Source organism: Lichenostomus cassidix, chromosome 2 (genome assembly GCF_008360975.1).
Source record: "Lichenostomus cassidix isolate B80296 chromosome 2, HeHo_3.0, whole genome shotgun sequence".
Lineage (NCBI taxonomy): Eukaryota > Metazoa > Chordata > Aves > Passeriformes > Meliphagidae > Lichenostomus > Lichenostomus cassidix.
Window position 1 is genome coordinate 80,204,002 of NC_139482.1, and position 126,694 is coordinate 80,330,695.

At 40.1% G+C, this 126,694-nt stretch overlaps 4 protein-coding genes and 1 long non-coding RNA gene across 12 annotated transcripts; 3 read left to right on the forward strand and 2 right to left on the reverse strand.

The window, feature by feature from the left end:
• The first annotated feature begins 27,064 nt into the window (after positions 1-27,064).
• SNRNP48 (small nuclear ribonucleoprotein U11/U12 subunit 48) lies at positions 27,065-35,635 on the forward strand. Of its 2 annotated transcripts, none has more exons than XM_085052143.1 (9): positions 27,065-27,658; positions 27,736-27,849; positions 27,931-27,991; positions 28,775-28,849; positions 31,313-31,501; positions 32,403-32,524; positions 32,963-33,078; positions 34,276-34,437; positions 35,355-35,635. In XM_085052143.1, the coding sequence occupies exons 1-9, from the start codon at positions 27,620-27,622 to the stop codon at positions 35,392-35,394; spliced, it is 918 nt and encodes a 305-aa protein (XP_084908269.1). In that variant the 5' UTR covers positions 27,065-27,619; the 3' UTR covers positions 35,395-35,635. The 2 variants fall into 2 exon arrangements, with proteins under 2 accessions (XP_084908269.1, XP_084908268.1); XM_085052142.1 differs by having other exon boundaries at positions 27,070-27,658; positions 34,273-34,437.
• An 806-nt stretch (positions 35,636-36,441) lies between these two features.
• Positions 36,442-47,934, reverse strand: ROPN1L (rhophilin associated tail protein 1 like). Of its 5 annotated transcripts, none has more exons than XM_085052147.1 (7): positions 46,585-47,934; positions 43,962-43,988; positions 42,919-43,071; positions 41,017-41,134; positions 40,684-40,845; positions 38,103-38,278; positions 36,442-37,154 (listed from the first exon to the last, which is right to left on the reverse strand). In XM_085052147.1, exons 3-7 carry the CDS (start codon positions 43,047-43,049, stop codon positions 37,091-37,093), a joined length of 651 nt encoding a protein of 216 aa, XP_084908273.1. In that variant the 5' UTR covers positions 43,050-43,071; positions 43,962-43,988; positions 46,585-47,934; the 3' UTR covers positions 36,442-37,090. The 5 variants fall into 5 exon arrangements, with proteins under 5 accessions (XP_084908273.1, XP_084908271.1, XP_084908274.1 ...); XM_085052145.1 differs by lacking the exon at positions 46,585-47,934 and adding an exon at positions 44,990-45,054; XM_085052148.1 differs by lacking the exon at positions 46,585-47,934 and adding an exon at positions 44,777-44,944 and having other exon boundaries at positions 40,732-40,845.
• Positions 45,040-49,500, forward strand: LOC146441666 (uncharacterized). Its single transcript, XR_014850012.1, has 3 exons — positions 45,040-45,174; positions 47,920-48,064; positions 48,442-49,500. It is a non-coding gene; the product is annotated as an uncharacterized LOC146441666 (long non-coding RNA).
• Positions 49,501-51,655: 2,155 nt separating this feature from the next.
• On the reverse strand, positions 51,656-96,245 carry MARCHF6 (membrane associated ring-CH-type finger 6). 2 transcript variants are annotated; one of them, XM_085052141.1, is made up of 26 exons: positions 96,095-96,245; positions 91,218-91,314; positions 90,329-90,402; positions 83,553-83,696; positions 82,107-82,179; positions 80,332-80,500; positions 78,751-78,943; positions 78,393-78,454; positions 76,393-76,425; positions 75,223-75,274; positions 72,509-72,567; positions 71,834-71,914; positions 70,598-70,666; positions 70,407-70,481; positions 69,469-69,603; positions 68,883-69,002; positions 66,674-66,774; positions 65,843-65,980; positions 63,879-64,080; positions 62,437-62,506; positions 61,039-61,220; positions 59,576-59,710; positions 57,493-57,582; positions 55,696-55,828; positions 54,394-54,529; positions 51,656-52,047 (listed from the first exon to the last, which is right to left on the reverse strand). In XM_085052141.1, the coding sequence occupies exons 1-26, from the start codon at positions 96,111-96,113 to the stop codon at positions 51,957-51,959; spliced, it is 2,733 nt and encodes a 910-aa protein (XP_084908267.1). In that variant the 5' UTR covers positions 96,114-96,245; the 3' UTR covers positions 51,656-51,956. The 2 variants fall into 2 exon arrangements, with proteins under 2 accessions (XP_084908267.1, XP_084908266.1); XM_085052140.1 differs by having other exon boundaries at positions 91,218-91,317; positions 96,095-96,227.
• A 16,698-nt stretch (positions 96,246-112,943) lies between these two features.
• On the forward strand, positions 112,944-122,025 carry LOC146441668 (carboxymethylenebutenolidase homolog). Of its 2 annotated transcripts, none has more exons than XM_085052151.1 (6): positions 112,944-113,161; positions 116,624-116,837; positions 117,462-117,569; positions 119,407-119,462; positions 119,936-120,027; positions 121,628-122,025. In XM_085052151.1, exons 2-6 carry the CDS (start codon positions 116,632-116,634, stop codon positions 121,805-121,807), a joined length of 642 nt encoding a protein of 213 aa, XP_084908277.1. In that variant the 5' UTR covers positions 112,944-113,161; positions 116,624-116,631; the 3' UTR covers positions 121,808-122,025. The 2 variants fall into 2 exon arrangements, with proteins under 2 accessions (XP_084908277.1, XP_084908275.1); XM_085052149.1 differs by having other exon boundaries at positions 112,946-113,161; positions 119,407-119,549.
• The last annotated feature ends 4,669 nt before the right edge of the window (positions 122,026-126,694 follow it).

Sequence of the window (126,694 nt, forward strand, 5' to 3'; positions counted from 1 at the left end):
ACTGAAACATACCTATGCTGGACAGAGAGAGCACCCTGTGAAATTCTTAAGAGAAAGATGAAGGTAAATAGGCACATGTATTAAGTATCTAAATACATTAAAATTGTTTGCCTGCTATGAACTGGCAAAATGCAGATCCTAAGCACCTCCAGTGATGTCCTCTAAATTAGTAGACACTCACAACTCTGTGCTTCATCTCCTTTGAAAAAGCTTTTTTAGTGTGTAAAAATTTCACAGTGTAGTGTTCTCTTTTAAAAGTCAGATTTCACTTCTCCTACTATTTATTTTTTCTTCTTTATTTTAGCCAGGAAATATGAAAATAGAGATGAGTAGTAAAGTAGTTTCTGGACCATATTAAAAAAATCAGAATTTCTTCCTGACTGCCTTTACTTTTCAAAAGTGTTGCTCAAAACATTTTTTAATCACAATTGCTCATGTGCTTGGCATTCTGCTGTGGTCCCTGAAGAGCCAGTGACACGCTATAGCTTTTCCTACCTGTGCTGTGTGCAGCAGAGATGGGGCACTGTCGGGGCTCAGCTGCTGTGGGACAGGCTAAGTAGGCTCTTATCCTCTGTGCAAAGCAGCTTCTTGGGAGGAGGCGACCCAGGCACCACGCCTGTCACTCCGTTACACAAGAATTCCTGAGACATCTGTGGTTTACATAATGGTACCCAGCGTCCAGGCAGCATTGCTCATCAGGAGACAAGAAAATGCTCTTTGAAAAACAAAAAATAGGTCAGCATTATCATCCTCAATTTACATATTCTTGGTCTGACTTTGAAGAAAGGGCATTTTTCTCCTGGTCAGAGCAGTGGTAAAAGAGGAGACAGCTTGTGTAAAGATTTAAAACATTTGAGCAATGTGCCTAAGTGAACAAGGCTTACCTATTTAGTAGTTAAGACTTGTGGCTGAATCCAAAACATGCCTGAATTATCCTTGTGTAACTTTGCAGTCATAAAATTAAATAGTTCTAATTACCTGCTTTTGTCTGATGTTTTATATTTCGAGCTGCAGAACTAGCAGTCCCTATAGCTTGATTTGCTTAACTCTTCACACTAAGACCTTGTCTTAAGTTGCATGCAGTCTCTGTGTGTGTGTGTGTGCACAGCTGTGCAGGTTAGGATTTTTAAAGCTGCCTGAGCAGCTTTATCTTTAAAGATAGCTGATCTTTAAAAATCTTTTAAAGAAGTGCTTCTGCAAAAACAATTCAGTACAAATTAAAGTTTGGGGGCAAATGTTTCTAGGCATATCATTTTCAGTCTCACCCTGACAACTGGGTGCTAGCTTTAAAACTGACACTCTTATTTCAGTGCCTGCACTCCTTGCATACCCCATTCCCACAGGCCCTCTGCTTTGGTTCTGCCCCTGTAGAATGAAACAACATCACCTTCTTTATGCAGTTCTTCCCCTGTTTTGACTTTGGCCTGCAAACTCTTGAGACCAGAGTTCCTGTCTTAAATATACTGTCTGGCTTGTCTGGATCCAAATATTATTTAAGAAATTTGCTGTAGCTTCCCTGCAAGAAATTTATACTAATATAATATTATTATAGGCTCTTTGATCAGCATTTCACAACATAATAAAAGAAAAATACTTTTTGGAAGAGGAGTGTATATTGTAGGAATGATCATTTGTTTGACCTTAATCTGTCATTGGCAAAGCTTCCAGGCTGCACTGCATTAGCAGATGGATAATGGGCTCCAGCTGAAATTACTTGCACAGTTAAGTAGTTTATTTTCTCATTTTCCTACAGTGAGAGTCTCTAAGAACAAGGCTGGCATATCAACACTCACGTACATTCCTGCATAAACATGTTGGGCTCATTGTTCACACTGTTTGAGTGAGAAGCTGAGGTGATCCACCTCTTCTCCAGTGCTTTGTGTGAGGAACAAAAGCTGGAGCCAGGTCGGCACTGTTGCTTCCCTTGGGGAGACTGGGGAGCCTGGCACAAAAGTGCAGCACCTCATTTGGGACAAATTCCAAAGGACATGGCCAGGAAGGTTTTTCACAGACTTCACTGGATTTTGGATCATCTTCAGGGTTTTTATGTTAGAATAGCTTGCAAAGCTTCTCTGTATTGAGCTTTTCAGTGCCGTCTTTGTGCTGTGTAGAGAGAAGATAATTAAAAGAGAAAATTTACCATAGTAGTAAACAAAATTAGAAAATCACAAAATTCAGAGGAAATAGGATTCAGGGGATAAAACCAGAGAAAACAATGGAATGAACACTCATTTTGCATGCATACAATCTTATTGCCTATAACTCTTGTTAACAGGTTAAGGAGAGCTCTTGCAAAGATTTTTATTAAAGTGTAAACAACATGAAGAAAAAAATTATCACTGCTGCTAATTACACATCTTATGATGACTTTGACATTTCTAGAAAAGAATTCCTCAGACCACAACTGGATTAGATTTGCATAGTTTTTGTCGACTACTCCCTAAATGATTCAAATATTATTAGAGCAGAATTAAGTGATGTGCGATTCCTGCCTGTGAAGCAAAAATAGTCTCTCATTTGAACTCAAAGATGTAGAGGGTTATTGATTATAAGTTAAAATATTATAAGTAAATTGTGCACAAAGAGAGGAGTGCATCCAAGGGTTTTGTTCTGGAATAATGCATTTTTTTATTCAGGCATGATATAAAGAAATTTGCATCTGATGAATGATAATAGAGATGCTTAGTAGTTACAGAAATGTTATTGTTTTCATGTGGTAGGAAATTGCCATTTGAAGCTGGCTTCTTTCCTTAGCATATAAACCTGACATAACTGTTCCCAATGACACAGGGTAATTTTAATGAAACTTAATTGAAAGAGATTGAAAGGCAGGTTGGATTTGGTACTCCCATCTCAATTATATTAATCCTGCTTATATTAACCAGAGACAAAAGAAATTCATTTAACTATGCTTTATTCTTAACAGAATCATGGGTAAATGACATTGAAAGAAAATTGAAAAAGAAAAGAAGAGCAGATCCCTGCTTAGAGTTGTAGAAGCTGAAGAGAAAAGGGATTTTTTTTTAACAAGGAAAGTCTGTAGCAGCTAGTAAAATAGCCATAGATTTTGCAGGTCAGATGGGGGTTTAGTGATGTCTAGCAAGTCCCTGGTGTGGTTAACTGCGGGAGCAGTATGGCCAGGTATCTAGTAGTCAATTTAGAGGCAAGCAAAAAAATCTGGGAGGAACTGAGTCCTGTGGATGTAGAGCAGACACAAGTAAGCTATGGCATCAAGTCACAAAGAAATACAATGAATATTGAATAAAAAACATGCTGGATCAGGAGCCACAGGTATTTCAAAGAGAGCCACAGAGCTTTGATCAGTTTGGTACCCCTAAAAGAGTGCAGAACATGCAAATACAGAAGCCTGGAGTCTTGCTTGGCTGGTGGCTTGGCCACAGCTTTGCCAGTCAGAGCCAGGAGGTGCAGAGCTCAATTACTCCAGGGCTGAAACAGTGTGGTGCTGTGCATGACCTAGGGAAACCTGTTAAATTGGGACTGGGAGTCAGGGCTAGAGCAGGAATTTCGAGACTTGGAAATTTGCTTTGAGGCTCAGTTTTCTCTGCTTGCAAATATGCATGTTTTAGTGAGGGCAGGGCATCTGCAACATTTCTGTTACTGCCACGCAGTGCACACAAATCAGCCTAATAACAGGTGTGAAAAATACTTCTAGATTGCTTGTGGCTCCACATGATTGATAATAGAGCAGAGGCAGGTGGGATATTTTTTATTCAACTTAGGGAAGCAAACAGCATAGACTATGTCAATATTAAAAATTATATGCTGTGCTAGGAGCAACCCTAAATGTTGGTGAGCTCCCTCACCAACAAATCCATGCTGCATGAAGCTTAGGATGGCATATAGACATGAGGCCCACAGCATTCCTGTACCCTTCTGGCACAGCTGCTGGGAGGGAGCATGCTCTCTGTCCTCACCAAAAACCATTAAGTGTATGCATGAGGTTCTTACATGGACACTTGAGAAAGTTGTGTGGACTCCAGCTGCAGTCAGTGGAGTCTTGAAAGGGGAGTCAGTGGAAACTGGGAGTGACTGCTTTCCACTGACAGCATTTTATGGATCCTACACCTACAGAGAGAGGTACTGCATTGTGGACACCCAAAATTAAGGAATAAAAGCTTGTTAGCAGTTAGCCTGCATATTACAGCTCTGCCAAGGCTGCAGATCTCATTGGCACAAAAGAGGGATAGTTACATATTTCTTGTACAATTGGACAGTCTAACTTGTACACTGTTGTTGGTCTGAGTTGCTCAGGATTCATTAACGGGTAGAGACAAAAGGTGCTAAAGATTATGCATGTGAGCTGTAAGTGAATAAGAGAGATTGGTGTAACTGGATATTCCCTGTAAAGGCATGTGGAATTAATTTTCTTTTAAAGGTAATTTTTTATTGTCTAGCAATCTTGTAGTGTGGTGTCTGTTTGTCCAGTGTAGATAGTTATATTCTTAGTTCGTTGGCTGAATCAGGTGTGAAATCATGAAATTACTTTTGTTTGTTTTAATCTATTGTGTGTGAATGACAAAATAGCTTGCAAGAGCTATACAAAACTGCAGTTTTGTTGGACTTAAAATTTGCAGGCAACATTTTGTCTAGTTCTGAAGAGTCCCCAGACTTTGCATAAATCAGCAAGCACTGGCATTTTCTTAATGTCACTAATGACATTCTGGCCAAGAGGGTCTCAGCTGACCTTGTTTACTACAGAATTACACATGGCATCTCCTGAGGGGAATTACTGCATCACTGTATTTGTTTACATTACTCTTTAAGCTGTCATCCCCAGCAATTATAATTAGCTGCCCAGTGAAACAAGATCTTTCATTACCATCTTTCCTAATGCTTAATGTAGGAATAATTCTCTGGGATGTTTGTTATATATGGAGTAAACAAAATATTTCCTTCTCAGTGGGGTGAATAAAGGTTCCATTGTCAAATGCTGAATGACGAAAGACAGAGTTTACCCAAAGGCACTGTTTTGGGGGGATGACTGAGGGAAACTGACATTGATCTGATGCAATGTTGCTGAGGTTATTATATGGCAAATTTAGCAAAGAACCTATTATTCCAGGCCCTTACAGAATTATATCTGCCAAGGGGCCAGTTAAGAAAGTAAAAATCCCTTTCCAGGAGATAGAAGACCACACCAAGTATTTGCTAACAACTGTGTTGTTACTCAAGTGATAGTGATGGATTAGGCCAAGATTAATGTAACATAGCTGAACTCACAGCTCCTGATGTAAACAGAAGGGAGGTCTGGTGACAAGGCTACCACTGCAGTGCTCTCTGGAGAACAAGCAGAGTGTACTTACTGTAAGTTGTATGTCTTAATCTCAGCATCCAGGCAGGTTGATTGCTCTTGATGTCAGTATTCAGTGCTCTGGGAATAGGAAGAGAGTTAAAAGTGCTCCCACAGAGTCGGAGAGGTTTAAAAAAATATCTAAATCACTTATGAATCAGATTTGCATTATGACTTGTGGGTGTAGACCACTTCAGGAGTGTTGTGAACCTGCACCCAGGGTATCTGGCCTCCTGCAAGCAGGGCAGTTCAGCCACAACTCCCAGTGTGAGCAGCATTTTAGGACAGTGTCAGAGTTCTAAACATTCCACCTCCATTACTTTTTTCCAATGAAAGTATATTGCCCTCCTTCTTCTGATCAGGTCAGTCTCTACCTAACTGGAGGGTACAATATGCAATGTGTGGTGCCTTTTGCCACATTGTACTCCTAAAGTCTTGACATCTTATTTCTTCACTGCACAGGCTGTGTTAGGGCAAGTCTGTGCTAGCCTTGATATCCCACTGCTCTCAGAATAGCATCATTAGAGGGCTCAGCATAATAAAATGCACTAAAAAAAAAATTCTGACATCTGAGCAAGGCTTAAGTGCATATGATCTGTGCTTTCCATGCTCCATAGAGGTTAATTATTCGTCTGGCAAAAGTATTGTCTCAAATGACATGCTCCCCATGAGGTTAAAATGCTCTCCTCTTCATCTGGGTTACTGATTCCCTTTACCATTATGAAAAATTGCATCAAGTTTCACTGGAGAATAAGGTAGTGATAGGGGGGATGGAAATGCTCATTAGTGCAGGGACTGTGACCCATGAGTCAGCTTCCATAGGCAGTGGAAGAGAGAGTGAAAACTGAGGAGGTGTGTCAGAGAAAATGGAAATGCAATCCTGACATTTCTTTTCAAATTCAGGTGGTGAGCCAGTTCTCCATGTAAGAGTTGTTTGATTTATAAAAGATACAGCCTTGTTAATATTTTTGGGCAACTGAGTTTGAGTAACTGGGACAGTTTTGTTTTGTTTGGTTTGGGTTTTTCTTATTTTATCAAAAAGAAAGTTATTGAAGGACCAGTAAGCAAACCATGACTTTTATTAAGCTGACAAGCTGGACCAGTGGAGAGGTCAGTACAGTGCTCATTGGTCCTCCTTTGAAATGCTTGTCCCTTCTTGTCTAAGTCTAGTCGCCTGATTTTCCTTTGAACTGTTCAACAAGTGTATGGGAGTTGGGAAATTTGGAGGAAACACAAGTCACCCCATCACTTGAACTGCTCATCTGCAGTGGTAGAATCCCTGGCATCAGGAGGTGCAGCTTGGTGAGTGGCACTTGGTACAAAGAGAGAACAATTTGCCTTGAATTGTGCACCAAATAAAAGTAATGCAGTCCCTGGAAGGCTGGTGCATCATAAAGAAGAAACTAAACAGTTCTAGGGCACGAAGAGTTTAAACATGCTTCAGGGGTATAAATTAACTGTATGTTAATTAATAGTCCAGGTATGTACAGCAATTGTTCCATAGAACATTGTTCCCCAAACATCACAAAATTGTTTAAGTTGGAAGAGAGCTCGAAGATCACCAAGTCCAACCATTAACCCAGAACTGCAAAGCCAACCACCAACCATGTCTGCAGACACCATATTTAGACATTTTGAACATGTCTAGGAATGTTGATTTCACCACTTCCCTGGGCAAGCCTGTTCCAATGCCTGACCACCCTTTCCATGAATAATGTTTTTCCTAATATCTAATCTAAACCTCCTCTGGTGCATCTAGAGGCAGTTCCCTCTCACCCTGTCACTCGTTACTTTTGAGAAGAGACCAACTCCCAACATTTCAGGCAGTTGTAGAATGGAATAAGGTCCCTCCTGAGTCTCCTTTTCTCCCGACTAAACAACCCCAGCTCCCTCAGCTGCTCCTTGTAAAACTTGTGCTCTAGTCCCCTAGTTCCAGCCAAAAAGAGATGAAATAAGTGCCTCGAGGTCCCGCTCACCACTTCTTTTCCTGAATCCCCTGGCATTTATGTTTCTTTGCTACAGGATGAGCATCTTGCCTTGAACAGCAGAGGGGGAGGTCAGTCTCAACATTCTCATGTCTTTCATGAGCTCTCAGGATCTTCCCCATCTCAGCTGGAGAACATCCTATCAGGAGGGACTGGGGATGGTGCTAGTCTGACACCAGGGAATTTGTTAGATGAACAGTAATCTATGACCCTTCCAATTACTTGTATCCCTTCAAGATTGAAACCAACATGTGGAACAGAAAAGGTGCACCAAAAAAGAAGAGGCTGTTGTCAGTTCATCCTGTGTTGTCTCAGATGCTTCATCTTCATCACGGGAAAGATTCCTCACACTCTTCCCCTGCTCCAGCCTTGGGTCCATCCCACAGGAGACAGTTCTCCATGAACCTCTCCAATGCAGATTCTTCCCATGGGCTATAGTTTTTCATTAATTGCTCCAGCACAGGTCCCTTCCATGGGCTGCAGTCCCTCAGGAACAGGCTGCTCCAGTGTGGGTCCCCTGTGGGGTCACAAGTCCTGCCAGCAATCCTTTTCCAGTGTGGGGTCCTCTCTTCATGGGGCCACAAGTCCTGCCAGGAGCCTGCTCCAGGCTAGACTTCCCACAGGGTCACAGACTCCTTGAGGCATCCACCTGCTCCAGTGTGGTTCCTCTCTCTGGTGTGAGAGCCAGTGGCAGGTCCATCTTGGAGCTGTCTGGCATTGGCTCTGTTGGACATGACATGACAGAAGCTCACAGAAGCCACACCTGTAGTCCCCTGCTACCAAAACTTTGCCATGCAAATCCCATACATGTTTTAACCAACAGATTTTTTTTAAATTCAGTTCTAACAATTATGGGGTTTCTCCATGGTGTTCTTCAACATTTAAGTTAAGTAAGCTTAATAGAAATCAAACAAACTCTGACATACAAAATGAGTTTGAGTCATTTTTATTAACCCGGCTTTCAAGAAAGTGACTGATGATTCACTGTTAACCTGGTCATCACAGCCTCCCATGAAGGGCAGTAACTTGATTTTTGCTTTAATAAAGAAGTAAAAACATGCCTTTTTTTCAAATACTTGTCAAATAATCTTAAAACAGTACATAGAGAGAAAAAAAATATACACAGCTATGGTCCTTTGTTTCTTGGCAGAATATGTGGAATGTGACGGGAAATGTTTTTTATAATAGAAGATACATGCTATGTGATGTCTTTCCCAAGCAATTATATCCTTTCACAGTAATGCTCTCATGAAAGATAATCTGATGAAATTCCTTTGGTCAGGAGCCTATTTTTAATTAAATACCCTAAGGATAGCTCTTCTAGCTATTTAACTTCGAGCTGTTTAACTCACTTGGTTTTAATGGCTGTCAGTAAACCCTGAGTAATTCACATGTTCAAAGAAGCTGAATTTATGAGTAAATCCTAACTCATCTCATTTTGAATCTGTGGTTTGGCAGAGGGATTTAAAGGGAGTTAAGGAGTGTCTCTCTGCTACACAGACCTCTGGAGGCTGGGGAAGCATCTAGGTATCCAGTATGGGACATTTTCAGATGGACCACTTGCCTGATGCCACTCAGCTATTCTGATGCCTCTATGCCTAAACTCCCTAGATTTTCACCTTTTGCATCCTCAGCCATCTTGAAGCTCAAACATGCTCTCCAGAAGTGCTTATGCACAGCTCTAACAATAAGCAGTCAAACATTATCAGTGAGTCCAATCAGTGATTTAGGCAGCTAACATCTCAAATACAAAGGGAGCCTGAAATTTATACACATATAGACATAATAAAATTGAAGGTTATTCACACAGATTAAATGCATACTTGGGTGCAGCCAACAGAGGCAGCTATTTGGGCAGCAGTCTGCTTTGGGAGTTTCTGGACCTTCCAGGGACAAGGTCCAGGATCAGTGGGTACACCTGGGAAACCTCTGAGAAACTGGAGTGCCTGCTGCTGTCAGGCAAGAACAAGGGAAGCAGAGCTACCAGGTGTGGGCTCAAGGAAGCTCTGGCAGCTTCTGATGATCATGATCAGCTGCCCTTGACCCAGCGTGCCTGAAGCCTTTGTGGCAGCTGCCCATCCTTAGGAAGGGTGAATCACCTTTAGTCAGTGCTCAGGCAAAGATTACATAAGAGCCCTGGCTCAGAGCACAGCTCCAAGGCAGCTTTTTGTGCAGCAGAGCACAAGGGAGGGGGTGTCAGTTGGATGTTTAGTGTTGTGACAGTCTCAGTTGCAGTGGTGATGTGTCACAGGGCAGCCTGCCCAGCAGGTGTTGGAGCAGCTGTTCCTGCCAGGGCAGTGGTTTGAGGCAGATTCTGGATAGCAGGTGAAGCTCTCCAAGTCCTGGGCTGCAGGGAGTACCTGAAGCTTCTCTCTGATGCCCTAGAGATGGCCTGCTGTCCTGCCAGATGTGTGCTATCTTGGAAGATATGCAAACCAAATGGAGGAGTTACAGGTGGGAGTGAGCAAATGGTGCAGTATCAGAGAGACCAAAAAGGGAGATAGATGAGTATTCTGCTGGAGAGAAAAAAAAAATAAAGAAAAAGGGTAAAACCCTAGGCTGCAACTGCAGCAGAAAAGCAGGCAGTGTCCACCACTAATACTGAGGTATTGAGGTAAGTACAACTGCTGGAGAATGGGAAGGATGGAAGTTCATGACCTATAACACAAAAGAAAGGTTCTTGCCCCTACCTATGGGCTTAAAGCTGGGAGATGCACCCACTGCCCTCAAAGCTGAAGAGGAGGCACATATGCCTTCAAGCACAGAATCTGCTCCATCTGAGTCTAAACAATGCAAGACAATTGGGATAAAATGGTGAGTCCATATAAACAGGTGCCTCCCTGCTGCAGGGGACAGAGGCATCCACTGGCTGACCTGACCATCATCTAGAGTGGTCTGCTGCCTGTGCCATGATGGGATGCCATGGAGGGAGTGCTGAAACTCCTACAACCCTCTGGCCACTATCCTCTGCAGATGAAGGGAGGTGATTCTTCCCCTCTGCTCAGCACTGGTAAGGCAACCTGGCACACTGTTGGTCTGGGCTCTGCAGCACAAGAGAGATGAGACACTGGCATTGTGGAGAGAGTTCATATAACGTCCAGCTACAAAGATGATGGGCTAGAGCATCTCTTAGGAAAGGCTGTGTGAGCTGGGACTCTTCAGCCTGGAGAGGAGAAAGCTCTTGGTTTATCTTATCAGTATATATGTATAAATACTTGGAGGAAGGGTATTAAGAAGATGAAGTCAGACACTTTTCAGTGGTGCCTGAGAGAGTCCGAGCAAAGGATAAAAACTGAAACACAAGATGTTCCCTCTGAAGATCATAAGCCACATTTTAACTGTGAGGGTGATTGAGTGATGGCACAGGTTGCCCAAAGAGGTGGTGAAATTCCTGGAGATATTTGAATGCTGCTTGAAAATGGTCCTGGGCAGCTGGCTCTAGCTGATCCTGTCTTGACTGGGGTTTGGAAAAGTTGGATGAGATTATCTTCAGAAGTCCCTTTCAATCTCAGGCTTTCTGTGATTCTTCCTGTTATTGCCCCAGGGCTTTCTGATGGCAAGACTAGAAATGTGCTAAACATTACTGTGATATTTCACTTTTTGATTTCACTTCGAATTTTTCACTGCATTAGAAAAGTAAATTTGCAGAGTGCTACCTTGAGACAATACTCTAATGAGAATATGCTCATTACAGATGGAGCTGTCTGAGCCCATTAACTGTAGAGAAGAGTGTGTCTGAAAACCAGTCCTTAGAGTATTTAAAAAACCTTTGCCTGATTATGGCACAAGCTGAGAGGCTAACCTGGAGGTGTAGCCTCACATGTAACATGCTATAGATGGCCACACCACATCAAATGGGCAGCCACTCAGCAGCCCCAATGGTTTGGCCTTGGTTAGAAGAGGGATGAACTCTACCTTATGGTGTTATACATGTAATTTTAATTATTTTAGCAGCTGGAGAGGAAGCTAGGTTATGTGGCTAGCTTAGAATGCTGGCTGTGCACATACTCAGCCTAAAAATAGAGGTGGCCATATTGTCAGTGGTACAGTGAGTTTACTTTAATTTTGGGCTGACAGCTGGGGCCAATATCAGCAAATGGAGCCACATCAGAAAAATTTACTTGATCCAGAAGCAAAATTATACATTTTTATCTGTTTTAAATTTAGCTCCATATCGTTATGCTCCAAAATCTTTCTAAAGAGAAAAGAAATAGTGTTGGAGTCTTCTATTGAAGAGTTCTTTTGTTTACAAGTATTGATGAAATAATCCCCACAGTAAATGAAAACTTTATTTCGTTTCTTTGAGGCAAGTGAAGCAACTTACAGCATAATGAGTTCCCCAGGTCATACAATAGATTCATTTTCTGTTTAGAAGTACAGATAAGACCTATCCACTAGCTACAAGCCCTCCTTTCCTAAAAGTTCCTTGAGAAAATAATGTCTGGATTAGGAGTCGAGAATTTTTTTCATCTACCAAAGCAATGTTTGGAGCACCAAGATAGGCAAGGTTTGAATGCTGCTAATAAACTAATCAGTGAATTTCCATTTCTCCTAGTCTTTGATGTATTAAAACAATTGACATGAAGTTTCTGATTAATAAGTACTTGCTGGAATATTCACTTTAATCAAGCCCACTTGTTTTTTACTAAGCTTGAACAAATGTTCTGATCATAGGCAGTTAACATGCTTTTAGTTAAAAACAACATAGAAGACTTAATTTAGGATACTATTGAAAATATAACTAATGTATAGGTTCATCTTAAGCATTGTATCAATTTATTTTTACTATTCAAGGTATGGTATTTCTTTAGAGATATTAAGAGTGATTAGGATTTAACCTATAGTGTTAAAAACACCCAGTTGAGTTATTACAACCAGCCACATCCTGAAAATGGTCACAACCAGCAGGCTGACAGTCAAATTGGATTGTTTGGCTGAACTGCTGCAGTATTGCCATATTGTTAATGACCAATTTCCACAGCAGCAAGTTTTCTTTCTGGTGCTGTTAATGTCTCCCTTGATTCTTTCATAGGACTCTGGTTGTCTTTTAGGCGTAATACTGTCTTGTTAAAGTATGCTTAACAGTCTGTAATGGCTGTTTAAAGCATCTTTTCCTTTTCCATAATTCTTACAATGTGTTTAGGAATAGAATACAGTGCAGTGGATTAGAAAATGCATTTAGGTCCAGCTTGGGTATTAATTGGGAGTCTCAATACTTACCTGTTTCAAACCACAGGTTTTTCTTTGAAAGGGAGTCCATTGCCTACACCATCCTTTTACTCTGTGCTTGGGGGTGGGGAGCTCAAAATGCTTGCCTAAGTGTAAACCTTCAGTCTGGATGTTTGGGAAGTTGTCCCAGATCTGTACACCTGGGAAGCAGAGGGCTCCAGTCAGGGTTTGTGTGCTCAAATGAGATGAGGTGAAAGGAGGGAGGGCTGCTGTGCACTGAGACCCACAAGCAACATCTGTGAAGTCACTAAAACAGGCCAAGTCCTGTTTTCAGAGCTGAACTAACAGGGCAGTGTGCATGCAAACAGTTCTTCCCTCCCAGAACCACGTGGCTGCATCCAGAATGAGAGGAGCAGTCCCCCACTTGTACCTGTCCAGTGCCTGGCTGCTCTTTGGATGAGTGATGTGCCTGGCACCATGCAGAAGCTTTGCAGGGCTGGTGGCTGGGACTGAGTAGGGAAAATCATAGCTCCAGATGCTGTGGATACTGAGGTTGTGTGGAGCTAGCAGTTAGCAAGCAGGCAGAGCAGCCTGGAGCAGCCAGCTGCAGAAGAAAGACCAAGCAGAGTGGGTTGATGAGATGAATTAAATGGCTTGTTAAATTAAGCTCCCCAAGAAAGTGCCTTTTAGGAAGAGGATAAAGAGTGCTAGTGTTTGGGGGTGTTTTGTATTTGTTTCATTTTTTTTTTTTAACAGGGTTTTAGTGTTCTGTATTTGTGACACAAGTGAGAATGGCAAAACAAAACCTTTTAGGAACTTCAACAACCCAGATGCTTTCAGGGGAAATTTTGGCACAAAGTAAATTTTTATTATTAATACTGTAATGTGACCATCAATAATAATGAGTAGGCATAGTAGGCTATTTTATAATATGAATAGAACTTTTATTATAGATAAGTATATAATACTTATATATAAGTATATATAAATATATATTATATATATTATATATATATCCTGCTATAAAAGGGCATTCTGTCCTGGAGAACTTATGGTTCTAGTCCTCTAATTTGCAGTATATGAGTGCATTTCTTAATCTGTATGCATTTGCATGGGAGCAGTCAGTCACAAGCTATGGTTTTCCTAGAGCAGAACTGAAAATTGCCTTGGAGGACCCAGTCAGTGCTCACTTCTTTTTACAGTTAGCTAATATGTCTTATCTTCTTGTAAAGTTGAGGCAGCTTTCACTTTAGGCAGTGTAGGGCAGCTCCCATAACTCACTGTGATTGCTGAGTGAATACTGTTGTGATGAGTCTCTGTAAATCCCAGAAGGTTTCTGGGATATACTGTGCCTTTCCCTTAATATGGAAATAGTTATTTACAGCCAGCAACCACACTGAGTACATAGAAATGAGCAACTCACCAAAATTGCCTGTAGTTTCTGCCCTGTGACTTGACAGAAGCCCCTAAAATATAGATCTTACCAGTAGTCTAAAAACTGTCATTAGCAAATAATTATCATAATTTAGTTGTACCAACTTTACTGCAGGACAAATGTCTAAGAGAAGTCATGCATTTTCTTTGTTCATAGTGGCTAATGTTGTGGAAGGCATTGTTTTATGCTAACAGGCCAATGGCACTAGAATTTCGCCATGTGTGATCTGATGTGCTGTTTGCCAGTTTTTAAATTTGCAATTGTATTTTGGTAGACTATCACCCCAGCTTGACACCAGCTGAATTAAGCTTCCCTTGGAAAGGACAAAGAGTGAGCCAGTGAGGATGGTGGCTTTCAGTGGCAGACAAAAGCAAAGTCCCTGTTCAGCACTGGTGTTTATGGCCCAGCCTTGTGGTCCTTCAGTTCAATCCCTTGTTTTCCTGTGAGAAAACTGTGCAGTCAAGTCCCACAAGACCCATGAGCACTTCCTTGTGTATTTTAGGATACAGAGCACATATGCACAGGAAACTTGCTTTCCCAGCTCTCAAGTCAAACAGTTCATGACATGGAAGAATAAGCTCTGTTTACTGTTGCTGTTGTAGATGGCACCAACTACAATACCTTTTGGGAATCCCCATCTTTCATCACTCAAAAGTCTTCTCTGTCTTCTTCTTTTCTTATCCTTTTAAAATAAGAGATTACTTGGACAGCCTTCTTTCCTTCCTCTCTTGAAAAACTTCAGTAAATTGTATTTCCACTGTACCAAGTATCTCATGCAGCTATCATGACAAAATGAAAATTACTTCTGTGGGATTTTCCACTAGCTCTGAATGTACATAGCTTGAAAAATAAGAATGTGAAGTGTGAAGAGGGAAAAATAGTGTCTTTATTTCTCACAGAGGTTTTTGTTAATCTATCATGTATTGTAAATTTTTTTGCTGTTCTAGAGGTGTGTGAGATGCAGCAACACATATTATTGACTTTCTTTTAACATTGGGTATCATAAGGCATCTTCAAAACTCAGTTGCTGCCAGCTAACCTAAATCGGGGCTGTGCTTTGAGGAAACCAATTCCCCAGCAAGTGTGGGGGTAGCCTGTTGAGGGATGGCAGTTCTTCCTCTCTGTCCATCTGCCACCTGCCTCAGCCCACAGTCTGCTTTATTTTCAGCTGGGAAGTAAGGAGCTTCAAAACTAGATAGAAAAATAGTCAAATGTATTTTGAAATAGTTAAACCATTGAAGCAGCAACTTAAAAAAAGGCATCATATTGGTTACCACACCTTAAGAAGTGCAAAAACTCTTTGTATTCTTTTTGCAGTTTACAGGTAAGATAATAAGGGCAAGTTTACCTTCCAACATTACCAGTGAAAAGTACACAAAGCAACATATATAGTAGCTTAAGCCTATGTGCATTCAAAAGAAAATAAAGAGTTAAGGTAAGCATGATGAATTGTTAAATAGTCTGTTCCTCCATGGTCTTTTCATACAAGTGTAGGTATAATACCAATTTGTTTTCTCTGAAAAATCTGTGTCGACTGCAATTTACTTTGTACTACTACATGGTGATATGTTGTATCTCAGTCTTTCTATGCATGCATACATAATCAAGAGATAAAAATATTCTTTCTTACATTTACTTTTTCCTCTCTTTTATAACTTGGAAGTTATTTGTACTGCCAAATATGTAGGAGACAAGATCTGAGTACTACTTGTACTGTGCAACATTTTGCTTTCTCCTCTGACTGCTTTTCTCCTTGCCCCAAGTCAGTTTACCCAGTCTAATTTGCTATGAAAATATCTCCTTTTCAGTGTGAGATAGCCAGAGTGCCAACTCTGTGTGCAGCAACATGGGAGGAGTAGACTTTGACAGCACTTTAACTCTGTATGTAATGAAGAATCTGACTGATTTGCAAAAGTGATATGGATATTTACTGTCTGTGTTGGTGGTTAATGTTGACCAAGACCTGGAAAAGTGTGCATTCTTTATGGGTACTCATGGTGGTTTTACTCAGAGCTGCAAAGGGAGATGTAACCCACCTGCACCTGAGGCAATGCCCTCCAGGGGAGTTCCACTCAGGTCAGACTGAATTCTGATCCCAGCTCTGCTGCCCACCCACATCACTGCTGTCAGCACACCCTGCTGTTTCTCTGGCTTTCCATTTATCAAGTGAAATTAATTGCAGTCATATTTTTTCTCCTGCTATGAAGATTAGAAGGGTAAAGCTAACACTGTCTGTGAGTGACTTGGCTGGCATGTTGTTAAGAAACCATTTTGATGGCTTTGTGACAGTCTGTCTTTAGCAATGCACGGTCAGGTAGGCCTGTCCCTGATCTCCCATGACCCTTCTCTAAGGGCATGTTGCTGCTTCTTTGCACTCCTCTTGCATTACTTTGCAGAGGATCAAGGAACCCTGCCACAGGGGAACACAGGAAAGATCCCTGTCATCAATGCCTGCACAGAGGAGCAGCACAACAATCTTCCTTATTGTCTACAAACCGCATGTGACATAGAGAAAGGAGAACACATAGTCGTCCACCACAAGCATTCTGTTACCATCTAAAAGCTTTCCATTTAGAAAAATCCCACACAAGTGATTTAAAACATTGCGCTTTTTTATCCCCCAGAAGTTTATTCCTTGATGCTGCTCTCAGATTTCTAAAAGACCTATTTTTTTTCTTTTTTTTCTTTTTTTTTTTTTTGCCACTGTGCTTTTTCTCCCTTTCTTGCGATATTTTTCTTTTGCACTTAAGGGATTCTCTGACCCCCTTAACACAAGCACAGTGGTACTAGTTACCTGGATAACACTGTCTGCTGAAGCTGAAACACAGAGGTATGAAGACACTGCGCTCTGACTACCAGCTAAAAGCAAGAACTTCCATGCATAGCTTGGAATGTTGTCCTGTCACCCTGTTCGTTGGTCATGAGATATCATGAACTCCAGGATATGATCTGCCTGAGCACCGGAATTACTGCTACCAGTAATGTTTATTCCTAACCCTTAATTCTAAACTGTTCAGCTTTGAGCTAAACTTCCTTACAAGTTTCTAGCACTGGAGTTTCCACAGCCTCTCTGACTTCAGTTTATTCCAGATCCATTTTGTTTTTGAAAGACAGTGTTGAATCTAGGCACATATCTCCTGCAGAGGCTTTACAAATGCTCAACAGAACACAAGAAATACTTGCAGGATTACTTGTAGGTCTCGTCCACTAGTCCCCAATTTACATGGTCCTGCATAGTGGTCGCCTCATTGCACAGCAGTCTGCCACAGGCTTGTGCTCTGTTCATGGTCCACTCTAAACCCCAGAACCTGCTCTCCAGCACTTCCTAACTATTTGGTCCTGATTTGTACTGAAATTGATTAGTCCTGCCTAAAGGCAGCGCTTCGTATTTGTCTTGACAAAATTCTGTCCTCATTTTTCTTGCTGTCTGTTCCTCCAATTTCTCAGATTCAAATTCTGCCTCTGGTATAGTTGTGGGAAGGAGGTAGAACATTGATATACTGAATATGGTGACATTAACCTCGCATCCTTAGGAAACTGGTAAAAATTTCAACAAGAGAATTCAAGACTTGGCATGTTGCACTGACTGTCCTACATTGGCAGTAGGAAGGAAAAGCAGTGGCTAGAAACTTTATCCAAAAGCCTGTCCGCCAGCACAATCAGTCATAGTTGAGTCCTGCTTTAGTTCCCGGTTGCCCATGTAGCTCAATGCTCCCCCAAAGATCTTGAAACTTGAGAATTTGGTGGGCTGCACCCAGATGTGCTCCAGCAAGTGCTGTTAGCCTGTGTCTCTTCCTATTGATTTGAAGTCACTGTAACTACACAGCCAGTTCTCCTTGAAGCTGAGTGTGCATTTCTGCTTTGCTAGATCAGAGCCTTAATTTTTAGGTGAGGTGTGCATACAGGAATACAAGTAAGATTAAATGCAACCAGATTTTCCTACCTTCTAGTAAAAAGGACAAACCAAGTATTTCTTCTTTTCACACCTGTGCTGACAGGTCAAAGCAGTATGCTACCAAAGTTCACTATTGGTGCTTGAACAGAAATGCATGCTTTTCATAAAGGCATTCATGGCAAATTTGCAGAATAAGGAGGTTGTACTTTTCAGCCTTGCATTCAGTAGAAACATTGTGTCATTTACAGATATATTTGTATATTTGATGATTCCGGTATTTAGCAGCAGCTATTTTTGCCAGTTTGTTTGGAAGCCTCTAATGGCTAAGTCCAGTTGAGCTCATTTCATAGCTTCCCCTATCTGTGGGGCCATCTGTTATCCACTCACTTTTTTTCTTTCCCTGATTGATTTCACACAGGCCCTTTAGCTCATTTCAATTAGGGTAGTTTGGAGAAGATCATACTGTAATCTGCAGTTGTGTCATGTGTGTGTTGTCCTTGTCCCACCCCACTCCTCCCCCCACAATTAGATGGAAAACATTCCATGATGAAGAACACTGTTGAATTTACCAGGCTTGGTGGAAGAAGACTGTGAGGGGATTTTCTCCAAAGCTGGAGGATTTCTGCAGGTAAGCCTATAAAACCTGCAGCAGAGGGTAATGAAAAAAATCTAAAAATAGAAAAAAGGAATAGAATGAAAAGCTAAAAATTGACACTTTCTTTAATCACACTGATGACCTTTTATGTATATCTGTGCATATATTCAAGCATATATATATATAAACACTGTTGACCTTTTAAATCTATACATAAATAATATATAATTTATAAATATGCATTATATATATGTGTGTGTAATATAAAAATATCTATTTCACTTCCTTGGGGATTTTCTCTTTAATTTAAAAATTTCTGGCTTGCAATTCATACAGGTCATGAGTGAGGCTGGAAAAATACAAGAGAAATTAAGAGATATTAGAAAATTCCTAAGAGCCTCTTGAAATATATCTCCAGGCAGATGAACCTGAAGGCCTGTTGCGCTTCTGGAAATTGTGTTGTGGCTTGGTTTTTTTTATATATAATTTCAGACACTGGGCAAGAGTTAGAGAATGCTGGATTGGGGAATTGCTGCAGTGGGGAGGATTTTGGAAGCAATAGTTCAGAAGCAGAAGGGCAATGTCGAGCTGGAGGAACCCTGCCTCGCTTCCCTTGTCATTTTGTCATAATTAACAGAATCCTGTGGAATCCTCTGGGCTTTACACAATTCTCATTCCAGATCGGGGTGGGCAGGCATCAAGGAGCAGCTGACAAGGTCTAACATCATCTATGGTTTTTGCACCAGTGTTGCAATAGGCCACACCATTGAGAAGGATAGGAATAATCTTAATTGGAGATGTTACTTTTCAAAGCACAAAATCCTCTTGCTGCCTGCAGGAAACAGGGGTTTTGCAGAACTGCTCATGGCATGGTTACTGCTGTGGGATTTGTCTGAGTGCAATAGTTTTGCCTGTCTTGTGGTACCTTCAGTCTGAGCTTGGCACAAGCCTCTCCAGTTGAAATTTGCTTGTATCTCTGTTTCGTAGCCCCGGAGAGTAAAAAATGCAGAAAAATGTCAACCTGGAAGCCTTTCCACTTTGGCTGGGAGGGGGGCACTGCACTGCTTGGGCTGGCGGAGGGCTCAGGAGAGTTGCTCTGTCTCCCCTGCCCACATTCCTGCAGCTGGATCACAGGTACCAACCTGCAGCCCTGGCCCCTGCTGTCCTTGTCGGCTCCCGGAGCCGCCGGGACAGTGCAGAGTGAGAGAGAACTGAGCTGCTGATGGGGCAGGGAAGGTTCACAGGATCCCTCGTGGGGCTGGTAAAGAAAACCCCCAAATAAAACGGGGAAAAGGCATGGTGAAGAATGTGCTCCAGGTTTACAATGGGAGGAGTGTGAGGGCTTTCCCTGGTGATGTTAAGCCACCAGCCCGCTCTAGGAGCTAAGGAAAAGCTTCGTGCAACCTTTCCATTACTGAAATATCACTGCGTCCGCGCTGCCGTGCCTTTCCCAGGCAGCGAGGCGGAAGATCCCAGATTGCTGTGGTTGCACAAGGAAGAGGCAGGGTGGCAAGGCAAAGCTGTGGATTGTGTTTGTTTGGGGTCAGGGAGCCTCTCTGTGTTCCCGGTGCCGGCCGGTGTGCGGGATTCGCTGCGGTTTCCACAGCCCCACCTGGTGTCGGGCCGCGGCAGGGAAGAGCTTCCAAAGCTGCTCCTGTCCCAAAACCTCCAGCTGCCCTTCTCTCTGTGTTTAACAAAACTGCTTCCCCGTGAAGGCTTCCCGAGGTGCCTGGTGAATGCCACCCTCCTGCTTGCGGTGGCTTTGCCAGGAGCAGAGTTGGTACCTGACACCTTTTAGCTTTGCAGCTGCCACGCTGTAGAGTGGATTTCTAAGAAAGGATCAACTGGCATTTGGCTCTTTTATGCCAAGTATCACTTACTGGGATAAACTGGTGATGGCCTTCTCATTTATCAGTGTGACCAGGCTGTGAGCAGTGACAAACCCCAGGTGTCACCTGGAGTGTGCTGCTGCATCGCTGGCTCACGTGGTAAAACAAATGCATCAACACAGCTAATCAGGCTTGTTTTCTGTGGGCAAGAGCAGTCACAGCGAAGGGCTTTTTTTAGTAACTGTGTGTTTACAATTTGCTGTCCCTGCAGATGCCAGGCTGAGGAGGCACGAGGTAGCCATGGAGCTCTCTGAATCCCACCCTGCAGTTGCTGCCTGGGCAATTGCACCTGAGCAACCCCATGAGGAGCCAGGGGGAAGCCCAGGTATCAGGGGATGGAACCCTGAATCTTCAGCTCTGGGGTACATGTCTGCCACCAAAAAACAAAGCCTGGTTTGCAGGATGTTGCTTTTCTCAGTGGTACACCATAGCAGCTGCTTTTTTCCAATACTGAGTGAGCAATTTCCAGAGCAGAGATGATGCTACTATACCTTGCACTAGTGTGTTTCTAAATCAGTGTTTCTACCCAGCTCCTCATCTGGTTTCCTATGTAGCCACCTACAGAGTAGGAAATGGAAGACTGAGTTGAGGTATTCTGACTTTCCTGGCTCCATTCCTGTAAGATGTGTAAATATCCTTCCTCTCTCTTTAGCAGGACAGGTTTAGGGTGGGAGGTATGACTTGCAGAAAAGCGTCAAATCCCCCAGAGGCAACCATGAAGACCTTCAGAGGGAGCCCTTTCAGCTGTGGGCTCCTGCTTATCCTGTTTCTAATCATGGCTGTACCCATTAAGACTCTGCTGTTGGAGCCAGGAATAGCCCAGATTAATCCTGGTGCCCAGCATCCTTACAGGGAGTTTTGTAATTCACAGCCATGTGTGTTTCACCTTAATTCAGCTCATTCTATGGGGCACTGCCTTGTGCAATATGTACAGGAACAATCTGCTGCCCACCCACCAAGGCACTGCTCTCCACATGTGCTGTAGGCGTGACAGGCATCAGCACCACCTGTGGGCTCTCAGCTACAGATCTGGCTTTTCCTACATTTGAGTTTGCAGCTTAAACAACATAGGTTTAAACCAGCTCTTTTAACACAGCTTTTGACTGTGTGTGTATTAGGTGGACTCTGGATTGATTATTGACATGCTTTGGCCTTGCTAACAGCTTTTTGCTGATGTGAATGGAGCTGTTTGCCTTGAGAGATGTCTTATTAGTGCTTCTATATTGCTTCTGCTCTGGTGGGTGAGAGACAGATCTGAGACGAGACACTTCACTGCACAGTACATTTGATAGGCACGGAGAACACATGAGAATTTCTGCCTGAAAGACTGGAAAGTGGAATAAACAACTGCTCAAAGAAAATAACCTAATTCTTTTCATGCACACTTGTGGGAAAGTATGTGCCAGGGTGCTGTGTGCACTGGGATGGAAGATGCACCTGGAGAAGTGCATGAGGGTGTGGGTGCTTTTCCTTCTCACTGCACTTGAGAAGGTTTTCCCCCGCACTTCCTTTCTCCTTCTCCCTGCCCCCATGAGCTTGGGAAGCCAGAGTGTGTGACCATTTGAGCATATGCCAATCTCTTCAAAGATTCTCTGTAATCCCTTGTGCTAATCCTCCTGCAAGAGGAAGGATGCTTGTAGGCAGTACTTGCAAATCCACACCCAGAATATTAAGCTTGTTATAACACCTGGCCTGTCCTTGCATCTGCTGACTCGTTCCTAAGGAAATTGTTGTGCTTAAGTTTCTCCTTCCGCTGGACTTCCTTTGAAATGTTGCTTCAGGTAAAAGTAATATTGCTTGTTTCACACATGCTTATGAGAAGAAATGGCAGCACCTAGAGAGAGCCATCATTATTCACTGCAGTAACAGTGCTGAACATGAGAGGCTACATTTTTGAAGTGCCCTCTAAGCCTGCACAAGTCTGCAGACACAGCAAAATAGGTGGCTTGACCCATGTGACCATAGCTTCATGCCAAGGATCCCCACTGAGTGATACACTGGGGCCTCAACAGAGGAGCTGAAGTTCCCTGGACCAGTGCAAAATGAGGCACACTTAAGACATGCCCACAAGGTAAAGGAAAGGGGAACTTTAGCACCAGCTGAAATATGCATTTGGCACGGAACTTGTGTGTTGCTCTACAGCTTTCCAAGTGGTGCAAGTGCTGAGAGACCTGCAAGGTCTGTGCTGTTTCAGCTCCCTTGCCTTGTGTGGCATTTCAAGCAGACATCAATTAGAAATCAATAACATGCTTTTAAAAGAAAACCATGGGTTCTTCTGTGCTTCCTGGGAAAGAACACAAGAGCCCTGTGCTGGAAGGGTCTCCACACCTGTGGCAAGCAGGGCACTGGCACAGCTAAACAAAAGCAGGGGCCAAATCACCTGCCAGAAATTGGCACTTTCCACAGTTATGGCCACATTTTAGCTTAGTTGGTTTCCTTCTCAGCAGTATTTGTGACAAAAGGTATGGAAGAAGCTTTTGTTCTTCACATGGATTATGTTTAATCAACGGGTGTTAATGAATTAAAAACTAAATAAATAATGATGCCCACCAGACCATTAACAGCCAAGGTGGGAAAGGCAAGGGAGGAATGTTGACTCTGAGCAAGCAGCAGTACTGGCCCATTGGCAAACTCACAGCAAGGGAAGGGCAGAGAAGGGAACAGACAAAGGATCAAGGGCTGCAACGCAGCAACTGTGAAGGGCTTAAAGAGAAAAACCCATGGAGGTTTCAAAACACACATGTTAAAACTTGAGTGTGTAAGAGGGCATTGGATTTACTTCTGGCTGTTTTTCGGTGAACACCCAGCTCTGTCAAGTGAGAACACCACACTTTATCTTTAAAAATGAGGATGATACCAGCCTGATTAAACTGATCTAAATCTGATGAATCCATGAGAGATCATAGAGAGATACAGAGAGAGGAATCAATAAGGCACTAATAGATGCTAGAGCTGCTGCCTGTAAATCAATTCGGAATTTTCCGGTGCACTGCAGTTCATAAAATACACCACAGGCTGTAATCGTGAACTGGACTAAGTTACAAAGGAATTAACATCATGATCCAGGAGCCCAGGACTTGCAGCAGACTCCGAGGGTACAGAGCTGAAGGAATAAATCAGCTCCTGGCAGAGAAAACAGTGAGGTCTTAGCATTCTCTGAGTTTTCTGGTTGCCACCAGCACCTGTCCTGCTCCACACCAGCACTTTGGGATGAACTAGGAAGGCAATAAAATCAGAACTTGGAGAGCAAAAGTTGAAAATTAAACATAGGTCAGTGGTCTGGTGAAGGGAATTTTGAAATATATGCCTATGGCATAAAGGATACTTCTATGAATTCTATGAAAATATTCTATGAAAATATGAATATTGATTCATATGTGCTAGAGAAATTCACCTTGTGTCCCTATAGATAACAAAGCTGGTTCAGGGGAATCTAGGCTACAGATTTTGGATCTGGCACCTTAGCTGAAGTCTAAGGTAGAAGAGAGTAATAGCAACAATGACCAAAAAAAAATGAAATTCAAGTGTCTGTGTGCTTTATCTTCACACAATCTCTAGTTCAGCCGCTTTTGCTGAGTGACACCCATGCCATCAGCCTGGATATCACAACTCCTTCCCTGGAAGAAATGCGTTTGACATTCAGTCTCCAGAGGCAAGGGTGAAGAGATGGCACCAGAGAAGGCAAACAGCCAGAGGTGCTCTGAGGTAAGTACAGTCAATCTTAGCACCAGGGTGCTGGGACTGCTCATCCCCCTGTTCAACATCCCCTGCTCCTGCAGTCCAAGGGGTGACTTAACAAAGCAGTTGCAGTTTAAACTGCCCTAGGGATCTGCATGGCATATGTCCTGGGAGAGTAATTCCCTGCTGCAGGACAGACTGCAGTCTGCCAGGTGCTGCCTGCTTACTCCACACCCTTTGCAAGATGCAGAGATCTTGGCTGCAATTTTGCCAAGCATGTTGGGGTGGAAGCAGCAAAAATCTGTCACAGTTGGAGGGCAAAAGCTGTCTATTCTATCTGCCATAAACCAGGCTGCTACCATTTTAGCTTTTGGGTAGTCCCAAGAGTTTCTATTCATCCTACAGCTTGCTTTCCTTTGCTCCCTGGCCCTTTTCCCATACAGAAATGTGCATGTTGAATGTGGTAAGGATTGAGAAAACTGTTACTAAGCTTATTTGATTTTTCTTTATCCAATACATGTTTTAAAAAATTAAAAAATCGAGCTTTCACGTTTTTTCCCTTGTTTCCAGGGGGAACTGTGAACAAAAAACTGTATGTAGTGCTTTGAGTCTAAGGAAAAGAAGGAATGCTAAAGATGAAAACTGTCTTTCTTCCATGTCAGAGAAAAATTCATTTCATTCAAGGAGTCAATATACTTCTAAATAAATATTTGGCTGCAGAAAGCCTGCAAGGTTTTGTTATTAATGAAGGAAAAAACTAACATAAGTGATGGGTGAGGGATGTGTCAGCTGTGTGGGGAAGCGTTTTGCTGCTCAGGATGAGCCTCCCACTCCTGTTGCACATGCATTAGGAAGATTTGGATCTTAAGAGCAGTATGATTTCAGTGTGGTTTCAACCTGGCACTCTTGGGGGTACCAAGTGGCTTTGCTGGGTTGGGATCACTCAACCTGTGTTCAGCTTTGTGCCCCAGGGTATGGTCCTAAGGTAGGTGGTTCCTGATGTGCTCACAGCTGGAGTATCTAGCAGTATAAATTCCATCTGAAGGAAGACACAAGGTGGCACATTTAAGGAGTTCTCCAGGAGTGCTGTATGGTCTTTATGTTGGCATAGTGTTTACACTAATTCCCTGCTCTACTTTCTGCTTGTCCCACAGTTTAGGACTGTTCTGCTGCACTGAGAGGGTATTTGGGGCTGGTTCCCACAAGGACTTTCTCCATGGATCAACACTGTCCAGAAAGAACATCTACAAAAGCACCACACTACTGACATGCTCAGAACTGCAGCTCTGAGAAGGGGCCAAACCATACTCAAGCACCCCCTTTCTGGGAAGCTGCAGCCAGGCAGCATTCCTGCCTCAGGAAGTGCAGATGTGGAGTTTCCTCTCTCCTTCTCAGAAAGGATCACGAGACTGAGATGTGTTGAATTTACATTATTAACCACTCTGATGACAAAGTCACAGCACTGTTGGGCAGCAGCACCACAGTGCTGGGCACAGAAGAGGGTGTGCCACAGACTGGAGACAACAACTGGGAAAGAGTTTTAGCTGAAAGACTGTGACAATCCCACTCTTTACTTGATAGCAAGGCAATGTAAGTGTGATATTGCCTGGAAGGAAAAGTGGTGCTATGAACTTTTGTAAGCCGATGATCTTTGCCTCCCATCCAGTCAGTTTGCTCCTAGAAAGTCTGTAGCCACATGATTGTTTAATGATAACAGGAATGGGGTTTTTTCCAAGGAAAGGAAACCCCTAAGATAATTTTTAATAATTCAAAATGTTGTTGTTTACCAGAACAAAACAACTATTGATTCCTATCGATTTGATTTATAAGTAAACAAAATCAAATTGTTGTTTAATCTTTAGTCTTTAAAAAAATTTGCTTGGATACTTTGTTGAACTTCACTTCCATAATTTTGAAGAAATGGCGTTTTCCAGTGGAGATGGTCAGAGCATTTTCGCAGAGCTGTTCCTAATACTTTTGATAAAATGTGCTAGTGTTATCCAATGTACCTCAGTACAGCATAGATGAAAATGCAAGGGCAGCTGGGAAGTCTTCACTGCAAGTATCTTGTGTCACGTGATGTCAAAGATCCCCAGGCAAACGTAGCTAGAGACAGCAAATCTCACAAAGGGCTAAAAATCGCAGCTGAGTCTCAAATTCGTTGTGCAGGAAAGGGCTGTAATCTGCTAACGAAAAGCAGATGTACGAAAGTCATCCTGGCAGCTACATCTGTCATGCTGCCTCTCTCCCCCACTCTGCCTCGACAGACTCACTCTTCCTTCTAGTCATGTATGCTTTTTACATAGACGACAGAAATAGGCAAGCACAAATGTCAATCATGTGAAATTTATCCCTGAAGATAGTCCTTCTTTCCTCATCCTGCCTTACAGTCTGATTGAGTCCTATTGCTCCCTCAGTCCCTCGGGGAAATGCTCTCGGAATTGAGGCTAAGTACTGGACAGGAATCCTGGGCTTTCCCTGTGCAGACACGCATCTCCCCACACACCGACAGCACCCCGTGCTCCACGAGGGGACAAACCAGTGCACATCCTGCTCCTTAGGGCTCCTCTCAGGCATCCTGCGGCAGGAGCCTGCTGGAGGGCTTGCTGCCGTCTCTCACCGCTCTCCTCGCGTTGCAAGAGGGAACCGGGCTCAGGGGCTCCATGGTCCGGGCGGGCTGATGCTCCCCCTGCCCCGCCGCGATCGGGGTCTCTGCAGCGCCCAGCCAGGCACGCCCTGCGCTCACGAGAACAACCCTTGCTAAAGCTGGCGAGCAATTCAGGCCCGGGTATACTGAAGGGAAAGCCGGCTGTCCCTCAGGGACGGGACGCAGCCCCTGAGCGCAATTCCAGGGAGCGGAGCGCGGCCCCTCCCGGGCGGGGCGGGGCTGGGCTGGGCTGTCCCCGCGGCCTCCCGCCGGCAGACGGCGCCCGCGCCCCTCAGCACCGCGGCGCCCCCGGCGTTTGTTCCAACCCCCATTCCCGGCGTTTGTTCCAACCCCCATTCCCAGGGTTTGTTCCAACCCCCATTCCCAGCGTTTGTTCCAACCCCCATTCCCAGCGTTTGTTCCAACCCCCATTCCCGGCGTTTGCTCCCGTTCGCGCCAAGCAGGGAGCTGGGCGTGACCGCGCAAGGCTGGCTCACCGAGCATCAAAACTTCACGCTATTTACACATTTCAACAAGCAAGGACATCAGCACTCATTGGTTGCAAATTACGTAACTTTTGTATTAATTGCGACTCAACCCCCATTTGCTGGTTGTCTGTCGCTTCTCGTGTTAATCAGTCGGCAGACGCGGTCCTTCCCCCCTGAGCCTGGCGGCCGTTCTCAGCAGGTGGCCGATGAGTCGGTGGTGGCGATCGCCCACTGCCGGGATTACCATTGCCCAGTTACAGCTCAGCCCCGCTGACTCCGCTCCTGGAGCCTCTCGTCCGGACAGCCCATCCATCTTGGCATTGCCTTCCCTATTCTTTGAAAGACTAACCAAGCATCCGAGGCTAACAATGCAACTGCTTAGTCATAATTCTCCAGCTACCGGCTACTCATTTACAAAATAAAAGGCAGAGTTTCGCTCCAACCCTGCTCAGCTCGGTGCCGGCCCCTCCCTCAGCGATCGTGGCGCCGCTCCGCCCAGCTCCGTCACGGGGCCGCCCGGCGCAGCAATGGCGGCGCCCAGCGCCGTGTGGCTCGGCGGGGACCCGGTGGGTGAGGCGGCGGGGCTGCGCGGGGTTGCGCGGGGCTGGGCGGCGGGGCGGCGCTGACCTGTGTCCCCTCGCAGGTGGAGTGGGTGCCGTGTCCCTACGACGTCCATCACCGCGTCCCCCGCGCGTCGCTGGAGAGGCACGCGGCCTCCTGCCGGCTCCGCAAGATGGGATACTCCGCCGAGGAGGAGGTGGGAGCCCGGCTCGGGAAGCGGGGCGCGGGGCGGGCGCTCGGCGGCCCCGGGCCTTGACCGAGCCCTTTGGTCCCGCAGGCCGAGATGTACGACTCCAGCTTTTTCTACGAAAGCCTGAAAGTTCCCACCGTGGCCATGGGTGAGCGGCAGCGGGGGCTCCGCCTGACGGGGCGACATACACGGCTGGGGCTGAGGAGAGACCACGGGGGAGGGGCAGAGGGTGAGGGGCTGAGGGGAGATCCTGAGAGGGGACAGGATGAGGGGCTGAGGGGAGATCCTGAGAGGGGACAGGATGAGGGTCTGAGGGGAGATCCCCGGAGGAACAGAGCTGCCGGCTCCTCACGGCAGCACATCCCACTGCTTTCTCAGCAGTAAACTCCTCAAGGCGTCCTGAAAACCTTGAGTGTTTCCATCAGTAGGTTTATTTGCTCAAGTTGTAATTTGCAGTTTGCCTTAATTTACCGTTTTTATGCGTCTGTCACTGTGTAGTACTACTCTGTAGGTCGCTTTTATATTTTCATTTTAAAATGCAAGGAGGATCTGTTTTTTCCTCTTAGGAATTTCTTCCTGTGTTCTCAGTCCCCACTCTTGCATCAAATGCAGAAAGTATATTAAAATGCATGCTTAGAAGGTGGGGAAACTGTCCGTAGAATTTGGGCATAAAGCAGAGCAATATACATTTCTTTTTCCATATCCTTGTAATTCAGAAATATTTTTTTCCTTAATTTTCTCCCCTCATTTAAAAAACGGAATAGATGAAAATTACATTTTTAGTTCAAATGTCCCCTTACACATGAATAAAACTATGATGTTTTGCACCATACCGTAAGTCTCATAATAGAGATTGGGGAATAAAGCCAATATTGGGGAATATTTACTTGATGTAAATATTCTATGATTTTATTTTCTTCTCTGCTTGCAGATAAAGATCTACAGTTCCACATTGTTAAGCAGGCTAGAGCTCAAAATGCAAAGGAAGGTGCAGGCTACTGCGAAGGTAAGGAGCAAGCAAATACCAAGGTGACTTCACCACCTCTTCTGTGTAGAACTGCTCATGTCTTCTTCATTGCTGCTTCCTTCATTCCAGTGAGAGCTGCTGTGAGAAGTGATTTACTGACTTGTGAGGGATTTCACTTTATTAATTTTTAACATTCCTTCCCCTGCATATCTTGGAGCATGACTACTTTCTATACTTGGGGCAACCAGATGAGAGACTTTGAGTCTGTTGTGCTCATACCTCTGTTATCTTCAGGACTGGAAAAATCAAGCGACATGTGTATTACTATGTTGGACTGTTTCAAGACTGACCTAAGAAGCTGTGTAAGAACTATGCTAGCACATCTGCAGATGTGATGTTGTCCTTTGTCACTGTTGCAAGCTCAGTAATTCCCTTACATTTCTTTTTTTCTGTGGGTTTTTGGCAAGCCAAGGGACCAGGCTTGGACAGAGAGTCTTTGAGGGCTCAGATTTAGACAAAGTAGAAGAATAGGGCTACCTACGGAATCTGTAGAGTTTTAGTGTGTGATGGAGAAATTACTGCAACACCTGAAAGATACAGCATTTGCTCTCTGTAGACTTTGATTTGTTAAACATATATGGGCAGAAGGAAAAGTGCATTTGTCCAGCTTTTCTGAGAGTGAAATACAGCAGCACTTGCTTGGACACAGTTTTTTATGTTGTCTTTGTTTCTCTGGCATAGCAAATACAGGCTTAATGAACAGTTGGTTGGGAAGGAAATTTCCTGGAATGAGCACTGTATTTTGAGCACGTTGGGTGCATTCCCCTCTGTAAGGAAGTTGGAACTCATTAATTTTGACACAAGCACATCCAAGTAGAGAAGCAACAGATAAACCCTGTGTGAAGTGGTTCATTGCAAATGTGCACCAGTGAGCCACTAGATGCCAGTGTTCACTGCCCAGATTTCCCTGCAAACTTGCCTTTCCCTGAGGATAACAGTGAAACTGGATTGGTGGTTTTCATTGGGGCAACTTGGCCTATTGTAACATTTACTGACTTGCAATTGTTTGTTCAACTTAAAGTCTTTGGCAACAGAAACAAATGAAAATAATTTTTATTGTAAATTTCCTTTTGACTTACTGTATCAAAGGAAGTGATTTTCTTTGTTTTCTTTCTTTGTCAATTCTAACCATATTTAGAATATTATCATAGCTATATTGTAGAACAGGAAAGCTGGTCTTAATCACAAGTTGTGTAATTCTTGTAAAATCACAAGCATGCAATTATCAGCGTGTTTTTATGGACTTCTGTGACCCTGTAAGAACAATGTGTTTTAAAAGTAGAATTCAAGTTTTTGTGTTTAAATCTGTTTGTTCATGTTAGAACAGTTCTGGTTGAGGTTCCATGTACAGTAATGATGAAATATTGTATTTTAGGTTTGTTTGTAGAGTTATTGTGGTTCCTCTTTGGTGTGTTTAGTGCAAGCAGGATGTGAAAGATTGCCCAGCTTCCATTAAGAGCTGAATAATGTGGAGAAGCTCTAGGTTTGCTGTTGTGAAGCATGTTGCATACACCCTTCTAACATGTTGGCTCTTTTGTCTGCTTGGAGATGTGTGGGATTATGTTGGGGGAAGCAGGATTATGGAGGTCAGGTCAATGGTTGCTGGAAAATTGAATTTTGTCAAATTTGAATTTAGTCAAATTTTGAAAATTTGACTAAAATGCTTTCTTGCAGGCAATGCCCTAGAGTATTGCATCTTCCTTTAGGGAAGTCATATGACAGCTGTTGGAATGGATTGAGAATGGATTTATTTGTTTGGAGGCATATGTGTTTTAACTGGGCAATGGGAAAAATGAGTACCAGGCTAACAGTTCAGGGAAAGAGGAGTGTGTTTGTTTCCATAACTTTAGGTCAGTTATCTGACCTGATCTCTGGAGCACTTTGAAAGTGCCTTTGTAGTCCTTCTAGCTATAAATTCCTGTGGCAGTCTATTATAAAAGCTCTGTAGAGAACGTCACAGTGTGAGTGAGACTGATTCACACAGTGCTCAGTTATCTAGTCTCCTAGAAGCTTTCATTCTTGTTGGCAGAACAGGTGTTTTGCAGATAGTACTTCACACATTATTTTAGGAGTAAGATAAACCCACAAGGTAGAGCTGCAACCTCTCGTGATTTAGCTTGTAAGCCAAGAGCTGAAATTCATGGGAAATTACAGTGTCATTTTGATCCAATTTAGTAGAGTTCCTTCGTGGCATATGAAAACCTGTGTCTGTGTAAGCAGTCAAGAGGGGTTATCCAGGCTGTGTGGGGCGTGCAAGGGATTTGGGAGGGATCTTTGAGCAGTTTTTATCTTTTCAAATTAAGAAGGTTGAAACTTCTTACAGATACATAGGGAAAGGATGAAAACAGCATGGGAGTTTACTGCATTGTTTGTTGAGCTTCTTGGTGTTTTCCTGCATAATTACACTATTTTACAAATAACAGCTTTCTGTCCAACCTCCAGGATCTTACTCATTACTGCCTGTAGAAGTTCCACAAAACCACAAGCGTTTCACCTGTGACCTGACTCAAGCTGACCGCCTCGCTCTTTATGATTACGTTGTTGAGGAAACAAAGAAACAGAGGTCTAGATCCCAGACAATGGAAAATGACAGTGATCTCTTTGTGGATTTAGCAGCGAAAATCACCCAAGGTTTGAAGAATGATCTGTCGTTGAATTTATGGCCCAGAGCTTTCAGTTTGTCCAGTTACATGAGTTTGAAAAGCCAGACATAATTGGTTGTGCTATTTTTTTTTTTTTTTGTGGAGAGCATAGTGTTTTTAAAAGCCACAGCAAAGACCTGGCATCAGAAAATGCTTGTTTGATGTCTTTTATGATATTTTCCTTCTGGGAAAGTCTCACTGCTCTGCTCTTGGCACATGTATTGTGTGTATGTCAGTGGATGGATCTTCTATCTTTGTTGCAGCTGACTTCAGGTTGCTTAATGCTGCCAACGTGCTGTGCAGCTCAGAACGACTATTTGATGTAAGAGATGATGAAATTAAAGATCACTTAAGAATAAAAGCTGAACAGGAGAGGTTGGCAGTCGTCCAGGTGGAGCTCTTGAGCAATACATTTTGGTGTATTGGTCCAGGGCCCCTCATCCCCATTGAGTCATGGCAGTTTGTAACTGTACCAAGTACAGCAAAAGCATCTGTGTCACCCTGTGGGGCCCTGCTGTGCCTGGGAGGTGAGACAGTGCTTGTCATCTATGCAGGTACATTTTTTACAGAATCTGGCTTTCTCATTCTATTTCTTACTGTAATACTAGCTTTGAAATGATGGCCTGTATTTAAAGGCATTTGACCAAATTACAAGCCCATGAATTGGTGTGGATCATGGTTCGGAGATTCAAATCACATAATAGCATTTGCTTGGTGGCTTTTTAGTTGTGTGTAGAAGCTTGAGATAAATTCACCATAATTACTAAGTGCAGGAGAAACTTGAGAAAGAACACAATATATTTTATGTTCCTGAACGTACGAGGCCTGCATACCTGCAGATGCTAATGTCTTGCTAATGACCATTTGTTTTACTCCCAACTTTTTGCTAGATGATAGTCAGAAAGGTCCAAAGTCCCATCTGGAAATTCTGGCTGAAATGCGAGATTACAAAAGGCGGCGGCAGTCATACAGAGCTAAGAATGTTCATATAACAAAGAAGTCCTACACTGAGGTGAGATCTGAAAATAAAGGCTTTTTTGCACAGAAGTGCTTATTACATATCAGGATAAACAATTCTATACTCTTTCAAAGATAAAGAATATGTGTCTTTCTCTGCTTCTTGTACCCTGCTTTATTATTGTTGCAAACCACAGAGGAATGTTTTTGGTTTGTTGCAGCAAGTTACAAATAATGGACATTTCTAACTGATAAGTAAGTTTTGGATGTGAAAATGCCAGCAAGATATTGCTCACTATCATAAAATGGTGCTATTTAAATTTATGCTAAAACATGTTTCTGCAAAAAAGATTTTCCATTCAGACATCTGATGTATAAGGTTTTGGGGGAGATTTTTGTGGGGTTTGGGTTTTTTTGAGATGTTTACCGTTTGCCTAGTGCTAGTTTGAGCCCTACCATGACATGTTTATTTTTAACATATCTTAATCTCCAGGTGATTCGGGATGTGATTGGTGTGCATATGGAAGAGCTCAGCAATCAGTGGCAGGAGGAGAACAGGTTGGATAATGCAGAGATATGTGAAGGAGGGAAGTCAAAATCTTCAGGAAGGTATGCCACAGCTGACAGATTCTTCGGGCAAGGAGCAGATTGTAATTTTATCTTATCACCTTCTTCTAATAGCACATACCAACCTTATCTGAGTCATACGCAGTTTATTTTATACTAATTCTATTAAGTCTTGCTAAAAAAGCTCTGCCTGCATGAAGGATGGGGAAATATTAATAAGTATCTTTCTTTCAGAACTAAGTAGGTTAGTTTGCAAGTGATTCAGCTGAACAGGTAGTTTCTGGTGGAGCTGGGGGATGAGTAGTGCTTCCTCTATGCCCAAATGTGTATATATATTGTAGCTGGGTACAGAAGGACACTTGAAATTACAAGTAGACAATTTCTTACCCTTCCCTAGCACATGACATGTAGATATATTACACCTCAGAGTAAAGGTTTCCATAACATAGTAAATATGAGGCAGCTTTACAGTTCTTATCCCTGCAAATGCTGCTGTGCTAATTGGGAGTATGTTTTAGCTATGTGTATTTCTGCTGTGTCAAGAAACACTGCACACCCTTCCAAACATTTGTCACTGAAGTAAACATGGAATCATGATCGAGTGATAGCCTATTTGTGCCTCTTCAGCAGATATTTGAGAGGAGAATATTTTTGAAACAAACTAGACAGTGACACTGTTCTCAGAATTAAAATGAAGATGAATGGGTGGCAGAGCACTGGAACAGGCTGCCTGGGGTGGTTGTTGTCCTCTCTGGAGACATTCAAAACTCACGTGAACACATTCCTGTGTAACCTGCTCTAGGTGACCCTGTCTTGGCAAGGGGAGTGGGGTAGATGATCTCAGGATGTCCCTTCCAACCGTAACAATTCTGTGATTTTGTGACATCAGGACTTGGGTTCTCCACCTGTAGGTTGCAGATTAAGGCAGGTGGTTGAGGAGTTAAGATTTAAAACAAAACAGAGCAAACCCCTTCTACTGCCTCCTGTTTCACAAGCAGAGGTGTTAAGCCTGAGGAGCAGTGCTTGAAAGAAATGATTGGATTAAATAGTGTGCTGAGATATGCACATGTAAGAGCATGGACTTTGTGCCTCTTTTGGGAGGTATTGTGCTTCTTAGAGATAAAAGGTATTTCCTCTGTCTTACATTGTTAGTAGGTCATTATATAACAAAATTGGTACTGAAAACAGTGACTGAAACTATTTGTATTGATTAAAATCAATAAGCTTTTTTTTCAGAAGGGAAGACAGACGGTCAGCTTCAGTGGACTCCCGGCAGTCTGGGGGAAGCAGTAAGGATACAGAATGCACGAGACACAGGAGAGACAGCAGCAGGAGTCCAAGCAAACGAAGGAGGAGTCGTGAGAGAGGCAAAGACAGAGACTCCCGGAGAAAAAGAGAGAGGTGAGCAGAAATAATGACAGCTTACTCCTGCTTCTGAATCACGCAGCTGTAGATACTGTCTGTGAGAATGTAGTGCAGAGGTTGAGAATATCTAGTCCACTTAAAAGGCTAGACTCATCTCATGTGCAATATGATAAGCCAGTTGCACGAGGTTACTAATACTGAACAAAACATGCTGTGAGATCATAAACTGTGATCCAGGCTTCAGAATTTATTCTCACATCTGAAAAGCGGCACTTCCAACATCATGCTGCAGGACTGCAACAGTACTGTAATTTATTTTACTCCTTGACGAACATGGTTAAATGGGCTTACCCACAACTAAGTGCTTGTCATGTCTAATGCTGATTTCTGCCCCAGTTTGCTCTAGACCTTAATAAATATGATTGTTTCACTAATATGCATGCACTAGCCTTTCCATATTAGATACTTCAAAATAGTGCTGTTGCTCTTCAGTACTTCTGGACATACAATTTAGCAAAAGAAAACAAATCTAGGCCACACCTTCTAATACCATCAAAAAGGACGTATTTATATCTGCAGGACCACAGTGTGTGGGACCTGTGTTTGAGCAGAGATGAGGATTGTTATGCAGAAGAAATGCTGCCTTGTCCTTCATGTTTCTGGTAAATGCATTACATAACTGTGTGGATGGCAATGATGGCTTGTCTCAGAGCTGGCTTCATTGCACCATGATTCCATTCATCCTAAACTAATTGCCACTCTCACACTGCATGACAGGGCTTGGATTAAGGCAGCATGGAAAATAAACTGTCTTAAAGCAGTTTACTCTCTTTCCTTAGAGGAGGACATGACTACATTTAATGAGAACCTTCCATTTTCCAAGTTGTTTTTTTTCTCTTCAGACTCTGACACTGAGCCTAACAGCCCACACAATGTTTGTGCTTTTGTTTCAGGGAGGAAGACAAGTATCACAGCCATAAAAGAAGAAAGTAGAAACAAGAACCTGATGATTTTGTTTGTCAGCTGTTCAAAATATTACTTGCACAAGAACTATTGTTACTGCTGTTTTGCCCGAGACAGTCAAAGTGTGCACATAATAGTGGTGTTGCATCACACCTGTGCTGCTTGGAGACAAAAAAGTGTAAAGGTTTGTCAGGATGGAAGCAGTGTATTTCAGAAAATACGTAAACCTGTAGCATTCATACATGTATTAATAAATTATATTGATTTCTCATGTGTTTGAGTTTTGTCTGACAAGGCTGAAGAATAAAATCTACGAGAGATTGTACTTACTGGCCTTTCTGGCCCACAGGTAGTGGAGATAGAAGAGAGCTAATCCCTGGGGTCCAGGATCATTTACAAACAGGGAAGGCACGAAGAGAGCTCCCTTCCTACCTAACACTGTCACCTCTGGGTGACATCGCCTAATTACAGCATGGACCAGAGGGCAGATTGCAGAGTTCTCCAACAGGCTAAGACATCTTCAACTGCAGCTGGTGTTAAATGGACAATAACACCAAAGTTAGCATTCCCAAGCTCATGCTTGAAGAAAATTTGGGTCAGTATCATCTGGCAAAGGTGATGAGAATGTAGCTCTCCACAGAAGCTAGGGGGGAGGCACCAAGGGCACTTGGAATATTGCTGAGTACCATATTCAAACACCAGGTGCATCTCCTTCTAGCAGTAACTAGGAAGATTTCCCATCCGGTAGACTAACAGACAAATTCTGTATTTCAGAGGCACCTTTCCTAAAATACTTCTGTTTGATCAATGTGCCAGGAGAGGGCACTCCATGTTGCTCCTGGTTTTGGCTTTCTCAATCAAAGGGAATCTTTCCAGTTTTACTGTGGCCACTAGTATCCTCTTTCATACCTCAGTTGTTTCTGCAATTAAGTGTGATTATCTGTCACTAAATATGTGGTTTAATTCTGATGGATTTAGGCTTCTATACCTGCTACAGCAGTCCAACCAAACAACTCTGTGTCAGGTATTTCTCATCTACGTGACAAACACGGTAGCTTTTTCTGTCAGAAAACAAGGCACATTTTAAAGCAGATCTTTAATTTGACAAGTTTATCTAAGAACGAAAAAAGATATTTCAGTTCTGAAAGGTTCTAATTAGAGGGAAAACAATATGGAACCATTGCAGTCCTTTCTTGCGTTGGTTTTGTCTACCAGCTCAGCCACAGGGCTCTTGTTAAGTTCTTTCAGTAAGGCTTGGTAAAACGGTTTGTTTAGACAGAGGATGTCCAGGCAGACAAGGCAGTCCAACGACCAGCTGTATTTTCACAAGAGTCAAAATGAAGTCAGTGCTACAAGAAGTGTAATGAGAAATGCTCCAGTTATAGCTGCCCAGTCCCAACTGAATTCCATGTTTCACGTAACAGTCACAAGTGTAGGCAGGAAGCTCTGCAACAAAACAGCTTTTGCTCAATGTAAGCAGATGAGTGAAGGGGTCGCTCCCTAGGAGTGTCCATCAGTACTGGAGAGGCAGAACAGTATAACCATGTATTCAATTAATATCCCCTGAAGGGCCATCTCAAGAGTACAACAAAGAAAAGGAAATACCGGAGAAGAGGGTCATGTTGTTCTGAAATGTGCAAATTGTAGTATTTTGAACACAAATTGGTTTCTTGAACTTATTTATTCCTTCCTTTTTTTTTCCTCTCATGCTGAAGAGTAGGGTTGATCAATAAAATATGAAGGAGTATGGCAGGAAGTGTCTGATCAGCACCATGCCAGAGTGTTTGTCCCTGGAAAGGAATAAACCAAATGTTTTAAAACGACACTTTTACATGGTAAATCCTAGTGTATTGGACAAGATACAATTTACAGCTATATGAATTCCAAGCAAAAAGGGTGTGATTAAAAAGTGGTTCTTACTAAAAGTCATCAATCTGGTAACTAATGATGGAACAGTTAATTTGTATGCTCTTGTTTTGGAGCTCCTATGAACTTGGAGCTGGTGGCAATCTAAGACAGTGTATAGAGTTTGCGTGGCAATGTTTTTTGGGGGAAGTGGGCACCACAGTGGTGTCTTCTGTGAGCCTCTGAGAGAAGCTTCCCCCATGTTCAACAGAGCCAAGACAGCTCCAAGACAAACCCACTGCTGTTCAGGGCTGAGCCCAGCAGCAATGGTGGTAGTGTCTCTGGGGTCATGTGTCAGCCCCACTATGCACAGAAAGAACAATTCCAGATAGATGGTAGGAAGAGTTAAGTATCTATGCAAACATGCTACGTAGGCAGCACTCAGAGGACAAGCCTGTTACAGATCTTTTTTAATTGATCAAAGTGCATTTTGTGTGACCTGTGTGTGACTATGAATACAATGAGAGAATTCCCAGCCTCTGGTTTATGATCTGTGTTAAATAAAAAACAGTCCAGAAGATGCTGCTGGTTCCAGAACCAATAATATGCAGATGATACGTGCCTGTATATAATAGTTTCCTACAGGGAAATTATACCACCAGACAGTGACTTCAATATTTCAGAGAAAAATGGATAAATAAGAATTTATCTTTTAACAGCACAAACACTGAAGTTGATAAAAAACAGCTTTTGATGCAACCTTAGTCAACCCTACTCCTGTCATCGTGACTATTGCCCAAGGTGAAGATATACTATTCTTCTAAAATTAAAGACTCATGGAGAAGCCAGAGGCAATTGATACATTGAAATTCCATGCACGGATTTTTACTTACGCTTTTTCTTTAATTTCTTGGAGAAATACTTCAGTTTCTGTCTTGGATATCTCTCCATCAATACTGACCAAATATGTATAAATGAATGAGAATGTTTCAAAGGGAATTCGAGCTGCTCCACCTTCTGGGTCACGTGTTAAGATTTCGCAGGCCTGTTTCATTGAACTCAGTAAGGACTGCAGGGGGTTCCGGCAAGAAAGGAAAGGAAAACTATCAGAGCCATCAACATCCTTTGCATACCGTGACAAAATCCACATTATAAGCCATTAAAATTGAGGGTAAATGAGACGAAGGTATTATCACCATTGCCTAGCTTTCAACCCCGAATTTACTCTCTAGTGCAATGATGGAAACAATTACTGTAGTTCTAGTAGAGACAAGAGTAAAAATTACCAGAATCTTGTGATGATTAAAGATTGCATAGGATGATCTGAGCTCTGTCTCCAATTGGGCCAAATTGCTCTGTTCTGTTAATGTAAAAGCTCCAACACCACTGGATCTGGTGAGCAATATTTGTGTGTGTGTGTGTGTGTGTGTGTGTGTGTGTGTATTATCTCGATGGTTCTAAACGAATTCTCAGCAGCAGTTCAGACAGACAAATCTACAACCCCCAGAAAATGAATATGGGTTTGATGATTTTATTATGATATTATATCATATAATTTTTAGATTATGTTTTAGCTGATATTTACTGTTTCCCCTATCTTATGCAAGTTCCGTTTTAGTAGTTAGTAGAAAAACCACTGAGGCAAAAAGCATTTAAAGAATATTTCAGTTTAGTCAAAGGCCAGTAACATCCGAGTTACCTTTAAAAAACATGCCTCAAATTATTAGTTCAAAATATACTTTGAAAAAATCCTTTATTTAATATGGTATTGATAATCCAGTGCCCTATGCATGCTGAGCTATAAGGGGGAAAGTGTGGAAAAATTCAGCATTGGTTTCATTCAGTCAAAGGTAAGTTGGATGCCATTAAAGAAACACAAAATCAAAGCACAAAATCAAACCCACACAGGCCTTCTGTAACCCAAGTTGTAATATTTTTTACTGCAACTTTTTCAAAATTTACTCTTAGATATTCATTAACAAGCAAGCAATGACTATGCAAAAATTTCCTAACAGTAGAATGACAATACTTAAAATAAATGCAGTATCTGTTTAAGGTCTAGAACACAGGCCAGAGAAGTGTCATCTTACAACCCTTTAACAATTTTACTTAATGTATCTCCTCCCTTGGGAGGCTTCTCAGGGAAAACAGAGGCAGTTGACTCTGTGATGGCCAACCCTATATTTTGCATTTGGCTACCCCTCTACTGCCCTTTCTGGTCCTGCCACCCCAAACTGCCACTGTCTCTCCCCCACAAAACAGCAAAGTTATTCATAACCATTCTGCCACCTTTGAAAGACAATTTAACAGGCTACCTGTGTGGTCATTTCTCCAAGGCTTTTGTGAAAACACTTTGGTGCTTTACAAAAAAGATAATTCAGACTGGTGCTCCTAAGAAGCTCATACTTGTCTACTCTTGTATCTCAGCTGTGACCCTGTTTGAGTGTGAACACAATTTACAGCTGCAGGAAATGTAAATTTCTTGTGTGTGTCTTTCTCTCTGGTTTAAGAAACAGAAGTTTAGGTTTCATTAAGCAGTACTGAAATCAAATAATTCACTTAATATCCAAAAAGGTGGTGAGATGGAGGTAAATTTAGTCTGACTAGCTCCATCAGAATGATGCTCCTGTGACTCCATTTTTGGTTTTGGTTTTTTGGGGGGTTTTTTTGGGGCGGGGAAGGAAGTTGGTGTTTTTTAGATAAGTAATGTTGCTGTTACTATTTTTAAGTGAAGAAAAGAGCCCAAACTACAAGATCATTTTGGGAGGAAGAATGGAATGAAGAAATACACAACTGAAAATAACACAAATAAATATAGACATATATACACACACAATTGCATCACCAGGCCAGGTCAACATTCAGGGTTTGCAGATATTGCAACATTCACAAAATATTGTTTTGTATGTATTTTCTTTTTAGTACCTCTTCTTCCCTACTGTAGAAATCATTAAAAGTATTATGCATCCTAAGAACATCAGCTTAATGCATTTTATAATCTTTCCTTCTGTTGAAATGCTCTGCTGAGATTTTATTACTGACGTTAAAAGAATTAAGTGTAGATTTAGTAACATTAACTGCTGCTGTGAAAATTTAATTGGCTACACAATCAATTACAAATTGGTTCTTTAATTTCTCCCTCCAGTTCTCCTCCATAGACATTTACATTGATGCCATCAGCATCATTCCTCTATCATCCTGTCTCACATGGCATGAGCTCTCTGCAGACATGCTTGTTCTTCTACTGCCACTCCTGTAAACAGAGGACTTAGCCATTCTTCTGGGTAAGTTCCCCTGACCAAAATCTGATTTGCATCAGAAGCAAACACGCAAGCCACTTTGCCAGCTGCTGCAAAAGCAAAAGCAATCACCACTCCCCAAATCCATCTACATTAATTGTTCTATGGCCTATCTTGTATATGATCCTAGGCAACCACTTGTGTTTGGATATGAGGGCTCCTGCTGTGAACGTACCCCACCAAGCACGCTGCACCCAAGTGCCAGAAACTTCATCCATTCCACCTTGTCATCAAACTTGTCCAATTTCAGGATAGTTTCCAGCTGCTCCTCTGGCAAGCCCAAATGCTTCCATTTTCCCCTCAGGTCTGCAACAGCCACCGTGCCTTGGGAAGAAAGCTTTGAACGAAATCATGGTACCACAATAAGAACTCCAAAAACCAGAATGAATTTAAGAAATACAGTGCTTCCCCAAAATACTTCAAATACTTGAGAGTCTCTCTCTCCAACCATCTCAATACATCAGCATTCCTCAGCAGCATCAAACATTTGATAAAGAACAGCTTGTACCTGTTTGTGCAAGACTTTAAGGAGTCCTGGGGTCAAACCTGTTTTCTTTGTTGGTAAAGGCATTTCAATCCTCTCCTTCACAGGAAGGGGTTCACCTTTAGACAAGGCTGAAAAATACCTAAGTGAATGAGAGAAGAGCAACACATCTCAATGCCCATGGCCATTACAAACTGCACAGAAGTAAATGCTCTTACAGTTCAGTCTAAGAATCTGCAGGCTCCCCCACAGGAGCAGCAGCACTTGGCAAGCTGCCCACATGCACAACCCCCATTTCCCTGTGCCCAGAAACCACAAACTTTAGACTTCACGTGCTCCTTTTCATGACACTCTAATAATTCTTAAGGTATTTAACTTTGTGCATGATATACTCAGCACTTTTGATTGATGAACCTGAGGACTCATCTGTTTAACATTCCCTTCATGCACTACCCAAAATGTACATCTGCCTATTCACACTGCAACTCTCTCATCAGCACTTCTGCTATTTCTGTCCACTCCACAATAAAATTTAAGAGTAGAGCATAAAGGGCATTAGACGCACATCCTTTTAATTACCAGGCTGCCACAACCTGAAGAACAACTGCCTCTGCATTAACTGGCCAGCAATCTGAATTGTGCCAAGAAAACCCAGTTTTCATTTAGGTGTGTCTAATTTTAACTGTGCAAATACCTGCCAAATAGCGCAGCTAGCAGCACTGCAGAACTGAATTGGTGTGATTGCATAGCAATAGAAGCACAGTATGTATATACATGTAACACCTGGGCTATTTTTCAGCCAGATCCCTTTCCCCACCTCATTCTTCACAGGGACAAGCACTACAACACCAGCAGCACGTGTGAAGCTACAGCCTTGCTCTGCTTTGTGTGTCTCCCACGGGCATATCTTGCTCCTCCGCTTGAGTGCTCTTACACCGGAACACATTCCAGAAAGAGGGATGTGCGATCAGCAGCAGCCGGGGGGCTCCTCCCTCTGGGGGAGAGGTCTGGGGCGGTGGCATGGCCTTGGCAGTGCCACGCTGCCCCTGCTGTCACTAGCCCCCCCGTCTCAGCAGGCTCCAGCTACAGAAGTAGGCTGCACCCCACCTCCATCACATCACTAAGAAATGCCACACCATTTTAAAATGGTGCTGCTGGCTTTCTCCAACACTGCAGCTGTTTCTTCAGATTATTTTCATTTTAACAGACAAGCCAGACTCCAGTTTAGCTTTGTTAACAGCCTTCCCTCCCTTCATGCACACAGTACAGACATTCTCCTATTCCCCCAGCTGAGAACATCTCACAGATACCTTTCAAGAGCTTGCCCACAAACCACAGGACAGAAAAAAATTATAGTGAGCAGTTGAGGTAAAAGGAAAAAAAATAGAAGTTAAAGAAGAAACATTTAATTTAATTTAAACATCTAAATCAACTTTATAGCAAGAGATTTATTATGTTGATCATCTCCTCAAAGGTGCAATTTTTCATGCACTTTTCCCAGAAAGAAAGAAAAGAAATGTAACCAAGCTTAAGAACTTGAAAGCTAATTTCTATTTTTCCTCTAAATTTCAAGAATTAAATCTCAGATGAGAGAAAACCCAACCCAACCCAACCCAAAAAGAAAAAGGAAAGGACTGGTCTTTCAGATATAAAAACTAATAACAAAAATCAAATTAAGATGCTTTTTTTCTGTGTGGAAATCCAGCTATTTCAGAAGTAAGCCGGTCCTAAATCTCAAGGAAACAGAAAATAAAGTACCACACTGTTTTTAAAAGGCTTACATGCTGCATGAATACACAGAAGTGTATGCAATGTATGTGCTTATTTAATATTCAAAGCCACATCCACTATACAATAAAGAGGAGCAGTGAGATTTTGAGGGTCCATATGTACAGCTCTCTGTTGCTATGTGAACATCGTACTTACGCAGCTGCCCACTGCAGAACGTCATAAGGCTGAGTCCTAATAGCAGCTTTAGTAAATTGCTTCAGAATATCAGGTAGCTCCGGGGGGATTTTGATCTGCTGAGCACAAAACATGGTTTCTGGAAGAGGCATGGTGTCCAGTCACAAGCACCTGAAAGAAAGAAACAGCAGTTCACAGACGCAGAATGTGAATGAACTGTGTGCACATGGGAGTGTACAGTGCCTATCCTCAAATTCCCTCCTGTCCTACTCTATAGCTGGGGCTGCTGCAGAGCCCTGCACAGCTCCAAAAAACTTTAACTTTGTGGCAACACCAAGTAAGACAGTGGAGCTTGGGCACCAATCACAGCTCTGGGTGAGGAGACCTACTACTTTAACAGGTATCTTCAGACAGTTTGAAACAGATTTTTCTCCTCAAATATACCACAACACAAATTTGTAAATGGGCAGTGCAGACAAGTCACACCAAACATGCCAACATGAAAGCTATCTACATTGACAACTCACTACCGCATGCCAAGGAAAATCTTGGCATTTTTGTACAGATGCCAGAATATGCAGGCGACCAAGTTTCTACTGTGTTTCCATATTCAAAATATGCTCTAGCAAAACGTTACTAATTTGTGCTTGCAACAGACTTGACATCAAACAATGACAGTGATGAACAAAACATTCATGCGTGCTGCAAGCATGCATTGCACTGTGCTCATACAGCTCTACAGGTGTGTTCGTCTCATTCAGGATGTAACTAATTTGTTCCCTGTTCCTTAGGATTCAGAAGAAGGGACAGAGGTAGGTCATTGTATGGTCCTTCTCCCATCACAGAAATGGGGCACATTTGCTGGGAAATGAGTACTCTCTTCATCATCTCCAGGACAAACTATGGCCTGCTTAAATTGATTTAGCAACAAGATCAGAAAATCCATTAGTTATTTGCAGAAAGGAGGAGCAGTGAAAGCAAAAGCATCAGGAAAGAAACCAGAGTAACAGAATCCTCTATCCCTTTAGACTTTTTTAAATTTTAAGATAAAAATAAGAGTACCTGCAGGTGGCTTTCTCACGTGAATTTTCCTGTAGTGGAAAAAACCATAAATTAAAAGTCAGTGACAGAGCAGTGGAGCTGCTGTGACTCAAGGCTCCTTTGAGGATCAAACCATACTTAGAACTTTATTTATGGAGATGTGCAGACAGGGTACAGCATCTTCATCACTCCAACGCAGCCAATTTGCATCAGGAACAGACTTCAAAGTGTGCATTTAATTACCACATTGGTCATGCGCTTTCAATAATGATTCAAAAATACACCTCAAGCCAAGAAGCTGAAGGCAAAAAAGCTGAGGATTTCAGGACAACAGAAAAACTTCGAGGAAGGAATACAGGTGTGTCTGCATTTACCCTCAGAAAGCAGTCAAATAAAAGAATAAAAATATAATCAGGAAAAAAAAAGCAATGCAAGAGCTGCCTTTCTACAGGAAGCCATTAATTACAGAGTCTCGCAGAAGGGCAGAGGGTGGCAGAGACCTCTTGGAGGTCACTTGGTCTCACCCTGCCCAACCTATGAGCAGGCTGCCAAAAAGACATGTCCGGGGGGGTTTCGAGTATCTCCGAGGATGGAGACTCCACAGCAGCCCTAAGCAACCTGTGCCAGTGCTTGGTCACCCTCACAGGGAAGAAAGGGTTTCCTGATGTTCAGAGGGAACCTCCTGTACACCTCATCACCTCATGATCACAGCAAAGCAGAGCCAGGTCAGCAGCCTCTGCACCCCTTCGCCATCACGGGTTACTCTCGCTAGAAACACAGATCAGCTCATCACTTTCACTTCCTATTAGCGCTTATTTTTTTTCCCCCTTTCACGCACCCACAACCAGGCCCAGGTGCTCAGGACACAAAGGCAAGGCCAGCAAGCGGCCGCGCCGCGGGTGCCCCGAGCTGTGGGGAGGCAGCGCCGGCGGTCACCGGCCCGGCAAGGCCCTCGCAGGCCGGAGGGAGCCCAAGGGTCACCGCACGGCCCCAGCCTGTTCCCCCGGCCAGCACCCCGGGGCTCGGGGAAGGCCCGGGCACCGTCCCTCACCTGCCCCGCTCCGCGGCCCCGCTGCCCGGCAACGCGCAGGGACGGAGGGAGGGAGGGGCAAAGCCTGATGGCGGCGTGCTTTAAAGGGCAAGAGCAGCACCTGTTTTGGACAAACTTCTGAATGCATTCAAACCATGGATGAGGGGATTGAGTCTACCATTAGCAAATTCACGGACGCCAGCAAGGTGGGTCGGAGTGGGCGAGAGGGTACAGCGGCTGTACGTGAGCCAGCAGTGTGCCCAGGTGGCCAGAAAGGCCGATGGCATCCTGGCCTGTATCAGCAATAGTGCAGTCAGCAGGATGGGGGAAGTGATTCTTCCCCTGTACACGGCCCTGGTGAGGCTACATCTCGAATCCTGTGTCCTCTCAATTCAGGGAGGGCACTCAGGTGCTGGAGGGTGTCCTGAGAAGGGTGACAAAGCTGGGGAAGGATCTGGAGCACAAGTCCTGTGAGGAGCAGCTGGGGAAGCTGGGGTTGTTTAGCCTGGAGAAAGAGTCTCAGGGGTGACATTATTGCTCTCTACAACTGCCTGAAAGGAGGTTGTAGCTAGGTGAGGATGAGCATCTTCTCCCAGACAACCAGTGACAGTCTTAAGCTGTGCCAGGCCCACATTAATGTTGGACATTAAGAAGAATTTCTTCACAGAAGGGGTGATTAGACAGTGGAAGGGTCGAACCAGGGAGGTGGTGGGATCACCATCCCTGGTGGTGTTTAAGGAAAGACTGGATGTGGCACTAAGTGCCATAGTGTAGTTGATAGGGTGGTGTTCAGTCATAGGTTAGTCTTGATCTCAGAGGTCTTTTCCAACTTAATTGATTCTGTGAACATCTTTGCACCACATCACTGGCAGAGCCCATGGTGGGGACACTGGTCCCTGAGTGCCTGAGCTCCCTGCAGCCCGCTGGCCCCTGCATGTCCCCTGGCCACAAGGATGCCCTGCTGAGTGAGCAGGGTTAGGGTGGCATGTCCATCTTGGCTTTGGCATTCTCGCACCTCCCTTCCTGGCTTAGATGAAATGTCAAGAAAACACTGACTGAACTCAAAAGGAGACAAGGCAATCTATCCCCCAAAATTCCCTTGACTTGCAGTAGCTGCTGCTTCCAAGGACAGCTCAGCCACAAGCAACCTCTGCTGGTCAGGCTCCACAGTCCTGGACATTCAGGACAGCAGCACCACTGAGGATCTGCCACCACCGAGAGCAGCACAGCCAGTGCCAGCTGGTTCTCAGCACCTGCTGCTCCAAATTGACACCATGAGGCAGCATGGACTCTCCCACCACTCCAGAATGCTAAGGAATGAAAATGCCCTCTCTGCCTCAGAGGTGGACAGCTACAAGTCTTCTTTCCATTCTAGATATAAACAGGACCAGAGGTAACCTGAATGGCATCCTCTGTAAAGACACCAGCTCTTGGTTACAAAGCAATACCCCTCCTGTACCTTCTAATATGGACTGTACATAGCCCAAGCACTCAAATGAACTTGGTAATAGGATTATTCACTTCAGAAAGCCTTCACAAGCCATTGCTCCAAAGAAACTTGGGTGCTGCATGCTTGAAATAGGCCAAGCAGTTACTGCAGAAGCACACAATCTTACTTGAAGGTAGGCCTTTTTAATCCACATGTCCCCACTGATGAACATATAAGGCCATGCAGGACCAAGATAAAATGGTGGGCTCTGGAAAGCAAAAAGCACACATTTTAACAACTGTTTAATTTTCCATAAAATATGAATACTTAGCATAAGCTACAGGCTAATTATTTGGCCTCAAAGTACTTTGCAGATTCCTGAAAGTAAATTAAGATGGTAAACTCTAACATATAATGGCATACCAATCCTTTAGCTGTTTTAAAGCATCTACTCATTTAAGAAAACTATAGCAAGAAAAACTTGAAGCAAGCATTATCCTGCAGGAACCTACAAAATAGAATTCAATTAAATTGATTTCACAATGCAGTTTTTTGAAGGTGTCTAGCGATAACTGATAAATAGCAAGTTTCATATTATCTCTCATCTGCAGTCCTTGCACACACGCAAATCTATCCTTAAAATGCTTAAAAAGTAAATGTCATACTCTCAATTCTTCCAGCAATTTGGTCCAGTGCAGTGAAATCATGCATAAAGCTGCCACACTGTATTATGGGAAACAGCAGCATGTAAGTAGAATGTTTTTTCTGTATTTAATGAAATGTATTTTCATAGAATCATAGAATCATAGAATGGCCTGGGTTGGACCTTACAGATCGCCTAGTTCCAACTCTCCTGCCACGGGCATGAGCACTTTAAGTAGACCAGGTTACTCAGAACTCCATCCAACCTTGCCTTCAACATTTCCAGAGATGGAGCATCCACATCTTTTCTGGGCAACCTGTTCCAGAACCTCATCACCCTCACAGTAAAGAATGTCTTCCTAACATCTAATCTAAACCTACTCTCTTTCAGTTTGAAGCCACTCCCCATTGTCCTGTCACAACATGCTCTTGTAAATAGTCTCTTTCTATGAATCCATGCTGCTTCCTAGAACTATTTCCCCTCACTGTATAATACCAAGTCTTGTATATAAAGAACATAAAGTATATCCACAAATGCAATTGTTGCTTTATAGCAGCACTGACAGAAATGCTGCTATATAGCAGCATAGCATAGAATTTCCGCTGCTTCCTACTTCCATGACTCCTGCTCACTAATCAAAATATCCCATGTACTCTCCATTCTAATGCAGCAGTATTTTTAGACTGATCATATTCCTTACCTAACTCTAGCAAGCCACTTATGCTATTTGTGTTGGCTGAAGATGGCACACCAGTGCAGCTCTGCACTACTTAGGTTCTAATACAGAAACTCTATCCAATATAAATAAAAAAGCTTTGCAGTGTTCCTTGCTTTTGTAAGCAACAAAAAATTCTAAGTAAAACTAGCATCCTTTTCCAGGAAGACAAACAGCCCTTGAAAGGCAAGTAAGGTTAAACACCATCCCCTCCTCCCACACCTGATGCCAGGCAACTCCAGATGTTTGACTTCTTACATATGGAAAAAAAGTGCCTCTGCAGCTTTGGTGTTGGCCACTACTCAACAGGTAAGAGACAATAGCAGTTAAGCAGATAAGCAAAAAAACTGATGTGCAGAGCTGTGAAATTATCTTGTCATTGCTTTATCTCTCAGTTTAGAGAGATAAACTCAAAACATTCAGTTTATTTTGTATTTGACCTCTAGAAATACAATCTCTTAAAATTTTTCATTATTGAGTAACTGATTTCACCACAGCATTTCTCAATTTATAGTGACTTCTTAATGAAGAATTTAAAACCAGAAGCCCAACTTAAAAAAAAAAAAATTGCTGTTATCGATGTGATTCTTCAGTTCCAGTTACCTAATTAGGAACTGAAGTTCCTGAGTGTGAGAGATCTAACTTACCATTATGGTTTGTAAAAGTTGTTTCCTCATCTGTTTCAGAAAACAGCTTCATTTTGCATCCTGAACTCCATTATACTACCAAGATTCAATTCCTTGTTTAATGTTTTTACTATCTGTATCATAATTTCTGCCAAGAACCTCGCTCACTGGCCAGGCTGTACAGTGGCCATTATTCCCAAGGCAAGCAGAATAAGAACATTGACCCAACTGCAAAACCTTTCCAATCTAGCTGTTCTAAAAAAATGGACAGTGAAGTTCAAGGAAACAAAATTAGGCTGATCAGCATGCCAGGCAATCAAAACCCAGTCATTTGTGCTGTATTAAGTACAGGCCTTTGTGAGGCTTTTTACAGTTCTCTGAAGAACAGTGTGGCTGCTGTGAAGACTTTTATGAACACCTTTACACAAGAATAGAGGAAGGCGAGGAAAGAATTAATGCACTCAGCTGAAAAATGATGTGAGCACCGTAATAGGTTGGAGTTGGCATTGTACTGAGGAAGCTACTGACACAAAGCAGTTACAGGTACTGAAGGGCCCTCAGAAACAAGATCAAGTAACTTTGGCTTCACTCAATAGAGAAGGGGGAGACAGAACAGATGCAGAGTTATAACTATTTTTAATCAATATAAAATAATCTGTGTAAAAACAGTCAAAGCCATGCTGCAATTAAGTTCTTTCAATATGCACAAGATAGCTACAGAGCCATCTGACAGTTCTTGGGTCAAGGCCTGTGGAACTAACAACAGCATTAGATTCTCAGCACACGAAGGGGGATAAAATTGAGCCAGTACATACTGCCAGCCCCGTCGTTCAAGACCAAGATCAACATGAATTGTGGTGGAAGAGCACACACAAACACACACACACAAACACCCCTGTCTGTCCCACTTGGAAAGTAACAGAATCCCATACCATTCTGCATCACTCCAGCGCAGATGGAAGCCACAGGTACAGTGCTCATTGTCTGTCTCTGAAACAGCCCCTTAACTTACATGCTTACTTATCACATTTCTGTGCCAGAGGAGTACACAGCACACAATAAGGCAAACCATTGAAATTTAAAACAATTTATAAAGTACTGTTATTTAATTTCTGTTCTCTACAACCTCCGCATTCTTTCCAAAAATGTGTAAAAATAAGATGAGGAGATGAGATTTCTGAAAAGCTCACAAGGGACAGTTTTGGAAACAAACTTCACTTTGCCTAGGATCTGTAAAGCAGTGCAAATGCCAGCACAACAGTTGGATTCGAAACCAGTTTTTCATAAGAAAAAAGCAAATACACATAATGTAAGCTACATCAAAATAGCTGCAGTTCACATTGCATGACTGGCCTGATTTGTTTATTCTTTCATGACTTGTAAAATACCAGTAGTAAGAAACAGCACAAAGGCTTTTTCTTAATAAATTTTAATATTAAGACCAGTTTGTTTGGATAAAAACACAGTTACAAGTACCACACTACTGCAAATTCTGCATGATGCACAGTAGTGCTTGCAATATTTGAGTGGCAAGACCATTTTGGAACTGTTTGTGAAAGTAAGAATGTATGTTACCAGTGAATTTATTATTGTGAAAATATATCTGTCCCACAATGTACACCACTGTAAATAATCAAATGCAATATTTACGCACATCAAAAATATATGGGGTGAATATATACTCAGTTTTGCATTAAATCAGCAACAGTGAATGAAAGAACTATTTTGGTGATTTTTCTATGATTTCATTTCACTGGAAATTTCCCAATAAATCACTCCAAAGGGTAATATTTGTGGTTCAAAACCATCAGGACAACAGTAATTCTGTAAAATAGTATGGATCTGATAGTGACAGCCCAATCCTCCTGCCACTAAATTCAGATGCATTTGGCTTGTGCTCGCTGCCTTAGAACATGAGTCCAGACACCAAAAAAATGAACTACCACCATCACAGCCTGGACTGCATTAGCTCATAGCATGTCAGATCAGAGATGCAACATCAATAAAAGGAGATGACAGTTTAAAAGCACCTGCCAGATTCTCAAGTATTACTTATATACACACATGGTAAAGTACAGAATACTGAAGGAGAATGTACTGAATAGCAAGTTAAATGTTCCATCGGTTTTCTCATTACTGCAATGGATATTCACATTTCCCGCATTGGTCCAGGAAAGATACTGCAATCTAAGCATGTGATTTGATGCTACTTAAAGCTTTGTGATACTGTTATGTATTTTCTTTATCTACATAACCCCCACACCCACCCCCAAACATTACTGCAAAAAAACTCTATCTACATATAGAATTAACACAGATTTGATTTGGTGGCTCTTGTTTGACTGTGTTCTTGCAAAGAAATCTGGTAACTTTTCCTTGCCTGTTTAATAGCACATGTATTTCCCTGCCACTCAGGCAATAAATGGTACATGATAAACCACTTCCTCAATATTATTCCCATAAAAATTCACAGTGACCAATTCGGAGAGAATTTTTTTTTTGGTTGGGTTTGGTTTTTTAAAAGTAATTGTGCAATATAAAATTCATACTACAATTTTCAACAACTTTGGTAACTTACAGAAAAAAGATTTCACGCCCTAACTAAGGATCAGGTCAGGATGTTGCTTACACAACAGCACAGCTTTGTGCTGTGCAAGCACATCAGTTAAGGTTCATCCCTTTTCTTGAGATCCTGAAAAATTCTAATATTGATAAGAAATTGGCTACAATTAAAGTTGTGAACCTATCTAATTTTTCTTGGTACCTTTAAATGCTTCCATCACCTAACCTTAGTAAATTTTTACTGTTTCAATTCATGAAATCCTGATCCCAAAGCCAACACCCACCTACCCCCTTCAACCAAACAGAAAAATCCAGCTGAGCCTCAACAAGTACATCTGAATTCTCAGAAGAGGAAATATTTTCTTGAATTAACAGCAATTGTACAATATTACAAACTCTGACACATGAAAAACAATCAGGCAATAGAAAAATGTACAACAGCTTTGGTGTTATACAAAATAATAAAAAAGACTGGACAGCAAGATACATAGTTCATTATGTTCTCACCACAGCAACTTCATTGCTGACTGTAAGACAGTTATTTACTTTTGATTTTCTCTACGTGGCCTTTCCACTCATGAAAAATCATACTGTATTACTACAATAAGAACTGTTATGAACACCATAAAGTAAGCTCCAAATTTTATAAAAACATCTTGCCTCTTCACACTATTGCTTTGTGGCACATTGTCAACAGAACAGCAGTCCAAAATAAAGTGACAACTAGATTTAATAAATTAATATACTTTTTTAAGATGTACAATGCACATTCTTTTTAATCCAAGGTTTAGGGTGTCAGGACACTTCTATATACACATATACAGACCTCAGACAGCATTTATAACATCAGAAAATGCAGATAAGAAAGAGCCTTAACTGCTATCTGGATGCTACCAAGAGAAGCCAAAACACTGCTGAGAGTATTATTGGGAGAGATATCCAAAGACAAGAAGAGTCTATGAAAAAAGGACATGTAAAGGCAAAGGGAAGGTCAAGATGTTTAATATGACCATCTATTCTTGTGAAGACTGAGGTGGAGTTGTTGATGTGCCTGGTTTACCAGACTTCCGTTCATAATTCACAAGTCGTTGTCCAACAAGGTACCTGGGATTACAGTAAAACCAGAAATTAGTACAAGGTGATACTCTGTTTTGTAACACAAATCCACTCTTATCTCCTTTGCTGACAAAGGAGCCTTTTCATTTCAATGAAAAGTTATTCTACAAATGATCCCTCCCCTACTTAATGGTTGTCAATCACCCTTATTTTTTTTCTCAACATTCAGGCATCTTGTAATGAATACAGGCATCAGAGGTTTGTATTTACAGCCTTAACTTTGGTATTTAAACAATTCAGACATATATGGACTGAATGAAAATATGAAATATAAAGAGTGTGTTTGCAATATTTGTATACCCAGCCCTTTCTAAGAGCATCTTTACAGTGTCTCTCTGAGCCTATCCCATTTGGAACATCTGGAACAACAACTCAAATATGAAACTACATTAAAGTGATGGAGGTTTTAAGTTCAAAAAAGACCCTGTCACAATGCAGAACATGCACTGGGTAAAGCTAAGAGAGACTCAGCTCCTACAGCCAATGAAAAACACTCTGGTTGAAAAAAGTAAATATTGTAAAGGAAGAACCTTAGCTGCAGTTTAATCTTTCTTAAAGGGAAAGGAAATATCCTGATGCTACTCCATGGAAAGCTTAAGAGGTGCAAGATTCCTTTAGTTAAGTTCTGTTTCAAAATCACACTATCTCATCAGCTTAGCAGTTTTCATACCTTTCACATTATTCCTTACTCTCTCTCTGTCACTGAGTCATACTTCTTGTCACCTAAATTCCTTTCCATGCTTCCTATTTGCATGCTGGTTCTACACATACAAGAACCCTACACAGCCATGAATTGTTCCACTAAGATCTGGCATTTCCTTAAATTTTTCACCACCGCTCCTTTTCTCATGGTACCATAACCAACAACCATCACATATCCTTTGTATATTTTAGAAGGTCACAAAAGCTTGTATATGCTTTTAAAATTTGTTACATGAAAGATTTAATTAAGCATATTTCCAAAGGACGAATCTCTATTGCCTGACATAAATATGTGTGCTTACTTCCTGAAATGAGACAATTAGGTTATACAAGCTTCTTGTTTACAAGGATGTTCCAACATTTAATAAGCTCATTTAATACCAAACTAGTTTTCACTTAGATATATATTCATGCTTTGTATACCATTTACATATCTTTTTTACACAAGAAGGCAATTTGTTACATTAATGCAAGTTGCAATTTGATCCACTTTCTGCCTGAAAGCTATTAACAATTAGCTCTATACACATTTGTAAATACAAATACTAGCTATACATAGTACAGGAGGCCAAATATTACAGAACATGCTGTGAAGGCAGGTGGGGAAACAGGATACAAATCAGCTGATCAAATAAAAGGTGCTAAAATACAAGTTGATCTGCTCAGAGTTTAATTTTAGTTACAACTCTCTTAATATTGCTAGATGCTATTAATTGCACCTTTACACCAAAAATGTATCAGTCACTTCTTAACATTTAAGATTCAAAGAAGTCTATATTACGTTTGATTCCTTTTGTAGTTATTGAAAAGCAAAATTCTTATAGGACAACTCAGGACATGAACACAACAAACTCATTTATTCTTTTTCAATACAAAAGAAGCCTAGGAAGATTAGCTTCTTAATAACCAATAAAAAAATAAAAAAATAAAATAATAACCAATAAAAAAAGGTAATTAGAGTAATAAAAAAAATGTAGTAACACACACAAAAAAGTTAAACTAAGCAAGATAATCAGAAAATAATAGGAAAATTATTATTTTTATCAGGCATCTGAGTAATGCAGAGTAATAATTGCTGAAAACATCAGAAAACCAGACAAAATTTGGTAAGGACAAACTATCAAATCAAGTGAACATTCATTAAGAGGTTAATTGGACTAATGAGTAGGAAGAGTAAGAAAAACGGCTATGTAGAAAAGGTTGAAGAAATGGTTTTATAGGCAGCAGCCTGAGACTTGATTTTAACTTCCAGATATGCTGTAATTCATGACATTCATTTGTCCTTCAAGACTACAGAGGAGACAAATAGACAGTCAGCTTCATTTGTGTGTTCATGTTAGACTTCATGTTAGACTTAGTATTAGTCTAACATGTTCATGTTAGACTTAGTATTTATAAAGTGAAGACTTTATAAAGTCTTCACTTTATAAATACAATTTATTCCTGTGTTTATCTACCTGAACCACAGATAACACATCTGCCAAGAACAGTTTATGTCTGTCATAAAGAGTCATTTGTCTAGAAAACTTCTTAAAGTCCCATTTAGTCCTAAGTATCTACAACACCTGAATCAACCTGAAGCTACCATAATATAACGTGGAAAAATTTTTAAAAACCCCACTATATACTCACTTGTCATTTTTAATATGTTCATAAAGGCGCTTGAACTGGCGGACTTGGAAGGACAGAATTCCCATCAAAACCACCACCATAAGCAGAAAAGGATAAATCCGTCGCTGAACTAGGTTTTGCATTTCAGCAGTAACTCCTACAAAACAAGACAAAACCCTTATATATCCTAATGCTGTTGAACTAACTCGTATTTCTGCTTCTCTACTTGCTTCCATACTTTTTGTTATACTGTAACTTCAGTAGAATGGCTGTGAAATAAATCACACATCCATTTACATCAGAGATCCAACATGACAGCTGCTGTTCTTTTTAATCTGAAGCACTAAAAGCGGGAAGTTTTCCATTAACAGAATGAAAATCCACAGTAGAAAATAAAAAGGGCTTATCAGTTCTTTTTGCCTATTAGCTTCTGTATATCTGCTTACTGACTTGTACCACAAAAGTCAATGCAATAAAAGTCTGCATTTAAGTGAGAGATTGAAAAATAAAATGGGACTTCTTGAACATGCTGTTAACATCAAAACTAATTAGTAAAAGACAAGTGTTGATGAAAAAGCTCTGATGAAAATCTTCCCTGGTTCTAATCAAATTAGTTACCTCAGTTATGAGGAGATAGGAAAGTCTGAAAAAAGCCTCTATATTTAAAATTTACATTTTATTCTAATACTATTAAAACCTCAAAACAAAGCCATGATTTTCACTTGTTCTAAGCTTTGTTTAGAACCTGACAAGTCAGAAAAAGATGGCTTCAGCTCAGTGTAGCTCCTAGAGGGACTAAAATCAAAGGTTGATTGTCCAAAGAAAAAATGAATTAATCATTCCTTTCCCAAACTAGCTAGATACCTACACTGCACAGAGGAGAGATCACTGTCTGCCCCCCTCTTCCCCTCATAAGGGGAAAAGAAGGAGCAGACACTGATCTGTTCTCTGTAGTGACCAGTGACCAGACCTGAGGAACAGCCTCAAGTTGTGTGGAGGAGGTTTAGGGTGGATGTTTAAAAGGTTCTTCACTCAGAGGGTGGTTGGGCACTGGAACAGGCTCCCCAGGAAAGTGGTCACAGCTCCAAGCCTGACAGATTTCGAGAAGCATTTGTACAATATTCATGGGAACACGGTGTGACTCTTTGAAGTCTTTAAACATTTACATTTTTTGGCAGAAGAGGTGTTGTTTGTTGGGCTGGGTTTTTTTTTTTTTTTTTTTTTTTTTTAAATAAACTAGAGCTTGAAGTTTTATTTCCACAAATACATTTACACTGCTGTAAACCATCAGATGATAAGCAGGTATTCTGAATGCATACTTACCCAGTAACGGTACAACACCAGAAGCTATGATGTATGGTACACACAGGGAAAGTAAGAGGACAGAGATTACGGGTGCTGCCAGTTTACGGATGATGAAGTGTAAGTCAATGTTACGAATCCCATTTGCATATACCTAAAATGGAACAAGTTAGAAACAGAACAGATAAATCAAGAAAGCCTTGCTTTGCAGTTACAGTAAAAATTAAAGGTTTTACACAATTCTGATGAAAGAAAATGGGTGTTCCCATGGCCACAGTTGGAGAAAGAAAAACTCTCTACCAATTTGCACCATGAGGGTTCCAGGAAATCATTTAAACAATGCCCAAGAGACCAACTTAATCTGGAATAGAGTTGTGAAATGCAAGAGACCTTCTGAAAGATCATTTAATAGAGCTGTGGACAGTGGTTTTATGGATGACCTGGGATCACTTTGTGCTGTTAACTTACTGGAAGAGAATCCTGTATATGCTAACAGAATAAATTACTATATTTGGTAATGGACAGAAAATAGGATCTTATTTTGTACTTGGTGGGACAGACCAGAGCCTCTGCACATAGAATCTGTGCCTGAAAAAAAGGCCTCCACAATTCTTAAGCTTCTGCAGTTACTACCAGAAGCTGAGCTCAAAATATAACCAGATTAAGCAGGGGAAAAGACCAGTTTTGAATGGCTACCACCTACAGCTAAACAATGGCCTCTGTCCCACAGCCTGGATGGCTCAGGAGAGTATGTAAACAGGCCATGGAGAGTATTCAAAATGGAAGAGGGAGCTGTGGTATGCATCAAAAGGTACTGCCAGAACTAAGACTATATTTCTGCAGTGTCACAGCTAAAATGATTTCATAACTGGGACTATGTGCTGGACTTACTCAGGAGAGGCACCTTGTGTACACAGGTCAGGACATGCACCACAGGCATCACATACAGTGCGAGGCTGAAAAATTACCTTCTGACAAACCACTAAGGTATTTCATCAGGATGACAAGCATGGAATTTAAAGGGTAGAACCAAGAAAAAAATACTTCTGACAAAGAAAACAACAGGCCATATGACTGAACTGCTCAGAGAAACTCTTCTATGTTGCTTAATAATCAAAGGGGAATGGTGTCGCTGTTGAGCAGCTAGCAGAGAGGAGAATCTAGTTCTCAGTGGCAAGAAGGAAAAGGCCTTTATTGTTTTGATTTCATCATATATATAGAGTTTTTAAAAGCCACCCAGATTGGTCAGTCAAAAACCTCCCCCTAGGCCTGATTGGCCAGGTCTGCACCGTCCAAGTCTTAGGACACTGTTTTTAATAACATCCAAACCTTATCTTTATTTATAAAACACAAAAGGATTTCTCATGGGAAAGACCTGTGCTACCCACAGAATGGAAATGGTGTCTTTCATCTTTACTAACATATGAATGGGGTAATCCCTACAGCTGCAGAGAAGGCAAAATTCTATGGTCTTGAGTTGTGGATATAAATATTGTCGAGTATTAGGACAAGTATTTGAACACATGGACTTTATCTACAGAAATAATCATGTTTCTTTCTCACTTTATTACAAACCTGATAAAAATTCATATATGTATATACAGCATTTTCTTGAATTCAGATTTCTGAATTTGTTTTTGTTTTACTGTTAAGCATACCTTGATGGATTAGGCGATAAAATTTAAAAGGTTTCTACAAGACTAGTTGGGTTTTACTCAATTACTCCATTACTGCAAGAGTAACACTATTGTCTGACACACATTTAAAACCATTGAAAACGTATTATACAGATAATTTACATGGACAATTTTCCCCTACCTGTTCAATAACAGTTTTCAGCCACCACTGGGGACCCATCAGTGTTATGGCAGCAATTATTTTGGCATGTAGAACTCCAAGGGCCCAGTCCTAATTTTGTAAAAATGAAGTGTTAGCATTAACGTATCTTTAAAAAGTTAGACAACCAAAAGTTTAAGAGCTACATGTTAGTATTACTTATAAGTGAAAAGGTAAGTACTTTTTCATTTACTTGGGACATTGCTTCAAAGACGTGACATCATCTGCAAATTCCTATGAAAAAGAGGATGCTCTCAAGCTTAACTGACATCTGTAAAATCAGCTCCCTGGAACCAGGAAAATCACTACTACTGTTAAACCAAAGGCAAAAAATAAAAGCATTAGACTTACTTAAAGCAACTGACTAACATTCTGTTACAACTAATTAGCACTGGTAACATTTACATAAAAGTAAGTTAATTTCCTTCCTTTATAAAAGAATAGAAAAAGATACAAAGTGTTCACACACATCAGAAAACAAGTTCTGTTTGTTCTTTTGAAGTTTAATTATTCCCAGAACCCTACCTGATGTGAGAAAAGCTTAAAGCAATGCTCTTCACAAAAAAAAGTAATATTATTCAGAGGAAAATTTATGTTTTAACATAAACTAAAATTATTATGGCATGGAATTAAGACAATATACTGGCATCTAGTGAACTCTTCACATCATAAGTCCAGCCTTTCTGGATTACAGATATTTTTAAGAGATTTTCAATAAAACTCACAAAAAAGAGAATGCAAAATATAGGCTGATAAGGCAGAATTAACAGCTACAGAACAGGTAAGACATGGGACATCATAGACCAATTAACTTTCCTTAACTTCTGGGGAAATACATTTTCTTTAACCAATTATTTAAGAAGACAACTTTTGTTAATGTCAATTCTATATTTTTTTTTAAATTGTTACAAAAAAAAAGTAAGTGTTAAAGTTGATTCATGTTTAAGGATGTAACCTTTATACAACTCTCTTCTCTTTTGTGAAAGATGGAAATTTCTCTTGATTTTTATGGCTCCTTGTTGATTTAAAACAAGTCTCAACTCCCACTTATCCTATATTTTGAAGAAGTTCTGCCACTTAAAAAGAAAGCTTTTCAGTTTACTTCTTTTAAAATTTTTAATGAACTAATATGCAAAAGTAAAGAATTTTTATAATCTATATCATTACAAATTCTTTCCAAAACTGGAAAAAACTATCATCTACCACTGTAATTATACGATGTCCTGCTTTCCTGGTCATCCACTCAGCTCAAAAATACGCTTGGATTTTAAAATAATGGAATTAAATTAGTAGTCAAATTCTTCTTTGCATTATGGCTTTCAAGCATTTGGATACTGAACATAAATGAAAACGTGTCTGTGGGCAGCTTTGAAAGTCACTGTCCCTGAACACTTCCTTGTTAATTAGTGATGGCATTCTAGATGGTTTGAGTTAAGGTTCCCTCAGTTGGGTTTGAGTTATGACTTCTTTAATAATTCAGCCTAGGTGATGGGAGCATTTGGCATTCAGCCCATTGTATCTTCTTTTCTTCTACCAACTTGCAGGACAGAAATTTGCACACAGCCTGTGAGACTTGACTGAAGAATAAGAAAACACAACTACCTCAAAATTTTGATTTGACAACTCAGCCCAAAATCAGCACGATCCTGATATCAGCTTATCATAATTCCATTCATAATGTGCTTCATCACTGAATTAAAACTTTACAAGGAAACAAAAAAGTTACCTAAACCTCTTGCTGCACAACTGTATGCAGAAAGCTTTCCAAAACAATCAGAGTATGTACATATGTACATACATACATACAGTTTAATTAACCTCTTACATAATTTTACAATTATGCAACCAAAAAGTAGCTGATCACTGCAATGCATCCTAGCTTTTCATAGTTTAAATTCCTTAGCATATCCTTTTGGTTCAAATAATCCTCTCATCCAGACTGGCTGCCTTTTCTCTGCCACACACAAATATACTTGCGGAAAATGCTCTGAAGCACTGAATCCACAGAAACAAGGCAGCCCATACTCCTTACATCAACAGCAGCAAAAGAATGGGAGCAACTGACCTGCCAAGGATAAAAGAGAGGTGTTTGATCCAAAGGAACTCTCAAAGGTGCAACGATGACCAGTTCAAACAGAAGACCAAGCAAAAGTGGAACCACACCAGCTAGCAGGATAGCCACTATCAATGTCTTCATTATCTAAAAAAAAAAAACAAACCCAAGACATTTAATTAATATGTTTACCAGAGGATTCTTTATTTCAACTTAAAAATGTAATTTAACTTACATAAACACATCACTCTGGTGAAAAAGCCCTAAACCTACATAGACCTCTATTTCACACATACCTAGAAATAACTTTTACTCCATACATAGTTTTGCAATGCAAGTTTTCAAGATTGGGTCTTATTTTATGCCCCTCCAGAAAAAACCATGACTATGCCTACTCTTATTCATATGGTTCTAAACCATAAAATCACCATTGACTGTTATCAATATGGAATACTATTCAATGCCACATCATTATATTGCATATTCTCATATGTTGGGAAATCGAAGAATTTTTCCAAAACTGTCAATTTTTCTCCAGAGCAAAACAAACCTTAAACAGTCATTATGGAATATTTGACTTAAAAATGAAAGATTCAGAATACCATGTTCAAATCTTTATTTATTTTAGAATTCTCTTAATTTAAATGCATCAGAGAAAACTACCCTGACTTACTTAATGTGATAAGGAGAAGAGACAAAGTAGAGCATTATGTTTTAGCTCTGATTTTTCAAAGAAGCTAAGATCTCCTAAATCAAAATGATGGATGAGGTATTTGGGAAACATGGTAGTACATGAAGAGCAGTGTAACAGTTCAATAAGCACATTAAAATGCCCATAACAAGATACCATTTATGCTATGGATGTTGAAAGGAACTATACTTCAGCAATAAATCTACTATAGAAATCCTCAAAATCAAAACTAAGATAAAAAGGTGGGGTATAAATTTGCTTTCATGCTGAGAATCTGAACTCCTCATAATTAATATTTTTGAAGAAAATATCTTTTATTTGAACACCACAAGTTCAACAACTGATAAATATCTTTCTGAAAATATGTATCAAGCTACTTTGTAGAGACATGGTCATCATCACCTACCAGCTTTATCAGGTTTTTTTCATTTGATAATTTCACGTTACTAAACCAGTAAATAGTTAAGCTTCCAGGTTTATGTGAAAAGGTAAATGTCTTTGAGAACACATAACACATGGCATAATAATCCAATATATTTGCCTTTAAAGGAAGCAGAAAATCATACATGTATATATAAACATATATACACACAAACTTATTTACACTGATTGCCTTCCAAGAACAATGAGCCTATGCAATGGGAATGTAAGCTGCAAAAGATTCAAAATTATCTGAAAAGGCAAATGTAGTCTACATCACAGAAAAAAGCCTGCAAGCTAAAAATGAAACAAGTTCCATTAGCTAATTTTTGGTAATTCAGTAGAAATTTTTCTCAAGACTCACCATGAGAGACCATTCTTTGACCTTCTGAAAAATTACTCTCCGACCCTGTGGCATCCAGGCAACCAGCACTGTCACTGCTCGGATAGTCAGCCAACAGACATAAAGACCACAGGCAGCTGTGTACAGCTCATGGATTTTGGCAGTCCCCGTCCAAAATGACATTAACCACCGGCCAGCAAACACTGAAAACACAAGCACTGTTAAATACAGTAATGTTTTTGGATGTATTAGGGAAGGATGCCTATTAAAAAAATACTTATCAAATTTATGTGAAATATCAGTGCACAATTACTCATCATAAAACAGTTATTTTGGTACTATACCCATAATGCATAAATGTGTGAAGTGCTATGCTAATAGCTTCAGAAATTATACCATAGACACACATAGAAATCCCTTTCCACCTAAAATTAATTATGACAGCAATGTGACCTGAACTACAGCAAAACAAAGCACTGAATGCTGCCCTGTTCAGAGCCTGAACACTGATCTTCAGAACTGCAATGGCGATAATGCATTAGTGCATAAGCTTGAACTTAAATTGTATGAGCTATCTTTGGGTTGTTTCACTGCCTCATGTAATTTTTAACACTTACTGAGGGGGCTTCTGAAGCTCTCTGAAAAAAATGGGAGACTCATTTGCTATGGTTCATTTCTTAATAGTGTTTTCATTCCCTAATATTACAGTGGAATTATTTTATGTACTACTTAAACAATCACGCAATTTATAACTTTGATTTCAACACATTATTGACTTCAGGATTATTTATACAAGAAGGTATAAATTACATAGTATTACAGCAGATTATGAAATTTAAGCGGGTTGACATGGCTTCATTTATTTCAAGTTATTAAAAAAAATACCAAGTGTTTTGATTTGAAGTACTCATTCAGACATTTTGAAGTGATATACATGCCACTTCACAAAATCTCCTAGTGACCTGTCAAGATCACAGAATCATAGAATATCTCAAGTTGGAAGGAACCCCTAAGGATCATTGAGTCCAACTCCCTCCTCCTCACAGGACTCAATAATATTTAATTATTGAGACCTTCAGAATATTTAATTCAAGAAAATACTGCAGAAGACCTGGAAATAATCTACATATTTCCCTTCTCTAAACAGTAAAATAGGTACAAGAATTTCAATTCTTTTTTTCTCTCAATACTGCTGAGATTGTCTCAGCACCTGAAGCCCTGTCCTTAAAGGAAAATTACAACAAAAATGGAATAGCAATCTCTATCATTTAGATTTTTAGATTATTACAACTTTATGACAAGCCATTTAAAATGAGACAATTTTCCATGTTTATGCCTTTTAACTTTAAACAATGGTTTCAAAATATCTGCCATGACTGGGCATGGCAACATACTGAGTTGTTACCATAATACACTCACCTGGTAAGGTAAGGCAGATAAGACTAGCAATCAGTAATGTTATGCACATGAAAACAATCAAAAGAAATATCTGAAAAAGGAAAAAAAAAAAGAGTGGAAGCTTATAAGAAAGTTATTTAATCAAACCCCAAGAAACCCCAGCATAAAAAATGAAATCATCCTAGAAAGGCAGCTAAACTAGGATGCTCAAATACTAACTGATGTTTCACTGTATAAATAAATCAGCAATAAAAAACCTAACCACAGTACATGCAGAACACCTGCAGTGCTGTTTCTAAGACTTTGCATCAGCTGTTGCAACAGTAAAAAATAGCATTTGAATGCAGAATGACTGAAGTTTTTTGTTATGCCACATTAAAAAGATCATCCTTTAATTTCTGCACTGACCAGCATGACTCTCAAATAATCCTGAAAGGTTTCTAGCTCTTTATGCCCCATGAGCAACACAGTGGTTTTATAAGGAAAACCTTGCTGACAAAGTTCTTCCAGATGTCCTCCAGTTTCTGTGCCCAGAAGCTGACAGTGAAGCTGGTTGCTCCTCAGTGAGGTTTATATCTTACCAGAAAATTACCATGTACTTGATTCCTTTAAATATGTCTCAAGAGCACCATGTTCTATGAAGCTCTGCTTCACTAATCATCAAAGCCACACAACAAGCAAGCTCACTATGGGAAAGCTATCACCTTGTCCTAACAGACTACTGAAAATTAAATCTGGAACACACATTTTCCTTGACGAGACTTTTGGGTATAAAGGAAGGAACCTTCAGAAGCAATACCACAGTGACCTAATATTAGCCATTACTTCCATTCTTAGGTATACCTGAAACCACAGTAAGTGAGCTGAGGTGAAGTTTATATTTAACTCAGAGTTTTGGTAACAACAAAACAGTTATCTAGTTTAAGCTGTACACTAGTCTAGAAATACAAATATTTGCCAACAAAATTTCCTTACTAATTTTAGGGATTTAGAACTTTCAAGTATCATATAATGCCTTTTGATTTTTAAATACAGATGCAGAAGCAATAGAAGTTCTCTGTTTACTTTCTTAATAAAGCAAAATAGTTTAAAATAGACTTTGGCTACAGACTAAGTGTGCCCCCTTGAAAGCCATGCCTTGTTAGAGGCACACCTGAACTATCTGTTTGAGAGGGGCTTACTATCTTTCTCTCCGTTACTAACTGTGAAGAAAACTACGTCAATTGACAGATAATACTCAACATATATGAGGTCTATAAATAAAATTGTAATTGAAGGTCTTAAGTTACAAGTTGAAAAAAGGCATGTGAGAACAAGTGCAGATCTATGTTTTAGAAAGCTGCAAACCATACAAAACAGGACCCACCACTTGACTTCTGATAACATGGGCCAAATCTTTATTAGAAAAAAATATTTTTTTCAAATGTCTTTTTCTTTTCTCTTAATGTGTTAGACATACATACCCTGAGTGGGAATTTTAAAGGCCTGCGATAAGGCTGGAAACCCACAGGTCCTCCTTGTTGAAGTATGGCTTGATGGGCTGCATGGAGACCTTCTCCCACAACTGGAATGGCATTATTATTGCGAGCATGCTGGTTGTTAGGTTGCTGATTTGCATTGTTTTCATTCTCTTCCTGATCACCAAGTAGGTAAGAATGAAGATCCCTGTAATAATCAAAATTTCAGCTTTGTTCTGTCTGATATGAATGAGAAATTCACAGAAATATAGGCCTACTCAGAATGCATACACGTTGTACAAAACTAATACAGGAGTACTGGCAGAACCTTGATAAAGTAGCATAAGCCTGTTTTGATAACATACTCCATGTCATCATAGACACAGCTTAGAAGAAAAATGCTGATGTGGATGCAGCTGGAATACAGTCACAAGAAAACATCACTTACCTGTTGGACTGCTTTAAAAGCACTACCTGGTATTAAAGTTGCTGTGCACGTGAAAGGAAAATTGCATGGATGTTTCAGTCCATGTAAGCACACAGCTCCACTGACAACTTTTATGTTACCATCACTAAGCTCTTTGGGAGGGCTTCAAACCTAAACCATACAAGCACGGTGCTGCATTGCTAGGGATGTGCTGTCAGAAGTACAGAGGTGGGCAGTCTTTCAAGAAGATTCTAAATTGCTCAAAACCTGTTCACAACTTTTTAAGAATATCAATCCTAGGAAAAAAATCAATCTACTTTAAAAATATTCTGCTGATGTTTCCCACATATATAAACTCTGAATCTGATTAAAAAACCCCAAACCCAATATGAACATTTAGAACTTAATTTCTCTCAGCTTTATCTGAGTAAGATGTATGCAGATATTCTATTAGCAATGAAAACTAATGAAAAAAATAATGAAAAAAAATTTTCCACCAGTTTGCTTTTTGAGAAAAACAAAGCAAAAGATTTTCATCTTTGCTAAACTAAAATTGCTGAAGAGGTTAATTCACAATTGTCCTAAAGAGCTGCAACAGTGGAGAAAGAAAAGCCATTTCTATCATCATCTCCAAAACTTTCTTGTTACATCATACTTAAACACAATCAATAGTTGGAAAATTAATTAAAAATTAATTCAAATTAATTAAAAACCTCTTCAAAGTGTGAGCTAAGAGAAGAGGGGGTGAAGAGAGTTTTGTTATGAGAAACTAAAATAAATAATTTGGAATACAGTGAAGAAAAAAGTCTTTCATCCATTCACTCAGTTTCTCAGACATAACTTGGCAAAGAATAAATCTGGATCCTAAGAGTGCAAGACTGACCAAAACATGGTGGGAGAATGCCAGTATAATTTGAAGTTAAACTGAGAGCTGTACAGAAACAAAATCAACCTTTTTTTTTTTTTACTAATTTGGCAAAGAACAGATGAACTAAAAAATAATTTCAAGTGCTAGAACTCTGCCTGTCAGTACAATAATTTACTTTACCTGACAAAGATATGGTTTTATCCTTCTCTAGAGTCTGAACTTTTAACTTTAAAACCCCCAATTTTAAGTTGACCACTTCTTCAGCTCAATGTCCTAAATATTTTTTCTTTTTGTTTTGCCTTCTTATAGTAAGAAAGGCAAGAAGTGCACATGAATTTTATTTAGATGATTCATGGAAACACTCTGCTGACATTTATCTCTTTATTTTCATATAATAGGGAGTTAAGAAGATGTTAGTCATATTTTTACAGATTTTTTCACTAAGCAAATGCTGCAGTAGTGTACCACAATAATTACTTGTCAAAGGCTAGTCCAGAAGTAGGTACAACTACCGCTTAGAGGAAAGCAATCAACATAGAAGCTTCTCATTATGTATTTATCTGTAAAAGAGCTATTAAACCTGCTTGTTGGAATAACTTTCTCAAAAGCTGCTTTCATATTTAAAGGCCAAATTGGGCACAGTGGTTGTAGCTGATTTTGGATTTCTGTACTTACAGCAAGTATCCAGCAGTAACAGTCCATGCTCGTACAAGACCTTTCAACCACTGTCTCGTATGTCCTTGCTCTAGCAAAGCTGGAAGCACCACCTGAAGCAAAAGCAGCTCTAAGGAAAGTTCACTTACTGGAGCGTCGCTAGAAACAATGGGAAGAGCAGGAAGTCAAACACAAGGAACATTCTAATAGGAATGTTTTGCTCTGAATCCTATTAATGTCACCACAATACAAAAATACATTGGATGCCAAGAATGAAAATAGATTTTTGCAAACATTTTTCCCTATATACTACCCTGAGCAGAGGTTAGGTGTTCATACATATTTAGGCACTTTGGCATATAAGAAATTTAAGAAAAAGCACTGAGAAAGATTGTATCTGAGAATACAGTTTGCTCCTCTATTTGCTTCTATCACTACTGTTTCAATTATTATTCAGAAATAGAAAAAACTGCTATCATTAAAAGAATGCAGTTACACATATTGTTTTACTCTTGAAGCAATCATAATCAGGAATGAGTGTGTTAAAAAAAGCAAACATGAAAGGAACTTCACTATCAGAAAGTTGAAAAGGGACGTGTTTTGAGGGCATAAAGCCCCAAACAATTATCTTTACAGAAGTAATAAAAAAGGCTTTTTTTTAGTAACTTTTCATTTGTTACATTGTATGATGTAGCCACATCCTTTACCCTTTACTTCTCTTAGAACAATGAAGATTAGATTAATTGAAAACAAAATAAAAAATGGCACTTTAACACTCAGGGAGTACAAATACACTTTTTCCAGTTACAGAAACACAAAAAACCCCCCAACTTTTTAAAAATAAATGCTCACCTGTAGAGCATAACATTATATGGAAGAAAGTTAGGCAGGAGATACTTAATAATGCGTATAGGAAGCCACAGCATGAGCAGCACAATTGATCCAAAGACAATCTGCAATAAGAAAGTAAACAAGTTCGTCCAAATAGTAGAAACAACCACACCTAGTTTCCCATCCATCTCTCTGACATGTTCCCTGGATGTGGTGGGCTAGCCCTGGCTAACAGCTGAATACCTACCCAGCTGCTTGCTCATTTCCTTCTCCAGCTGAAGGACAAGGCAAAACAGAAGGCAGGCAAGACAGACAATGACAATTTAATAGAGAATGCAACAAGCACACAATTAAAACAATAGGAAGAATTCAGTCTCTACTTCCCATCAGCAGGCAGATGATCAGCAACTTCCTGGGAAGCCAGGAAAACAAACTCCATAACCATGAACATCCCCCTTCCTCCTTTCCCATAGCTTTTATTGCTGAGCATGACATCACATCCCTTTAGTCCCTTTGGCTTAGCTGTTCCACAGGAACACAGGTATACCTTCCTCCCAACCTGCAGCTTATTCCCTGGAGGTGAGGGACCAGGGCAGAGCAGCAAAGAGAAAATGGCAGGATGCTGCACAAGCATTGTCCAGTCATAGCCACAGGCCTGTGTTAGCAACACTGTTTCAGCTGCTAGCTCAAAGTGCAGAATGACATTTGCCACTATGAACAAAATCAATTCCATGCCAGGCAGACTGGTACACTACAATGCCCTTACCAAATAGGACTGCAGCTGAATAAGCACCTGAATAAGCCTGCTGACAGCTAGAGCAATGTCAGACACTTCTTTCTTCCCCTTTCCCCAACACCAGGATTACTTATTTTGTATTTCTCTCTTTTCTAAGTGGCTGACTTTTAAAGCAACTTGCTGAAGCGTCAAAAGACCTTTCAGTTCCTACTTCCTCACATTTCAAATTGACTGACAGACCACAATTTATTAAGGGAGATCAGGCACTTGAAGACAATGCACTTTTATGAATCTTGTTTCCTTAGGGAACCAGATGAAAAATTAAGTAAATTTTAAACACATTCTTGCATTTCATATAAATGCACCCCTAGAGACTAAAAACGTAAAAAAAAAATTGCGTTTAACTTTGTCAAATAGAAAAATCAAACCCCATTTTTCTTGAAATCTAATAATTTATGTTCTATGCAAGACATTTTAAAATACAGAGAAATAAACAGAGCTTGAAAGGTGTGATTTATTCTTTGAAATGCTAAGGTGTAAATATGGGTCCCATGTTCTAGCATGAGACTAGTGAAAGTTCTGAATTAATTAGCTGAGCAAATCAAAAGGTGAAGTTCAAGTAACTGCTCATTCCAACACAGTGTGACAACAGGAGACCACGAGTAACCAGCAGATCTTTGTTTCTATCTGAGCTACCTGCTGTACCATGAAGTTTCAGGCAGCTGAAAAATTACAATTATCTAAAGACAAAATGCTCTGAAAGGTGGAAAGGTCAGCTCTGTGCAGGTGCTGAAGGGCTCTCTAACAGAACTAGGACCTCTCTGAGCTTTCACTGCTCAAAGCACCTGAGGTGTAATAATACAGTACATCAAGGAATGTTTCTGGTGAGTCAGTTTACACAGCTGAGTGACCTTTATGTCAAAGACAGTCTGAGACCCTTCCTTGACTGCATGCTCAGCAAACCTCAGACAAACAAGCAAAGGGAAAAAACTCTCACTGTTTTCAGTATCTTACAATGATAATCTGGAAACAGACACCAGTGGCTAGATCAGCAGAATCCAATCCAAAATTTAGCTAGAGACTCTCCCCTGCTGCACTATTTTAGCTGAACTGGACACACAATGTATACTGCAACAACTGAGGTCATCATGGATGTTATATGATTTATAATATCCATACTAATAAACACTTGTTTTCTGAATACACAAACACTTTCTGTGATTTTGCATAAGATACTTGGTTCAGAAGAGACCTCTAGAGTACAACCAACTCCCCCCAAAACCCTGCTCTGAGCAGATCCAGATACATCAGGTTGCTCAGAACCCTATCCAGTTGAGTTTTCAGTATCGAAAGAAGCAGATTCTGTTGGCAACCTGTTCCAGTATCAGCTCACTTCCATAGTGATGTTTTTCTTTAAATACACAATACTGTATATGGGAGTCAGCATATGAAGCTTTCTTTCCAAATAAAGAAATCTTTGAGGTAAGTCCTTACCACTGATAAGATAAACCTCCTGAGATGTCTATAGATGGGCAAGTGTATCATTTCCTGAACAGGATTGAAGTCTGGATCATTCAAATTCCTGAGAAACCATAAGACACCAGGTCTCAACACCTGAAGTAGGAAATAGAAAACAATATATGAGGAGAATATAATCTTTGTATTTATTTTTCATTTTGAACAACACTGCTGCAGAAAGTAAGTTTTAGTGCAATAGGTTTATCCGTTGAACAAGATTCAATGAAATTGCACAGAAATACAACAAAGAAGCAGAGAAGCAATAACCAAATATGAGCTTAATTTTCAAGTACTGATTGATCTTAAACAACTAAAACATTTGGATTAATTTGAAGGCAACACTCAGATATAAGAGCTATTTGTAAACCAAAAATCTCTAAGTAAGATATACTCAAAAATCATAGTTTTCCACTGCAGTAAGTACCAGCATGGCCCTTCTCAAATAAAACTGAATCCAATATACACACAAAAAATGGTAGAAGCAATACCCACATGTGAAAGATTTAACAGTTCTGTGTGTAAGCCTCTGTGTTGCATACCAATCTTGTTGTTACAGACTCACCTCTCTTAGTAAAAGAATAAAGGATGCAAAATAGAAGACGTAAACCATGCCAACCAACCAGTGCAGAAACATTGTGGTGCCTGGGGCAGACTGAAAGCTCAATTCTCTGTCTTTCAGGGTGGCATCAAACATCTCCTAGAAGAAAGTAAGTAATAAACAAATATGAATAAAGTTTAGCAAACATCCACAACTACTCATTTTGTTTACCCAGTTCATATATACTACTAAGCGCAATTTAAATGTTTGCTTTAATACATAAATAAATATACCATTTAATTAGAGAAAAAAGGGAATACTTTATGATAAGAACAGCAAATAAAGATCAATTTCTGATCAATTTATTTCTTCTGACAGAAAGAAGTCAACTCAATCACTAACAGACCCTACATAAGTTATAAATCAGTTTAAAGTGGCACTATGATGGAAGCAAATAATTCTCCTAAGTAAAATTCTGTTTCTAGTAAGGCTGGAAGAAATTAATTTTCTCCATTTCAAATTTATCACTCAATATTTTTCAGGACAGAAAAACTGTTCTTCTTCATTCCAATGAAATGCAGCATGCATATTTTCCAAAACAGAAAGACTGGACAAGTTAAAATATGAAGTCATTACCATATCACATAAGACGGCTAAACAAAGATGTTTATTAAGTGCATGTGTTTGCCGATAAATAAGCGTATTATCATAATCTCATCAAGGCAGTAAAAATGATTAGGATCTTGTTACTTTAGTAACAGAAGGTTAATTTGTACTTAGTAACAAAAAAACCAAGATTAGCATTAGGCAGTACCTAAAAAAACCATTCCCTCTGGAAATCCTATTTATGAAAACAGATGACTGCTGTCAAACTGGTCTTAGCAACTCTCTTCTCATCAGATTTTTTTTTGCTTCAAATATAAAGACTGTTAAGATTTTATCCCATTTGTTTCTGTTCTTACCAAGGAGCATATATCCAACCACCAGCCACAGATGAGAGGAAACACACCAATTTCAACCACTACTAACAAGGAAACCTTTAGGAAAAGAGAGAAAATAACATCTCACTAGTTTAGCAAAAACTGCTAAGGAAATGATAATGTCAGCTTAAACTGAGAGGGCTTTTTCCCCCCACAATAAAAATTAGGATTACCTTGACAACAATATAACAAACTCCTAGTAAACGACGTGATCGCTGGAACTTAACCAGAGCTGCCAAACCCTGAATAGCTTTGTCAAGAAAATAATACTGGAAAACACTTTATAACAGTTTAGTTAATATCAAACACTGTATTATGTTGCTTTTAGCAACAGGAAATTTTATAGAAGTGAAAGATGAAACAGTAAGCATGTGTTTTATCAGAGTTTTATTTTCCAAACTGGCTGCGACTCCTGAAGTCACGATCTGGTGTGCTGGGTAGCACCCCCAAACATGCTCCTAAAATAAATAATTATTAATAATACCACTCTTCTTAAATTAAGCAACCAGAAGCTTTCTCAAGAAATAAACAGCTGTCTCTGAAAACATGTGCCACAAAAAAGTAAGTTTAAAAACTGAAGACCTAATTTAAATAGTAGCTTTTCCTTCCCTGCAGTCTGAATTAAATTCACACTTTTTCCAAGAAAAGCTGGATGAATATTGCACTTTAGGAGGCAAAACCCACATGCCAATCAACTAGTGTTTTACCACATTTGCACTGCACATTGGTATACTGATGTAGAAAGTTGATATTAATTTTGTGTACTCTTAAACAGAAAACTCCTACCAAACGTATATTCTTTCAAATCGAAGTTGACATAAAAAAACATGCAGCTGGAATGCAGCTTACTTGTGATCAAATAAATCCTTCCAGCTTTCAAGACTTACTTTTCTACAAGTAAGAGAAAAAAGTTTTCTCTAATTAAGTAATAACGAGAAAGAAATTTGTGCTGCAAACTCTCAGCTGTTCTGAGACATAACGAAGAAACAAAAATAATTCATACTCAAAAAATCTGGCAGGATCAAAAACATTTGAATAAATTTCCCATCATACTTCATGTATTTTCATAACCCCTCCTTCTGCTGCATCTACAGTCCACAGCAGAAGCAAAAGGATAGTGAGGAAAAAACCATTCTACATTCTACTCCTCAGATAGATGTTCAAACAAGCACAAAAGCCTTTGACTGTGTTGTTAAACATGGGCAAGTATTTTAAAGCAGGCAGTCACAACTGCCAACTTCTAAATGTTTAAGAGAACAGAAAAGACCCTTCCTTCTAATTTCACTAGAAGAGCAGAGAAAAAATGGTGAGTTAGTTGCACGTACATCATGTCTATGCCTCCTTAAAGCATAGCCAGAAAAATTATTTACATGTAAATCTGAATCAGGTAACAACTGACAAAAGGATACATGACAAACAATTAGAGTCACTGCTAGCAGAACATATCCGACTATAGTTGTAATCAGGCCTTCAAAATGAGATGCTTGGACCTGGAGCAAAGAGGAAAAAAGAAGAAAAATTATCAGTCTCTTAAAAGATTACATCTCCTTTTTATGTAATTAAGATGAATTCCAAACTTCAACTCCTCAAGAAGAATGCCAAGTTTGTCTAGTTTTTACATATTTTAATAACCTACTATTTTTGTATCTTCATCAAGAATAGATGATGTTTACATTTACATTACAACTTTCTTCAAACTTGAAACAACCTCAATAAATGAAACAGAAAGTGTCACACTGTTTCATTATCCCCTAATTTTCCTTACCTATTATCCACTATGAAAATTAGCACACAAGTTAAAAATGTACACAAGGAACAAGAAGCTGTTAAAAAAAACCCTGAAGACAATGCAGCTTTTGTAAAAGTAGGAAACCTCACTTGAGATGTAAATAATGGAGGAAGTGGAAAAGAGTGAGACAACATTTTTAATTGTAGATTCAAAAAGGTTGAAGGACTAATAAGAAGACATACTCCAAGTTACTTGTGCAATCACAAATAGAAGTAGAAAGATGCTACAAAAATATTGTGATTGAATAAACAGTGGTAGTTTCTTTTTAATTTTGAAATTATAAAACAGTACTCACATACTCCTCAAAGCCCAGGCCAACAATGGAGAAGTGACCAATGTGGTATGGACAAAATGCTGTATAATGTAAGCAGAAAGGAGAAAAAAAGGCCATGAAAACTGCTAAATGAAGCCTTATTTGAAGGATGTATATTGCAACATGGTATTATTCTACTGCTCATAAATTTTATGAAAAAAGAACAGAAATTAATTTTTGTGCAAATATTTGCAAGTGTTAGATTTCTGTAGTTTTACAAACACTGAAAATCAGATCAGAATTTGCACTTAAGGACTACAACAATATAAAACTACACAGAATAAGAAGATAGTCTTTTCCTTCTTACTTCATCTTGCAGTGTGTAAATTAATTAAATTTCTTAGTTTTACATACTAGGCTGGGATCTGCCTCAAGACTGCTGTAGGAACCTATGCTGTATATTCATTCTTCCCATGCACTATAAGACTTCAGTAGCCATTTTACAGCTTGGTCAGATGGGACTTGCTTTAGCAAGGCTTCAGTTCTAGTGCTTTAATTCTTAAGAATACTCTGAAAAATGCAAGCCCTGCAGAAATTTGCAAAGGGAAGAGGAGAGGGAGAAAGATGACACACCAGTGAAGGGATGAGGAGCAACTGAAAAGTCTTTTACTTTGAATTAATGTACTGAAAACCGTTCATAATTCCTGAGAATTCTCTCCCCACAATTCTGAGCTTTCAGGGGAAATGCGTTAAAAAAACAGCACCTCCCCATTTTTAGAAACCTGTGTATTTGCAACAAAATCAAAATTTTTAGTTATTTTATCTTACTCTGTGTTCTTCTAACCAAGTTACGAAGGACTACAAAATTCAACATCAATTTTTTACAGAAGTGGAGGGTATCAATATAAAGTAAAAAGGCTGCAGAAATGGCAAGCTTTTATTTTTACCTATATTGTCTTCACTACATCATGATAGTCCACTCTGGAACTACCAGACTAAATATTTCCCTCAAATGGAAAGCATGATGATTTTCTCTCTCCTCCTCATTTCTGGATGACCAACATGTGAAAAAAGCCCAACCTCAAAACCCAAGAAGCAAACAAACAAACAGACAAACAACAAAAAAACTACTAGGAAAAGATTAAGCAGGACTCATACTACCCTAATCAATGCTAAGAAAAGTTTTAATTTATGTCCCTTTCAGGAAAATCAGCAGTCACTGGGAAGAGAAAACATATAAAACATAAAGGGAGGAACTGAGCTCTCCCTGTGTAGTAAGAACAAGAGAAAGAAAAATGAGATGAAAAAGTTCATACTCACATCTCCTACAGAGATCAGACTAATGACACAAAAGCTGTATTTTTGACAACATTTTATGAGAATATAGCGCACAGTTTATCATGTTCTTTAAATAACTTTATTTAAAAGAGATTTTGTAATAGATCCCTTTAAAAAAAGCATAAAGGAGTACAAGCTCCTCTGTGAGTACTAAAATGAGCTATAGAAAATATTAATTAAGTTAAAATGAATTAATTTGTCCAAGGAGAATTTCTGGACCACTAATTAAGGTTACATATGCTTTCCTTCTGTTTTATCTTTTATAAAGTACCTCCTGTGACATCTGAACTCACAAGTATGATAATTACAAATTACTAGAGATTTGGCAGTTGTAAATTAAGCAGTATTACTTAATGGGAAAGATACTAAGAATAGGCTTAAGAGGCCCATATTAAATTCCCAGACCTCCTGCTTGCTTAGTAAAGTCACTCTCTTCTCTATTTGTGAGTTTTCGACTTGGCAAAGCAGTTACTGAAAGTGTTTCCATATAACAAGCTCATTAATTATTCTTACTGCTTACTTATTATTGAATTTTAATCTATGGTTTAGAAATTTCATTGTTATTATCTACTTATTAAAAAAGCATATATTTTACAGCAGTTAAAAAAATCCCAATTAAATAATCCAAGTATTTTTCCAACTCTTACTTTAGAACAGTTATAGTTTCTTCTGAAATAAACATACAACGTACTCATTTTTATTTTCTTTTGATCTGCTGATTTATATCAGTATCTAGATGATCAAATCACTGGTTCAGTGTTGTGAGCTTTACTTTGCCAGTAAAAACTTATCTACAGTACAACTTCAGTTTTTCAACCTCAAACTCTTCAGCCAAGAAAGACCACTGAAAAAACACCAAAGCAACATAAATTCCTTTCTAAACTGATCATTTGGAACAAGTGAAATTTTGTGGTATTTTTGTCTGGTATCCCTTGAAGTGTGTAATATGCTTCATCTTGTCACTAAAATGCTACATTCTTGCATACCTCCCTCCCTTCCAATTTTGAGCTCCAAAAATGCATTCTTGATGGAAAAAGTGATATAACTCTATCTAGTAAAAACTATAGGGAGAAAAAAAAATATCTTAGTCATTCCTCAAAGTATTGCATTTCTTCATAAATTAAATTCAACTAAGTCCCTCCTTTCATTTAACAATATTACAAAGAAATATTATTTTCTGTGCTTTAGTTGACACAGCTAGGCTTTTAGTAGATTTCCTATTTTAAACTATTCACTTAAAGAAATTAAAATAACATAACTAGAAAATAATAAATATTTGTTGTTCATATTCCCAATTAATTTTTGGTTCTATTTTTAGATGCCACTTTTTCATTTTTCTAGAATAGCCTTAAAATTAACCTGCACTATCACTCCACAAAGAAGGATCATTTAAAAACCTAAGACCAAGCAATACTTACCAAACACAAGTATGAACAGCGTATTTAAAGACACCACCCAGAAGACATGTTCCTGTAAGGAGTATGGGGTAAAGAGGAAGGAAGATGACAAAAAAACAGTAGATAAATGTCAGTCTTTTAAATAAGTGACTTGACTTTTGTATCTCAACTTCTTTTTTCAACTCCCTGTTATCACCAGAACTTGCACATCTCATGTTAAGAGCCAGGAAGTTTGCTCTAACACAAAGACCAAAATATGCAGGAAAAACTGGGAAAGCACCTGTTTACATTCAGGGACATTTATCTAGATAAGTGCACATACATTTACCTACATTTTGTAAAAATAGACTTTAATTTTTAAATCAATACAAACAGTGCCTTCTTTAGAAAGAATTACATGAAATGTGTGTGGATTTTTTTTATAGATGAGAAAATCTTCACCTGACCTTTTAACAGTTAGTCTTTGTCACAACAAATGCATTAACAAAACTGACAGCTCTGACTCTAGAAGTGACTGCACATCTCTATTTTTTAATATTACTTTTAGCTAAGATGTGGCCTCAGCCACAAACACACTGGAGCTTTACTTTTTTGATAATAATATTTAAGGTTAATGACTAATAACAAAATTGCAAACCTAAGACATTACATTTAAATACGGGTCATTGATGATCTTGAAGGTCTTTTTCAAACTTAATGATTCTAAGATAGACTGACTATTTTGAAGATTTAAAAAAACAAAGTCAGCTGAAGATCTTAGATTTTAAAATCCAGCCTAGACTAAAAAAGTCACTAATGGTGTTATGGCAGTATTAGGAAAAATAAAATAAATCTGAATGAGAATAGTATTTTGATTATAACAAAGAGCAAAATATAAGGTCAGAACAGATATGTATTTTCAGTGTACACTTTTTAAAAGGTCTAGTTTTTATTTACAGCAGAGTAAGTGATCCAAAGTTATCTATGTCTTTTAAGAAATTCCACTTTTATGCCACACACACACCCCTCTAATTTGTGAAACTCCTAAAAACCCTGTTTGCTTGAACATGACATCATATGAAATGCTCTTTAAAGAAATATATGTATGATATGAAAATAAGGACTTCAAATACAAGGATGTACTTCTAAAAAATACAGGTACTTAAAAAAAATCCTTCTGTAGAAATTCTTGAAAAGCAGGATTACACTTACTAAGAACACCAGAGATCCATCCAGTCCAAGCATCTGTGAAGATATGAAAGTTATTTTTACTTACTCATCAGAAAAACTAAGCAACCTGAATCTAAAATAAGCCTCTTTCACACTGACCTTTAATATCCAATACAGTCAAAAGCTTTTTTTATGGCTCAACCAGCAGTACCAGGATACAAATTCTTACAAATAAGGATAGAAACTAAGTTCTCACTCAACACAGTAAACTCAGGTGTCCAAAGGCAGTGATACACATGTGGAATATCTGAATATACATGCGTCTATATGTGTCAAAGCAAACACAGAATTAATTAATTTATAGGCTGTTTCTCTACAAGACTTGGAAGACTTTGACAAAGATTTTGTATTTACAAAGTATTGCAGTGATTGAAGGGCTATATAAGTACATGTTTAATCAACTCAACATTTAAATACAAGAGCAAATTTTTGTTTCATCTTACTTGCAAAGTATCAGTTTATGTTGCACTGAGGTTAGTATTTTACCCTTGATGTTTAAAAGCAGCTCCTCACAGGATATTTTGCTACACCGTATGTTATAATCTTTTGAACAGAATTGCTCTATAGCTAGGGAAGATGGGAAACAAATTCTTCATCACTCAGCACAGCTGTTATGAGAAGCATCCCCAGAGCAGCAAAAAATAAAGCATCTATTAAAAAAAAAGATAAAAACAATCTCCTTTCCCCCCACTTTGAGTGTATCTTACTATTTCAACCCAGACACTCCTACTCCACAATCACTGCTGTAAAGTTCCAGGTTCAAGGCTCTTTTGTACCAGGACTTTGCACGGAATTCCAAGAAATAAGAGTTGCACGTATTTTACTAATTAAACCAAGATGCAAAAACTTTTGAATATTCAGAAAACTTGCATGGTATTTTCACACGGTGACATAATAGAAGAAACTACCCCAATTTTGGTACCAAATGTCAACTACACATCTATTGCCTGCGTCAGCACATAACATTGCAAGTGGTTATGAGAGTATGCTGAAACTGATTTCTATATTCATGGAGAGGCAACAAAATATTATCAATTACAAATATATCAGCACTTTCTAGCAAATAATTTGGGTTCAGAAATATAACGTCTTGAAATACTTAATCTTGAAATAAACAACAGAATGGTTCAGGAACCTGAATTTATGTATGTCTTTTCTCATGAAATATCTTTCAAAACACACTAGGGAGCTTTCAGTAGATATCAAACAAATATCAAGATGTGCCTCTCATGATGAAAACTGTATTTCTACTACGCTGCAATTGAAGCAACAGCTATACCACAGCCTAGGAATACAGTGAGTAGTGATGCCAGTAAACCACATGAAGCTGCTGCACCTACCTCCAGGCAGATATTGCTGCATGTGGTCAGCTCTGAACTCAGATCTTGGCTACTTCTGGACCAGCTACAAAAACCTAGTTCCTGAGTCTCTACATTACTCTATGATTACAGTGTACATGCATGTCATACTCTAGGTATGGCATTTGTGATCCATAAACAATACAGAGACCACGTTACATTAAAATGCTCTGTCATTTTTAGAGAAACACATTTGCTTTTTGCAAAGAAACCTCAATTTACATTTCTCTCTTTTCTTTAGTCTAATGCTTTCACGAATACAAAAACTAAGCATTAAACTACATCTAATGCAACATCTGTGCACTCCTAATCTGGCCCAGTGTTCTCAAAGCAAGCTGCAATTCAGTTCTACACCACACCAAGTTAAAGACTTCAAAAAAGACCGTACTAAAACACGTTTTAAGCTGCTACTATACTTCAAATCAAAGAAGTGCTTTCCTTGATAGTTAAGAAGTTACATAATAACATTTGGTTTATAATGTAACAACTTTTCTAGGTCACTAAAGGCTTGTAGCAAAAGAATGATTTCCAAATCTACCCCAAATGCATTTTAACTCACCAACAGAACAAATTATTTCAACTATGAGCCTGAACTATTAAATAAAGAAGATGATTCTTACTCACTCGCTCCCAAGTAAGCTCTTCTGCTGCTCGATCCCATTCCAAAGCATTCCAGTTCATGTCATCTGAGGAGACAATGGTCATTTTTACAGCTGTTAGATCACACAAAACAAGATACAACCACTCCATGCTATGTGCTAAATGCACAAAAATACTTGAGTGCATAATACTCATCTTGTAACTGCTGATAGCTTTTCAGCAAGCGGATGCTTCAGCACTCAAAATGCATGAAATTTGCAAAGCAAAGATAAATAAGCTGAAGCAGGAATTTACACAGCTTCCTTCCATTATGACAGTTCTATACTCAATTAATTTCTATTTAATAAGAACTAGAACATTAATGCTTTGAGTCACCTGTTACCTTGTGCTCCATTGTTTGCATCTGCTGCATCTTCTACTACAGCATCCTCTTCATCTTCATTATCTTCCTCCTCCTCATCTACTTGTTCCTCTTGAATTTCAGGGTTCTCACCTACAACTACATTCTCAGCAGCTGGGTTAGCAGGTTGATCAAGCACGGCATTATCAACACCTCCATTTACAACAGCCTGAGCCTGCAGAAGAAACAGAATTTAGTATTTGGTTAGGTTGATTAAGCTCTTTCCATGCTTTTATCCTGTATATACATGAAACCGAACAGTATTAAAAAAATGTCAATCGTACTTTCTAGATAAGAACTACATTTGGGACCACTAAACCTTTAAAAACAGGAAAAGAAACATTTAGATAACTTTACAGTGTCACTGAGGTAGGAAAGGACTTCTAGAGATCATCTAGTCAACCCAACTACTCCAAGCAGGGTCAGCTATGGCAGGTTGCTCAGTGCTGTTTCCACTTGGCTTTTGAGCCACTTTTTCCAGAGATGGAAACTTTACAACCTCTCTGAGAAACCTGCTCCTGTAGGTGGACACAGTATTAGTTTAAAAAAAACAAAGTCAAAATCCAACATAGACAAAACCCACCCTTTTACTTTAATCTAAATGGAATTTCCTGCATTTCAATTTAAGCCTACTGCCTATGGTCCTGCCACTCAATACTACCAAGACAGTTCTGGCTCTGTCTTCTTTACAGCCTTCCATGAGGCATTTATACAGACTGATAAGGTCCATCCTGAGTGTTCTCATTTCCAAAATAAACAATTCTAGATCTCTTAGCCTCTCATCACATATCAGATATTCCAGTCCTTTAATAATTTCTGTTGGCTCTTCACAGCACTCACTCCTGTCCACACCTCTTTTGTACTGGGGGAGCCTAGAACTGGATACAGCACTCCAAATGTTATCTCACCAGTGCTTAATAGAGGGGAACTCTCTTGATTCTATGAAAACTATCATTCTATTAGAAAGATGATAACTCAAGGTCAACCCAAGCCAGTCACGAAGATGAGAATCTCTGTCTTTTATAAAATTACATTTATGACAAAAGAAACCAACATTTTGAATTATTTTTCCCTATGCACGGATTGCTAATATAATCTCTTCTTCCACCCAAGAGGCTCCTGTAAGCACTAAAGAAGTGCACATGTGTGTGTTGGGAGTGGGAGGAGGGCAGAGAAGCTCCAACTTCAGTGGTGTCAACAAAACTTCCAATTGCTTTGAGAACAGTGAATTTTTACCTCATGAACCACTGAAATACTTATGAAAAAGACAAAATAAAAGCAAGCTGCATCTTCATTGACTATGCCTGAGAATTCAGCTTTACATGCACAAAATTATCTTAGAAAAAATACAGAGATAAGAATCTATGCAATGCTACACAATGAAACAACTTCAAAAACAGAAGAGTGGTGTCACCAGGTTTATATAGGAACAAGTGTTCAACTTCTGCTAAGAAATAAAGATATCCTGCAGTAAAATAACATTACTGTTGTGCCCTGATAATGTATTTATTCACAGACCACATCTTCTAAATTAATTGTAAACTAATGAGCAGTAAGTTTTACCTCATTTTGTTGACCAACACCATTGAGTGGCTGTTGTTGATTTTGTTCCAACCACTGTGGTGCTCCTCCATGGACGATCTGTTCACGTAACCAAACAAGGCTGATAAATGCACACAGAGTGCATGTTACCACAAAACAGCCCTGCAAACAGTCAGCCAGTAAGTTCTCCCTGTTGAAAAAAATTAAGTATTAATGAAAACAATATTTTCCTAATAAGACTACAGAGTAGTTCAGAAAAAAAATCTTCCAGAACAGCAACGGAAACACAATAGTTACTAAGTAAAACGTTTGATACAGTAACAGATTTTCTTAAATAGCTTAATGCATAATATCCAGTCCACCTAAGCATTTATCTGCTGAGCTACCTGAATCAGAAGAATGGAACTGCAGGGTTTCCCTTCAACTGCTCCACATTTCAGGTAGCATTTTACCCCAGATATTACTGCAATGCCTTAAAAAACTTAATCTGTCAGGTCACACATAATTGTAAAGCAGCAGCAAAGCAAAGTTCAGCCAAGCCGACCAAAACCAGGGTTTCATGCAATGCAAGAGGTACTTAAACCATCTTTGGCAACCCTCATCCCTAATTTCAGGTACCTCCTCAGAAAACTACAATATGTTCTTTAAAATAAGTAAGAAACATGGCACCATAGTACTCTGCCATCTCCAAAGCATCAGTCTGGTCCTCCTTGAAGCTGCACACTTGTGCCTGCACAGCACAGTGAATACCATGGGGACATGAAGTCCAAAATTAAAAGATGACACAAGAGGCTACTGTAATTGACTCTGCCAAAGAAATAAATGTCAAAACACAGTTTCACACACCATTAGAATCTGACAAATACTTGAGTCCCTTATTTTCTGTTATAGACATGAGGTGCTCTCAGTTTGATTGTTTCAGATTCTTCTCCAAAACATAAAAATAGAATCTACACTACAAAGATAACAGGCAAAGTATTGTTATTAGACTGAAGTGAGCATCTCTCTCCAATAATGAAAATTAGTTAAACACAACTTGACCTGATGTCTCAAATCAAATAGCCCAACTAAGATGACTTAGCTGAACCACATAGAACATTCATTCAAAATTTGCTTGATGTGCAACTGATTCTACTCAAACTGAGTTTCGGTTCCTCATGTTCAAGGTAATGAGAAAGTAAGAAGCAGCTTGAAATTCTGTTGTTTGGTATTTACTGATTCTTTAGGCAAAACTGATTTTAAAAGGACAAAGACAGACAATAAGCAATAGCAGATGGTGATCGAAGTATTAAAAATCCAAGTATCAGCTAGAAGGAAATCTGATAAAAAATAATCTCTCTCACATAAGAGACTCAGAATGGATAAAATTAAATTCAAAACATAAAAATGCAACTAAGAAAACAGAATGTGACGTTACTAGCGACACATTTCTTAATATTCTACTAGCATAATTTGATTTAAACCATAGGAAATTTTTTTTTAATTACTAAGTGTAATTTTGCAGCATATGTTTTCTTGACATCAAATACAAATCTTCATTAACTAGGGCCTGCTTTGTAAAGTCGGTTTTCCAGCTCCAAAGATCCTGAATAATGGAACTCCAAAGCGAAACAATTTCTACTGTAATGCTGTTGTCCATCCATCTGATTGTGCAAAGGATAATGGGCAGTTGCTTACTTAAGATGGTAGAAGATAACAAAAGTAACCAGAAGAAAGGGATACTAAATTCCAAGGCTACTGTTTTCAGAGTAATCTGACTAAAACAGATTTTTGTATCAAACTGCTGAAATACTTACGTGGACAGAATATCTAATGGCAGTGTCAGTAGTGAGCTCACAGAGCCAGTAAACAAGCACTTGTAGATACGACCTGCGTGAATAAACAGAAGCTTGGTATAAATCTGATTTTGGCTATAGCATCGCTTGGAAAGGACCAGAGGTACCCTCTTTTCACCTGGTGTCCAACCAAATTTATGACATGGAAGCAAATCTCTACTTCCAGTGCATGAACAGAACTCAAGACCATATACAACCACATGGAACAAAGCTGTATTTTAGCTGCACATGTTTAAAAGTACATATTCAAAGTGTAAAGACTGCCATACTAGGTTAGATCCAAAATTCGTCTACACTTGTCTCCAGCACAGGTCACACTAATGGATGCCTAAAGCTGAATATGGAAGCAGCTTAAAGATGCTTGCAGTGATCCTTCTTCAGTACATTCTCTTACACTTCTTATTCCAGAACATCTCATTGCTAATTAATCCTTGATGGAACTTTTCCCTCTTTAATTTGTTCAGTCATATTTTAAATGTGTATAAATTTCTGATATTATGATATCATGTAGCAAGGATCATCACCATTTAATCACCTGTGTTAAATAACTGTTTTATGGATTAACACTTGATGCTAGTTCATGTTTTTACCATGTACTTAAAAAGTAGGCCAACAGTGTATATGGTCTACTTCAGAAAATTAGGTGACGCCAATATTGTGCTATCCTCAAACTAAGCCTGTGCCAGCTACAAATAAAAGCACAAAACATACTGAGAAACTGCCTGGGGAGATGCATTTAATCCCTGCTCTTGTGTTCAAGAGGTATATTACAATTTGTAAAGATGCCCTTCCAATTATTTCCTTGACTGATCACTGTATCCTTTCTGCCTTTCTCCATTTTCTCTGTATTGTTAGCTTGTTGAAACATCAATAGTCCTTTTTCCATCCCAATTTGGAGAGTGAATTTCAAACTGGATACTACGGTAATTTAAATGTGTGCCCTCTTTTCTACTGAATTCCTTTACTACTTACATGACTTTTAGATTTTTTAAGAGTTTTACTAATCAATTTGGCCATGATTGCAAAGGAATTTTACTTTTCACATAAATCCCCCCCCGCACTTTCATTTATAGATGGTTAAAAAACCAGCTTCTCTATCTTAATATTAATAAATGGCATCAAATAAAAGCTTCCATGTACACTGTAAAGATAATTGAGAAGAGGCATTTCATTGGAGTAAGACATTTAAAAGCCCTTTCATACAGTCTCTCTCCTATGTCTTAACACCTTTCATCATTGCACTACTGGCTTAAGAGTCAAACAGCTAGAACTTCTGAGTGAAAAGAAATGAAATAACATCTTTGAATTTTTAAAAATAAACTAATAATGATCTCACAAAACTCTGTTGCAGGAAGCGGCACACTTCCCTGTGTATAACAGTATTATGTACAAAAAATTAATACTTACATGCAGTAAGAGGTACTACTCCCAACCATGCAAAGGCCACAAGTGTATAATGAAACCAGTATCGTATTGCTGTGCCAATACTCGTAACCAGTCCAGCAAAGATGTCTTGGATTGGAAGCCGTGAAGGCATATCTGGGGAATAAACTATGTAGAAAAGGCACTTATGAACAGTTTGTCCTTTAAAGAAGCATTTATATAAAAGTCCTGCCAACCACAAACTGCTTGTATCTGACAAAAGCTTACCAGAAGAATAAGCATATTTTATATTCTCAAGAGATGACTCCAAACAAATAACAAAAACAAAAAAAACCCTTCATATAACACATTTATTTCATTGTGTACTGAGTGGAATGGGAAAATGAATAAGCTCCATGCTAGTTTTTGACTTAAGTTTTTTTTAGTAGCTTTATTTGTTAACTGTAAACTCCAATTACCTAAAAATAAACCCAAGAAAAAGCAGATTCTAAAATCAGTATCCCTTCTCACTCAACTCTACCTCAAAGATTCCTCTGGCTGTTATTTATAAACCTAGTTCATGGAAAGAGCACAAGGAACAAGAGCAATTAGCAATTTTACACACTATCCATTTGTTTGTGCTAGATAATTTAGATTCTACTTGCCATCCAACAGCACAGACCAAACAAACCCCGGCAAAATAAAAGCAGCACACAGAAAAAAAAAATTGAAGAGAACTGATTTTAACTATCCACATACATCGAAATTTATACAGAATGACTGACTTTCACCAGATATCTGTTTCTTATGATTCTGAATTTCTTCTAAGGACACTCCAATTACAGAATGTGATGCTATTCTCTCACCCTGTATAGATATTCTCATAATACTAGATTTTCTTGGCTTTTTAAATTCAACACCTGTATGTTGCATAGGCCCAACCCTACCCAAAAGCCAAGAAAAAACGATGAGGTCTTCTTTTGCAAACAATTAGAAAACATTGAACGATTTCATTACATACACTTAGTTTCTGCACACTTACATGGATACCAAGAAGTGGTAATGCACACTATCAATATCAGATTTGAATAAAAAAGATAAACTACAGTTGGAAGTTGCACAAAGACATAGTCCATAACGTTAAAGTCTTCAAGTGCAGGGGTTTCCAACATAACAAGCAAACATCGACGCAGCTATCTTTTAAAACCTCACTTCTAACTACATAAGAAAACTCAATTTTTATATGAACAAAAAGTTTTCATTTCCTCTCATGAGCTATCCTTTAAGAGTCTAACAAATACTGCTTTATGTTATCTACCTGCATCTCCTTTGCCTATATACCCAATTATCCTTTTACTAGTCTCAGAGAAGAAGCCTCTACAGGAGAAAGAAATTCTTTTCTTGCCAGTGCTATTTCCCTGCTTCTGTAATGAAAAGAGACCTCAAGAACACAGACAAACAGTATCAACATCCAGAAGTAGTCAAAGAAGGGAGAGAGACTGATTCATTTCAACAATATGTGGGTTATATTTGAGACAAAGTAACAACAAGACAGTACCCCTTAGACAAGTAGTAACTGGTTTGAAATTTCAAAGCTCATTATTAGCCAGGTATCTGGCAAGGAACTGGAACTCATAAAAGAAAGGACTAAAAGTGTAACAGCAGGGAAGTGTAGCTGTGAGAACATAGAGCAGTAAATTGAAAGCAGGACACAAACATATTTTGACACCGTGTACCAATTTACAATGTTCTTGTTACAGAAGCAGATTTAATACATAATTTGGAACCACAGAAAATACCAACTGAAGTCTTACTAATGATCTCTCAGCTCACACTGAACAAATATTCTGGAAAATGTTTGCCACAGAAGATGAAAAACCTTTATCAAAGGTGAAAAGAATATCTATTTAGAGTATATCTGTTAAATATTTATGGTACCACTCAGACAACTCAGCAGATACTTTTGCCTTTTCAAAAAATATATTTTGATCAACACTTTGAAACTGCAGCAAGGACCACAGGGAAAACATTAACTTTGTATTAATGATTTATTTGTTAGGGACAAGTTGTTAAGTTGGAAGGATTTGAAATTTTAGAACAAAGTTTTAAAACCCATCTTTCAGGAATTATTGAACACTCACACAAGGAAAGAATGTCCATCCTAACTCAGTAAAGCAGAAGTGCGTATAAAAAATAGCATTTTTGCATGCTCATCTTTCTAAAGGCTTTAGGGTTACAACTGAGCATTTTCAAATAAAAGCTCAATGTAGCTATTACTCCTCAGAGAAGACAAGCTATATCCCCCCAATTTTAACAGTTTGGTGATTTTTTTGTGATTTCAGAAGCTGGGGGTGGGAAGAAAGCTGTTTTTCCCGTGCACTGTCACACCTCAAAATATGTAAAGCTTTTTCCACTACAAGCTTTATACCATAATGATAAGGTAAAATCTTTCTATGTCCTGCAACATTCAGGTGCATGAAATGCAGGAATTCCTAGCATGACAGGAACCCCTGGTGTCCAAGCACCCTGCAGCACTGAAGTTTGCTGCCAGCGATTTTCATAGCTTATTCCCCCCACTTGTAACTGGCATCTACTGCCATTTTCTGTCCACATGGCAGCTCCCTTTATCCACTCTCCACTACCACTTTGAGGCCTAAGACTTTGACCCCTGCCACCATAGCATACAGCCTCTTCACTTGCTTTTGCACACTCATCCTCCTCACCACACCTCCATCCCTTACCTTCCATCCACTAATCCTTCCTAACTCAGTTTGAGAAACTAAATTCCTGCATTATTTACCATAGTTCCTCCAAACAAAAATCTTTCTACTAGAGACCAATTGAAACAACAGTTGGTCTTTTTTGTATTACGGGATGAAATTTAAACAGACTTGGGCTGCATTTTTCATAGGTTTAGCTCAACTTCCTTGAGCTGTACAGGCCATGGAAAAACAACTAGAAAGCTTTTTGGATACTTAGGTCACACCTGGGCAGTGTAACTGCTAATTTAGTTGTGAATCCTAAATTTGGATGAGGTTCTTTTGTTTGGATGGTTGTTTTCAGGAGGTGGGGTTTTGTTCTACCCTATCCTTCCCTCCCCTCCTTTAAGCCTAACTTTTCCAGGAACCCAATTATTAATTTTACTTCTCCAAAACAGATAGTATGACAAAAATTTACTCTTACACCGACACAAATAAGGTAGAAAAAACAGAAGGCTACCTTTAGAAGCTGCCATTTCAACTCCTTCACAGAATCATCACACTTGCAACCCTATTACCCAAAGCTTCCCTATTTACTACTACATTTGCAAGGAAATAATATGCCACCTCAGTCATCCTTGTGCACTGATAGTGAAATAAGACTGTCGGTTGGACTAGATGATCTTCAAAAGACCCTTCCTACCCAAATCATTCTATATTTCTGTGTTTTACACCCTTCAAACATACGCAGACTTTGCTTCAGACCACTCAGGTAAAAGGAGAAAAACTCTACTCCTTCTCAGGCAAGCACAGCTCTAACAAATATATGAAATAACATTCATATAAATCTCAACTGTGTGTATACTCTGCACACTGAAGCTGGCAGAAGACACACTGAATTCTGTGCCAGCATGTAGTATTTTGTTCCATAAGTTTATTTTTTCAAATTAGACTTTCTAAAAACATTGAAGATACATACCACTATGTTAAAAGTTTATCAAAATGAACAGGTAAAGAAATCAGCTCAATATATCCTTCAATAAAATACAAATTACATGATAATGAACAGCCCACCCTTGGCTTCCTTTGGTTTTACAATCTTTGTTTAAACTAAGCTTGTGACATTGTATCAACCACATACCAGCAATGAAGCTGCAAAGGAAGCAGAGAAATGAACACATCCCAATCTCCAGCCAAAGATCAGCCTAGTCTGCTTCCATATTTGTGTTTTTGACAGTGTTTATGTCAATGTTATCTCCTACAGAAAGGAGGAGTTTTGACAACATTTTGCATTTTCTTGGGAAATACAGCCTCACCATCTTTCATGTGTCAGTGCTTATGAATGCTTAATGCAGCATTAATACTAGCACATCCTTTCACATGACAAAAGAAAGCACACATGTGGGGAGGAAAAGAATACAGAGTACTTACTCTTTAAAAACTCAAAAAGAAAACTTGTGAGTTAAAAGTTAAGAAGCACCTTTGTGTAATCAAAAAATGTCAAAAGCAACTTTTTTTAACAGTTGTCTTAATTCGTAACTTGAAGAACTGCAGAAAAGGAATTAATTTTAAAACATAAAAAAATTAGCTTTAAAGAGTGCATCTGAAATTGAGTCATTTACCTACATGACTAAACACATTTAGAGAATGATGCTATTATTCAAAAGAAAAATTTGCTCCTTTGTACTCCTGCCAAAATGCAAGTTGAATCTTCTCCTTTTTCCTTCCTTCCAAACAGTAACTAAACTAGCAGTTCAGGTGCTAAAAAAAAACCAAAACACAAAATGCTACAGAACTTGGAGGATAAATGCACTAGAAATAGTTTATGACTACTCCATACACAAGAAGTTACACTAGCAAGTGAGTATTTTTGACAGAATGACAGCAATAGCCCTAGCAAGCAAACCAAGCTAAAGAAGAGAGGAGTTGCTGGTATTACTGCACTAATACTCTATTATACTATTAGTGCCTGTCTGCTGAAGCACAAATATTAATTACATGTGTTTATACGTGTTTATTTGACCACATCCCCTGGTGAATTAACTTAGCTGAAAGTGTGTTACATCTGGCACGGTTAGTGGCCAGATCCAACTTTGCTTCGATGACTGGCACATACATCCCTTTTTTTTCTGCCTTTCTCTCTCTAGCACCTGTGACTCCTTCCCAGCTCCCACAAGCAGATCCAGCTTCCAGACTTGACAGCCACATTGTCTTCCAAAGAAGGATAAGAGAAACCAAGGAAACCGTAACTGTGTGAGTGTTGGATGTGAGGGAAACAATGAAACAAGACCAATGGGTAGGGAGGGCAGGAGCAATCTACGCAGGTTACCTCATATGCCACCACTGTGTGAATCCTGGTAGGAAAAAGTACTGTGCAATATGGAAAGCCAAGAAGAAAACCTTATCAGCTGAGCCTGCTCAGTCAGGAAAGTGATGAGTGTGTGGCAGAGGATAAGCAGACCTTTACTAGAAGCTGAATGTGGAGGATACACTCCACTGAATGAGGAAGAAAGTAGTTCCTTATTACCAACTTCAAAGCTCCTGTGACAAATGGTAGCTTGTTGAGCCACATTAACCATGTTTCCTCCCCTGTCCATAACCTGCAAGTACGTGACAAGCTGCAACAGCAACGTCAGTCAAGGTTTAACTTCTGCAGGAATACCGCTGTTGGTAAGGGCTGTAAATAAGCTTCCTCTTACCAAAAGTAACATGCATATTAAGAGTACTTAGTTTACACTTTAGAATGTCTCATCCTCTTTCTTCCTAGGTCCCAAGGAAAACATTATAAACTTTTTAGGCTTGTTTTTTTTCTTTTCATACAAAACTAGGAAGTCTTCTTTCTTAACAACTAATAAATTGCTGAAATGCCATTTTCTGGGCTCGCACACTAAATTCTGTAGAGGATTCAGCCACGAAATGCGATTTTTAAATTGGCTAATTAGCTTGTAGGGAGATTCAGAACTGGGTATCACTTCTAGTTTGCAAAAGCTTATACACAGAAGCAATATAATGTCTTTATAAAAACGTTTAACAAATAAAACCTGCAAGCAGATGATCTCTAACATTCCTCATACAAGTCCCTGTAGTATTAAAGAATAACTGGAAAGCATTGCCGTGTTCAACATAAAATACAATATTGTCCTCACAAGACAAAGCTAATATTGCACATTTCACCGCTGGTCTAATGTATTTAATTAATTATTGGCAGAAATACATAATACCAACGTTCAACATATAGAAGGAAAGTGGATTAAGGGATTTTCGAGACAGAAAATACAGAAACTAAACCACCTTAGCCTCAGTTTTCCCTACCAAAATACAAAACTAGTAGGAAAAAAAAATGCAACACAAAAAAAAGGTGAGACGGGAGCAGGAAAAAATTAGTATATTTAAAGAGAAAAATGTAGCATAAAAACGACTTTACCTGCTCAATGGGCAATAAACTGACAACACAAAGTAAGACTAGCTTGCCACCAAGTCAAAGGGCCTCACCTATTCCTACTACAATCAGTTAAAATGTAATTAAGAATCCTCTGGGAACTACATGAAGATAGAGTAATTCTTCATCATAAGTTGCCTAACCTATTTGTATCGAACATAAAAGGCAATTTAATACTGGGTAGTTAGTATAACTTGACTGAAATGTAAGTGGAATAATCATAATTGCCATTATCTCTAAAAATCATTTGAACTGAAACTGACAGAAGTCAAGTGTTAGTGTTGCAGCTAGATCCTACAAAGGTAACTGAAAAATGGCTTTCAAATTCAAATTTTACCGTGGTTTCACTTTACAATTCAGACTTCCAAACACTCAAATTTATCAATGAAGCTGAAAACATGCCATACACTGTAATGTTGGCAACAAAAGAATGGGACTGAGGCTGTCAGAAAAGTTACAGAATAATACTTCTTTTATGTCTCACTTAGGCTTATGAAAGAACCAAATTATCCAATATTTAAGCAACTCACAATCTGCAATAACATGCACAAAAATTGTAATTCAAACAAGAATACAGAAGTTAAAACACAAGTTTGGATCTATCATGCAGAATGAAAAATCACTTCATACATGCTAAGTGAGAAAAATTCTGAAAAAAAATAGGAGCAGTAAAATATACTTACTTGGTGTGAAAGCAAATCTGTGCTTACATAATTCACAGTATTCTTTTCTGCTGTGTTTAAGCCACTGAACTAAGCTGCAATAAAAAGTGATCATATTAACACATGCTATACATCTCTCCACTCTATCACTCCATTAAAGAAAAAACACCACCTCTCTGCTTTCACATTTAAATCAGGGTATTTGTACTGTCAAGCAGGACTTAAATTAGCACGTTTATTAAGTCCATTTAGGCCATCAAGTAAGTTTCAAATAACAGAAAAACTGACATACGTCACTTACAGTATTGATAAAGTACATTCTTTGAGTATGTTATTGATCAAAGCAGACATCCTGGCATGGACACCCAGCAGTGACACCAGTTCTTATAAACACTTCAAGATATGACATATAGATGCACACAGCTAAGATTTCGAACAACTATTAAAATACCATTAAAAGGAACGCATGCTACAGACCAGAACTACAGTTTTTACCTTAGCACTTCCTGATCAAACACACCTCAAAACGACTAAGAAGTACTAGGGCATTTTTATTTTTTTCTGTGAGGTTAAATGTTCTTTCTATTCACAACCATAAGTGGGCAGAAAAATCCCAAACACACTGATTTTTCTGCTTCGTTTTCATAAAGCTGACATACACTCAGAACTGCAGTCCCAAACGTAAATAATTATCATTTTTCCATATATAATTACTATTTTTTTTGTGAATTGCAATGAATCATCATGTAAAAAACATCAAAACCCTTAACACATTTCCACTGAAAATTACATTTTTCTTACTAGTTAACCTGAAGACTCAACATGTTGTTTTAAGAAACATGTTAATATATTTTCATTAAGGAAAACAAGCAAACAAAAAAATTAGGAAACCCATAGACACAGAACTCACCATTCCTGATGAATAAATTTAATACTGCCAGTACACACACAAGGATGATAGAGGGGTTTCTCAGGAGTTCCTTCCGACCGACAGACTCTGCATATATCTGCTGACAAGGAAAAAAAGCTTATTACATTACTGCTTAAAGAATTGTAATTTACAAGACAAATTATACAATTACATTCTAGAAACATTACCATGTAGCAAAATGAAGCCAGAATAAATTGAAAGAGGATGAAAGACAGATTTTGAAAGAGGATGAAAGACAGAGACAGGGAGATCATCAGAAAGAGCAACAAGAATGTTATCTGTCTGATCACGTTACATAAATTCAAAACACGTCTTACAATATTTTTAAGATTTCTAGGAAATAGACCCAGTAAAACTACAGAAGGATCTGTTTTCTACATATGGAGTTACCACTAAAACAACATACAAACTGTTAAGGATAATTTTCTCGAAAGTGGAGACTTCAATATAGAAAAATTACATCTGAGTTTGGAAAACGTTAAACAAGGGCTGAACAGAAGAGATTCAATTATGTCCAATAATGACTTAAGTAATTTGCTACTCTTGAAACTAACACAGATGTTTCCTTGGTGCTCTTGATGAAAGGGAAAAAATCCAAAATAACAAACAGATAGAGGTATTTTGCAAGTTTGCTACCCAACTTGCACAAAGTCCACTGTCTAGTAAGAGACGACATTTTCTACTTCTTATTTCATAATTTCAGTAATATTTTAATAGGTTCTGCACTTTCCGTATTCCCTATTTTTTACATTTTCTTACAATTAAAGGCTGCAAGGGGCTTTGTGAATAAAGAGCATAAACCTCTCCTTGTAAAAGAACAGATGTCTATTTTAATACCAGTCAGTTGGCCAGAGCTCTAAACACAATGAAATAGAAATAAAAATCAAGTATTTTATCTGTTTATTGACTGATCAACGATATCGTCCCTTGACTCCTCCTTTTACTTCTATTAAGGAAATGAACATAAAATGTCCATTTCTATAGAATATGTGAATTTGAGATTTTCTTTTTTGTTAATTATTTCTCTATCAACCACTATCCAGCAAACCTGCAAGAGTGTAACACATGCATATCAGAGATTTTTGTCAGAAAAATACCAACTGAATCCACTGATGTAACAATACTGCAAATATGCAATTTCAGGTCTGAATCACCTATTTTTGTTCTTGGTCATAATTACAAAAATGAATGCTTTTCTACAAGAAGTTTCAAAAGGCACTAAAGGCTGATTAATATTTTTTCTATAATGAAGCCACATTATGACCATATCCACAGTTTATACTCTATTAGGACAGTGTCTACACATAAAGTGTAAGAATTCAGATGGTTCAAAAGGAAAAAAAACCACTCTTCTTTCTATGAAAGTGTTGAATGAATTCATTCATGCAGCATGAAAACCTAGAATTAACAGAAACAGGTATGCAATATCACATCAGCAATGCTACAAAGAGACATAAAGAGCACTTCCATGACTGCCACACTGAGGAGTGATGATTTGCAGTATCACTGCAAACATCAAGAGTCCCTGGTTACTTTGCTGATGAGAATGACCAGAACTGCTACTTCACTTAACAAACGATTCTTTTATCCCAGAGGGCACTTCCAGATGGCTGCACAGGACAGGTCTCTCCCACAGACAGGCAGGCCCTACCCACTCGCTGTGGCATGCCCACCTCCTCCCGCATTCTTTCCAACAGAGCTGTTTCACTACAGCAAGTTGACAACTTTGTAGGCTGGATCAGCCTCACAAAGGGTCAGACAAGCACGAGACAGCACATGAAACCACTGCTTTAAGGACACTCTGGCACAGTGAAAGCAAGTTAAAAGCACACTGTTCCCTTAAAGATGACCACTGCTCTCTGTATCTGCTCATTTAATGGCCTGTTGACTCTCACAGCAAACTGTTCACTTATTCTCAAAACTTTTGGGAAAAAACAATTTGCATTACATACTGCAAGCAAAAAAATTCTTTACTTGAGAAAAGACTGCCTGTTAGCTTAATAAACTAATTTTAACCTAAAACTTATTTTTTCAAAGCTATGAGAATTTCTAGATATTCCCACCAGTTTTATAAATCCAAATAAACATATTATGAGTGTAATTGTTGGGTCTGTTAAGCAACTGATAGCTTCAAATCAATAAACTCCACTGAGGGTCAACGTGTAAAGCTATGCACCTTATGACCTACAGCCATGGTCAAAGATAATTCCACCATGCAAGAGTCACTATTTTAATACGTGCACACACACTCTTTGCATCCTGTTCTTCATCCACGTGTTTTGGAAAAAATGGCCTTGAATAATAAGTTCTTTCCTGCTCACCCCTGAGAATGATTCACTGCCTATTATCCCTCTAACTGAATTCAGCACTGGAATATCAAAAAGTGAAGATTATTTTATTTAGAAACAAACTGATTTAACTAGAAAGAACTAGAATTACCTCTCATCAGCAAAACCCAGTATCTGGTTCTTTTGGGTTCTGCAGAGAAGCAACTTTCACATTCGTTCTGAGGTAAAGCAGTTTCCACTTAGGTCTGACCATGACCCCAGAGTGCCTCTCTTATCTAAGCTCTTACCATGCAGTTCAGTTTTCTAGCTCCACAATGGAGTTCAGTCAAGCACAAAACCCATCAGAACCACAATAGCCGTAAGACTGTTATCAGACAATCACCAGTTCAGAAAGCGCATCTGACACTTTGTAGCTAAAGTTCAGGCACACAGTAATATCGTATTTCCTCTTCCTCAAGGCACTAACACAGTCTTTGCTGCTGCTGCTTCTGGTGTTCAGAACTTTCTAACCTTGGGCAGTCTCTTCAGTGTTCTGGCAAGCTGCGTGAAGTTCTAATAGTAGGATCTGAGGTTTGAAACTGTAGAAGAAGTTGTAACATTCTAGTGGTATTTATGGAAAGTGAGTATATAGACTGGTTACTTTCATGCTACCACTCGGAGCTTTTGAGGGCAACATTGATAAAGACACAATATAATACCTAAGGCTGTATATATATATATATATATATGTGCCTTTGTGTGTGTTTATATATATAAAACCAGAAAAAGCACAAATTCCAAGTGTAGAATATAACACAAAGGTTCAGTTGAAGAAAATGCCTTAAGATGTAACTAACAACCTCCTCTTCTTTGTCTTCCTGGTCTTTCTGTTCACCTACTTCAGTCAGATATGATCAAAGTCTACCACTGGTAACAGCCTGTAACAAATTATGAACTATGCTGTTTGAATTAAATCCACCAAGATGGATTTACCAGCTACTGGAATGGTGAAAAATAACAACATTTCTGAGTGTCCACTTCATAGCTTGCAAAAAGCCCCAGGTTTTCTGAGCAACCAGAGGCCAAGCGATCAAAGTTTCACTTTGTTGTTGATTTCATCAATGTGACTGTTGCTCTACAGAGCTGCAGCAAGCAATTTCAAATGTAAGATTTTAAAAACACTAATATGTTGATAAACCATCAGAGCTCACGTGTAATAAAGATGTCTACAGAACAACCTAAAGGACACTACTACAAAGGTGCTGTGTTATTTCCTCCAGTGTTTCATGCTTTTCCAGCTTTTTCTTTCTTTTTAATCCTCTCAAGCTGGAAAAGCAAGTGACACCTGATAAAAAGCTACATTCAAAATGATGCCAAAGTAACAAAAGCCAAGACACAAAATGCTTTCCTTGGAACTGCCTTGCTACTGCAATATGTATTTGCACTCATTGTTTAAGATGACAAACAAAGCTCAAATACTGCAAGAAACATAGCACAACAGACATCCTTTATTTAGTTTGGTTTATGCTACAATACGAAGTGCTGATGTATCAAAGTTCTCCAGTATCAGCTTGAAATACACAGTCCCTCAGTGCAGTCTCTCTCCCTCTCTGGAGACATTCAAAACCCACCTGGACACATTCCTGTGTCACCTGCTCTAGGTGACCCTGCCTTGGCAGGGGGATTGAAGTAGATGATCTCCAGAGGCACCTTCCAACCCTAACAATTTTGTGATTATCTAAGCATAACAAAAGTGCTGACAAAACATATACATGTTTGAGCTCAAATAAAGCAGTACCTTTAAAAATGGAAACTACACATAAAAACCCTCTCATGACTATGGTATCTTTGACAATTTTTTTTTTTAATTAATGACTGTGTATTACTCTATTGTAAAAGAGACAGAGAAATATGTCAGCTCCTGTATATTTCAATTTTTCAACCAGATTGTCCAGCACATACACCAAAGTTAGCCTTGCGAAAGGAGCACCTTTTACTATTCGGACAAACTCGGGAATCTGAGTCCCCGGGCTAGAGAGCCGGCCGGGTCCGACAGGGTCCGCGGGTCAGGAGGGAGCTCGGGGCAGTGCCCTCCTGCCGCCTCTCACGCTGCCCCAGCGTGCGCACCCCGCCTGCTGCTTTCCGCCCCGGATCTCATTTCGCCCCCGGGCCCCCACTTCTCCAAGCGAAGCCGCAGCGAGCAGAAGGCTCCGGCGGGCCCCGGTGCCCAGGTGCGGCCCATGGCAGCCCCGCTCCGGGTGTTGCCGGCACCGCCCCCCTTTCCCCCCCCGCTCCCCGTTCCCCGCGGTTATGTAAGGGGCACCCGCGCGCCGCCTCACACGCTGCCCCTCGGCTCGGCTCAGCTCGGCTCGGCCCCGCAGCACGGCGGACCCGGCACGGTGGGGGGGGCGCGGGGCCCGGGCACCTGCAGCCCCGCTACGAGAAGCCCCTCCGGGCGTAAAGAGCCCCCGGCCCGCCCAGCCGGCCCAGTGACACCCTCCTCCTCCCCCGCGCCCCTCCGCCCTCCGAGGCTGCCCCGGCGCAGCCCCCGCTCGGGAGCTGGCGGCGGTCGCGGGGTGAGCGCGGTACCTTCCTCGGCGGTCTCCATCTTGCCGGGCTGACGCAGCGCCGGCCGGGCGGGTGGTGTGACCGCGGGGGGCGGGGCCGCGCGCCGAGCGGACGGACCGGCCGCGCCGCCGAGCCCGCGGCCACAGAGCGCCGCGCGGGGACAGAGCGCCGCCCGCCCCCGCGAGCGCCCCCTGCCGGGCGGGCGGGCAGGGAGGGGGCTGCTGCGGCAATGTCCGTGCTCTCAACTGCGGGAGCGCAGAGTCAGTTCGGCTGGAAAAGGCTTCGGAGATCGTTCAGTCCAACCTATGAACGAACACCCCTATGTCCACTAGACCGTGGCACTGAGTGCCACGTCCAGCTTTTCCTTAAACACCTCCAGGAGTGGTGACTCCACCACCTCCCTGGGCAACCAGCCCCAATGCCCAGTCTCCCTCTCTGTGAAGAAATTCCTCATAATGTCCAATCTGAACCTTCCCTGCTGCAGCTTGAGACTGTGTCCTCCCTGCCATCACTAGTTGTCTGGGAAGAAGGTGCCGAACCCCACCTGGCTACAATCTGCTATCAGGTGGTTGCACAGAGTGATAATGTCCCCTCGAGCCTCCTTTTCCCGGGCTGAGCAAGCCTGGCTGCCTCAGCCGCTCCTCATGGGACTTGTGTTCCAGACCCTTCACCAGCTTCTTGTTCTTGTCTGGACACTCTCCAGCACCTCAGTGTCCTCCCTGAATTGGGGGACCCAGAACTGGTCACAGTACTCAAGGTGTGACCTCACCAGTGCCAACTACAGGGGGACAATCCCTGCCCTGGTCCTGCTGGTCACACTATTGCTGATTCAGGCCAGGATGCCATTGGCCTTCTTGGCCACCTGGGCACAGCTGGCTCATGTTCAGCTGCTGTTGACCAACACCTCCAGGACCTTTTCCGCTGGGCAGCTTTCCAGTCACTCTGTCCCCAGCCTGTGGCGCTGCCGGGGGCCGCTGTGACCCCAGGGCAGGACCGGCACTCGGTGCTGGAGCTCCGCCAAGGCCCGGCCCCGCCGCTCGGCAGGGAGGGAGGGAGGGAGGTGGAGCCAGGGCGGCGGGCGGGTCTGTGCTGAGGGCAGCGGCCCTACTGCTGGCGGGTACGGGACCGGAGAAAATGTAGCTAAAATCGGTTCTAAATTCTACTCCAACCTAGAGGGAAATGCTGCATTCCTGGGCGTAGTCGGCCAGGTTTTTGAGAAGGTCTGTCTTTCAGGGATCAGGAGTGTGTAAGCCCTGGAAACAGCCGTCCAAGCGGTCACCTGTGCTCTTCAAATCTCACCTCGCCTTCCAGGGCCGGGACTTCCCAACACAACGAATAAACCGTTCAGTAAAGCATAAAAATCTCTCTTAGCTTAATGATTTATGTTTCCATATCTTGCTGCCCTACACAGCCAAGGCAGCGCGCATTAAAACTTTGTACTCTGCCATGTGCACTGAAAGCTTGGGCTCTGCTGAGTTGGCAGGAATATTGTTAAGGAAGAAAACAATTTAATTTTATTCAGGGTAAAGAGGAATTCCACCCTGACGAAATGTATGCGTGCATTGTTTTAGTGTTCCATTGCGGCAGCTATTTTAACCCCTCTAGTTGATCAATGAGTTGTAGCTACTCTCAGCTCTCTTTACCATATGACGCTTTGTGTCCAGCCAGTCATTAAATCCTTTGCATTGAGCCTTTGGGGGTCATGTCAGCAGCAGAGTGGATGGTAGTTCTAATCTGCACTTATAGTGCAGAGAAACATGCCCAATTTGCAATTTTATAACTCTATTTTCCTAAACTGTAACCATGCTAGTTCCTTCAAAATTCTGTTCTTCAAGCTGGTGGAGTGTATGATACTAGCCTGTGTAAGCAAAAAAAATTGAGGAAAAAGCAAAGCTTCATATGACTCTCCAATAGTTGAATAAGTACAGTAAAGTCCTGCAATAAAATACACTTGGGCTGGACTACCATACTCAACTCCTCTGTGTCCTTCCGCTCAGAAAAGCAAGGTGGAAAAATTCCCTCTTATTACTTAAAAAAATATCTGTTTATTTTAAAAATAAGCTCATTTTTGAGTCAGCAAATTATCTTGGCCTACTAAAAAACTGCCAGCATAGTACTGAGGACAGAAGAAATGCTGTAATACTAATTTTGTCAGGGCAAGGAAAAATCGATGGGAAAAGCCAGGAGAAAAAGCCAAGAATGGAGAACTTCAATTTCCAAGTATATTCCTAATTCCCACTCTTTATTCCCCAAACATGTTACCATTATTTGTTACATCATTGTTACTCTGCTGTGATAAATATAAATGAAATGTCACATAATAGTTTTTAAATTATAATTCACATTCAAAGGCCATGGCAATATTAATGTATATAATTCTCCAATTTCTATCTCTCATCTTCAAATTTGATTAAAGCTTTTGAAAAGAGTTGCTGTATGTTGCCAGTGAATAATTTCATTCCTGTCTGTATCTGTCTATTCAGCCATTTAAATTACCTAACAAACATTGCATGTGTACCATCTTCTCAGCCTTTAGAGAGAATTTATCCCAAAATTTTCTTCTTACCCAGTGTTTCAGAATGGGCTATACAATAGCATGCCGGTAAATGTGAATTGAAGGCAGATCATTATAATTTAAACAGAAAAAAATATATCTAGTATGTTATTGTAAGTTAAATTAAATGAAATATCTCTCAGCCTTCTTGGTGTTTTTGGTGAACATGTTATTAATCCCTGTCTATTCAGTAATGTTAGGTACTTTTTGCTTAAGACATACCAATGGCTTAAGTAGCTTTTAATTTTTGGTAGAGAAGGGTGTTAGAAGGTTATTATTAGCTTCTGACTCTCCACAAGACCAAGAATTAGCACCAACAGGCACTGAACAAACACACTGGGAAGAAAAGAAAATCTCTGTTCCATATAAGTTATTGTCTGGATAATGGAGGAAATACGGTAATTTTACAGGTGGAAACTAAAGACTGTAACAGATATAACCCCAAATCATAGAAGGTTATGGCAAAGGAAAAGACATATTTTTAAGTGTAGATAGAGTGTAAAAAAGGACAAGTTTATTTTGACTATGTTTTTATTTTGGTTTTATGTCCTTTAAATGCTTAGATCATGTACTTTTATTCAGAAGTTCTGTTAAGAGAATTCAAAATAATAATTGCAAAATGGAAACTATCCAGCATTTGTATTATGACATTTCCATCTTCTCTCATGTTTTAAAATGTGTTCATAAAAATGGCTGCCTTACATTTTTAGAGTTATTTTGAAAGTTTAGGGTATTGAAAAAGCCACACAGCAAAAATTACTGCTTTTCAGTTTTTCTATAGATGAACATTTAAAAACGCATTTATTTTCTGAACCAGTTTTTGGGGTTTTTTTTTCAGTGCTGTCCTAGTTTTTTCCCCTCAGCTGTTCACCTGACTCTCACTGCAAAATTGGTTCAGTTAGTTATTAACAGCAAGTTGCAGAAATGTGGAAAACAAAATGGATTATCTTATATAAAACCAAGTGGATGTCAGCTTATCTTGAAAAACCAAGCAGTATTTGGAGTGAACATGTATCTGGTTCCCAAATGACACACCACCACTAGGGAGGCCCAGAGCTTCCATGGCAGGAGAAAAACTGTCAGAACAGGCTCTTCGGTGTGTAGCACAAAGTATGGCCTGTAGAAAATTGGCCTGACACAATCAGAAAGCACAGAGGTCTGCGGACTAGAAAAACACGTGGTGAAAGCCACTGCTAATCTGGATTGTCCCTGTGCACTGCAGGGCCTTTAGAGGATGTGCTTCCTGGCCAATGGCTGTTCTGCCATGACATCTCCTGAACTATCCCTAAGCAGCGGGGAGCTGCTGTGGCCGTGGGCTCCTGGAATGAAGATGGAGAGAAGGTCTCTCAGATATACTGTGAATGCAATGACATTTGCTGCTGCACCAGGAGACTGGCCCAGGCTGCTGCACTGGTGCTAAATACTGACTCTGACGCCTCCGTACATGAAGTACTGACCAATGTGTTTCCCTTCAGCTAGTGCTTGCTTGCTGAACCTGGGCTATGATTAGTAGCTACTGGAAGAGTCAAACATCCTGAATGAATATGTGACCTGTGGTTCATGTTTTGTGGTGTGAAATGTGTAGCAGTACTGCACCAAACATAAATTAAGGGATGGGCATAATAGCTGAGCATTTAGACACAGCCATGACATAGGTTCCAGACATGCTTATTTTAGAAACTCTTTCTGAGAAGATGCACCAGGGTTTGTTCTGTGGATTATTAATATTTCAGGCAAGAAAGTAACTATGCCCACTAGCATTTTAATTGAGAGATGAGGTTTAGCTAGAGCATAAAAACCTAGTCTAAATAATACTACTGGAAAAGTCACTGTTTAATGAGTCTTACTGAAAAGACAATCAAGGCTGTTTATATGTCTAGATTTCAAGAACCTAGGTAATACTTGGATAATTGACACAAATAATTTCCATGGAGTAAAGAAGTATTTGCAGAGCTTCATGGCTCTTTTCAAGATCTGCAGAATGTTCTTCACCAAATTATATTTCTTGAACACAGCAGGGATCTTTCCTCAAATGTTGCAGTGGATTTTCTATTTAAAACATAGGCACTATCAGCTTGGTTGGGATCCTGCTGTCATGCTGAGAATGGAGCCAATGGCTGTTATTAATCTACTTCCAATTCAGAGTTCTGTGGCTGCTGTTACTTGGTAGAGGACTGAAGCATTAAAAAAAAAAAAAAAAAGGCTGCATTGGTCTTTCAGAACATCCCAGTACTAATAACTGTAATATCATTTGAAGTATACAATTCTTTACCTGAAACACTTTCATCATGTCCAAGTGAACCGCTTAGATAGTTAGATATTTGTGTCATTAGATTAGAAAGATTTTTTTTCTACTTCTTGAACTTTGATCTCCTTGGTAATAGAGGATGTGGTGTGAAACATTACCAGTGTCAAGTGACTGCTTATAAGTGCTTCTGAGGACATGCTGGTTCTCATGTCTTTAAAATTCTGTGAAAATATCCCTGCAGATGACAGCAGTTAGGGATTATCCTCAGTATTTAGTAGAAACAATCTTATCTTGCCAGAAACCTTTATCTTGACCTTCCAGATGTTATTAAAGGTTATGACTGCCAACCAAATTAAATTGAACTCCTCAGGGCAAGGTTCAGTTCTACTCCATTTAAAACCATGAGTGTTGCCAAAAAGAAAACATATCTGTTAGGGAGAATGATCCTCATAGTCACTACAGTTACTTTCTGTACCAACACCCATGTTACTACCTCTGCTTCTGCTGCACTGACTAGGAAAGAAGTCCAGAAGGGCTTAGATTTGTAATAACTTGTCATTACTTCTTCTCAAATGTTTGCAGCAGCAGGAAAAAGAGTGTCCAGGGGAAAGTGAGCCATGATCTAAAGGTCAGTGTTATTACAGGTTGATCAGAGTCAATGACCTCTGTTTTGTGAGGTTGTCTGATTTCTGTGGTAACTTTCACTTCACTGTAGCTTGCACACTGAGAATGTGCATCATGGGCCATAAGCCCCAGCTTTTGCTTGTTTCCCTGTGGCAATAATGCATTTGATGTGTGTAATGCAGGGTCAGAGAATACAGTGAAGGAACTGCTTAATGCTTTTGATGTCCAAGAAAAATGTTTGGCTCAGTGAAGTAGATTTTCAGTTGGGTGACTGACATGGAATGTTAAACATGTTTACTACTCAGAAGGTACATTCTCTTCACTCTCCTCTGTTTCTCAAACATCTTCTGTACTAATTTTTAGACTTGGTCATGTAAGATATGCCTCTGCCAGGGCCTCAGCCTGGTTAAAAGTGCTAAAGAAAGAGTAATCTCAGAAAGACAATGATACTCACAGAAATGGCAGGGCATGGTATTTATTTTTGATGGTCTTGTCCTTGAAGATCTGAAGGCTATTTTAGCAGCTGCATTCAGCATCACCATTCAGCTTCTGAGAACAACTTTATTTGGAATATGTTCTTTTCACAACATCCAGGAAAGTTCCTACATTAAAAGTGTCTACATTATAATTTCTTAAGATGGAAGAGCCTTCTGAGAGCCTTTCTATTCTGATTCATTATCACCTGAGCCCTGAGAGCAGAAACTGCTCTCAAAAACTTGTACCAGATTTTCCAAGCAGGTTTTATATACTCAGGGTGACAAACTGGATTCTCCTCTTTCATTTTTCCATGGATCTCTAAGTTTTGTTCCACTCCTTTTTCCTCTTCTTTTGCTGATCTTCTACAGGAAGGAAATCACGGGTCTTCAAATTATTTATAGGTCTTGAGGGGATGCATTATCTCCATTTTCCTTACACACTCCTGGTCCTTCTGAGCCAAGATCCTGATCCTGCTTCTGTGGAAAGGCAGAGGAAAATTTTATAGAGTAAAGGGCAGAGATTTCTCTGGGAGACCTCAACTTCACAGTAGCTTCAGCGAAAGCAAAGGTGCATGGACAACTCCTTTTCTCCCCCAAACTCACTCCCAATGAGGGCAAACTGAAACTGGGTGTGTAGACCTTCTCCACTAGACAGGGGTCCTACCATGCAGCAGTGCAGGAAGAACAGCCAGGAGCTAGACAGATACATGGTGGAAAGGATCATGGTGAATAGCATGGCCGAGATGAGTAGGGCAAGATGAGAGAAGTGGGAGTGGGGCTAAGAGAAAGACTGGAAGAATTTGCCCAGGAAAGTTGTGGATGCTCCATCCGTGGAAGTATTGTTCAAGGTCAGGCTGGATGGGGCTCTGAGCAACCTGGTCTAGTGGAAGGTGTGTTGTCCCTGCCCATGGCGGAGGAGGGGCAGGGGGGTTTGGAACCAGATGCTCTTTAAAGTCCCTTCCAACCCAAACCATTCCTTTATTCTATGAAGTAAAAAAATGGTGATGGGGAGACATCCTTGGAAACAGGGAAAAGGGAAGTGTCACAACTATCTTCAACGCAAAACAAGAGAATTCAGGGAACTACAGGTCAGTCAGCCTCATCTCAACCTACAGCAAAATTATGCAATGTGCACTGAAAGAGTCTTGTGGTGACAGAGATGTGGACCCCAGGAGCATGGACCGATCCAGAGAGGTGACAGAGCTCCAAGGATGCCACCAGAGGGCACCTCTACTCCAGGCCCAGGAGGTGGTTTGGCGACCTTAAGAAGAAGGTCCCAGAGGAGATGGAGCATCTCTGGGGTCTGCAGTGGCCAATCAGGCAGGGTCCATGGTGGCTTGCACCCAGTTCAGGCCATTTGCCAGTTTGATGGGCCATGAAACAAGCAGCTGCTGATTTTGGGAAACTTATTGCCTTGAATACTGCCACCTGATTAAGGAAGACTATTAATTGAGGGACTTCAGGGCATTTCCATGAGTCTGAAGCTTTCAACATTTGAAGCAGCATCCTGCACAGCTGCCCTGCACCTTGCTACTAGCACTGGAGCACTGGTGGCAGCAGAATGACTGAGTCACGAGGGGCTGCCAGTCTGCTGTCTTGCCTCAGGCTGATAGCTTGCTGTGTCTTCACTAGAATAGTCCCCAGATCACATCCCATGACTGCCAGAGTCCCTTGAGCTGGGTCAGTCATTGCCTCTGCTCAGCTGGGGCTAGAGGCAGGTTGGGAGAAAGATGTGGGGACCTGGAGCTTTCCCTAGGAGCACTGGGGTGATGTGCCAGTGGCTGATGGCCTCTGCCTCCACTCAGCTACAGAAAGTGCTGCACTCCTCAAGCCCCAGTGGTGACCAGTCCCAGCTCCTATCCCAGGGACTGGCCCTTGTGACTGTGTTCAGGGGGATGTGGGGAAGAACATGCCAGAAATTTCTAACCTGGTCTTATTGATGAGGACTCAGGAAGGGGTAACTGTCACCCAAATGATATTCAGTGAGTTTTTGGTCTAAATCTGGGAAATTCTATACAAAATCCTAACTGCTAAAATGTGCTGTCAGCAGTATCAAGCCATCTGAAGCCAAGAGGAAAGAGATAGGCTTTAGCTCTCCACCAGGAAGGGGACAGGGGGGCAGAGAGGGGTTATGGGAATGTTTCAGCACTGACACACCAAGTGGGCTCATGCAAGGAGCCTGTTGTGTGAGCCTGGGCATAAAGGATGGGAGCATGTCTGGCAGCATGTTAGCCCAGCCCTATGGGGCAGCATGCCTGTGTGAACTGATGTGTTCTCACCAGCAGCCTGCACTTTGCAATAACAGGAAGAAGTCCAAGAGGTCAAAGAGGTGACCCAGAGCTCTCCAGTTCGTCTGAGCAATGAGGATCTGTGAATGTAGGTGAGTTGGAAATCTGTACATCAAGAAGAACTTGTGCTAGATTTTCTGCTATAGATTTTTGCACTTTGGGTTGAAAGGGTGTACTTATCTTAAATGCTCTGATTTAGCTATATTAACACATCTTTTATATTACTTATGAAATATTCGTAGACCTGAAGCTTACTTCAGATTGGCTGGTAGATTTTGGATGTAGAGTCAATTCCAGACCAGCTATCACAGCCAAGAAAATTTAGATTGAAAATTTAGAATTTAGATTGTCTCCTAAAGACGCATGAGAAAATATTAAAGATCTCTTTCTGTTTTTGAAAACCCATATTTATAACATGCAGAGCAGCTAATGTCCTATGCTTTAGTATCATATATAATTACAGATATTTTATATGATTCTTTGCCTACTCATTTTTAGTTATTTAATATGACCATATTTTAATGAGAGTTGAAAGCTGAAAGTCATAAATTCTCACTCACTTGGATCCATTGTACTTAGAAATTTGCCATACATATTTAGTACTGTGCTCACAAACAAATCAAAATTCTCCCTAGAACCCAGGGAATAAAGTGACTGAGGCCTTGGGAGAGTGCTGTGCATTATAGGACTGGGACCTGTACTGGCTTGGCTCTTCTAAGCTTGGCTTGATCATGGATTCTTCTTCAGCATCCCAGCCACATTTGTGGGGTTTTTTAATCTGGAGACAACAAACTGGAAAACCCCATATATTTCTTGTTTTCATAATGAAAATCAGAAAAAAGGTATTTTCTTCTGTGCAAAACTTGCATTTAAGATAAACAGAGAGCCATTTAACAGAGAGCCATTTAGTACAAGAGAAAAGAAAGTTACAAGTGTGGTAAGGAGGTTACAGTTGTTGAGTTTCAGCTGCTATTGGGGGAGCACTGAAAGAAGAGTTCCTTATAATATACCATACTAAAGAATAAGAAGAATTCCTAACAACCTTTGAAAGAAGTTTGCAGATTCTCTGGGAGGTTTCCAGGACTAATCAACACAACTGCCAGTAGTTCAGCTGCCTGAAAGATGAACATAAGCACAGCAAAAATTACTTTGAAGTGTACCCAGGTGAAATGTGCAAGATCTAGATTGCGTTTGGGGAAGCCAGTTGTTTCCCAAACTTCACGAAACCTTTTTATCCCATTGAAGCAGGAGACATAAAATAGGCCTCTTAACAAACCTTTATTATAACAGCATCTTGCATGGTAACCAAGAGCCTTAATTACAATGCCAAGAAGGAGCCTGTTTTTTAATTTCTGATTTTCTGTTTACATAATTCACAAGTTCATTGAGGAGTGTGTAGTTTCATTGCTGTTCTGAGTCAGGCCGTGCTTGCTGTTTGCTCTCAATTCACATATGTAATTGTGCTTGGGAATTCATTTAGCTCTCAGAGGTTTAAGTTTGAAAATATTAGCATTTATGTCTTTTCTTGCAGGGAAGAACTTACCATGATTGTTGAATAATGTACAGCAATGGTTGTGTTGAGCTAAATCATGGAGTTTAACTCTTAGGGAATTGAAATGAGCTAGATGTGATTATTTTAGGATAAATATTTATTGTCAGAAAAATCTGTGATCAAAATTCAGTTTTGGTGACACTTTTGAAGAAATTTCAGGGGAACAGATCTGCAGTAGGCAGCAATTTCTGCTTAAAACCAGAGAAGGGAGGGAGTGTTGGAATACCTCATAGTACACTGGTATCTGACTGGAATGAGAGGAATCAGGTTTCTGGTTGTGGCTCACAAGAAAACAGAAGTGGCTGTACCAAGGCAGGGTATTCCAGAGAAGACAGAAGGTAAGAAGTAGCCATGTAGTTATGGCAATTTCTGTACAAATGAGCATGGTGGAGCCACAGCTTGAGTATGGATCACTTAACCAGCACATTTATGTTGAATCTTCACACATTTATGTTGAATCTTCAGGTCTACACTGAGGGCAGATGTCTTTGGTAGAAAGTCCTGGATCCTTCTTTCAGAAGCAGCCTGTCCAAGACTTCCTCCCACAGCATTACTCCAAACTGCTTTATAGCCGAGCTTTATCTTTTGTATGGACATTCAGACAACTGCTTCCCATTAATGTCAGTCTATCACTCATGAGCAAGAGTAGGTGATGGCAGAGACACACTATGAATTCCTTCTGCAGAGAAGATGACTAATTTCCCTTTTTTCCTTCCCTCTCTATCCAGTTAACAAGCCAGAAGGTGATCCACACCCTGAAGAGCTTGTTTATTGTTTGTATCTGGACTTGTGAAAAGGTTTGCACACAAGAAAAAGAAACTCACTGGGGTCTGGCTCGGTAGAAGCAAGTGGTGATTTCACTCAAAAAGATGGATCTCAGCTCCCTGAGCAAACCTACAAACAAGCCAGGAGTTCTGGGGAAGTTAATAAGTTGTGTGCAGTCTGTTGGTATCTTTGAAGAGGCAGGTGACTGGGGATTTGATTTCAGCTTGAGGTTTCAGGTTTAGATTTGTTTTTCCCCCTGAACCAGGAGAACAGGCTGTAATGAGCACCTGAGCTTGAACAGAGGTCTGAGCCACAGCTCAAGACAGATCTTTGGAAGGGATCTGCCTTATGGAACATGCTGTGTCAAGTCCAGACAGGCTATCATCTGTGAAACTTCCAGGGGAAAAAGGGAAAATCAAAGCACCTTAGAGATGAACTTTGCAAAGGATTGAATAAGGTAAGCCTAAACTTTTTGCCTCATGGCCCATAACATCTCAGCTTTCTGAGAACTCGTTGTGGGTCTATCAGGAAACTGAGATCTGTTTCAGGCAAGAAGGAAGCAGCATGCTGGAAATTGTGAGGTCTGGAAGTGCTAGTATCAGCCCTTGAGAGCAAATCTATTCAGGCCTTGAAGTTTCCTGCTTAAGCTCATGCTCTCTCCTTGCTGAAGCCTCCAATTTGAAACTCACTAGCTCACAACTGAGCTGTGGAAGAGCAAGCTTGGGAGTTCACTCTTGGCACACCTGCTTTGGCACACAGAGTGCTTGCAAAAGTTTGAACTGTCTGGGTGGGCAGGGGAAGAGAACCTCTTCCACACCATGATGTTTGATGTCACATGCATCTGAACCAGGTAGGGTGGGCAGTAAGTGCAGTCTGGCTGGCCTACCTGGCCCAAATGTTCCCTTCTACATGGAATTCACATTGTCTGTGTGCCTTCCTGTGCCTGCACTGGGCAGTGCAGGGCAGGATTCACAAGGGGGTCTGGCCCCTTTCCTGTTTGGACCCCTTTTGTCTTCTGACATGCTCCATTACCTGTTCACACCAGCTCCGGGAGTCTTAGAAACTCATTCTGTTCAACTGGCACAGTCTATTAATATTTCCATCACAGCCTCAACCATTTGCAGGACTACACCAAAATGTAGGGTTTTTTTTCTGCTAGGCCAAAGTTCATTATCTCATTTTCGAAAAAGGGTGAGACAGGTGCTCTCTGCAAACATATTTAATAAAGCCCCTTGATTGCTCTGAATTACGTATGGTAATTATCTTGTTATATAATTAGAAGGTCTTATATATACTTTCCTTAAACTTGTTGCTTTGATGTTGCACTTGGGCGTCTGTATTACTTTGTGGGATACAGTCCAAAGCTGTCTGGACACATTCCAAGATTACTAATGCATAGACATATTTGCAAAACAGGACTTTTAAAGTTGAGCAAACATGGGTAAAATTTTTTGCCTGGCACTCTGTTTAAAGTTTTGGAGTTTAAAACACTGATTAGTATAGTAATTCTTGCCAGATTTGTTCAATAATCAGTGATAGTAACAAACAGTTTCCCTTTCTTCAGTTAGGAAAAAAAACCCTAAAGGTTCATCTTGAAGATGTATAACCTGTGGGGGATCACATGTAGGTGGAAATTTTGGGGTCCTCTTGGCCTTAAAAAGGATGTCTTGGAAAATCTCAGCCAAATGAAACTGTTCAAGTGCACACTGGGAATTTACAGAAGAGAAACCAGATTTCTATGCATGAAAGTTACCTCTTCTGAAAAGCAAGATAATTTCTATGGGCACAAGGTGCAGCTTTTGGTCCAGGACAGCTTATTCAGCTTATTTCTACTGAAGACTGAAATAGTATTCACATCTCAGTGCAAATATGACCCCAATTACAAGGAAACAAAATCCCTCCCTTCCAGCTGATTAATCCCAGAAAGTTCCTGAAATATGAAATGAGCATTAGATGAGTTTTGTACGAGACAACACATACTAAATAAGTGTCTCTTTAAATCAACATTTTTTGGGGAAAATTCTGCATACCAAATTAAATTTCAATGACTAAACATATGGAATGTGTTCATCATTGAATGTAATACTATGAATGGTGGGTAACTGAAAAGAAGTGTTTTTTAGTAATTACTGGATTTCAAATTTTTGTAGTTTTAGAAAGGAAGACAAAATATTTGGTAAGAAAAAGACAATAGACATATCCTTGAATCATGTCCAAAATAGATGTTTCATTTTTTAGAGAAGGAAATCAGCCCTTAGTCCATGCAATTACTCATGTACTCTTAATTCTATTGTTTTGCTAATGTCAGCATTTAATAGTGTTCAGTGGAAAACTGATGGTGCCTTTGATCTGGAGTTCCTGGTTTTGAGCCATTGATCCAGAATGTAGTATTTTCCCTTTATACTGCTATTAATAGTCATTGTTATTTGGAATTATTTGCCTTGCACTGAAATTTCATTAAAAGAGTTTCTTAATAAAGTGAAGAGCTACCGAATAACCTAGAAACACCTGGACAATGGCAAGTAATTTTAATACCCCTCTTTGCATGTCACCCACAATATTAAAATAGGCTTCCTGGTATTGCTTGGCATAATTAAAGTTATACTCCACCCTTTTTCTATGAAGTTTACAAAGAACATCCTCTGAAATTCCACAAACTCTTTCAGGAAAAATAGAAAATTTGACAATAAACATTCACAATTTATTTTTAAGTAAAAATTAATCCAAGCCAGACATGAGAAATCCAGAAGCTGTTGGGTCAACCAGTTCTACATTGCCAACAAGCAAACTAGCAACACACCTATGGAAAACTATAATTTGCAGATCATCCTTCTGCCCCTGTGGTCAAAGTCATAATTTTGATTTTAGGTAGATAAGTGCTTGTGTGGTCTGAGAGCTGACCTTAGCCTACCCCAGAAAAATCCCAGGACATTAAAAGGGATAACCAGAAACCAGCTGACACCAGTGGCTTCAAATAACTTACATAAATGGAGCAGAGTGGAAGGCCAGGAGAGGGGGTGGATGCACTGGGGAGATGGCCAAAGGGAGAGATGATGACAGATTGAGTCTATTATTTTTTAGCAGCAAATAAAATCACAAGGGAGTGGAAGCATGGTGAGAGATGTGAAGATTTATAGTGAAGAAGCAGCAATCACTCTGGTCCGGGTGCCCCGTGAGGAGCAGCGGGTGCTCTGATCAGTGCAGGGAACATGGTCATGCCTGCCAATGATGCACCAGATGAAGCAGATAAGGTCAGTCACTCCCACAGAGGACAGACTTCGGAGCCTTTCTTCTTAGACACATGGGAAAGCATGGGAAAGAGTGGGGATATGGGTCACTACTAATCAAATCAGAGGATTCCTTGGAGAATTTTTGTAATGCTCCAGGCAAAGGCAGCCACCAGCTCCAGAGTACCATGCGAGGTAAATGGTAAAGAACAAAATTGTAAGTGTAAGACTAGTTCTCACTGATGACAAAGAAAGTATCTGTACATGTTAACCTCCAGCCAAGCCCTGATTTGCAGTAAGAAGAGCTGGCCTGATTTCCAAAGGTCTTTATTCAATCACTGACTGGACACCCAAGCCAGAAACCCATAGTGTTAAATCAGATTTATTAAAATGTATTGCTTTTCTCCATGAGACAACTTTAGGTATGCAGTATTTTACTGGATGGAGGGAAAAGAGTTGGATAACATACAGAAAAAAAAGCACCAAACCAAGCTCCAAATTACAAGCCCATTGATAAGGCTCTCTTTTCACTGAAGCTCTGTTAGAGGGAATAGCTATGCTCCCCTCTTGAAGCGACTCCAATCCCAAAGGATTCATCTTGCTACAAAGGTAGATGTTGGGTACAGAGTCCCCTTTGGCATTAGAGCTGGCTCTGCAGAGCTGCACTGTTACAGACCCCATCCCATCACACCTCTGCCCTAGTCCTTCCCAAGAGCCTCCCCACTGGTTCCTTCCAAGGCACCTCAGCAGTGGTAACACCTTAACAAGACTGCTACTGCTTGCTGGCACCGCATAAGAGGAGAGGGGAGCCCTGCTGTCCCTCTTGCCTCCTCTGCAGCTCCTAGGCTGCAATGCTATTACTCAGTCGAGATGCTTTGAACAGGTTTTTTCACAACATAAATATAACATTTGTACTGATTTCAACTTTCTGACAAGCCTGTTGTTAACCAGCAGCATTCCAAATACTGTACAAGGTGACTGTAGATTGGGCATGTTTAAACCTGCTCATTGGCTTCTCCAAATGTTTCACTTCTGCATTAGATGCCACCAGAGTACCTGCCTTCTGGGTTTTTAGCTATCAGTAGTTGTCTGGGAGAGAATGCCTTTCCATTTTGCCTCAGGGCAGCAGGCTTGCATGTCCTAAGATCTTGTTTCTTTTATTGACATACAGCTAAAATTGCAGCCAACAGCTATGATGATTAACTTTTGGTCTTTATTCTATGCCCATTTCTATAAAACCAGGAGGAACAGTCAGAGGAGTTTTGGTGCAAGCCTTTAATAAAAAGAGAAATCAAGCCAACCAAAAAACAGCTGTATGTCTCAGGTGAGGAGAAATTCCACCACTGTGTTTGAACAACTAAATCTGTTGTGTTCTTTCCAACTCTTATCTGTCGTCTTCCCCCCCCTTTTTTTTTTAACCCTAAAAATGGAGATGTTCACGGCAGGCATAAAAAATTAAATGTATAAGTTGCTTGAGACTGTAGGAAGTTCATGGGTGCGATGATCTCCATAATCCTGGATCCATTACAGAGGTGATTGTATCTTACAGGGAAAGACAGTCTCATCAAGAGGGTTTGCATAAATGATAGAGGGTTTGCAGGTCAAACATAAACACAGTGTGCAGGCAAATGCTTGCATTAGAGCAGAGCGAGTCCTTTGCTCTCCTCTCACCCTAACCAGGGCTTGGGCACCAAGCACCTGGCTTGGCCAGGGCTGGGCACCAAGCACCCAGATTTACAGTTGTGAGATGCATATGGGATCAGATCTGTGCCTCGGCAGGCCCAGTCTGTTCCACAGGGGACTGCAGCTTGGATGAATCCAAGTTTGGTGGGGTCAAGGTAGGAAGGCAGTGCTTCAGTCTTGTGGATCTGAGTATGATACCCACCCGGGTGGGGTTAAACAAGGTCAAGCCAGTTGCCATTATTATTGAAGTATAAACCGGATCTTTTCAGTCAAGTCTCCCTACTCCCTCCCTTGCAACACAAGCAATCTTTTTAATGGTTTCTTGTACAATCCTGATGTGCAAATCTACTGACAGGTATGACAGGACAAACACCCTCTTTCTGGTCATGACAAACCTTAATTTTTAGTTGTGTGCAGCTCCCACAGTACATAGAGGAAGGACTCATTGTGCCTGGGTTATTATGCACTCAGCACAGCAATTTTATTGGACTAGTTGGCTTATCTAGGGGACTACCTATTTTCATTCATAAAAAGATACCCCTTTGGAGTATGAATCATACTCTAAATATTGATGAAACTTTGGGGGTGTAGACACCTTGCTGACATGTAGACATCAATGTAAATGTCTGAAGTTTGGTGAACTGAATCCATCCATCACCTGTTTAGCATGGTCCTCTGACTGTGGTCCCTACCACACAGGGTACTCCTGAGAATCTACTGGGTGACTGGGGAACTTTTTTGTCATATACACTAAGAATAAAAGTTTTTTTATTGTTCCTTGTCTTGAAATTACATTATAATTTTCTTTGAGCTGTTTTGTCTCTCTCGTTTGCATACGCCCCTGCCCCCCAGCATGCTCACACACTCAAAGCACATGTACACGCAGAGAAAATGAGTGCCTGTCAGACTGAGGGCTAAGTTCATGTGCCTGGCATACAGTGCCATTGTGGAAATAGGAATGGAAAATTTCAATGAGCCACCATAGGCTCAAGTCGTTTTCTCTTGTCGAATGCAAGTCTAATCACAAATAACTTGGAACACTTTTCAACTTGTTGAGAATAGCTATGGGTGTGGTTGCAATATGTTTAATGTGTGTGCTAAGGAAACTTAGTAAGTTTTTTAAGCTGCAAGTTTGCCTGGACAGATTCATCTTAATTCACCTCAAATTTCATTAACAACATTTATTATAGTCAATAAAGTATATGAATATTCTTCAAGAAAATGCATCAGCAAATACACTAACGATGACGAATGTCTCAGTTATAAATAGTGAAGTCTAATGCCTCTGCAGTGTCTTATGTGGCTGCATCACATACATGAAAGTGTAGTACAGTGTTTGGGTGCATCTTTCTTTCTAAACTCCTTAGATAATAAATAAATAAAAGGTGGAGTAAAAGCAACTGATGTGGAGCCTGCTGCAGACTGCCTCTCTGCATGATCTGTCCCCACCCCTTCCGTTCGGGATGACTCTTGAGCGAAGCCTCTCCTCCTCACTTCCCAATCCCAAAATCTGCAGAAGAGTTGAAGAGCACCTGAAAACTGCATGGGCAGCACCAGAAGCAAAACTATCAACAAGAACTGGTTTTCTTCTTTTTCTATTTAGAGAAATCTAGCTGGTATCTCACTGAGCAGAAGAAGCAGGCTGGGCTGAAACAGGATCCTGCACTACAGGTATGTGATGGCAAACTGGTCCCTACAGACTTAGTTGACAGCAGCAAAGGATAACTATTTTTACCTGTGCTGAAAGGGAAAATCTCAAATTGCTGAGGAAGTAGATACAGCTCTTTGAAAAGGCATGAAACAATCAGTAAAACCTACTCCTTTAAAAAGAGACTATTATTTTGGTTTCAGTACAAAATTTGCATAAAGACAAGTATCAAGTGGCAGATAAGGTGAAGATAAAGGCTGTCAACTTCAGGGAACACTGAATTTCATTTTGAATCTTTGCTACAAGCTGTGGCACAGCAATAATTCTGAGGACACTAATAATTTATGTTCATCAATAGCAAGTTCATATTAAAGGACCATAATAATTTTTTTTTGCCCTTACAATAATGAATTTCCATTCTTTTCCTTTTTTGGTCCATTGAGCACTTAGCATTGGAATGAAATGCTGCTGTAGCTTGAAATGTTATCACTTGACCTGGGAAAAGGGCAGGGATGTCACATCTTGGCATCAGCAGTCCAAGGTCCTGCCAAACAACACAGCACTTTGAGATCACGTGCCCATACTCACTTTCTGAGAAGCAGAGATTGTCCTTAGCAGTATCTTTGCCTCTGTTTAACTTGATTGTTTTTAAAAAATATTTTAACCTCACTTTCCAAGTAGAGGTTTGTTTTTCCCTGTTGAAAAGTAGGAATATAACTGTGATTTTTTTCTCCCTAGCAATGCAGTAGTTCATGTCTGCCCTCCCACCCAAAGGAACCCACCTTTGTGTTGTGTAAATAACTCTCCCCAGTTTTTATGTTACTTGCATGAAAGCTGAATGAAATGAAGACACCCAAGGAAGGGCAGGACCACTGGGTAGAAGGAGAAGCTATAAGAAAGCTTTCTCTTTAGGAGTGGTAGGATGACACAAGACTAATCAATATCTGCTGTTTTTCCCCATTAGCTGCAGTCAGTTTTCCCCCCGTTCCCAGCAGGCCCTGCATCTCCTCTCTGCTGGAGCTCAGTGATGAGGAGCGGGGCATAAAGGCAAGATGCTGCCTGCTTGGAACTGTGCCATAGGGAAAGCAGGAAAAGGAAAAGTGTAATGGCTGAAATTGGTGGGAAGAGGGAATGAGGTGAGACTGGATAAGTAGGAAATATCCTGGCGTGTTGCTTTGCCACACCACATTGCGTGGGACAAAGCAGGCAGGAGCAAATAAAGTTTCTGACTGAACAGGATCCCATCAAACTTCTAAGCAGTTCAGGTGTGGCTGAATATTTACTTCTCCATTGCCTGGTGCCTGGAAGGGAGCCAGCTGGCTGGGCCTCACTCAGAATAGGCCAAAGAAATGGTTTCTGGGAAGCAACCAACGGATAGGGAGTAGGCTGGTTCACAACTGTTGCATAGCTTAATGCCTCCTAAACACCACTTCCTTGAAGGGGACACCATAGGTTGTGCCCTGAAAAAAGGACTGCAATGGAGTAAGACTGTGGCTGCCATCTCAGAAGGCAGCATTGTTAGCTATCTTTGGGAGTGCCTGTGGTTTCCCCAGGCAGCCTCTGGTACTTCAAGAAGCCCATTCATCTTAGGTTGTAAAAAGAGAGGCAAGAAGCATTTTTGTGTGTACAGACTTATCTCAAGCATTTTCAGGCATTTCAAGCATTATGGGGGACTTAAAAGAGGAGATAATCTTTCATGTGTGTCACGACTTCCACTTTTATACAATGCCAAAACAATGGGGGTTTTTGTCCTGGAGATCAGGCTACTTCATGGTTCCTAGCATGAAGCCTGACATTCAGATATTGAGAAAGGTGGGATAACAATTAAAACATGTAATCAGTTCTCAGTTACCAGCGCAGGGGATTACTGATGATGAGAGATCATCCACCTCATGGCTTTATCTGAATGAGCTGGATTAGAGCAGTAAAGCCATGTCTGCCCAGGTCCTGCATGTCTACACCACTATCAGCCAGGGGCTGTGGTTCTAAACAAGCATATTTGCTCAAACTCAGTGCTGGCCCTGCCACATCTGGTGACAGCAGCCCCAGAGTTGGGAGAGGATAGAGAACAGGGTCTCTGCAAAATGCATTGGGGAGGCCAATTAACTTGGGTATAAAGCAGTATAAATACATATAAAATTTGGATTATCTTGGGTATAAAGCAGTCTAAATGCATATAAAATTTGGATTCTTTTATTGAGCCAGAGTGAATCATGCAAACTGGGAAGTGTAGTGTAGGGCATAAGCAAGCAGAGAATCTCTGTAGCATCAACTCTGTTCTTCAGTCTGTCCATACCGAGGTTACAAATATGTCCATATTGATTAGGCAAAATTTCCCATTACTCTGTGAAATGTAGCCCTCTGCAGCTGTAGTTAATGGAGAGCTGAGGATGGCATGTGTTTTTATAGGGATTTGCAACTCTTCCATGAAGATTAGATAGTTTTATGAAGTACATGTTACAACGCAAACTAAAATAATAGGTTGATGTAGAAATGATGAAGCAGAGACAGTCATAATGTATATGCCTGTGCTCTGCACCCCCAAGGACAGTTTCAAAGTCAGTACATGACTAGGAAATGCTACCATTATCGCTGCCCCTGCAGACTTAATTGGATTGCTTGTATAGATGCATTGTAACACCACTTTTAATTACAGGATCACAATCTACTTTTGCACAGAGTCCATTCCAAGCTCCTGACACAGAGAGTCAGAACAACTTTTGACTTTAATCTGTCTAGCACATCTACTGGCTCATTGTCTCTAATTGCTACTTTTGGAGAAAAGACAAAACCAAATACTCTCACGTATTCTGAATGAGGTTTGCATACATGCTTGTTTTCTTGCAATCCCTTTCAAGGGCATAAGGGTACATGGCATTGGAATCTAGTTTACAAATCCATATTGCAGTTCTTCACTAACTGCTCCCAGTACATCTGCTCATAGAAGGGCTGTGATGCTTCTGCAGAAAGAAAAGATTAGCTACCAGGCACAAGCACTGAGAGAAGCAGCAAACACTACACTTTAATGCAGCGGTTGAGTGCAGTGGTCCTTGCAAATAATTCAGAGAAACCAGCATGGGACTCCCCATGGACACATGCATGATGGCCCCACGCCTGGGGAGAGAGTGATTTCTGTGCTTCACACCGGTGCTGACAGAGCCACATGGCAGCAAAACAGATGTGACGTGAGTGTCAAGACCTACATGTGCAGGTTGTTTGTAATTTGATGACCTTGATTTTGGTATTTCTCTTCATCCTCAGCTTAATAACACATAATAGACTAAGAGCCATTCTGCACTGTAACATTGCCTTTGCTTTTTTCTACTTTCTCCACTCATACAAGGATGTCAACATTATTCACAGAAGTTATTGAACTACTTTCTGAAGAGCATATTTGCCTTGTTTTGCCCTAAATAATTTTTGTTAACAAACTATTTATACATTCTTGCTGTCTTCCCCCCGCCCCCCTTTTCTTGTTTTTTTAGGTTTTCAAATGGCTGATCCTTTTCTATATGATACTGGAAGAAGATCTCACTATGGATGCCTTGGACATGAAGTACAAATCGAGTACCTTAAGGCATATATTTGTAGACCATCTTCTTCCACGGACAAAGCTGTGATTGTGGTTCATGATGTATTTGGATGGACATTCCCAGATATTAGATACATAGTTGATTTGATGGCAGGTCATGGATATATGTAAGCAACTTTCTTTCCCATCTTCCCCTCAAACACATTGATAGATCACCAGGCTCAAAGCTAGGCATGGCATATGATGTTTCTAAAACACATAGGGCAACCATGCCATTTCAGTCTGAGCAAATAAAAAAGGAAATAGACAAAGTATTTCCATGGAGCCATTAAAGCTACTAAAATGGACCCAGGAAAAATGGCTACATGAGCACCAAGACACAAGCAGTTTTGAAGTGCCAGTGTTTGTGCTTATGAAGCAGCATGGGGGAATCAAAAGAGAAACAGTGGTATCTATTTTAAGTTGTATAAGCTTTTCAGAACCAAACCTTATGCTTTAGCTTGTCATAGTAAAGAGGTATATATATGTTTATACAGAATCAGGAGGTTTGCTTAATCCCTTTAATTTCTATTAAGAGTGTCTAAGGAAACAATGAGCAGTTCTTTCTTTCTTTTTTTTTTCCCCCACACAAAGACATGTACTCTTATCTTTGCTGATTTCCAGAATAGGATGATTAAAACATGATTCAGACAGTAATCGTGTAGATGTGTACTCTGAACTAGAAGATACTAGGAGACATTTAGACATCCACAGATTCACTGAAAATTGACTGAATTCCATATCTCACACAGAGCCATCTGCCCAGATTTCTTCAAGGGGACAAAACCCTGGACATCTATTGATCACTGGGCTGACTTTCGTGACTGGATGAAAGATCATGATCCTACGAAAGTAGACAAGTAAGGATATATATTTGTTCTTGAACTTTAAAAAGCATCCAGGAAACAAGGGGGAATTTTTATGAAATGTTAGAAGTGGCACCTCACACCAGGGCAAGCTGGCTGCACATGCACAATTTCTTATTCTGGGTGATTCTGGGCACTGTCTTGGCTGGGATTTGAAAAGGATCACCTGCTCTGAGCATCACTCTGCTTATTGTCCCCATCTTATTTCCCTGGGCCCTTTTCTAACTGTTATACTGGCCACACAGGCTCACAGTGTTTCACAGGCTATGAAATACCCAGCACTATCACTAAGTCCTGATTCTGCCCCCAGTTCCTCAGGATAAAGAGGAAATGCTTCTACAACTGTAGATCTTATCTACCAGTTGTCACATACACATCTTGCTTTCTGCCTCAGATACAGATGAGTTTCTCCTGAGCAGCACTACACAGAAATTTGCTAGACTGAGCAACACCTAAGATAAATAGTATAGTTGATCACATGTTTCTCAGTGTGAAATAGAGGGATCATTATCTGTACAGCCTAACAGTGCTGGTAACAAGGCTTCCCTGAATAATGGGAGGCATTACTCTTTCTTCAGCATCTCTCACCACAGCTCAAAACTTCAGATGATGATAGTGAAGCAATAACACCCTATTACTCAGCTACCATCCTGTAAGCCACAAGTATTCTTCTGACCCTGTCCAGACGTTCCAGCAGCCACAGTCTATCTGCAACATCTCTCAGCAAAGTTTTGACCATATAATTGCAGAATCTGTGACCAAAATTTTTTTTAAAAGACAAAATACTAGCAACTATAAAAAATCCTGCTCCAAAGAGAAGCAGATATATGGACACTGTTTTAAAAAATTAAGATACCAGGACATGCCTTTGCTGTCTTCTGAGGATTCAATTGTAGGTAAACATTCCAGTTCAGATCCATAGGTCTTTCAAAAAATACAGTATTCAAACTATTCCATTACTTTCATAGTATCATTTCAAACAAACCAAATCTGAGAGACCATGGCCACAGGCCTAGAACACAATGTTCTCTTCATGTTATTCTCATACTGGGTTTTTTTGGTCAACCTTATCAAACCTGAATGACTATACAAATATGCCAAACATTTGGAAATAGTTATTAGTTTTTGCAGTCTGCATTTAAACTTAGTTTAAAACTCTCTAGGTAATGAAGAAGAGAAAACTATTCCTACCTAAAAAGTCAGCAATTTAAAAAAAAGTATCTCTCCTAGAATGAAAACATTTTTCATATTTATTTAGTACGCCTCATGCAAAAGTTTTTTTTTAACATTGTAGTTACTAACAGTGTAATTTCAAGTAATTGCTACTTTAGCATAACATTCTTGCATTTGGGCTTGATAGGATATTTTAATATTAACTCATGCAACAGGAATGATATAGGAAAAATCTTTATCTAAATAGGTGGACTCTGTAGAGATAGTAAAGTGAAGCTTATCTATTCCTACAGTCCATAATGCAAGATATTGTTCTACTTGCAGATATGTCTTGTCTTTAGTTGTCCTGTCCTAGACAAAGTGATTCAAATAAAAATTTACTAATTTTGAAAACAAAGAAGCAGGTGACAATTCAGGTAAGTATTTAAGTGCCTACACCTGTACTTCACTAAATTAGGACCAGAAATGTTGACTCTCATTTAATAATAGAAGCCACTGCTCTAGGCTGAAATGTGCTTTTTAAAGTAATCTCTGTTTTAAATGATCGGGGCTCCAGACACAGAAAAAATATCATGTATGAATTGTAACTTACTTCTTAAATTGTCAAGTATTGGTTCTGCAATAGATTCCTTAGTTTGCTTTTGTTTATATGTCTTAGGGAAGCTGATGTTGTCTTGAAGTATCTAAAGGATCAATGCGGTGCAAAGAAGATTGGTATCGTTGGGTTTTCCTGGGGTGGAATGGCAGTACATCACTTGATGCTGAAAAATCCTCAATTAACCGCTGGGGTGTCCCTCTATGGTAGTGTAGAACACATGAAAACTTACTTGGGTTGACATGACTATGCATAGTTTGTAATTGTACTTATTGCTTTGTAACAATTTCTATAAATACTCAACTCAAAGGTGAGTTGCAGATTTTAATTATGGTAATTTCAGTAATAGGCTATATTGGTATAAAAATCTTAAGAATACATTAAACAAGAAAAAAATTAATTCCTTGTTTTAGTACCTGGACAGCAGGGAAATATGCTTTCCAAATGCTTTTTTCCCATCCAAGTAGCAACTGTCCTTACCTAAGTAATGTACATAATGAGTAAACTTAAATAGAAATTTTGTCTTTTAATTTGCCATTTATCTTGCAGGAATGCTAGCCTCATCAATAAACTGTTTCTCAAAACTTTATAGGTATAATTAGAGACTCTGAAGAAAGATACAGTTTACTAAATCCCACATTTTTCATTTTTGGTGAGAAAGACCACACTATTTCTTTGGATCAGGTAAGTTGTTCTGGAAAGACTTCTTCTTTTCCCATAGTTCATTTATCCCACACAGAAATCTTTGTTAGGAACCATTTTCAGATTAAAAAAAAAAATGGACTGGTTGGATGGTTCTATTTCAACTTCCCCTCTATCTTGTTTAAATTATTCAAAGCTTCTTTTTTGAGGTGAGAAATACAGTAAAGAGCAGTAATCAGTCTCTGGGCTAGATAAGCAGCATGTGAAACTGGGCAGAGATATCCAACTGGTAGGAGCCAAGCATCTCAAAAACTTGTATACTTCTGCTATGGATGAGGTAGTTAATCACTATAAATCAGGTAGTTAAACCACTGAATTTGGACACTGAAGGATTAAAAAAGAAAAAAGCAGTTTCAGCTCAGTAACTGAACTTTCTGATTGTGGGTACCAATTGCTAATTGTTTTTGCTACAAGAAGACAAAACGAACTGTGTCAAAAAAGTGGGCATGAATTTCAGCTGAGACGGTAACAACTTGTAGACTCAAAGGTTTTGACTCCTGGCTGCCATCTATGTTCTGATATAACCCCTACTGTAAGCATGTGTGAGAGGTTGGATAAATATATGGGTAGCAAACTGGTGCCCTCTTCTGTGCATAAATTCTTTTTCCTCAGTGACAAGGATAGCATACCATTTCTAGCACAGCGTTTTTTTAGGGTAGGGTCTGACTGAAAAGCTGGCAGTGTGCTCTGGGACTGCAGAAGCCATTCATTATTTACTCCTAACAGCGTTAGTCAGCATGTTAATCTATACCTCATATGTGTCTCCTCCACACAGGAAAACAAATCCTTTGCTCCCTGTCCTCATTTTATGGTGAATGTATCTTTCTCTCAGAGGCACAATTTTGGCAAATGCATCTTTTCTGTCATGTGTTACACATTGAAACAACACCCTTTTCTCCTGAAGCTTTCTTTCTGTGCAGATTGAATAAAAAAAAAATCCTTCACGATAAAAAAAAAAAAATCCTCAAATACATGGTTTCCTGCACTGAAACAAAACCACTCCATATGGAAAAAACCCCCCAAAACCAACAAAACTCCATGAAATAAACTACAGTACTCTCTCTAATCTGCACAATGGGTAGAAGTAAGTTTGTGGGGCAAAATAAGTGTTCATTCTTCTATTTTCTGACTTTTCAATGGTAATAAGCACAAACTTATTAAACAAACAAATAAGCCAGCAAATGTATATGGGTACATAAACACGATTAATACTTATGTGTGTACTTATCACCAAAACATTGTGCAGGAATAATGTCTTTTTGTTATACAGTAAACTAAAAAAAAATGTTTTCTCTATGTTTTCTTAAACTCTGTTAGTAAGCCTAACAAAATGTTCTGGACTGATGGTCACTAATGTTTATAGAATATGCTCTCTCAAGATCAGAGCTTAAAGTGTAGGTTATGGCAGTGAGATTTACCAAACCATCTTTGCTGCAACTGTTGAAGCTTTTAGACTCACCCATATTTAAAAAAATTGTTTCAGTCTTACACCCAAAGAGGCATTTTCTCTATGACAAACAGCAAGTTTGGCAAACTTAAGAACCCCCCCATAATGTAATGGAAAAAATGCTTTTTTTTACAGATCTTCTTATTGGAGGACAAGCTGAAACAGTATTGTAAAGTTCCATATAAAATTAAAGTTTATCCTGGGCAAGTTCATGGGTTTGCACAACTGAAGCCAGAAGATATGAAACCTGAAGATAAACCTTATATTGAAGAAGCTAGAAGGGATATGATTGATTGGATCAAAATGTTTGTTTGACAATAGCAGAAAGGAATGCTAGGCTTCAAGATTAATGATTGATATAATTTGAGAGAAGAAAACAGTCAAGGGAAAACGATCTCTTTTTGAAAATTGTCACAAACTAAAATAGGATCATTTTAATTTATATTTTTAAATTATTTTTTACAATATTTACAGAAGATTGGAAAATAAAAGTTTGACTAAAGGATGATTAGGCATTAAAAAGTTGTTCAAAATTTTCTTTCTTTTTATTTAATTCATTATTTTACATTATGACTTTGATAGTAATGATACTGTTTATCCATTTGCCTTTTCTAGTGAGCACTTCATCATAATTTACTTCAGTAATTTCAGGCTTTATTTTGATATGATAATTAGTGGTCATAAGTGTTCACATGGAAGCACTCTGGTTTTGCATACAGACATTTTCTTTTATTATTTACAAAGTATTTGTCTCAGCTGTACTGGGCAGAGTTTCCCATGCATGAAACAAACACTTGGCTATACTAAGGAGTTAGGAAGGAATGAGGTTGTTAGGTGACATCCTCCAGGTATTCCCTTGGCAATATTAAGAAGGGTACTTCCAGTATTCCTTCATCAACATCAAGGAAAAACATAAACAGTCCCTCCAGTGGAAATAACCCAGACATGAACACTGCAGAAATACTGGGGTTGTTGTCATGGTCCAAATTGTGGTGATCAGGCACAGGGCTCACTCGATCCTGATTGTATTTTTTGCTTCACATTATGTCCTTTTATCCCACATTATATCCATATATAAGTTCTTCCATGTTATCACCCTTATATCCTCCCAACAACAATATTTTATATAAGCAAAAATAAGCATCCCCATGTACATGCTGGCTGTGTGTATTTTTTTATTTTATTGCCTTGGTAATGACTTGGCAACAAGTGTTTACTCAGAGATTCTCTAAGGAGCACATTGGCCTTTTTATTTTCTACATCTGTCAGTTTATCACCCTGCTACCTTGTTAATGTTGCCATAAGGCAACAAGTTAAGGCTAGCTAGCTCCATTAATATGAATTTCCCTTTGATATCAGGAATGCCTGGCAGTTTCACACATTGTTATCCTATCAGTGTAACTATATGGTCACGGCATGCTGGTTGTACACACACCTCTATAGATTGAGTTTGTAAAACAATACTTGCTCCATGAGCTTCTTAAAAGGGCTTACACTTTTTCATGTACCCTGAGTTAGATGTATGGAAGAAATACCAAAAAGATATCCTCAAGAGGCCAAAATAACAAAAAACTTCACTGGCAACTTTAGAAAATAAGAGAACTTTGGCAAAAGGTTTAGAGCAGCATTCTATCAACATAAGACGTTTCAGAAAGTGTTAACCTCATCCATTCAACTTAGCAAACTCCAAGCCCATCTAATTTTAATTTACTCAAAACTCCGAGAAGAGGGAATTAGGAGAAAGAGAGAAGGACAGAAAAGATATCGAAAAGAACAAGTATAGCTACCACACCTAATTCTGCAGTGTTCAGCTGATGATAGAAATTCCAAGAGGAAGTAGGGTCATGACACACTTGCCTCATGTCTCTGTTCAAGTACCCTTTGCATTGCATTGCCTTTGGTTTTCCTGGGCCCTTCTCCCCAGTGGGACTTGCTGTCACCTGCCCACTCTGGGGCTAGACTGGGGCTCCAGAGGGAAGTGTGGAGCATCTCATCTGCCAGGGATTGGCAGCCACTGAGGGGCTGGGATAGAGCCGCAGGGGTGTGGGGTGAGCAGGGCAGGGCATTGCCTCTCCTCATCCCATCACCTGACCTGCCCCTGCCCTTGGCCCTCACACGCATGCATTTGACATGTTTTGAGCCAGCAATCTCCTCCAGACTCTCAAAGTTGCATGCCCACCTGTATTAATGCATTTAAACATTTAGGAGTCCTTATTCAATATGTCTGTAGCTGTTCCTGTTTAATTACAGGAAAGGTGCCATTTCTGTGTGTAAGATCCTGATTTTTGATAATTACTCTTTCTGACATGAGCAGGAGTTCATCTATCACTCTGCTGCTTGCAAAAGAGCTGTCATTTCAGTACCCTTTTCCTTGCAGTTTCTATTACCCAGACAGTATAATCTATGTGCAATCATTTTGTGTGTATGTGTGTGTGTAAAGAAATATCAGTACTGTGCCTTACGAAATCCAGAGAACCTTCTCTCCTCATAGAATGTGACCCTGACAGTGTCAAAGCACTAACTTTTCAGCAGTTGCCTTGCCTTGCCAGAGAACTGTCTCTTAAGATTCTTTGCTGCCTTCATCACTGGTGAAGATAGGGCAATGGTGAGCCACAGTCATAAAAATGATATTGTGGGACCACTTCAGATGGAAAATATTCATATCCATGAACTCTAACTAATAGGGGAGTCTGTGCTGCTTATTTCCCAAGTCTGAGGTTCTGCTTTGCAGTCAGTGAGTTTTCAGGCAGAAGAAGAAAGAACAACTGTTTTTTTGGAGTGTGCAAATAAGGGCATTTTAAGGTATGGGAACACAGTCATTCTTTTCAGCTGTGTTGGGTATCTTGAGATCCATGACACAAGTGGTTTCTCTTAAACTCAAGGACTGACAAAATGACACAACCAAGGTCACTGCTGTCCATTAAAATGTGCACTGTAAGGTATAGTACAATACATTTATCTTCACTGTGACTTGCTGCTATTTGCCATCCAAAAAATGCTGGGATTGATACTCTTTTGTTTTTCCAGTGCTGGTAAATAAGCCCAATCTACTGGTTGTTGTACATGACGAAGAGTTAGGACTGGAGACATTATTAATTTATGCAATACTTGGATTAAGACAGTCTTCAATCATGCAGGGGATTGTTAAGAGCTGTCTTCTTTTGTATTCACACCAGTCAAGCACCTAAGCTGCTTTTTAATTCTGAGGAACAGCATAGAAATGGATGCACAAATTTTCCAGACAAACTAGGAAGGGTATGTTTTCCAAAGGCAAAGGAGGAGATGAATGTGCCTGAGATGACCGAAAAATGGGTGCATGCAGACATGGCTGGATCAGGGTCCTAGGACTGGCAGAATTAATTCACTGCTAAAAGGACACACATGTCCTGAAATGCTCCTGATGTGCCCTAGGAAGATGGTGGCTGTGAGTGTGCTGACACAAACAATTCACCAGACCAAGCCACTGGCTGCTTTCATGGTCTGCAGGAATGAAAGAAGGCGTCAGGAGCAGCTTACAGGCCAAAATAACCCTAGGGCCACACAGATGGTTAGAGGACAGGAGCACCTCTCCTGTGGGAACAGATTGAGAGAGTGGGGGTTGTTCAGCCTGGAGCTGAGCAGGAGTAGGGCAAGGCTGAGGCTGGGGGTGTCTGTGCTGGGGGAGATGGCACTATCTTCACCCTCCATGGGTGCAGTGGAGAGGGTTGTGTCGGGAGGGTGCAGGGGAAGGTGAGGAGGCAGCCAGTGTTAGGGGAACCACAGAGCTCTGAGATGTTTCAAAACTTCTCTGGAGCAACCTGCCCAGAGAAGTGAGAGAATCTCCCTCTTTGAAGAGTTTCAAAACCCTTCAGGGTGAGTAAAACATAAGTGGTGGTGTAGCAAAACTAGGTGTGGTCTCATCCTGGCCCATGACGGGAAATTGGACAGAGTGAGTTCCAGGGACACCTTCAGCCACCAACTTCCTCTGATTCCCAAAATCCCCATGCTGACCTTACCTGGTGCTTTTGGTCCAAGTCTCTGTTAGCCCATGTCCCCGGAGGGCTGTACCATGTCACTAGCTGTATCTTTGTTGCCAAACATTCTGGTCCCAGTTCCACAACGTTCCCATGTATGCCAAGGAGAGCTCCAGCCCCTTGGCACCACTCCTGGGCCTACATAACCTCAGAAAAAATTCTCCAAGTGTCATGGCTTTGTGAAGGCAGTGCCATATATTATATCATTTTTGTAGGAGACAAGGGGCAAGAATGATGAAGCTGTTGGCAGTCACGAAAACAGGAATTTGAGGGAGCTGTGAAAGCAGTGTCTGCTGTAGTTTGTCCTGAAGTGAAAAATACCGATTGCTTTGCTGGTGTTCAAACCTGTTTGAAGTGGGCTAGAAACATGCACTGTATGTGCAACAGCTTTTTCCCATCTGTTTTCCCAAATATTACAGATCTTCTTAAATATAAGCATTCAGTGGGGAGCCTCTTTAGGTGACGCTCGTCCCTATGATCCAGGTGTGGTAGGTGTGGGATAGCATGTGTGGGATGCAGCTGCACATTGTGCAAACAGCTTTTATAGGAGAGATGTGAAAGCCTGCTCATATTATTCTCCAGAGGCACCAAGCCCTGGCTCATAAGGGCTGGCACAGGGTGTCTCCAGTCATTCTGGGCATCTGGGCTCTCCTGCTGCTCACAGCACGTGGCCACATGCGCCAAGGCCTCTGGGGCTCCTGAGAAATTGTTCTTTGGGTTGGTTAGGTGACCTTGGTGTTGGTGGATGCCCTGACCTCATCTCAGCTCACCCTTCTTTGCCCTCATTCCCTATCCTCAGTGAGCAGGTAAGGAGTTTGCGGGCAGTATGGAGAAGTCTCCTCCAGGTGTTTCTTTAAAAGCTGAGTTGAAGCAGGATGCCTCACACCTACAGAAGTGGGAGGATGGTTTGCCTCGAGAGAAGGAAATGAGGCAGTTTTTGCACATAACCCCTGACTTCTCAGCCCAGACATAGCTCTAGCTTAGGCGAGATCTGGTACAGCTGGTTATCACAGCTTGTTTTCAGCACTGCATTAGTAACAGAACCGTGGTTAACAGCTTCACAGCCAGACCATCCTTGCTCCAGGAAATGTCCACAAGATGGGGCCCCTCTCCCTGACTGCCACGAAGACTTTTCGGGAGTTTGGCTCTAATTACAGTAATCAACACTCTGAATGGTCCCTGTCAAATC

Bases quoted from the DNA above. Each gene is read 5' to 3' on its own strand.
- SNRNP48 (XM_085052142.1), top strand. From the start codon at position 27,620: ATGGCGGCGCCCAGCGCCGTGTGGCTCGGCGGGGACCCG. The intron at 27,992-28,774 runs GTGAGCGGCAGC...CTCTGCTTGCAG, and splicing joins AGTTCCCACCGTGGCCATGG to ATAAAGATCTACAGTTCCAC. The intron at 31,502-32,402 runs GTTTGAAGAATG...ACTTTTTGCTAG, and splicing joins AGCAGCGAAAATCACCCAAG to ATGATAGTCAGAAAGGTCCA.
- ROPN1L (XM_085052147.1), bottom strand. From the start codon at position 43,049: ATGCCTCTTCCAGAAACCATGTTTTGTGCTCAGCAGATCAAAATCCCC. The intron at 40,846-41,016 runs GTACAAGCTGTT...TTTCGTTCAAAG, and splicing joins TTAAAGTCTTGCACAAACAG to CTTTCTTCCCAAGGCACGGT. The intron at 37,155-38,102 runs GTAAGTAAAAAT...ATTCCTTTCCAG, and splicing joins CAAGAAATTAAAGAAAAAGC to GGACAAACACTCTGGCATGG.
- MARCHF6 (XM_085052140.1), bottom strand. The intron at 90,403-91,217 runs GTGAGTTCTGTG...TTTTTATTGCAG, and splicing joins AAATTTATTCATCAGGAATG to CTTAGTTCAGTGGCTTAAAC. The intron at 83,697-90,328 runs GTAAGTATATTT...TTTTCTACATAG, and splicing joins CAGATTTGCTTTCACACCAA to TTTATTCCCCAGATATGCCT.
- LOC146441668 (XM_085052149.1), top strand. From the start codon at position 116,632: ATGGCTGATCCTTTTCTATATGATACTGGAAGAAGATCTCACTATGGA. The intron at 116,838-117,461 runs GTAAGCAACTTT...TATCTCACACAG, and splicing joins ATGGCAGGTCATGGATATAT to AGCCATCTGCCCAGATTTCT. The intron at 120,028-121,627 runs GTAAGTTGTTCT...TTTTTTTTACAG, and splicing joins ACACTATTTCTTTGGATCAG to ATCTTCTTATTGGAGGACAA.